The sequence below is a fragment of the Pinus tabuliformis genome, chromosome 4_2, assembly GCF_031772625.1.
Source record: "Pinus tabuliformis cultivar Carrire ecotype Pingquan chromosome 4_2, CPIR1, whole genome shotgun sequence".
Lineage (NCBI taxonomy): Eukaryota > Viridiplantae > Streptophyta > Pinopsida > Pinales > Pinaceae > Pinus > Pinus tabuliformis.
This window is the reverse complement of record NC_142304.1, coordinates 42,929,674-43,073,852: the sequence shown is the minus strand read 5'-3', so window position 1 is coordinate 43,073,852 and position 144,179 is coordinate 42,929,674.

Here is a 144,179-nt window from a genome sequence, read left to right as displayed (position 1 = left end):
GCATAAAGAGGAGCAAGATAACAATGTTTTTTGATGGATTTAAGGTTTTGGTCAATGTAGTGTAGGGTCTGAAGGCTTAGGAAATCATAATGAGCATGTATTACCATGAATTCATTAATATAGAAGAAGAAATACACAAACATGATTTTCCACATAGATAGAGCTTTGAATCTAAAGCATTTTGCCTATATGACTGTAAGTAAAATCACTGAGGAAATTAAAACATTTTAAGAGAGATGAATTCATTCATAAGAAACTCATATAGAAGGAAAATAACAACACAAACTCATTGCACAAGTATTCCTGAAAAATAGTTGCAACTACTCCTTGATTAACTGTATGAAAGCATAAGATATAAGTCCTCTCCTCTGAAGTCCAACCCTTCTCTCTGAATGAGAAATGATACATATAGACTCAAACAAACCATTTCCCCACCTTCAGGGGTCAAATTCCTAAGTGGTGGAACAGTTCCCAAGAATCTCTCAACCAACAAGAGAGAGTGAGAAGGTTAAAAACAAACTCTCCTCTTAGACTTTGATTTGAGTTTTTCCTCATTTATGAGGCCTAATTAAGGACAAAAGCAACCCAACATGCTAATTTATTACATAATTACATCATCAACACTTTAACATATCGAAATTACATCACAAAACCAAGATATGGCGAAAATAAGCTGAGAAAGACTGCTACATGCATAAGTGCAGAGCAATTTAGGCATAAGTGCATCGCACTCAAGCATAAGCGCAATGCACTCAGGCATAATTGCAATGCACTCAAGCATAAGTGCAGTGCCTTCTTGCGGGAGGATTTTTGAAGCCTTTCTTAAGTCAAATTTGAAATCTGAGAAAAGGGTCAACTAGAATTTCTTGTCTAGTTTCCAGAGCATCTTGAATTTTTGAAAATGGCCCATGGTAAGGCCTTCCAAAATGGAGTCTCCTAAGGTGTCTCTATAAGCATAGTGTCTACCTCAGAATAGTGGCAGAAAGTGACTTTTTGACTTTTTTTGGCTTTTTCTCCTAATCTATCTTTAAACAAGCTTGTAAAAGTAGTTATCTAATAAGTATAGGTGATTATCTATCCAAGAATACAACCTTTTTTTGTCATTTGGAGGTCTGCAAAGAAAGTGTAGCGCCAAGTTGATGCACTTATAACTACCACTATGTTTTTAAAACAGACAAAAAACATCAAAATTTTGAAAATGACAAAAATTTCTCCAAATATTCTCAAAATTGTTGAGTGAAGCTATAATATGATGTGATATGCCATGATGCATGCCTCAACAAGAAAATCAAGATTTTCCTTGTCCTTTTGGCTTGTTAGGGTTTCCTTGAGCTTCTTCTTCAAATGCTTGATTTTGACTTGGGATACTTTGTTTCTTGTATAGTAATGCATAGCCATATGCCTTTGGAATTTATTGTCCCTGCTTGCCTTCTTGAGGAGCTTCTCCAGGTGTCCATTGACCTTGTCAAGCCAATATACCCTATCTTCATTGATTTCTCTAGTGATTAGGTCATCTACAATAATATCTTGTTTTAGTGGAGAAACCTCCCTTTGTAGCTCAAGGGCTCTCTTGGATGCTCTTGTTCTTGGTCTCTCTGATGTACTTTTCTTTCCTTTACCCTTTGATACTTTCAATTTATCCACTTCTTTGTCCTTTACATCTTCTTTGAAAAATCTTCTTGTTTATCGTGGATCATTTAGTTCACTTTCAATTGCATGTTCTCTTGTTGCAAGAATTCTATTAAAGCATTCGTCTCTATCAACTTTCCTTCCAACCTCTTGATCTTAACCTCCTTATTCCTTATGATCTGAACTTAAATTCTACCCTCATATCCTTTCTCTATATCTAACACATTTGTACCTGGTTGAGATAATTCCTCATGCTCTAAGGAAGCTCTCTATTCACCTACTGCGGGCTCAGACCTTTCAACAATCCTTTGAGAAAACACAAGCCTATCACCTCTGCAGTATATTTAAGACACTTCTGCCCTATCTTTCCTCTTGGTTGGTCTACTTGAATAAGTAACCACTTGCTGCACTAGTGATCTTGAAGGTGTTGTTTCATCACTAGACATAGCTGAGGAAGATGGAGGGAAAGTTGAACTTGAAAAGTTATCCCAAGATAGATTTTCCTATGCTAACTGATGACAAAAAAGCACTTTCACTAAGTCATGATGAAACAAACTATTATGGTGATTCTCTCCTAGCTTTTGTACCTTTTCTGTCATTTTAATCTGACTTTTGTACAGATAATGAGACAAATTGGTTTGCTAAACACTAGTGAAATGCATTCAAAGATTCATGTGGTATTTATACAGCCTCAAATACCTCCCCTAACATGTAAACAACTTCATGATCATTTTAATGAGAGGGGTATATCTTTCTACCAAATGTTTGAAAGGAAAAATATATGTTGGAGCTGCCTTGTATGGTGCCTTTAGGTACATCTTGTAATTTTGAAGGTCAAGGTCTTCTCTCTTGAACCAAATTTCTCTAGTGTTTGGAATCCTTGTAGATGTGGAGATAATCTACCTTGAAATAGTGAATTTAACTCTTGCTATGGTCATTTTATCCTTTCTTAGTTTGGTGGCAAAAACACTAGTCAATTGATCATGAAAGTTCAATTCCTCATTTCTCTGGCAAAATGTAAGACAATCTACATCTTCAAATGATTTTCTAATTAAGGGAGATGAAAATACCTCATGGGTTGAAGTAGGTTCATATCTTATGACATGTCCTCCCCTATGCTTCCTTTGTTGAGAGGTTTGAGATTCCATGTCAACACTTAGCTCTTAAAATAGAAACTAGGGTTTTGACTCTAGGATAAACAAGGGATTTTTAATAGTTATGAGGGAGTTTAGGGAAATGAGGGGGATAGGGAAATGGAAAAATTCTGGGAAAATTTGGGGGGAAGGTGAGGGAGGTTAGGAATCTAGGGATATTGAAAATTTACGATTTGTGTGAGTGGAAGGTTTCCAAACAAGAAAAATGCAGTCCTGTGGTTTAGAAGATGTAATCTATCAAGGGTTTAGGTAAAACTAATGAGATTTGAGAGTGGATTTGATGGAGGGTGTTTTGGAGGATGTGTTTATGATATATTATGGTGTAAAAATAGTTTTATACAAGTTTTAGCAACAATTTGACATGAAAATAATGAAAACCTTGAAGACTATATTCAAAAACCCTAGGAGATGGACATGAAGCATGACAAGCAAGTTGAGAGAATTGAGAGAGTATTGAGCCTTATGATAAACCACCAACCTATATTAGTAGTAGCACAATGTGAAAATGATGAAGGAAACCACGACAGCGAGCTCACAACCTTGGACAGATGATGGAGCAACTCCATGGCATTTGCATAGCAGAACAGAGTTATTTGCACAACACCAATGGAGAACTCAACTTATGGATGTAGAAAACTCTCCTTATCTGAAAATATCACCTTGATTATATGGAGTTGAGTGGTTTAAAGTTAAATGGTCAAATGGAGAGTGAATGAGAGTGAGTGATGGCCTTTTATAACTTTAGAAAATCGATTTTTCCTTTCCAATGATAGTGGACTCACCATAACAATTATAACTTGGACTTGACACCTTGTAGCTTCATGATCTTTATGATGGTATTTTATTTAAGAAAATGAAATGAAAATCATGATTTAAAAACCTTGATTACCAAGTTGATCTCTACTATTCCCCATAAAATGAATTTAATGGTAAAAAGACCAACTTTCAGAAATTTAACCTATTGACCTAGTGGTGACCTAACATAGGCTTATTAGGCGAATTAAGAACATAGTGACTATGGGACTCTTCTAACAATGATTTGAATTTACCAAGATGGTGTTCTTTGACCATGAGATTGAAAGGAATAGTAGAGACTAACCTTGTTAACCGGTGACCAAATTGTTTTATTGAAAAACTCTTTAAAACTACAAAAGTTTGACATGAAACCCTAAAAATAACTATGTAAGAGCACATTTTATCACTAGTGACTGACATGACTAATAGACATTAAGATTGGCTCTAGCTGGGGATGACATCTCCTTGGAGGTGTCAAGAACACCATAGATCAGGTAGCCTTATTCAATGGGCAATGGACTCACTGTAGCTACAGTCTTCAAATTGACTCAAATTAAACTAAAAATTGAATTGTATCATCAACTACAAACCCTATTGGAAATTGACAATGAAAAATATGCTCATAATGTTGAGATTATTCATCACACCTTACCTACTGTGAATGATCCATAAATGATTTGATCAAGTGAAGTCAAAGATCTAGTGTAACCAATCAAGTACATGACTAATTGACTAATGCTTGTGTTCAGCTCCACCAAGCATAAAGAAATATTTAGAAGATGGAAACTCAAAATAATACTTGATTCCAAAACCTGTGTTGGTGAATAAAACAAACTCCACTTTTTCTGATGATTGCAAAAGACTACCTAGGGGGTCTTGAAAATCATGAAACATTACCTCTTGTTGATCAGCAAAAAGAAGGGATATGCCTTTAAATATAATGACTGATTGTTCTTCTTCTTTTTGTCAATCCTTATTAAATGGAAATGTAGAAATGTGATCTTCCACACCATCCAGATCATAAACAAGATTTGTATGTTCTTAGAAATCTTCAATTGAGGTAGCGAAATCAGCATGAACACAAATTTCTACAAGTGGATTTTCATTTATGTCAGAAAAAGAATTGTCTATGCTTTGAAAAAATTCTATATCTTGATCATCTAAAGGTTGCTGAACATGTTCATCAAACTCAAGACAAAAAACTTGTTGTGCATTGTTTTTTACCTCAACAGATAAATCGTGACTCTCTAGAGTTTCTATACAAGCAAACTCAAAATTCATATCTGCACATATTTCTTCCTAAATTAAAAACTCATAAGAGGAAATGAATGTAGGACAGGTGCAAAGAACATCTTTATATATATCTTGATCGCTTGAAGATTTGAAAGACTGCTGCAAATTATTAAATGATTCTTCAATGATATGCTCAATTATTTTTACCTGATGATTGGAAAGAGGACTTTTTTCGACAACCACGGTGATAATGTGTACTTCGAGAGGATTTGAAATAACCTGTTATTTTTCATTATTCTCCTCTTCTTGATTAATTTTAAGCTGTTGAATTTCTTCCTTAACCTCTAGTTGACAAGTGTGTTGTGTTGCTGCCAAAATTGTTTCCTATGGGGAATCTTTATGAGCATCTAGACAATATTCATCATGTGTTTCTTCATCAGTCAAAGAGGAGGCTACTGTGTGTTGAGTATGATCTCGTGTATCAAAGTGATTAGCTTCTTCAGATTACTATTGGAAGGAAAAATCATAGAAGGCTCCAATGATATCTTCATCATCCATACATTTGATATCATTAATAATTTTAAGATATGCAATAAAACCTTCATACCATGATCTTCATTTCCCTTCCAAGGTAGCCATAAACATCTTCATCAAATAATCTTCATGAAAACTAATTCCAAGCTTATGTATATTCCAATGAAATTTATTAGATGTAGAATAGCCTCATCCTCATTTCCATCTATGAATTTGGGAAAATTAGTTTGCCAATCTGTGCAAGGAATTCAATTCAGAAAACTACGAATATGAGTTCGATTCATAGGAGCATACCTTTGAGCTAATATATCCATCTTGAAAATAGTTAAGTCACCAAGAAGTTCTTGAGACTACCTGTTTTGAATAGTGGAGTTGCCATGACAATTCTAAACCTTTGGTTTCATCGACACTGAAGTTGTGAGGTGAAAGATGCACAACCTTTCTTGTGTCTCGTTAGTGTTCACCATCAGCAATTAGATTCAATCCTTGTTGTTCTTTCCCAGGGAAGATATGATCTTTCGTTCCCCAACACTGACGCCAAAATGTTATCCCCTACAATGTCCTAGGCTGAGGAGGGGATCGAAAGAAGTAACTTCAAACCACTTGCAGTTCACCAACTAGCCTTGCTAAATCAGAGAGGGATCTCTGTAAGGATTTCTCAGTCAATGACTAGAAGAGAAATGGATTTTAGGCTAGATATAAAATTTTAGGTTTGAGTTTTTGAAAATTTAGTGTTTATAGGTTGCTTGACTAGAGATGAGAAAGAGAAATTAGGTTAAGGTCTCAAAAGGTTTACAGCAGCAAGTATAAAGAGAAAGATAACAATGTTTTGTGATGGATTTAAGAATTTGGTTAATGTAGCGTAGGGTATGAAGGCTTAAGAAATCATAATTATCATGTATGAAAATAAATTCATTAATCTAGAAGAAGAAATACACAAACATGATTTTCCACATAAACAAAGCTTTCAATCTAAGAATTCTTCCTATATAAATGTAAGGAAAATCACTGAGGAAAGAAAAACATGTTAAGAGAGATGAATTCACTCATAAGAAACTGGTATAGAAGGAAACTAACACCAAAAACGCACTGCACAAGTATTCCTGAGAAATATTTGCAATTGCTCCTCGATTAATTGTATGAAAGCATATGATATAAGTCCTCTCCTCTGAAGTCCAACCCTTCTCTTTGAACAATAAATGATACATATAGACTATAACAAACCATTTCTCCACCTTCAGGGGTTGAATCCCTAAGTGGTTGAATGATTCCCAATAATTTCTCAACCAACAAGAGAGAGTGAAAAGGTCAAAAACAAACTCTTCTCTTAGTATTTGATCTAGGTTTTGCTTCATTTACTAATTAAGCACAAAAACAACCTATCATGCTAATTTATTACATAATTACATCATCAAGACTTTAAAATATCGAAATTACATCACAAAACCAAGATCTGGTGAAAATAAGTTGAAAAATACTACTATAGGCATAAGTGCAGTGCATTTAGGCATAAGCGCAATGCACTCAGGCATAAGCGAAGTTCCCTTTTGCAGGAGGCGTTTGGAAGCCTTTCTAAAGTCAAATTTGAAATCTGACAGAATGGTCGACTATAATTTCTGGTCTAGATTCCACAACTTTAGTATTTGAAAATTACTCATGGTAAGGCCTTCAAAAATTGATTCTCCCAAGGTGTCTCTATACGTGCACCGCCTGCTTCATAATAGTGGCAGAAAGTGACCTTTTGACCTATTTTTTGGCTCTTTCTCCTAATTTATCTTTCAAAAATCTTGGAAATGTAGCTATCTGATAAGTATCGGTGATTAACTATCTAAGCATACAACTTTTTCTTCATTTGGAGATCTATAGAGAAAGAGTAGCACTAAGGTGTTGCGCTTATAGCTGCCACTATGTTTTTAGAATAGACAAAAAACATGAAAATTTTGAAAAGGACAAAAAATTCTCCAAATATTCTCAAAATTGATGAGTGAAGCTATAATATGATGTGTTATTCAATGAGGGAGGCCTCAACAAGGAAATCAAACTTTTCCTTGTCCTTTTGGCTTGTTAGGGTTTCCTTGAGCTTCTTCTTCAAATGCTTAATTTTCACTTGGGATACTTTGTTTCTTATGTAGTAATGCATAGCCATATGCCTTAGCAAGTTATTGTCCCTATTTTCCTTCTTGAGGAGCCTCTCTAGGTGTCCATTGACCTTATCAAGCCAATATATCCTATCTTCATTGATTTCTCTAGTGATTAAGTCATCTACAGTAACCTGTTCTTTTGGTGGACAAACCTCCCTTTATAGCTCAAGGGCTCTCTTGGATGCTCTTGTTCTTGTTCTTCCCAATGTACTTTTCTTTCCTTTACCCTTTGATACTTTCAATTTAGCCATTTCTTTTCCCTTTACAACTTCCTTCTTTGAAAAAGTTGCTTCTTTGTCATGGATCATTTGGTTCACTTTCAATTGCATGTTCTCTTGTTGCAAGCATGCTATTAAAGAATTCACCTCTATCAACTTGCCTGCCAATCTCTTGATCTCAGCCTCCTTATTCCTTATGAGTTGATGTTCAATTATGCCCTCATAGCCTTTCTCCATATCTGACGCATTTGTACATGGATGAGAGAATTCCTCATGTTGTAAGAAAGCTCTCAGTTCACCTACTGTAGGCCTGGCCCTTTCAATAATCATTTGAGAAAACACATGCATATCAACTCTGGAGTATGTTTGAGACACTTCTTCCCTACCTTTCGACTTGGTTGGTTTGCTTGAAGAAGCAACCTCTTGCTGCACTAGTGAGCTTGAAGGTGTTGTTTCATCAAAAGACATAGCTGAAGAATATGGAGGGAAATATGAACTTAAAAAGTGATCCCAATACAAATTTTCTTGTGCCAACTGATGACAAACTAGCACTTTCACTAAGTCGTGATGAAACAAACTATTATGGTTATTCTCTCCCAGCTTTTGTACCTTTTCTGTGATTGTAATCATACTTTTGTACAGATAGTGAGACAAATTGATTTGGTGAACACCAGTGAAATGCATCAAAAGCTTCATGTGGTATTTATACAACCTTGTATACCTCCCCTCACATGTGAAGTACTTCATGATAATTTTCATGAGAGGGGTATATTTTTCTAACAAATGTCTGAAAGGAAAAATATATGTTGGAGCTACCTTGTATGGTGCCTTTAAGTACATCTTGTAATTTTGAAGGTCAAGGTATTCTCTCTTGAACCAAATTTCTCCTGAATTTGGAATTCCTGTAGCTACAGAGGTAAGTTTCCTTGAAATAGTGAATTGAACTCCTGCTATGGTCACTTTATCCTTTCTTAGTTTGGTGGCAAAAGCACTAGTCAATTGATCATGAAACTTCAATTCCTCAATTCTCTGGCAAAATGTAAGACAACCTGCATATTCAAATGATCTTCTAATGAAGGGAGATGATAAGACCTCATGGGTTGAGGTAGGTTCATATCTAATGACATGTCCTTCCATATGCTTCCTTTGTTTAGAGGTTTGAGATTCCATGTCAACACTTATCTCTTAGGATAGAAACTAGGGTTTTGACTCTAGGAAAAACAATGGATTTTTAATAGTTGTGACAGAGCTCTGGTAAATAAAGGGGATATAGAAATGGAAAAATTATAGGAAAATTTTGGGGGAAGGTGAGGGATTTTAGGAAGCTAGGGAAACTGGAAATTTAGGATTTGGGTGAGTGTAAGCTTTCCAAACAAGAAAAACATAGTGTTGTGGTTTAGAAGGTGTAATTTGTCTAGGGTTTAGGAAAAAATGATGAGATTTGAGAGTGGATTTGATGGAGGGTGTGTTTAGGATAGATGATGGTGTACAAACAGTTGTATACAAGTTTTAGCAATAATTTGACATGAAAATGATGAAAACATTGAAGACTATATTAAAAAACCCTAGGATATGGGCATGAAGCATAACAAGCACAATTGAGAGAATTGAGAGAGGATTAAGACTTATGATAAACCACCAACCCGTTTGACCTATTTTTTGGATTTTTCTCCCAATTTATCTTTCGACAAGCTTGGAAACGTAGTTATCTGATAAGTATAGGTTATTATCTATCCAAGCATACAATTTTTTTGTCATTAGAGGTCTGTAGAGAAAGCGTAGTGCCAAGGATCTATGCTTATAGATGCCATTGTGTTTTTAAAATAGACAAGAAAACATCAAAATTTTGAAAATGATAAAAAATTCTCTAAATATTCTCAAAATTGATGAGGGAAGCTATAATATTATGTGTTATTCCATGAGGGAGGCCTCAACAAGTAAATCAAACTTTTCCTTGTCCTGTTCGCTTGTTAGGGTTTCCTTGAGCTTCTTCTTCAAATGCTTGATTTTGACTTGGGGTAATTTGTTTCTTATGTAGTAATGCATAGCCATATGCCTTAGCAAGTTATTGCCCCTATTTTCCTTCTTGAGGAGCTTCTCCACGTGCCCATTGACCTTATCAAGACAATATACCCTATCTTCATTGATTTCTCTAGTGATTAAGTCATCTACAGTAATATGTTCTTTTGGTGGAGAAACCTCCCTTTGTAGCCTAAGGGCTCTCTTGGATGCTCTTGTTCTTGTTCTCCCTGATGTACTTTGCTTTCCTTTACCCTTTGATACTTTCAATTTAGCCAATGCTTTTCCCTTTACATCTTCCTTCTTTGAAAAATCTGCTTGTTTATCATGGATGATTTGGTTCACTTTCAATTGCATGTTCTCTTGCTACAAGCATGCTATTAAAGAATTCACCTCTATCAACTTGCCTTCCAACCTATTGATCTTAGATTCCTTATTCCTTATGAGCTAATATTCAATTATGCCCTCATATCCTTTCTCCATATCTGACACATTTGTACATGGATGAGAGAATTCCTCATGCCATGAGGAAGCTCTCAGTTCACCTGCTGTTGGATTGACCCTTTCAACAATCCTTTGAGAAAACACAAGAATATCACCCCTGGTGTATGTTTGAGACACTTATTCCCTATCTTTCCTCTTGGTTGGTCTGCTTGAAGAAGCAACCTCTTGCTGCACTAGTGAGCTTGAAGGTGTTGTTTCATCACTAGACATAGCTAAAGAAGATGGAGGGAAAGTTGAACTTGAAAAGTGATCCCAAGACAAATCTTCTTGTGCTAACTGATGAAAAACTAGCACTTTCACTAAGGCATGATGAAACAAACTATTATGGTGATTCCCTCCCAGCTTTTGTATCTTTCTTGTCATTTTAATAATACTTTTGTATAGATAATGAGACAAATTGATTTGCTGAACACTAGTGAAATGCATCAAAAGCTTTATGTGGTATTTATATAGCCTTGAATACCTACCATGACATGTGAAGTACTTCATGATCATTTTCATGAGAGGGTATATCTTTCTAACAAATGTTTGAAAGGAAAAATATATGTTGGATCTGCCTTGTATGGTGCCTTTAGGTACATCTTGTAATTTTGAAGGTCAAGGTCTTCTCTCTTAAACCAAATTTCTCCAGTGTTTGGAATCCCTATAGCTACGGAGATAAGTTGCCTTGAAAATGTGAATTGAACTCCTACTATGGTCACTTTATCATTTCTTAGTCTGGTGGCAAAAGCATTGGTCAATTGATCGTGAAACTTCAATTCCTCAATTCTTTGGCAAAATGTAAGACAACCTACATCTTCAAATGATTTTCTAATGAAGGGAGATGATAAGACCTCATGGGTTGAGGTAGGTTCATATTTGATGACATGTCCTCCCATATGCTTCCTTTGTTTAGAGGTTTGATATTCCATGTCAACACTTAGCTCTTAGGATAGAAACTACGGTTTTGAATCTAGGAAGAACAGGGGATTTTGAATAGTTATGAGGGAGTTTAGGGGAATGAGGGGGGTAGAGAAATGGAAAAACTATAGGAAAATTTGGGGGCAAGGTGAGGGAGGTTAGGAAGCCAAGGAAAGTTGAAATTTATGATTTGAGTGAGTGTAAGTTATGGTTTAGAAGGTGTAATTTGTCTAGGGTTTAGGTAAACCTGATGATATTTGAGACTGGATTTGATGGAGGGTGTTTGGGAGGGTATGTTTAGGATATATGATGGTGTACAAATAGTTGTATATAAGTTTTAGCAGCAATTTGACATGAAAATGATGAAAACCTTGAAGATTGTATTCAAAAACCCTAGGAGATGGAAATGAAGCATAGCAACCACAGTTGAGAGAACTCGGAGAGGATTGAGCCTTACGATAAACCACCAACATGTATTAGTAGTATAAAAATGTGAAAATGATGAAGGAAATCACTCCACGGAGCTCACAACCTTGGAGATATGATGAAGCAACTGCCTGGCATTTGCGTAGCATAACGGAGTTATTTGTGCAAGACCAATGGAGAACTCAACTTATGGATGCAGAAAAATATCTTTATCTAAAAATATCTCCTTAATTAGATTGATTTGAGTGTTGGAAAGTGAAATGGAAAAATGGAGAGAGAATGAGAGTGAGTGATGTCCTTTTATAACTTGAGAAAAATGTTTTTTCCTTTGCAAATGGTAGTGGACCCACCATAACAATTATAACTTAGACTTGACACTTTGCAACTTCATGATGTTTATGATGGTATTTAATTAAGAAAATGAAATGAAAAACATGATTTAGAAACCTTCATTACCAAGTTGATCTCTACTATTCCTCATAAAATGAGTTTAATGGTAAAAATAACAACTTTCAAAAACTTAACCCATTGACCTAGTGGTGACCTAACATACGCTTATTAGGTGAATTATGAACATAGTGACTATGGGACTCTTTTAAAAATGATTTGACTTGACCAAGATAGTGTTATTTGACCTCAAGGTGGAAATGAATAGTAGAGACTGACCTTGTTAACCAATGACCAAATTGTTTTATTGAAAAAACTCTTTGAAACTATAAAAAATTGAGTTGAAACCCTAAAACTAACTATGTAAGAGCACATTTGATTGCGGGTGACTAACATGACTGATAGGAACTAACACAATCCATGCTAAAAATACCATATTTAATGATGAATTTTGGCTTTCTTTCCACTGCTACTAGTGTTTGAGTGACTGTGTTGACTACTCCTGACTATCCTAACCAACAACTCTTCTCCCCGTGAGATCATTCTTCTTCAATTAGAGACTGCTACTTAATTAACACTAATTGCACCAATGACTTGATAACAATTGGAAAATGCACCAAGTGAACTCCCACGATTTTTTCTCCAAAATAGATATTCATAACACATAGGTTTATTCCAACTAAACCAAGGACTACCATTTGACATGGTGATCCCAAATGATAACCAAGGAACATGAAAACCAAACCGCTTGTTTACATGAGCTCAATATTTCTAGGCATAATCAAATTTTCCACTAAAATGAAACAAGGGTACTTCATATAAGATGCAAACCTTTCATTTCTTAACCAATCACTCTTTCTGAGACCAAAGGATTATGCATGTTTCTTTTAATAAAGCAACTCCTTCAGAGCTAATGCTATCTTCTTTTCTCTAGTCTCTTATGTCTTCCTTCTTCCTTCTTCTTTAGGACTGATCCTATGGAATTGATTCATATTTGGTCCTCTTATCACGCCATAGTTTGGTTTCCTTATCACACCAGAGTTCTTACCATATTGTTAGAAAAATATTTATATAACAGAGAAATGCAAGACATAAAATATTGCAAAATTATAAAGACAGAAAATGCATAAAACAAGAGAGACACAGATATACGTGGTTCACCCAGTTTGGGTTACGTCCACCCCGAATAGCCAGTCCTTCCTTTCTATTATCCAGCAAAATGAAGAGACACAACCTACAACAGATCTGTTGTAATATCCTCTGTTTTCTCTCACAGTCTCACCTATCTGTTTCTCGCTTTGAGAATACACATATATTCAATAGCCTCAATACAATACCCTCATACAAAGAGAGGGGTTACCTTCTAGGGAAAAAAAATCATGAACTAAACATAAATTGTACCGTCAGATCATCCACCTAATGAACAACCCAAATTGACTAGAAATTACTATACATTTACAAGGCAATTTTACATCTGTTTTTAGCTTCGAGGGTGCTACCCTCAAAACCCCCATCAGTGGACAGTTGGCCCTCGGACCCCCTAGAAGGGGGGGATTAGCCCCCCCAAACGCTGCAGGGGGACAAGTCCCCCCTGCGTGGAGGGGTGTACAATCTTCCTAGGGTATACATCCAACTGAAACAAAGATATCTAAACAATCATGCTCAACACCCAACACCTATCTACAACTTGCTACCCTATTCCGTTAAAGTTTCCACAATTATAGCATTCAACATAGTAAAGGAATGGGGCAAAGGGGTTTTGATTTTTCACAACAATTTCACTATTTATTCTCTTGATGTTATCATACACACTCCATGGGTAGCAATCAATTTTCTTGTTTATGCTACTATACTACCTCTTGGGCATCATATGCACTCTTGGGTTGCTACTACCCAATGCATTTTGTTTTCTTGCATGCCACTTACAATGGCTTTATTCCCATAATTTTTTCAATAAAACAAATGACCATAAAATATATTTTGATACTTGAAGATACCTTGTGCTTTAGAAAATTGTACTTGAGGAGGAAAGGAATTTTTCTAGTTCCTTATGTGTCTTACATGACTGTTTGAATTGCTACCTCGAGCAATTATTTTCTCCTACTTCTTTTTATCTTGATTTGCATGCCTTTGTTGTTGCTTAGCATTCTATTGCTATTTCTTTTCTTGTTGTTATGAATTTCGTCACTGTTGTTGTTTTCCAAAAGATTCTTTTCCATTATTGTTGTTGTAACCTTCAACTTCCTTTGCTTGGCTAGTTGAACCTTAGACCCTTTTTCTCTTGGATCATGAATCTTCTTTGAATCCCAAACCATCCTTGATGAGAGGGGGCCTCTACTTACCAATAATGTCATCCAAGAAGTCTTAGATCCCTTATCAAGCTTTTATTATTGAGACAACTCTTTGATAGATTGTTCTAAGTCATTTCTAAATGAGACTACTTTAGCTTATAGTCTCTAACAATAGGCTTACGTTTCATTCATCTAATTATTCAACCTTTTATTCAAGTTGTTAGCTTCGTCTTGGTGACCATTAAGGTAAAAAGTTTCTTTATAAACTTATCATTCACAATCTCATATTTGTACAACTGCTCCTTTTGTAGATTTTCTTGTAGATTCACAGCTCATGTAATTTCCTAAAACACAAGAAAAGAATCTACCCTACTCTATACAACGAAAGCCCATAAAGATCGATGAAAATGGTAAACGATAAGAGGAATATAATTCAATGGCACATAACACAATATGTATCTGGGGAAAGCCACAACTCAAAACCCCTACAATCTATATTGCATTAATCAGAAATCCAAGATGATAATATAATTCTTGTTCTCACAAGAACAATCCTAGCACTCAGTATGATCAATCTCCTTGCTCACAAGAAATCTCAAGCCAATCTCTAGCCTCTTTTGTTTCTCTCCAAACACCTAATTCCTTGTGAAATTCCTATGCCTAAATATCCCATATTAATGGGAATCCCATTCTTCCAGCACTATGTAATCCAATCTAGGTTGACTTCCTAATTGCATGCATAATCTATACAACTCAGTAAATCATACAACTGATATTACATTGTCCCTGCACTCTAGTCTCAACTAGGTCTTTTTCAGAATCAAAATGCTTGAGTTTCTCATGAGGGAATCTTGAGTTAACTGGAGTAACACTTGTGGATGCACAAGTGGACCAATTGACTGCTAATCCTCTATTAGTTCCACAAATAGTTAGAACTAATTTAACTAAGCATAACTCAATAAACTGAGTTATCTGATTACAACTCACAATTAAACTCATCATGGACACCTAAAACTTAGGGAGAACATATACATGACTTCCAAAAGACTTCCAACTCGAAATTCCTATGTTAACTATGTCAACTTAACATAGTTAACTATTACAAGTTACTATGAGAAAATAATTACAATTTTAATTCATAACTTAATTCAAGGAAAAAATAAATTGGAATTTCTAGATTCTATTTTTAACATTTATTGTTGCTACTTTTAGCACTCCCTCTCAACAAGAAAGGAATTCAACTTGATCCTAATCCTAAACCTTTGGAATGTTCTACATGCAACACTTCTCTCTAGTGTTGTTTCTACAACAACTCCCGAAACTAAAAAAAACATCCAACCTGAATTAGTATGATGCATCTGTCACCAAGGTCTCTGACTGTTACAACCTCCGTCGACTAAAAGCTCTATGCTTCTACTGACTTTTCATTTCTACATTGATTTCAACACTTCTATGTGCTCTTCAGTATCTGACTACTCGATCCTTTGTCACTTTGATCTTTGACTGCATCAACCGCTACTAATTCCTCCTACTACTATGTATTTTTGGCTCTCGTAGCAAGGTATGACCCATGAGATAAAATGTCTTAATGGACCCTGCCCAATTTCAGCCGTTTTGGGACTATCACTTCACATCGCCCCACCTCGCACCTAGAGGTATGGTTGGATTTGATCTCTTGGCCCACCTAGATCTAAATTTCCCCTACTAGAGGTCTATGCATGAGTGGATGCCTCCACTTGGTCTCCTTTCAGCTTCTCAATTGTGCTACTCCACAATCTTTTGAGACTACTTCTTCTATACTTGAGTGGAACTCTCCAATGAGTCCCATCTTAGCTTCTCTAGTTGTGGCTTCTCCACAACTTCCTGAAGCTACTCAAGAGGCTTCTTCTGGGGCTGCATGTTGAGAGGTAATTTACTATCCCTCTCAACGTCCAAGTCCCTAACCTTTACCTTTTTCTTCAATACTTTGCATGCATCTTTTACCTCAAGATCATACAAGTTCTTGACCCATGCATTGATCTGTTTCACCTATTTCATGGTGATGTGTATAAGGAAAACCTTTCCCTTACTAAAAAACACATCATAGCCATGGTCATCCAATACCACAACTGAAACAATATTATTCTTTAGTCTTGGAACATACATCATATATGTGGTCTTGAGACGGGAGCTAGAAGCCCTCTAAAAAGTAATTGTGCCCAATCCAATAGCACTATACCTCCCATCATCTCCAAAATCTATTCTCTGCTTGAGGTCTTTCTCCTCAAAATCACTAAAGAGATCTTTGCTCCCCATCATATCGAATGAGGAACCACTATCAAGATACCACACACCTCCCATTACAGTGTTGGCCATGCATGCAATGAGAGTGAAATCACGTTTGAACTGTGAAGCTAGAGCTTCACCTTCTGTGGTTAAAGTAGGCTCCTTCTTGCTTGATTTATTATGTGGGAAATTCATGACATAGTGCCCATGCTTGTGACAGTGAAAACACTTGAATATCGACAAGTCCATATTCTTTCCACCCACCTCTCCTTAGGAGTTCTTTGCTTGGCCTTATTTTCCTTACTCGCTAAGGAAAAATCCTCTTCCACTTCCTTAGAAGAGTTCTCATCTCTGGTTTTCCATCGAAACTCTTCTTGTACCAAATATGACCACATGCGTTCCCAATTTGGCAGCTTCTCCCTCCCACTGATAGAGTCCTGATAACTATTCCAACTCTTCGAAAGACCTAGAAGAGCTAGGCTCACCATATCATCCTTGGAAACATTGATTCCAACACTTCCAATTTCATCTCGATAATGAGTTAACTTGGTCAAGTGATTTGGAATTGAGTCGCCTACCTCCATCTCAATTTTTCAAAGCTTATGTTTTAGTGCCAGCTTCCTATGGTTAATTCCATTCTAGAAAACATCCTGCAATGCTTTCCACATAGCATGCGGAGTTTCCTTCCCATGGAGACTCGAGACAATGTGGTGTTGAACTCCCTCAAGGATTATCTGCCTTGCCCTTGCCACACACTTCTTCCATTAGGCCAAATTCTGAGCATCTAATACTGGTGGATAAGGAGTGTCCTGATCAATGAATTCCCTCAAGCCATTATCCTCCAACACAGCCTCCATCTTGTCTTTCCAGGTTATATAATTCGAGTTTCCATCCAAGGCATGCTCGAGTCGCAAACCATAGCATGTCATCTGCCGATCCTAAAGTATGAAATGAAAATTTGAATTTCACATGTAACCCTAAACTCAAAACTTTGAAATATCCTCTAGTATATAGTTCTCAGCTCCAATGGCATGTAGATTTTCCTGTAGATTCACAACTCACATAATTTCCTAAAACACAAGACAAGTATATACTCTACTCTTTACAACAGAAGCCCATTAAGGTTGATGAAAACAGTAATCAACAAGAGGAAGATAATTCAATGGCACATAATAGAATACCTATGAGGGGAAAGCCACAGCTCAAAACCCCTACTTTATATATTGCATTAATTAGAAAACCAAGATGATTAGACAATGTTTGTTCTCACAAGAACAATCCCAGCACTCAGTATGATCAATCTCCCTGCTCACAAGCAATCTCAAGACAATATCTTGCTTCTTCTACTGCTCTCGAAGCCCCTGAATCCTTGTGCAATTCCTATGGTTGAATAACCCATATTAATGGGAATCCAGTGCTTCCAAAACTACACAATCCAATCTAGGTTGACTTCCCAATTGGATGCAAGATATATACAACTCAGTAAATCATACAATTGATAAAAGATTGTCCCTGCACTCTAGTCTCAATGGGCTCCTTGTTATAATCGAAATGCATGAGTTTCTGATGAGGGAATGTTCAGTTAACTGGAGTAACACTCGTGGTTGCGCTAGTGCACCAACTGACTACTAATCCTCTATTAGTTCCACGAATAGTTAGAACTAATTTAACTGAACATAACTCAATAAAATGAGTTATCTAATTGCAACTCACAATTAAACTCATCCTGGACCCCTAAAATTTAGGGAGAACATATACATGTCTTCCAAAAGACTTCCAACTCAAAATTCCTAAGTTAAATAAGTCAACTTAACTTAGTTAATTATTACAAGTTTCTATGAGAAAAGAATTACAATTTTAATTCACAATTTAATTCAAGGACAAATTAAACTGGAATTTGTTGATTCTATTCTTAACATTTCTTGTTGCTATTTTCAGCACATTTTTCTTTAGGTTTTCTTTTGAAAGCTCCTTGATATCTTCTAATGCGAAGATGAGCTTCTTCCTAAAATAAATATTTTGATATAGATCTCTCTCTTTGGTATCAGATGTGCTAGTAAAATCATCACAAAGATCTAGATTCCTTTCTGAGTTTTTGGAATACTCCATGTGTTTGAGGAGTATTCCTTCTCCATCACTACCAAAAATTCCCTTATTATATTTTATGAATGAACACTTAGAGGATCTCTCTCCTATTTCTTTATGGAGTGTTCATTCCTCTTCTTCAGAGGTACCTTCATTGGCTATTGATACAAAAGTCAGTCTATCGTCACATCTACTAGATGCATGGAAATATTTATCTTCAAATGATGTACATGAACATCTAGATGATGATTGAACTATTTCTTTACATTTGTAGCTAAAAAATAGCCTACCTTTTGTGTAGGCTAACCTCTCTTCTAACTCCTCATAATCATCTTGAGCGTGATGAGAGGAAACTTGCACATTGGGAGGAAGATATCCAGTCTTTTGTGCATTATCCTTCTGCATGCCTTCTTCTTCTGATTCCTTCTTTTATTCTTCTCATCTCCAGTAACAACTTCTTTGTGATTTGGTTCTCTTATTGATAATCAAGGTTCTTCAACCTTCACTTGGGATTCATGAATTTATCCTCCATACAAACATTGCAATTTTCCACCATTTCTTTTGTTGTCTCATAATGTCTCACTTTATTCGCTTCTAACTTTGATACCCCTTTCATGATAATCTCATTGGCTTATTTATTAAATTCATTCTTATCTACAGATTCTATAGAAAACCAAGCATCTAAATTAATAATCATTAAATTGGCTCCCATTCTAATCTTCCATAGAACATAGTCTTCTCCACTAAAAAATGGAACTCCTTCTGGTCCAAGAAAAACTTGATTAGCCATGTTTCTTTTTATCTACCTTTAGGCAGTTAAGTTGTTCTTTAAGTAACCTAGATTTGATACCAATTGTTCAAAACAAAAATTAATACTAGGAGTGGATGAATAAGCACTAAAGCTAATTTTACCTCTTATGCTCGTATTTATATTTCCATTTAATCTTGTAATCATTGATGTGATAATTCCACAAAAAATATATAGGAAACAATGTAAACCATTCACATGAATACATACATCAATAGTATGAACAACATCTACAAATGTGAAACAAAGGATTTAACATGAAACCAGAAAGGGAAAAGCCACCAAAATTTATTTATTATTATGAAAATATTAAGCTGGTACTCAAATTGCATCATATTTTTTCATGAGCACCCACTCACTATAGGAAGCACTAACTCATTTAGATTGTTTACTAGTAGCCACTACTAGGAAGAACTCCTTGATTTTCTAGACACCTAATAAACTTACCAGAAGCACTAACTTCATGGATTTATGCCAGAACCCACTTGCAGGAGGAACCAACCTCCAAGCTCTATTCAAACATCCACTAAGATGGGAGCACAAAATCATTTTTTTGTAGGCTCCAACACCTAGTCCATAAGGAAAAAAAATTCCCTCTATTTTGGCACCCACTTGGCCTGATTTCAGTTCTACATTCATTAACTTGGCCCTCTTTTCTCTTCAGAAACCTTCACTCATACATAACCCGGATAGTTCTATGCCATATGCTCACTATGCCCACTCTTTTGAAGCACACTCTACTCATCTCTCAACCCTCATACACTCTGCATCTCAGCTCTTGACCTTGTTTATTCCATAGGCTCTCTCAACCTCTATTAACAACTCTTATTCTCTTATAATTCTCCTTATTATTTGCTTCCTTCCACTCAACACACAACAATGTTGCATAGCACCACCTGACTCTATGTTCTAGAGTTTTGTTCCTCTACTACTCAAGGAATTACACAAGATCCGTTAGCTCCTCATTGTCCAAAGGTATACTTCAATTAGCATGATTGACTTTCACATTCACAACATGAGTATAATCTCTACTACCAATCTGTATGGCATAACAAAGTCTTCAAAACATGCCATCAACATTCATAAATTCGTTCGAATGACATCCCTTGCCTAAAAAATGATATGTTTTATAAATATTATCATAAAGGATGGGCATCCATACTATGGATAGAGACTCCACTCTCCTTGAAATTTCCTGAAAGGATTTTTCATTTAATTTGCATCGCAATGGGTGTACTTTGATTTTGTGCACACGGTCTATGACTGAAATTCCATTTTCATTTGAACAATTAAGATGAGGAAGCCGATAACTATAGTAATGAGATTCACCCAATCCATTGATAAAACTCTGATCATTAGTACAATAATGTGCCATCGGCCTTAATTCCTTTGTGCGAGTGAGCTTCTTGAAGTTTTGAGATAAATTCTGGTGTTTATAGGACATGGAATAGGCTCAAAATCGCATAATATGATCCAACTTACTCCATAACTGTTGTTGACCCATTTATATGCCTTTTATCTCTAAGAACTATGAAACCTAGAAACTACCAAATGCAGTGGACTATTGGTAAGTCTAAGCACTGTCCACCCATTCATGTTGTTAAAAATAATGCATCGCCCTTTCTATTATGTACCCAACCCTCTTTTTAAAGGATGAAGAAATTAAGTAGATCATTCACGCTATCTTTCCCTATGTGTTCCTAGACATATTAACACTCTCTATGCCCAAAAAACAAATTGTTGAGCACACCTTTTGTTAGCTAATAAAATAGTTAAATTCCACCACTATCTTTGTCCTAATTTTGATACCCCGAGGATTTCTTATGGTGATCCTTCAATAATTTTTGGCATAAAAACGTTAGGGTGATATCACCCTACATCACTTCCAAAAACCTTCAAGATTAAGTTTTCATCCACATTGCACCTTTGTTAACCTATTTTCCACCTATATATGCACTGCAAGATGTTACTTTTTGAGTAGTGCCACATGACACTCCTTTTTGTCCCACTTGGACACTCGAAAATTCCAAATCTCCATGCCATGTGTCCCCATCCAAATGGAGCCATGTTTCCCAAGGCTTTCAAATACTAATGTCATGCTGACATCACCTCATGCCCTTGAGCCACTTATGTTATCTGCCACTATCTCTATCACAAGTGCTTCCACCTAATCTTTTCCATCCAATTGGAATGAACCATGTGGCCTTATGTCATGTCACCAATAAAAAGGTGAAGAGGGGTGAGAGATTTTGTTTTTCAATGATTTTCTTTATAAAAAATTACAAGGGCGGGACAATAATTTATTCATTAAATTCCTCCAGTGCATCTCCATCTCCCAGACGTATCTCCTTGGAAATTTTTAACTAAACCCCTTTTTAAATCAAGAGGGTCATACCTCTAGGGTGACGTGTCCTGTGGGACCTCCCAAATGTAGACTTGTGCCAGTATGAAAATTCCTGGGATTATGTTTCCTTGCTAGTATTCTAGGGTCCTACCACTTTTGTACGCTGACTCACCCTATGATCCATTTACCCCAAGAATTTAGCCTTGATCTATAAGGGAAATTCCTGAGGAATAACCACTGGGGTGATGTGTCCCTATGGGAACTCTCAAATATATGTGTTCATGCTAATCAAATCCCTTGTGCAATCCCTTTTGAACTTGGACCCCCATGTCGCTCCAACTATACAACATTTGAGCCCATTTTGTCAAATTCCTTTGGCTCGGATGGGAAGTATGGCGAGGGTAGAAGGTATTTTGATTGCTTCTTAGATCTCATTACCCTAGAAATAAAACTTGTGACTCCATTAGAAATTGTCAGGGTTACTTGTCCCAAGTGGGACCCATGCTATCCTTCTTTAGATTTTTCATTAGTCCACCTTCGTGCCCACGTGGCTATTCTTTCCACTTGTATGCTTACTAAGTTGAGGGGCCCATGGCCAAATTATCAAGATTTAAATTTTTTATTGCTAAATTTGACTGGCCATCTCTTTCTATCCACGATGTCATTTTCAAACTTCAACATACCATTGGAAAGCTCTTTTTGAGCATTATCCAACTGCACCATTTGTAAGAGAATCTAAGCTAATATGCTAAGGTAGAAATTCCCTGAAATAATATTCCATATAACCATCATAATTATAATATTTATATCTTCTTCATTTATCCTCCTAATATGATGGTTCTCTAATAATGACTGCAGCTACCAAAGTACTCCCCATGATATCCTAGCACTAGTTGAAAGGATCCAACTCCAACTAAAATAGGCAACGCACTTCATCACCCAATTGCAAGAATCTAACATACGCTGCCAATGCAACATAACCATCTCATTCATTCATTGGGGTGCACTCCAATTGTCATCAATGAAAACATATTGATGCCATCCTAACAATGCCAATTGTCCTAGAAGGTTAGATTTGATGTGGTCAAACAATTAAATATTTGTTGGACCAAATTAAGATCTAACCAATTTTGGAGTTTTATTATTATTTATGAGATGGAAAGGTCAAAGTAATGGTGAATAACCCTCATTTAGATAATTAACTCAAAAAATAATGATTTATTCATTTACTTAATAAAAATGGGTAATTTGATGAGAAATAATTAATAAACAAATGGTTTTATTAAATTATTTATACGTAAAATAGTAAAATGGGTTAGAAATCATTTACAAATAATTATTTAATAAAAAATTTCTATGAGAATGTTTAAATAATTAAGAAGAAATCAATAAATGAATGATTTATTGAATTATTCCTCTAGAAACTAAAAATGTCAGTGAAAACATATTGAATTATTTTCACATTAATGGATAAAAAATTAAAAATAACATAACGAATTTATGGGTTATTCTCATGTAGGTAAATTGATTGATGGAAATAACTTAGGACAAGTGGCTCCTTATGATATTTCCCTAGGTGAAAGTGGGTCTTAATGTATAAAAACTCGTACTACAAGGCATATTTTGATCCACCTAATTAATTATGGCTAGGTGATCACTTTGATGTGAAAACAAATTTCTTTACTCATAACCTATTACATGCCCATTTGGCATGAGGAATCCTCCAAGCCTCCCCTTGCATGGATGAGTGCATACAATAAAATCTTCATTTATTCTAGTTATCCTTAGTATTGGTTTACTTGCTAATAACATTTTCAGGTGTTGAAATGCTTCTTCACATTTATGAGACCACTGAAATTTCACACCTTTCTTTGTTGGGTATGTGTTATATTGGATTAAAATCTCTATTTTGGGTACAATGAGGGGGTTATAGGGGGTTTAGTGTTCCCCCCTCCCCCCCCCAACGAAAAACAAAAAAAAATGATCTTTTGTGTCCATTTCTGGTACATAATTTTCACATTTAGCAGTTTTGTGATACATGGTGGTTTATCCCATGGTTTTGTAATTTTGGTTAAGTAATTATTGGTGTTTTATGGATTCCATAAGATAAACACACACACATACATATAGTATTTTGTAATACTATAAAAGGGAATATCCTAAAAAATATTTCTAGTTTTCTTCATTTATATCTCTAGGGTAAAATATGTGTGTTAATGTGTAATAATATATTTTTTATTTTATTAAGAATATATTCATAGAAATTAATTGTACAATGTTGAAACCTAATTTTTGGTATCAAAGGTATTTCGGCTTTAAGGGGAAACTTCTATGGCTAAGGGCATTTATTTGTGCCTATGGTAGGCCTTGTTCTAATGTGAGATCTCTAAAATAAATTCTTGTGGTGAAAGGAAATGGAAAGTGGTTCAACAATATAGATTTAGAAATTTAATTAGCAGAGTCTTTCATTGTGGAATCTCAAAAAGGAATGTTCATTGCTGACAAATATCAATAGATCACTATGGATCTAGGTATTGCACTAATAGGTATCATCATACCAAGTTGGATTGAAAGGAAAAGATCATAATATGATTATGTATCTTTGATTCAATATTGCCATTATCGAACAAGTTAAGGACCGTGTATCAGTCTAAATTTTTGGTGAACAAATTATTCCTAAAAAACAAATTGTATAACCTGAGAATGATAATGGAAACTTGGTGTCATAGCATATAAACACATTCAATATTTTTGTAATTTAGCTATTAGATATTGATATTAATATTTTAGATGAATATTAGTGTATCAATTTTTTCTATTCTTCCATAGACTCATGGGATAGTTCAATTATTGTCATAAGTAGTAATGCAACTACTTTAAGTTTCAATGATATAGTATTTTGCTTGTTGTCAAAGGAGATGAGATGGAAAAATATATAAATTCAAAACAAAAATACCTTATTTGTATGTGGACAATCCTATAATAGAAATAAAAATAATTCCTAAAGTGGGAGATCCAAATCTAGAGGAAGATATAAATGTCCAGGAAAATTCTTAAAGGTATGTCGGAGATGTAGAAAAGAAGGGCATTACAAGAAAGACAATAAATCCAAAATTGCTAAGAGAGGGAAGGGATATGATGATTCTCCTATAGAATACAAATCCTCCTCATTAAATGTTATGAAACCAGCTCAAGAAAAGATAGAAAAGATAGATCAACGCCTTAGAATTCAGCCTCTTCGAGGGGGCAACCTCCTTTACATTACATAAATGAACAATTCTTGGATGATACAAATGACAAAACCTCATTTCTATATATAGGAGTCTAAGGAGTCACAATATAATCCAGCCGACCTAACAATAATAATACAAAGCCACAAAAATAACAATAGAGGGATTCTATGGGGCACAAAAATAACAATATGGGGGTAATAGGGGCACAACAATATAAATAAGGGGTATAACTACAATAGTAATGGGGTAATCACTAGCATTATAGGGACCCAACATGCCCCTCTCCTTCAAAAAAGTGTTGTCCTCAACGCTTGAGTAGTTCTGGATACTTCTGCATAAAATTCTCATCCTCCCATGTGGAATCTTCAGCGGATAAGTTCTTCCACTTGATAAGATACTCTGAAATTGATCGATTTCGTAGCTGTCGAGTTCTTGTCTCTGTGACTGCTTCCGGTTCCAATATAATTTTTCCTTCCTCGTCAAGTTCTGGCAATATTGTTTGAATTGGGAGCTTGTCACCTATAACCTTCTTTAAACATGAAACATGGAAAACTGGGTGCAATCGAGAAGCTGCAGGAAGCTCCAATTTGTATGCCATAGTACCAATCTTTTGCAACACCTTGTACGGACCATAATACTTTGGTGATAATTTATTATCCTTCTTAGCTTGCTTTAGGGACATTTGCTTATATGGTTGTAGCCGTAGGAATACCCAATCACCTACATCAAAACTTCTTTCACTGCGATGTTGATCTGCCTGTTGTTTCATTCTATTTTGTCCCAACACGAGGTTATCCTTTAAGAGTTGGAGGACTTTTTGTTGATGTTCGATGTGATGTTCCACTGCCTGAACCTTAGAATTTTCTCTTAAATATGATGTGATGGATGGTGGCTGATACCCATAAAGTGCCATAAATGGGGTCATTTTTGTTGCTGTATGGAAGGAAGTGTTATACCACCATTCAGCCAGAGGCAACCATTTGACCCATTGTGTCTGTTTATCAGATACAAAGCAACGAAGATATCCTTCCAAACATTTGTTTACTATCTCAGTTTGCCCATCAGATTGAGGATGATAAGATGAGCTATGAGCTAACTGAGTACCAAGACAAGAAAATAATTCTGTCCAAAAATTTCCAGTGAAAATGGGATCTCTATCACTTACAATAATCTTTGGGTTTCCATGTAGCTTTTGAAATGTTTCCAAAAATGCAGTAGAAACTGTACTGGCTTTAAATGGATGTGATAATGCACAAAAGTGTGCATACTTGGTAAGTCTGTCAACTACCACCATGATGACACTCTTTCCCTCAGACTTGGGTAAACCTGTGATAAAATCCATTGAAACCTCCTCCCAACGTTGGCTTGGAATGGATAAAGGTTGTAATAGAACTGGTGTCTTAATTGTTTCAACTTTATTTTGCTGGCAAACCAAACATTCCGCCACAAACTTTTGAATATCTGATTTAAGGCCATCCCAAAAAAATTCCTTCTTAACCCTGTGGTAAGTTTTTAAAAATCCTGAGTGCCCTCCTAAAGGAGAAGTGTGCAATTCCATAAGAATCTTTTGTTTTAGCTGGGAATTCTTACAGAGGTATAAGCGATCTTTGTACCATAACGAATCATTTTTCAAGCTAAATGTATCAGAAGTACTGGAATCTTGTTGTAGCTTTCGAATAAGTGCCCACACTTCTTCGTCATTCTTCCATTCCTCCCTTGCTTCGTTTATCCAATCTGGTTGGATAATAGAAATGGCACACAACAATGCTTCCACATCCTCATCCTTTCTTGAGAGTGCATCTGCCACCACATTTTGCTTCCCTTTTTTGTAGATGATTTCAAAGTCATAACCCAACATCTTTGTGACCCATTTTGTTGCTCTTCAGAGGATAATCTTTGTTCTAAAAAGTATTTAAGGCTATCATGATCCGTTTTTACCTTGAAGTGTCTTCCCATTAGGTAGGGTTGCCATTTCTTAAGTGCATGGAGTATTGCCAACATTTCCTTCTCATAAATAGCTTTGCTTAAAAACTTTCCCTTGATTGGACGACTTTCAAAGCAATGGGTCTTTCATCTTGCATTAGAACAGCACCAATTCCATTTCCTAAAGCATCACATTCCACAATAAAGGTTTTTGTGAAGTCCGGTGTAGCTAAGACCGGTGCTTGGCACATTGCCTCTTTAAGATGTTCAAAGGCCTTTGTTGCTTTCGGAGTCCATGAAAATGAATCTTTCTTCAATAATGTTGTTACAGGTGCTGCTATTCTCCCATAATTCTTAACAAACTTGCGATAATACCCTGTCAACCCAAGAAATCCTCGCAGATGCTTTATGGATGTGGGGATTTTCCATTCCTTAATGGCTTTAATTTTGCTAGGGTCTACCTTAACTCCTTCATGAGATACAATATGACCCAAATATTCCACCTCCTGGACTCCAAAGAAACATTTGGATCTTTTTGCATATAATTGTTTCTCCTCCAATAGTTGTAGCACCCTGTCAACATGTTCAACATGATCCTTCCAAGACTTGCTGTATATTAGTATATCATCAAAAAATACTAACACAAATTTTCTAAGGAATGGTTTGAAAATTGAATTCATCAAACCTTGAAATGTTGAAGGTGCATTGGTAAGGCCAAAAGGCATGACCAAAAATTCATAATGACCCTCATGAGTTCTAAATGTCGTTTTCGGAATGTCTTCAATCTTCATTCTGATTTGATGATATCCCGAACGAAGATCCAACTTGGTGAAGTAAATTGATCCATGCAATTCATCCAGTAATTCATCAATAACAGGAATGGGGAACTTATCTTTAATAGTGAGCTTGTTGAGCTCCCTATAATCCGGACACATGCGCCATGATCCATCCTTCTTGTGCACCAATACTACTGGAGCTGAGAAAGAACTTTGACTCGGTTGAATTATACCAGCCTCTAGCATTTCTGCAACCATATGTTCAATTTCACTTTTTTGGACATAGGGATATCTGTACGGCCTGATGTTTGGAGGAACACTTCCTGGAATCAGATGAATAGCATGATCATGACTACGCATAGGTGGGAGACCTTTTGGAGTCTCAAATACCTTGGAATGATTGTCCAGGACTTTTTGGAGATCTGGAGAAACAGATGATTCCAATGTGGAAACATCTAGCGAACATAATTGTGCAATTACACCTCTTTGCTCCTTTTTTAGAAGCTTTGTCATGCTATTAGAGCTGATTATCTTTCCTGGTTTCCCTGCAATACCCCTTAATTCAACTTCCTTTCCTTCCGTAGAAAATTTGATGAAGAGTTCTTGAAAATTAAAAGCTATTGTACCCAAGGATTGTAGCCATTAGACTCCTAGTACAACATCAGCACCTCCCATTGGAATGGAAAGCATTGGGCTAGTCAATACATATTCTCCCATGGATAGCTTGATATTATAGCACTTTCCAAAGCAATTTATTGTTCCTCCATTTGCAATCATCACTTGACACTCTGGTGCTGGATATAGGAAGCAATTCAATTCTTTTGCTACCCTACAATGAATAAAATTGTGGGTGCTTCCTGAATCAATCAACACTATTACCTTTTTCTTCTTGATTTGTCCTTCTATCTTGATGGTTTGAGGAGTGGTAATTCCCACCAATGCATTACAAGATATGGTCGGATTTATTTGTTCTTCATCTAGGCTTTGTTCCTGGAGTATATCTTCTTCTTTTGACCTTTCTTGCTCCTTTTCTTCTTCCTCTTCACAATCTATGTAGAATAATTTCTTCTCAGCACACTTATGACCTTTAGTGTATTTGCTATCACAACTATAACAAAGCCATTTTGCTCTTTTTTCTTCCAATTTTTGTGGTGTCAACCTTATAGGTTGTGGAAGACTAGGGGCAACAACACTTCCGTATTTATAGTTGTGAGTGGTATGCTTCCTGGTTGCCATAATTTTGCTTTCCATTTTTCTTGCTAACCTGAATGCCTTCTCTAATGAATCAGGTTCCCAAAGGCGAACATCATGTTGGATATTATCCTTTAAAGACCCTATGAACACATCAATCCTATGCTCCTCTGGAATATCTTTTACCCTTATGTTCAATTTTTGGAACTCCTCAATGTGCTCCATTACTGAACCATTTTGTTTGAGACTTATCAATTGGCTAAAAAAAGTGTTGCTTTTTGTATCTTCATAATGTGCTATCAATTCTTCCGTAAAAATTTCCAAAGTGATAAATTGTTTACGAGAGCAAAGCCATTGATACCATACAAACTGATTTGGTTCTAAATATATAGTTGCCATACGTACCTTTTGTGCGTTTTGCACATTATTGAGATCGAAGAATTGCTCCATCTATAATATCCATGTGGCGGGATCCTTGCCATCAAACTTCCTCATATCGATTTTTGGAATATGGTGATTCTTCGATCCAATGTTAGCGTCTATGGAATCATGATTAACATTTCTTTTGTTCTCATCATGAGTTTCCTTTACTACCTTTTCACCATTAGTGACCTTTTCTTGTAGCAACTTCTTCAATTCTTCCATGTCTGTCTTCAAATCATCCATCTTAGCTTCCATGTCGTTTAGCTTAGATTCCACGCCACTTATCTTAGCTTCTGTTAGCTTTTGTGAGCGTGACATTTGTTGCACTTGTTCTTGTAATTTTGATATATCATGTAGCATTTCTTCCTCTTCTTCATGAGTCATGCTAGAGCTTTCAGGTTCCTTACTAGGTGTTTGCATTTTCTTTCCTCGGGCATCAGTTACTGATAATAATGCTTTACTATGCCCTTTGAATTCCATTAAACCAAGCTTACACAAAAATTTAAAAAAAAAGCTACACACCTTTTTTTAACTTTATAGAAGCCTGATGTTGAATCTGATGTATCTATGTAATTTCGGATCATCCAGTTCTGAAATTGCTACCTATAGTAGCCTTCTGCGTCCTCTTTCCAATGCCACAAGTCTGAGCCCAATTGGATTCTCCAAGGAAGAGTTATGTGAAATCTCCCACAGTGACTTGCTTTTAGACTGGTTCAGCAGAGTGAAATTGTACGACGTGCCACGAGTCACTGTTTCAACCTTTGAATCTGAAACACACATACAAGAAACTATAGTCTGTCCTCTTTCTGTACCTTCTTACTAAATTTCAATCCGATCCCCAGAGAGAAAGTTATGACGATTTTCCCCAGGTCACCTGTTTTGAATGTAATTCAGGAGTCTGCAAAAAGACCAACTTCCTTAGATCATATCTCCGCAAATATCACACGAAAAGCTCTGAAGTTCGGACCCAAGGTTCAGCGAGATTTCTTCTCAAATGGGTTTTTTTTGCGACTTCTGAAACGTCACAGAAAAAAAGTTATAGCGAAAATGCCACGATGACCTGTTTGGAGCAACGAAACCCTAGAATCCAAAGCTTTGATATCAAATGTTATGAAACCAGCTCAAGAAAAGATAGAAAAGATAGATCAACGCCTTAGAATTCAGCCTCTTCGAGGGGGCAACCTCCTTTACATTACATAAATGAAAAATTCTTGGATGATACAAATGACAAAACCTCCTTTCTATATATAGGAGTCTAAGGAGTCACAATATAATCTAGCCGACCTAACAATAATAATATAAAGCCACAAAAATAACAATAGAGGGATTCTATGGGGCACAAAAATAACAATATGGGGGTAATAGGGGCACAACAATATAAATAAGGGGTATAACTACAATAGTAATGGGTAATCACTAGTATTATAGTGACCCAACATTAAAGGAGGGTATATTTACATGACATATCCAAGTACACATGTAGATCATGAAGCATGCTTGGTGGACTCAAGTATATCCTTTCATATGACTCTTCACGGGGAGTAATTTTTGAAGTATGAAAATATGATGGTGATGATGTTTTCTTAAGAGATTTGATATCCAAAATTGTATGCTGAGGAAAATTCAATTTGAAGCTCATGGTTGGAAGGATTAGAAAAATCATTTTTTTTTCACATCCCAGATTGACCAGAAATTTGAATTCTATAAGAAAAATGAGTGACACAAGTGTAAAAACAATGTTTGAAAAGGATACCTGAAGTAGGGTTCAAGGAGCAATGGTATTGTTGATGGGAGTTCATATTAAAACTCTATATAAGATTTTGGGAATAACTATTAGTGATGGGTGCATGTAACATCCCCTTGTTCTACCCATGCATATTAAATAATGGTTTTGATTGTAACACTATCATGGAAGGAACATGATTGGATGGACGTATGATTAAACATAATATAATTATTGTTTTATTTTATTTAATTAATGTAACAGAAGTTTGGATAGCCTTACAAATCCTTGGAGTAAGGGAAGCTAGTTTCCAACCTATTTTCTTGAATCCATGTCCCATACCAACTGAATTAAAAGACATAGTTAATAGTGTTGTGCTAGTGAGTTACACTTGTTTTGTTCCTACTAGGTTCCTATTATGTTCTGTGAATAGGCCCATACTCACCTAAAGAGGGAGGAATTCAAAACACACCACCTGAAACATGGAAAACAGGGGATTAGATATGGAAGTTTCATGGGAAAACAAGAAGGGAAACAAAGGGAAACATTCACAAAAACTGTAGACTTTCCTGTAGATTCGTAGCTCATGTAATTTTCTAAAATACAAGATAATAATCTACTCTACTCTTTATAGTGGAAACCCATAAAGTTTGATGAAAACAGTAATCAACAAGAGGAAGATAATTCAATGGCACATAACACAATATGTATCCGAGGAAAGCCACAACTCATAACCCTTACTATCTATATTGCATTAATAAAAAATCCAAGATGATAATACAATTCTTGTTCTCACAAGAATAATCCTAACACTCAGTATGATCAATCTCCCTTCTCATAAGCAAGCTCAAGCCAATCTCTAGCCTCTTTTTTCGCTCCCCAAGCCCCTGATTCCTTGTTCAATTCCTATGGATGAATAGCCCATATTAATAGGAATCTAGTGCTTCCAAAACTGCACAATCCAAACTAGGACTAGTTCTTGATTCCATGCATGATCATACAACTCATTAAATCATCCAACTAATAGTACACTGTCCCTACACTCTAGTCTCAACTAGGTCTTTTTCAGAATCAATATGCATGATTTTTTGATGAGGTAATATTTAGTTAATTGGAGGTACACTTGTGGATGCACCAGTGCACCAATTGACTGCTAATCCTCTATTAGTTCCACAAATAGTTAGAACTAATTTAACTGAACATAACTTAGTAAACTGAGTTATCTAATTACAACTCACAATTAAACTCATCCTGGACCCCTGAAACTTAGGGAGAACATATACATGACTTCCAAAAGAATTCCAACTCAAAATTCCTAAGTTAACTAAGTCAACTTAACTTAGTTAACTATTACAAGTTTCTATGAGAAAAGAATTACAATTTTAATTCACAATTTAATTCAAGAACAAATTAAATTTGAATTTCTGGATTCTATTTTTAACATTTCTTCTTGTTATTTTCAACACTCCCTCTCAACAAGAAAGGAATTCAACTCGACTCTGATCCTGAGCCTTTGGAATATTCTGCATGAAACACCTCCCTCTAGTGTTGTTGCTACAAAAACTTTAGAAACAAAAAAAAATCCAACCTGAATCAGTATGATGCATTTGTCATCAAAGTTTCTGACTGTTATTGCCTCTCTCAACTAAAAAATTTGTTATTTTTCTGACTCTACCTTTCTGTATTGTTGTAAACCTTTCTCTGCTCTCTTTAGTATCTAACTGCTCTAGCCCCTGTCACTTTGATCTTTGACTACATCAATCACCACTGATTCATCCCGCTACTATGTACTTTGTGATCTCATAGCAAGGTATGATCCATGAGATAAAACCTCTTAATGGACCCTGCCCAATTTCAGCCCTCTATGGGACTATCACTTCACATCACCCCACCTCACATCTGGAGATATGGCTTCATGTGATCCCTCTTCCCACCTAGCTCAAAATTCCCCCCCTACTGGGGGTCATAACATAAGTGGATGCCTCCACTTATGCTCCTCTTAGCTTCTACAATTCTGGAGAAGCTCCACAATTTTCTAAAACTTCTTCTAAGACTGCTTGTTATCTACTTCAATGGAATTCTTCACTGAGTCTCCTCTTAGATTCTCTAGTTGTGGCTGCTCCACAACTTCCTGAATTTGCTCCAGAGGCTTCTTCTAGGGCTGCATGTTGAGAGGTAATTTACTCACCCTCTCAACCACCAAGTCTCTAACTTTTACCTCGCTCCTCAAGGATTTGAATGCATATTGTAACTCAAGAGAACACAGGTTCTTGACCATGCATAATATGCTTCACCTGTTTCGTGGAAGTGTGTCTAAGAAAAATCGTTCCCTTACTAAAAAATACATCATAGCCATGGTCTTCCAATATCGCAACTGAAACAAGATTCTTATTTAGTCCTGGAACATACATAACATGTGTGATCCTAAGAGGGGAGTCAAAATCCCTCTAAAACGTAACCATGCTGAATCTAGTATAATTATACCTCTCTTCATATGAAAATGTTATGCTCTACTTAAGGTCTTTCTCCTTAAAATCACTAAAGATATCTCCATTCCCAATCATATGGAATGAGGACCACTGTCAAGATACCACACGCCTCCCATTACAGTGATGGAAATGCATGCAATGAGAATGAAATCAAGTTCAAGTTGGGAAGCTAGAGCTTCACCTTCTGCAACTATTGTAGGCTCCTTATTTCTTTCTTTCTTCCATGGGAAATTTGTGGCATAGTGACTGTTCTCGTGACAGTGAAAGCACTTGACTTTTGACAAGATCATATTCTTGTCGCCCACCTTGCCTTGGGACTTCTTTCCCTTGGACTTCATTTCCTTGCTAAGGAAAAATCCTCTTCCACTTCTATTGGGAGTGAGATCCCCCAAGGGTGGCTTTGGGGCTAAAAGCCCATGTTAAGTCAATTTTAGAATATAATTGTAAAGACTCTACATTTTGTGGTTGTGGAGCGCGAAGGTGTTATGTGTCAAAAAGGGTAGTCCGCCCTTAGTTTTGTAAAGTAAAGTCAGCTATAAGACACCTACCCATGGTCCGCGGACCATGGGATTGTATAAAAAGACACAAGCTCTAAGTAGTTTATCAATCAAGGAATATTATGACAGATCATGTAATAGAGTGATAGCTCTAGAGAAGAAGTCTAACTCTTGGGTCAGAGTGTAGATAGAGGCCCTACAGTTGAGTGCATAGAGGCCTAGGGTAGAAGTCTGCAACTGAGTGCACAGACCCCTGCAGCTGTGTGCGTAGGGTGGACAGAGTCTGTAAACACTTGGAAGATATTAATAAAAGAAATTATTATGAAATTTCTATTTCTTTGTTTTGTTAATGTGCTTGGATGCCTTCTGTATGAATTTCCTTTATTATGCTTATACGATGCGTGAATGAATGCAATTACATTGAATAATTGAAGGCAACTATGAATATCTTCTTATGCAGTGTTAACCTTAAGTATTCAATGAGATAAGAAGATCACTTAGGATAATTAGGAAATCTGCATGGCCCACTGCCATAGCAATGTGAAAGTACCTGGGCCATGGGTTAGGACTACGCAAAGGTCGATCATATACTTTCACGACGGTATTGTGGACCAGAATAGAGGGTTTTGTCTTGCAAGGCTTGGGAAATGAGGACCCAGACCAATTTGGTTCGTTGTGAGGACTGTATGGGAAGCTCAAGGTGTTACATATGATCATATAAAGAAGGCAACATTGGTTAGTGCTCCGCAATATCGCGCAATAACCTGGTATATTAAGTACTCTAACCATAACCCGAATGCTGGAGTAGGAGACATCCAGACAACACTGAATAGGGAATTTAGTAGGCCTAAATCTGAGGCACAGTTGATTGTGGGATTCAAAGAGATCGTGATGCAAGCAGGTGAGATGCCTTGGGAACTAGATCATATGCTAAAATGTACAATCTGCAAAGCCAACATGAATTTGATAGATGGACAACATCGCGAATAGTTTGTGGCTTTGCTACTACCACACTTAAGGAGTGCATTGTCGTAGCAGAAGATAACCACTCAGGAAGAGGACTTGGAGATTTCCATTAGACTACATGAAACTCCAATGCAAGAACCTAATATAGGAGTTCAGTAGATCCATGCGCAGTTGAAGAATCTGTGCCTTGATATGCAAATTCTGAAGTAGGACAAGGTTGTTCGACCAGAGGTATGCGAGGAGGTATGGTGCTTGAAATGCAAGAGTCAGGGTCATGACAAAGACCATTGCCCAGTCTTTGCCAACTATGTTGCAGGAGGAGGACCGATGCCTTTAAGGCCAGAAGCTCAAGTAGTACCTAGCGTGAGGCCTGCATTATGGTGCATTATTTGTCAGGTAGCTGGAAAACATACCACAGATAACTGTCACTTGCTACGGAGGTTTGTACAGACACCACAACAACTGTTCTACAACTTTTGTAGGTCGGTAGGGAACAATGAGCGTACTTGCAGGAGCTATGAAGTGATGATGGATAGAACTCCTGCCTATAGGGTTCGGGCCGCAACAAGGCCCCTTGACCAGAGCCAGGAATGGAAAGGACAAGATTTCAGGGGTGTGGAAGAGGTCAAGGTAGAGGAGGACCTAGTAGAGGTTAAGGAGAGTTGATTTGCTACGATTTCAGAGGACCAATACACTATGACCGTGATTGCACTAATCCGATGTGTCCGTCGTGAAAATATTGCACATTGTTTGATCATGAAATGAAATACTGTCCTATGTTCATAGCTAGGATACGTGACAAAGGGGTGCTACCACCTCCGCCGACTCAGAACCTGCAGATTACATTCTCCCTACACTCTAGTCTCAACTAGGTCTTTCTCATAATCGACATGCATGAGTTTCTGATGACGAAATCTTTAGTTAACTAGAGTAACACTTGTGGATGCACCAGTGGACCCACTGACTACTAAATTCTAATCCTCTATTAGTTCCACAAACAGTTAGAGCTAATTTAACTAAACATAACTCAGTAAACTGAGTTATCTAATTACAACTCACAATTAAACTCATCTTGGACCCCTAAAACTTAGGGAGAACATGTACATGGCTTCCAAAAGACTTCCAAATCAAAATTCATAATTTAAATAACTCAAATTAACTTAGTTAACTATTATAAGTTGCTATGAGAAAACAATTACAATTTAATTCAAGTACAAATTAAATTGGAATTTCTGGAAACTATTTTTAACATTTCTTGTTCTTATTTTCAACATAAACAAAAGGAAATAAAGGAAAATAGAAAGAGAGGTATCTTGAGATAGACTGTGCTCACTTCTTATGGGGATATAGGATGTCCTTCAGGATAATTTTCAAACTCGTTCTAGGTTCTAAATCATTGTGGCTCACACTAGTTCCATTTTCTAATAGAATCCATTCAAGATTGATTTGAGGTAGAAGGTGTACTAGTGGGGCATGATATTGTTGATCAAGGAAACAATTGGGGCTAATTATCAAGTTTATAACCCATATTTGGTGCTTGGTGACCTTAATCTTGTGCTTCAATATTGTAGGCACCAATTCCCTTAACTGTGTTTGAGACTTTATTTCTCTAAGCCTGTATGGGATATATGAAATTCAGTGAATGGACAAACCATCAGTGTAAATTTACCTACTGCAAGAAGTACCTATGGCCCTATATCTAGCTTAGCGGTGGCCAACTATAAAAAAAATTGCAGTGTAGATAGCTTATGATTAGGAGGAGAGTGTAAATCCCTCCTTTAGTTTCCAACCATCTCAAAAGAAATGAAATAAGTATCTTTGGGTTATGCATGTTATCCTACACATAATAATATGACTTATTGGATTTATGACCAATGATTAATCCTATTCCATTTATACATGGATGCATAATTCATTTTTTAATCATGATTAACGAACCAATTTATGTACATGTGGTGATTATGAGTTACATGAGTTATGTGGGTGCACGATTTCTACTCTCTAACAAGTTGTTTTATATGATCCTAATTGGTGATTTGGTATACTCATAAATGATCTTTGACTTCATAATTTTTTTCATCGTTATATGTTTATAGGTTTGGGAAACTTGCTTCCATAACCATAAGGTTGTTTGCCTCATCAAGAGTGCAATTTATCGTTGGCAAAGACCAGGAAATGGTGTTTGTCATGACCCTGAATCTTGCATTTCAAGCACCATACCTTCTCGTGTACCTCTAATCGAACCATTTTGTCCTGCTTTAGAATTTGCATCTCAAGGCACAGATTCTTCAGCTTCGCATGGATCTACTAAACTCCTAGATTAGGATCTTGCATCAGAGTTTCATGCAGTCTCATGGCAATATCCAAGACCTCTGCCTGAGTGGTTATCTTCTGCTGCGACAACACACTCCTTAAGTGTGGTAGTAGCGAAGCCACAAACCATTCGCAATGTTGTCCATCTGTCAAATTAATTTTGGCTTCGCGGACTGTATGTTTCAGCCTTTGATCTAGTTCCCAGGGCATCTTGCCTGGTTGCATCACGATGTCTTTGAATCCCACAATCGACTGTGCCTCAGATTTAGGCCTACCAATCCCACGATTACACTAATCTGACGTGTCCTTCGTGCAAGTATTGCACACTATTTGATCATGAAATGGAAGATTATCCTATGTTGATAGCTAGTTTATGTGATAAAGCGGTGCTACCACCTTCGCTGACTTAGAACCTACAAATTATGAGGTCTAAGCCGTGCGAGGAAGATCCGAATGTAAATATAGTGCTCAAAAGTGGAATTGCGACAGGAGATGACAAGGGGAAATAGTAAGAAGATAGTACATGGGTTCGCAAAGCCCTAGCAAAGGACGTTGAGTTTTATTTGGATCATGCACGTGAAACCTTCATGGAAGCTTAGAAGAGCTTCACTGAGGCCTCCACTTCAAGAAGCAAGGATAAGCCTAAGCACGAGATGGACCTCTCTATGCTCACAAATTTCCTAGAAACTTGTAGGAAGTTACTGCACGACAATAAGGCTATGAAAGGGTTACAATAACTCATCAATAGATGCTTTGGAACTGCACCAGGTGAGCCACATGTAGTATGAAAGATTGGCAAGCATAAAACAAGGACAGGATGGGAGATGAGATTGATAGCACAGATAGGAGAGTATAAAATGGATCAAGTCATTTTGGACCTGGGGTCAGATGCGAATGTCCTACCAAAGTATACTTGGGAGCGAATGGGGAAACCTTCACTGTAATGGTCTTTGATTCAGCTAAGGATGGCGAATCAGCAAAAGATCATCCCCATGGGGCGACTGCAGGGGGTGATCGTGGATATTGAGGGAGCAAGCGTGCTGGCTGATTTTGAAGTAATAGAGATAGTGAATGATAGAAATCCCTATCCTGCACTCCTGGGAATTGACTAGGCTACCGATATGAATAGGGTAATCAATCTGAAGAAGTGAAAGATGATATTTGAGAAGAAATCATTGTGTGTAATAGTACCCCTCGATCTTGCTGAAGGATCGTGCTATACTGAAGCTGTCCACGATTATGAGAGTGATGATGACCTAGACTATATCTATAAGATAACAGTGCGAGACAAAGATTGGGTGAATCCCACCGCAGATGGATGGATTACATGGGATCGTGAGAGTTCTTGCACTTTGGACTCTGACGAAGAAATAAAACGTTGGCAGAATCGATTACATGAAGTAACTACGCTGAATTGCAACATGATGACACGATCGCTATGATGTGTTTTTTCAGAGGTAAGAAATCTACCTACTTAGGATGGTCTGAATGAGGTAGATATCTTTTTGGATGAATTTGAAAGGTAGGTACCAAAAAAGCAGTGCTTCTAGGTCATAGACTGGGCATTGTGCACTACGCCCACAAGATGGTTGGGTACACACAAGGGAAGCTTTGATGATTGGCACGACTGTAGGAGTATGATGAGAACATGATTTGGGAAGCCTAAGATGTGAATGATAGATATGTATGATGGGCAGAATGATTCGTCCATGCATCTGGCCAAATGCACCCAGGCTTATGGAGAAAAGTCCCAACCTGAGTGGGTGCACCTATTCTGTCATACCCAGGATGTTGTCCCCATGAATTGGTATATAGAAACAAAGCTCTACCATGGGACAAATGAATGGGATATCCTGTGTGAAGGATTCATGATGACATTCAGTTTTGAGGACAGGTTTGACAATATTGATGAAGCACTACAAGAAGTGAAAGCAACAATCTTTAGGATACTGTCGGACACTTTAGACCTGATTCAGCCTGAATGGTTACTCAGCTAAGTCACACATTGGAATGTTATAATGTAATTGCTAAAGAAGAGGAAGAGGATCCACAGAAGATTAAAATTTTGGAAACAGAAGGTCATCGCGATGTTTAGCGACCGTAGATTGAGAACCCTGATATAACCACGGGTTGAAAATGAAACAAGTAAACATTTGTACAGAGGCAGAACCCAAATTCGTCAAGATTGGAGATTACTGGGACGACGCGATGGTGGATAAGGTCAGTGAATTTCTCCGTGAATACCAGGACTTATTCCCTACCAAGTTTACGGATCTGAAAGGAATAATCGGGTACCTAGGAATGATAAAGATCATGTTAAAACCTGACACGAAGCTAGTTAAGAAAAGGCCTTACCGTCTTAATCAGAAATATAAGGAGAAGGTCCACTTGGACCTAAACAAGATTCTCGCAACATGCATCGTTAATCCTATGGAAGAATTTGATTGGATAAGCCCGAAGGTGGTACAAGAGAAGAAGCAGATGGATGAGATAAGGATATGCATGGATCTCAGAAAACTAAATGATGCCTCTGTTCATGATCCTTTCCTGACTCCATTCACTGATGAAGTGTTGGAGAATGTAAGCGGCCAGGAAGCATATTCCTTCACTGATGGGTCCTCTAGGTACAACCAAATCAAACTCGTGCCGGAGGATAGGAGCAAGACAACCTTCAAAACTAAGTGGGGTTGTTTTCAGTACACTATAATCCTATTTGGATTGGAGAATGTGCCATCAATCTTCTCGTGCGTGGTTGTTGCGACATTCAAGGAATTTATTCATAAGTTCCTAGAGGTATATTTTGATGACTGGACTGTATTTGGTCTGGTTAAGTGCCATGTAGCAAGCTTGCACCTGATGCTAGATACCTGTCAAAGATACCAAATAACGCTCAATATCAAGAACTGTTTGTTTTGTGTTCCATTTGGGAACCTATTGGGTCATTTGGTTTGCATACAAGGACTGATAGTAGGCCCTGTGAAGATCGCGATGATACTAAACTTGAAAGTGCCAAGGAGTGTCAAATAGCTACATGCTACTCTGGGACATACAGGATATTACAAAAAGTTTATCAAGGGCTATGCCTAGATCACTACGCCTATGGAGAAATTTTTGAAGAAGGACGTCACGTTCTGCTGGAACAATGACTGTAGGAAGAGCTTGGATATATTGAAATAAAATGTGGTTACCACTCTAATTCTAGTCTTCCTGGACTGGAAAAAAGAGTTTCACGTACATGTCGACGCATCATGTATAGCATTGGGAGCAGTACTGACATAGGCTAGTGGAGAAGGATTGGACCATCCTATTGCATTCCCAAACCATAGATTATCCAGAGCAAAGAAGAACTATTCCACCATTGAGCATGAATGGCTAGCTATGGTGTATGCACTCCAGAAGTATAGGGATTACTTGCTAGGAGGCCATTTTAAGATGTATACAGATCACTCCACGCTAAAGTACTTGGTCAATAAGCCTGTGTTGGGGGGGATAATCTGTAGATGGCTCTTATTGTTCCAGGAGTACAATTTTGAAGTTGTGAATCCTAGACAATTGAACGTGGGACCAGACCATCTATTGCACATCGAAACAGTGGAGGAACCTTCTAACTTGGAAGAAGGATTTCTTGACGTACAACTATTTTCAGTACATGTCATGGATGGTCATTTTGAGGATATAATAGACTTCCTAACAATGGGAACTACACCGAAAGGATACACTGTCCATTAGAAGAAGGAATTAGTGGTGTTGTGCGACCAATTTCTCACTCATTGTTGGGCATCTATACAAGATGGGGACTGATGAGATATTGCAACGGTATGTACCCAAGTCTGAAAGAAGCATCATCCTCACAGACACTCATGGGGGCGCCGCGAGAGGACATTATGCAGGGAGAGCAACCACGCAGAAGATTCTACATGCAGGGTTGTGGTGGCCAAACCTTCATCAGGATTCAAAATCATATTGCAAGGCATGTGATGTATTTCAAAGAACGAGCAGGCCATCACGGAGGGATGAATAAAATCCATAAATGACATTGAACCCTTCGAGAAGTGCGTGATAGATTTTGTAAGATCCATTCAGCCACAAGGAAAGACATGAGCAAGGTACATTATCACTCTGACGGAGTATTTGACTCGTTGGGTAGAAGCACACTCGGTGAAGGATTGCATGGGCACAACTACCACAAAGTTCCTATTTGAGAAGGTACTGACGCAATTTGGATGTCCAAAGATCTTGATGAGTTATCATGGTATGCACTTCCTGAATGAGATGATCAACACACTGATGGGGGACTTTTATGTATATCACCAGAAGAGCACACCTTATCACCCACAGGCTAACAGACAGTGGAGGCATTCAACAAAGTGCTCAAACACGCACTGACCAAGGTTTTCAATGCTTAGCAAAGTGATTGGGAACTATGCATACCTACAATACTGTGGGCTTATTGAACGACATGCAAGAAGTTGACTAGAGAAGCCCCTTTTAGGCTTGTCTATGGTGTGGAAGCAGTAATGCCTATGGAATACATTGTGCCTAGTCTATGCATAGCAGTGCTCACAGGTATGACAGATCAAAAAGCCCTGGAATAGAGGCTTGTGTAGCTGGATGAGCTCGAAGAAGAAAGACTTTTGGCTAGATTTCAGTAGTAGGTCCAAAAGTAGCGTGAAAAGGCATGGCATGATCAACACATCAAGCTACGCACATTTAAGGTAAATGACCTGGTTTTGTTATATGATAGTAAGTTTGATAAATTTCCAGGGAAATTCAGGATGCACTGGTTAGGGCCTTATGTTATTAAGGAGATTACCGACAGAGGAGTGGTACAGCTAGTCAAATTAAATGGAGAACCCTTCCCAGGAAAGGTGAATGGCAGTCGCTTGAAGCCATATACCTGCAGTCTAGCCATGTGTCTAAATGAAAGTAGCACAATCTTAGTTCTCCAGGCAGTTGAAAGGAGGCACAGGACTATAAACTACACTGATCGAGTTGGGGAGGTTCGCAATTGGAAGATGGTGCAAAGTAAGGACGTGTCATTGGGTCCATGGTAGCGCGAAGGGAGTTGTGCTACCTAGGGAGAAATCACACAGGTCAACCAAAAAGTGACTGTTAAATTTTTTTTTCATGGAAAGATGACAAAAGTGAGGCCAAATGGAATAGGCGCTGGCATTTAAGATGAAATTTATGGCTTAGATCCTTGAAAATTTGCTGCCAATACGACATTAATGAATCGATTTTGAGGGGAATAGTCGGATTTGAATTCAAAATGCCCTATAAATTACAAGTGGTTTTCTAGTGAAAAACACTTGAAATTTTGAGTATTTAGCAGTTGAGCTCTAAAGCACCTATGAATTGTGAGAAATACGAGCTTTTGATAGTTTCTGGGGTATTTGCGACTTTACAGGTGAACACACAGGAATTCTTGCAGAAGATCATGTCATCACCCCCAGAATTTATCAATACATAGCAAGTAGTAGAGGAGCTAGCATAGGAAATGGAGAGAGAGGCTAAAGTAGCTACCCCGAAAATGGCCGAAGTATTAGCGGAGGTCCCTAAATCCCCGAGAATGCCGTGACCGAAGCCAACCCCAACTAAGGAGACCAAGGCAAGAAGGGCAAGAAACCTACCATACTGGTGTGCTTGTTGCCAAGACGAAACCCACCAAAGCCCACTGCCAAGTAGAAAGGTAAGGCTATAAACCTAGAAGTAGAAGAGAAGGATATCAAAGACATCCCCATGAAGAATGAGGATGTGGGGGTGGAAATAGAGGAGATTGAAGCCCAGGGTGCAGAACCTATTACACGGTTGCCAGAGTATGTCCCTCCGTGCAAGCCTAAGTCCAAGGTCCCAAAGGATATTGATGAAAGTAATACTGCCCTACAAACCCCTCTACTACCAGATGAAATTGCTTTTGACGGTCCACTTTTGGCATGAGTGGCGATATTGAAGCTTGAAGACTGGGACATGGCGGACCATGAGGATTTCTTTCACCTGGCAATCGAACAACTGAAGCGCCACATCATAGACACGAATATGGGGATGACTGCCTTGGAACCACAGAAGTGGCTCAGGGGAGTAGAGAAGGTAGGATTACTCAACTTGCTCTAGGTTTCATACTATAATCGCACCCCCATCACAGGTTTTGCCATTAAGAAACTCTTGTGCTTGGTGCATGATGGGTGTCTGTGGCTAGAGGATCCAATACCCATCATTGATATGTTGATTCACAAAATAATGTGCCTTCCATATATAGGCAAAAATCCAGCTATGGTCTTTGGCGGCAAGGGTGGAAAGCAGGAACTCACAGAACCAATGAAGGAGAAGTTCAAACTGGTGAAGAAGCCACGTGGGTATGTTATCTCCAGCATCTACGACCACACTGTGAAGGAGACAATGCATATCCTTGCAGGGAAGGTGATGCAGAAGTGTTGCATCGATGAGGTTTCGATGCCTATCATCATGCTCGCATAACAATATGTGAAAGGAGTCCAGTTTAACTGGTAGGAATACCTTCACGGAGAGTTCCTGGTGAATTGCCGTGAAGCGCAAGAGAAAAGCAATACCTTCCACTACGTGTGTCTCTTTCTATCAATTGTGCTAGTAGCATGGGAGATACCAGAGGAGAGCCAATTCCCCTCAGTCATGCTAGACCTTCATGAAACAGCGAAGTATGCTTTGCTGTGGGTGACCAAGGATGTGGAGCAAGTTCGGGACATCAAGGTCTTCTGGATATTGATGGAAATGAATATCAGGATGGCTATCAATTGTAAGTCACAGTTGTCACCCATGGTATACACTAACCTACAAAGCTATGCTGATTTTAAAGCTAATTTCCATTGCATATAAATTAGGGCATGGAAGGACCCTGTGCAGAAGTGGTACGATTTACCGTACCTAGCCACAGATGATGCCATCAATGCAATTCTTCATAAATGGCCAATGGAGTGGCGCACTACCATGGACTTGGTGGTCAGTGGAAGCAAGTTCACTGCACAAAAGAAGAAGGAAGAGGCCAAGTTGAAGATGGTGCAGCTGGTCAAAAAGAGGAAAAAGGAGGCTGCTGAGAAGGCCCAGGTGGAACAGGTAGGAAAGGAGGCAGGAAAACAGATAGGTGGCATAAAGCAGGGCTCTCACAAAGGTGCACGATCACCTTCACCTGAGATCGAAGAGGAGGACACATAGCAGCACGGCACGAACCCTAAGGAGACCTCCACCTGCATTAAATGCTCAACAGCGATGGAGAAGGGAGGGTCTAGAAAGAAATCCAAGGCAACCAAGACCTCGCTGGACCCTATCACATTGACAGAGTGTGACTTATATGAAATCGGTGACACAGTCAAATATGTCACCACAGAGGCCTTATAGCAATTTGAAAAGCAGCAGTAGATCATCCTAGCGGCCATCCAAACTGGGCTACAGAAGTTGTAGACCCGTGCATCGCAAGCTGGTGCATTGTCCACCATCTTGGTCATTAATACATCAAAGGCTGCCGATATGCTACTCATGAAGGCTTCCAGTGTGATAGTGTTTCCAGATGGAGCATTAACCATGGAAAATGAGGCTAACAGGCCCACTGTTAGTGCCTTGAAGGGAGTTGGACTGAACCTAGTAGTGCTTCCATGCAAAGAACTACACCTCTTGTGGGATGGAGTAATTGCAGAGCTAATGGCCCATGAGCACCACGCCCTCCAGGTGATCAGTGAACATAAGATAAATAATGAGCATATGGCCTTACAGAGGAATGTTTCCATCACCGCTAAGGCCAAGGAAGCAAGCCAGAGCAAGAAGATCATATAGGTCATGGAGGAGGCATGCAGAATGGTCCCAGAGTTGGCCATTCTGGAGGAGGAGCCAGTCGAGGTCCACATCTGCAAATTGGCCACAAGGGTCCGTGACATTCACATAGAGATGGCGTGGGTTCAGTTGGAGCTGAACCTACAGACTACAGTGCTCCAGTTGATGGCCTAGCCTTCAACACCACCAGAGGTAAAGGAACAATGCGAAATCGCTGTTACAGAAGCAGTCGTGGTGGTCGATAATGTAGTAGCAAACTACACACAGTTGTTCAAATAATCATTTGAGGTCCTGAGTAGCTTGCAAGAGGACCCAAACATCTAGAGGCTAGAGATGGAAGCATGCAAACTTTAACAAAGCTATGAAGAATTCAAGGGCACATTACGAACCGTCGCACTGACATAAAGGCCAGCTAAGCTGCAAGAAGCCAAGTGGCTAAAGGAATAGGTGGACACAACACTGAATAAGGAAGCAAAGCTGAAGGTGCGAGTAAAGCCTTGGCTAAAGGAAGCTTACATAGTCACAGGAAACATTGAAGGCAAGCTTGCAACTCCGCAAGCAACGCAACAACAGCTTTAGGTTGACAACGCAGGGGCAGTAACCGAGAAAATAGTTGAAGATGTGAAGTAGGCAGCAACATAGTGCACGGGCGAAGTGGCAGTCATCAGGGTCGAGTTGGACGGGCTTCATGCAAAGATCTTCGTACCTACCGAGTGACTCGAGGGCGAGTCATGATGTTTCTGTTGGGGGCTTGTTGGGAGCGGGATCCCCCAAGGGTAGTTTTGGGACTAAAATCCCATGTTAATTCAATTTTTGAATATAATTGTAAAGACTACACATTTTGTGGTTGCAAAGCGCAAAGGTGTTATGTGTCAAAAAGGGTAGTCAGCCCTTAGTTTTGTAAAATTTGGTTGTAAGAGACCTACCCATGGTTCGCGGACCAAGGGATTGTATAAAAAGAGCTAAGCTCTAAGTAGTTTATCAATCAACGAATAGAATGGCAAATCATGTAATAGAGTGATAGCTCTAGAGAAGAAGTCTAAGTCTTGGGTCGTAGTGTAGATAGAGGTTCTGTAGCTAAGTGCACAGATACCTAGGGTAGAAGTCCACAAGTGAGTGTGAGACCCCTGTAGTTGTGTGCGTAGGGTGGATAGAGTTTTTAAACTCTTGGAAGATATTAATAAAATGAATTATTCTACAACTTCTGTGTCTTTTTTCTATTAATGTGCTTGGATGTCTTATGTATGAATTTCCTTTATTATGCTTATACTATGCTCAAATGAATGCAATTACATTGAATAATTGAACGCAATTATGAATATCTGCTTACGCGATGTTAAATTTAAGTATTCTATGAGATAAGAAAATCACTTAGGATAATTGGGAAATCTACATGGCTTGCTACCATAGCAGCGTCAAAGTACCTGGGGCATAGGTTAGGGATGCATGAAGGTCGATCATATACTTTCACGAAGGTATTGAGGACTAGAATAGAGGGGTTTGTCTTGTAAGCCCTAGAGCGAAACCATCTACATGAAGGTGGGGATAGAAGAAATCAAATGACATCACAACCATCTTAGGGTTTGGAAACTTGGTTCCAGCATCCCCCCATACTGCTTTGGGTGAGACTTTCATCCACGCTCCGCGGGTTGATGCCGAAAGGGCAGTAGTGTAGGGATTTGTTTGGATAATTAATGTTGAACCTAATTCAAGCCCCCTCAAACCAACAAATTCCTTAGAAGAGGTCTCATCTCTAGTTTTTTGTCAAAACTCTTCTTGTACCTATTAGCACTCCAGGAAACTCTCCTAGGTTGTAGCTCAGAGATTCCTGGCAACATATAAATATTCAATATCATTCTCTGAACTATTGGAATGGATTGGGGTTTGGATCAAGTCAGATGATTTTTCATATTTGTTTTCACTCAAGACATGCATGAACACCCTTAGCTTTGTTAGAGCCTAGATTTGTCTCAGGCTGAAAAGACAAGGTTTTAGGTCCACATCAAACCACACTCAGCCTCGTAGCTAGCCCTACGAGGATAGGAGAGGGCTCTCTCCGGGTCAATCTCGGAAAAAGGTAGTCGATGAGGCTTGAGATGACTATATTTGAAATTAATCTTAGGCTAGGTATGAAGTACAAGGAGTTAGAGGTTGATTTTTGGGGTTTTTGTTGAATCAAAGGAAAAGGCAATTTTGGGTGCGGGGATCAGACACAGTTTTTGCAGAGGTCTACTTAGGGCAAGGTAGGCGATTGTCTTGATGCTTTTAAAGAGAATGAATGGGTAGATCTGACTGGTGAGAAGCTAAGGAGAGCAATAAAATTTCAAGGATTCTCCTTAAACAGACGAAAACATGAAAAATAAAACAAACTTAAAGGCAGAGCATAACAATCTATGGATTCTACCTTAACACTTCATTTGTTCAATTGCAGAAGATGAGATAAGGAAAACGATACACATAACAACTTACAATTACTGAAAGAAGCACACCATCAACGCATAAAGCCACAAGGATCCCAAACAATGCTGCAAAACCTTGGTCTTTCCTTTGCCAAAAATGCAGAAGTGAATGTACAATAGAGTGTCAAGCTTTTCCCAAGAGTCCAACCCTGAAAATGACTTAGAAATTACATAATATAGGAAATACAACCTCTTCCCTTGCCTCTATGGGTCGCTCTCATCATTCTAGGAGCTGTTTCAACCAATTCTAAACAAAGCACTACAATCTAGGCAGTCAAAACAACTTGCCTCCATAAGGTAGGAAACTGATTCATTCATTAAATTTTCACTCTTTGGTGAATGAATCTTCTAGAACAAGTAACTAGGTGTCAAAATTACATCATGTTCAATTAATTACATCAAGAAAAGTGAAAAATTACATCACAAATCAAAACTGGTCGAACTAGCCGAGTTTCTGAGCTAAAAGATGAAAAATTGGGCAAAAAATCTATATGCGCCGCGCTGATTCCTATATGCGCCGTGCTACTTTTCTGCTGATTTTGAGTCACCTACAGGATTCCAAATTGAGCTCAGGTTGGCTTGTTAGAAAGCCCTGCCTGTCTACTTTCCAACCCAAGTGGAATTTTACAAATTGGTCTCCATTTTCCCCTCCAAAAGTGCATTCTCCCAAGACTGCTTCCTGTGTGTCAAAATAGGGGTAGTGAGGTCATTTTTAGCATGTTTTTTTGACCATTTGGGGACCCAGAACTTGCCCAAGTTTCGTATCCAAGTACCAAAATTCATGATTTCTCATGACAAATCCAAAACTGCAAGCCATTTGTAATTTGGAGCTCCCAATCCTATGCGTCGCGCAAGGTGCGCGGCGCATATAGCGAAAAAACCTGTTTTTTAAGTGCAAAAAATTCCAAAATGACCAAAAATGCCCAAAATCTCTTGAAATTTGGGCTGGAGTTTCCTTATCAAGTGTGATGATGAGCTAAAGAGGCCTTGGCCAAAATCTGAAGACGATCGAGCTCCCTTTGTTTCTTTTGCTTGCGAATTGCCTTCTTTAATTTTGCCTTTAGATTTCTTATCCGACCCTTGCAAACTTGGTTCAGTGCCCTGTAGTGAATAGCCATATGCCTCAACAATGCATTATCTCTATTGGCCATTCTCAGCTGCTTCTCCAAGTAAATGTTGACCCTTTCGAGATTAGACTCTCGATCCTCATTCACCTGTCGCTCTAGAGAAGTGAACTGAATCCTCCTATGTCGGGCAGCTTGGCGATTCTCACAGATGTTCTATAGCTCCATGATCGAATGCTGGTCTTCAAGCTACTTATTTCTCTATTCTAGATACCTGATGTTCCATTTGGCCATCTCCAACTGGATTTCCAAGGCTTGAATGCCTGTTTCTTGCTCCTCAATCATCCTTATATATCTAGACTTCTCTAAATCCGTAGCTATCTCAACATCAGGAATGAGAACGAAACCTGATGGCTCACCTGAAGGCCCTTTCTCATGCATGGGCTTCTTGCCCTTGTCCTGTACCTGTGCCTGTGGTGTTGATGTTGGAAGCGAGGCCCCTTCCACGCCAGGTGGAGATAACACTCGCTTTGCTGCGGCAAACAAAGGTCTGGTGCCTTTCGGATAGCCTCTCTGATATGTAATGAAAATAGCCCTGGTCTCATGATGCTCATACTGCTGAGAAGGTTCACCCTTGTGTTTTACCTCTGATACTCTTCGTGAAGCTATGAAGAAATCACGTGAGATGAAGTCATCACAAATGATGCCCTGCAAACCAAGCTAATGAACCACCAAAATCTTTATAAGTGCAAAATGATAGACACTGTTGAGTTGCTGCTGAGGGGTTCTATGCTGTATAAAGGTAGTCATCCTCTCTATATTCCAGCAGATGAAATATGGAATGTTCATCATCCGCACCCTGGTGAAATGCATAAGTAACCTGATGTGATAAGCATAAAGACGAGAGAATCGTCCCTCACAGCTAAAATATTTCATGATCAATCTCATGAGTGGAGGATATTCATCTTTCAAGTACCTGAATGGGAACACTCTTTTGAGCTGCCTCAAGCAATTGGGTTTGATATATGGCTCATAATGTTGCTTATCAATCTGTTGTTTTTTATGGCATAGTTCACCAATATTTGGTATACCTGTTGCTAGCGAAACAGTTTCTAGTGTAAGTGTAAAGGTGACCCTAGCCAAGGTAGCTTGATCTCTGTGAAAATGCAAGACAAAAAGACGAGCCAACTCATAATGAAACTAGACCTCAGCCACCTTTTGACAAAACTCATAGCATGACTGATGCTCAAAGCACTGCATAGCAAGAGGACAAGCATGAAATTCTCTAAGGCTGATTGGTTCTTCCCTGACATGTTTGCCACTTTTAACAGGCCACTGGGGTTCCTGTTCACCCAAGGGAGAATCACTTTGGGTTTTTGCCTCATATTCAGATGAGTGACCAGATGACATCACTGCTGATATACAAACTACCTCGAATGAATGCTGATATGTGAAACTGTTGTGTGCAACTGAATATGGACTGTTCTTTTGATCTAAACAATGTTGTGACCAAGGGGAAACAATGTGCAAGGGAATATTAGGAAGGGGAAAATATCAGGGAATTATGGAATTTTGAAATAAAATGTAATTAGGGAAAAGAGGGGAAATATAGATATGGGATTGGGGTTTTAGGGTTTGGGATATTAAATAGGATTAAGGAGTTTTTATAGGGGTGAGGGATTAGGATTTTAGGGATTGTAGTGTAGGATTAATGAGGGGATTAATGATGAAGTTTGATGAGTGAATTCGGGAATGAGGAACAAAGGGAAATGGGGAAAAGAAACAACCTTGGTAACAAAACTGTTTTCAAACCCTATAGAACTTTTTTTATATTGGCAAAGGGAGGCTTTCAAAATCTTGTCTCAACGGCAATCATCCATGAACCCATCACATTCACCATTAAAAACAAAGAAAAAGTAATGGAGGCGAACCTAACTTACAAATTGATGTGAAGATGAGGTGATTTGATGAGTTTTCAAACCATTTACGGGCTCCAAAATGTAAGCGTCGCGCTCCTCACCCAGTGCGCCGCACAAGGTATATGCGCCGCGCTGGTTATATTTTGCACTGGCCTAAAGTCCTGTGTGTGATGCGCAAGTTATATGCACCGCGCAGACTGTTATATGCGCCGCGCAGGTGAAATGGGGACCAATCCTCTCCAAAATGCACAAACTCGACTTGCAATGACTTTCTCCACCTTGGGCATGCACAATGACTTGAAATTCATTGAAAAACCTTTATATAGACACCAATTTGATTTTTTCCTCTTCCATAACCCACTTTGTTATGTTTTGCAATTGACACTTTTTCAGGATTAATAGAATTTTGACCTTTTTGTTTCCTCCTTAAATTCGGTTGAAATAATGATTTTCTTTGACAATTTTTTGCAGGGATAGCTGTGATATGATCTGGTAAAGGAGACTAGGGTTGTGCCTGGACAATTCAAGAACTGAAATTTTTGAAAATTTATTACAAAAATGAAATGTCGACTTATCTTCAAAACAGAGTTTTGAAGAGAAGTCATAATCTATCTGTATAATGATAAAAATCTCTGAGATAACAACCTAACAAGGACCTTCCTCTGGCTTGCTGGCTTTATTAAACTTTGTCAAACACCCAATTGACTTAACCCTAGACCTAATGACCGAAAAAACTATTATGACCTAGAGACTGAAACATGACTGCAAATGACTTTTCAAGACTTGATTTTTATGAATAGACCTGAGCCAGTAGTGTTAAGCACGAGGGGAATGAGTGACACAAACCTCTCCATCATATTTATGGCATGCTTCTAACGAAATGCAACTGATCGAAACTGATGAGACACCTAAACATGAAACGCAAAAAAGAGTTTTGATCTCTGACGGAGGGATAACCAGACCGACTCTAACATTGGCTTCAATGGGGATGGTAGCTCCTCAGAGGTGCCAAGAATAGCAGATCTCTGTAAGAGCTAGACAGTGCCTTCATCCTTTGGGCTATGGAGTCATTATTTCTACAAACAATTCAAGATGTTGACTCAATTTATTTGAGAAAATTAACTTGAAAATGACTCGAAAATATGACTAGCAAACTGACTCGAAAAACTGAACTCAAACTGAAATCTTTCCTCAGAATTATAGCCTTCACTTCAGGCCCCAGACTGAAGAAATGATCACAGCACACACTTGCATCGAAACTAAAATGAAATGGTATTTACAATGCTGATAGGACAACAAAAAAAACTCAGAAAATGTACCGCTTGAGCAGCCGACCATTGACCGGCCCTCCTGGAAAATATTCCCCGTTCATCTCCTTAAGAAGAAAAGTGTTCTGACCTCGAAATGTTGCAATCTTAAAAGGACATTTCCATAGATTTTCAAACTTGTCGTGCTTGCCCTTTTCTTCATTTCTTGCATCCCACTTTAACACTACATCATCCAACTAAAATGTATCCGCCTTTGCTTTTCTGTCAAAAATCCTTTTAATTCGCTCCTGCAACTTACAGGTGTTCTGAAAAACATCTTCCCGTGTCTGCTGCAAGTGGATCATTTGATTTAGCCTTCGCTGCATTGGATCCTCTTCACTACCAGCCTCTTGAAGAAGTTTGACTACCGGAGCTACAAGAGAGGTAGGGAACATTGTATCGACTCCATAAACTAATTCAAAGGGGGATATGCCAATGGATTTCTTTTGACTCACTCGATCTGCCCAAAGTGCATGGACCAGCTTCTTATGCCAACTTTTCTTGTTCATTTCCAGCATTTTCTTAATGATATTAACCAAAGATTTATTGGAAGAATCCGCCAATCCATTTCCTTGCGGATGATAGGCGGTTGAGTGTCCCAAAGTAATATGATATTTATTACAAAACTCAACCATCCTTTTTGACTTGAAAGCTGTTGTATTATCAGTGATTAACTTACTCGGGCAACCAAAATGAGACAAAATATTATTCTCAAGAAATGAAACTATTACCGCATCCGTGGCTTGCCTGGTGGGAATTGCTTCGATCCATTTTGTGAAGTAATCCGTACCCGTGAGGATCCATCTATGTTGACCTGAAGAAGAAGGATGAATTTCACCAATAAAATCCAACCCCCACTGCTAAAAAGGGGCACTCACCTCAATGGGCTTAAGCAGCAACGGCTGTAATCTTTGTTTCCCTTCAAAAATCTGGCAATTATGACAACTCTTGACAGCCTTAAACACATCAACAAATAATGTCAGCCAATAGTATCTAGCCCTCAAAATTTTATTTGCCGTTGTTTTCCAAAAAATGTGACCGCCACAACTGCCATTATGGAAATCTTCTAGGACCTGTTTCACTTCTTCTTCCACCAAACAATTTAACAAAACGCCACTGGGATCTTTCCAATAAAGTGCAGAATTTAAACACAAAACTTAGCAGCCTTAAACTTAAGAGTTCTTGCTTTGTTTCTAGCCATACCAGGTGGTGCAGACAAATTTTGAAGAACATATATGATATCCGAATACCATGGAGAAAGTACAAACATTTCTGATACCTGAAGTGAAGAGCTTTCATCATTTTCATCGGACAAAGCAGCGATCAAACTGATGTCTAAGAGGTGCAAACTTGATTCAGCCATCAATTTTGCCAATCCCCGACCTTTAACAAGCTTTGTAGGCCTTATCTCCACATCATACTCTAGCAAGGCCGCTATCCATTTGCCACATCTTCCTTCCGGGTCGGTCTGAACCAAAACAACTTTGACAGCAGCATACATAAGCTAAAATATGAGAATGCAGAATATACACATGGAAATATTTCAGTGCTTTTACAAGTGTAAGGGCTTGTTTCTCGATAATGTTGTATTTCAAAGCAGCATCTCTTATGGTTCATCTGAAGAAAGCAATGGGTCTTTCATGCTCTTCTTTTTTCTGCATTAACACAGCTGCCATAGTATGCTCTGAAGCAAAAGAAAACAATATAAAATCCTGAGTATAATCTGGGCTGATTAGAACTGGAGCTGAAGAAAGAATCAATTTAACTAAATTGAAATATTTCACAGCCTCTTCCATCCATGACACTTGGCTGTCCTTCTTAAGCATGTTTGTAATTTCTCTAAGGTGCTCAACAAGATTAGGAACAAAACGGCGCAAAAAATTCATCTTACCATTGAACGATTGAATATCCTTTTTATTCCTGGGCAAGTCAATTTGCTGAATTGCTTCCACACGTGCTGGATCAATACGAATTCCATCGTTTGAGATAATGTGCCCAAGGAGTTTACCTTCATCCATGGCAAATAAACTCTTCTTGGGATTCAACGACACACCATATTTTCTGCACTTTTCAAAGAAAATTTTCAAATGATGCAAGTGTTCATCATCTAATTTGGAAAACACGGTCAGATCATCAAGGTACACCACTAAGAATACATCTTTCTCATTAGCGAAATCCAAGTCCATTGCCCACTGAAAAGTAGCACCTGCATTCTTCAAACCGAAAGGCATTTTCGCATAATTAAAGGTTCCCCACGGAGTGGTGAAGGCTGCTTTGTCTCGGTCATCTTCATGGACTAAAATTTGGTTATATCCAGAATAACCATCGAGTAGGGACATGTGGGATGCTCCAACTACTCGCTGTAGTATGTGATCCATTTTGGGCAGTGGATAATTATCCTTCAATGAAACTTTGTTGAGATTTCGGAAATCAATGCACAAACGAATCTCACCGGTTTTCTTGCGCACAGGCACCAAATTTGATATCCAATCAGAAAATCGGATGGGAACAATGATTCCTGATTTGTACAACCTATTTATCTCTTTCTCAATTAATGGTAGCAATTTTGGGTTGAGCCTTCTTAACTTCTGTCTAAAAGGTTTTTGATTAGGCTTAATAGGAATGGTATGCTGAATTATATTTGTATCATATGTCTTCAAATCAGAATAGTCCCAAGCAAACACATTGACAAAAGATGACAAAAAGTTGATATATTTGGCTTTTACCTCTGGTGGCAATGTTTTGGAGATCTTTACCATCTTCGGATGCTCAGCTGTTCCAAGATTCACGTCTTCAACTCCCTTTTCTGTTGGCTGCAATGTTGGTTTGCGGGCTACATCATCATGATCAAAGAGCTCCTCTAAAGGTATCAAGCCTTTACGAATCACATTATCCTTGAGCTGCAACACTTCCATTTGATTTATTTTCACATCATTGCTACCATCATCATGTTCTACATCCATTGAAGTATCCTTGAACTTACCTTTGCTTTCCAGAAAATCACTGATCTCCTCGTCATCTTGGAAAACTTGCCAATGTCTTTGATTGTTCGGAATAGTCGGACGATGCTTCACATGGATTTTAAATTTATTGCTTGAGTTCATAGGAATCTTTAAATTGCTGGCTGCCTTAGCAAGTGCATCTGCAATGCTATTTTGAATACGAGGCACACATGTTAATGTATAATCTGAAAACACTTTCAGGATATCTAAAACAGCATTCCGGTATGCCCGCATCCGTGGGTGTTTCATTTGATATTCACCTTTAACTTGCTTGATCATCAATTCAAAATCACTATATACTGCAATCCTTTGAGCATTTAGCTTTCTTAGAATTTTCAGACCAGCGATCAAAGCTTCATGTTCAGCTTCATTTTTCGAACAATCAAAAGCAAGCTTGTAAGAACATACCCTCACATTACTAGGCACTTTGTCTGAAGCAGAAAAAGGACTACGTACCCAAATACCAATCCCAGCACCATCATTACCCACTGCTCCATCAAAATCCATGGTCCACAAACCATCTTCCTCTTCTAACAAGTGTTGAAAAGTTGTTTGCTGTGATTTTTTTGCTTGTTGTCCATTACCTCCAGCTGATTGCTCAATGATGTTTTGTTGTTCTTGTCGTTCTTTCTTCAAAACTTCTCTGAAATTTTCTGCTATTTCTGGAATATCATCTACTACAACTAACTGACTATCAATATCATTGAAACTATCTGAATACAAAACAAAAGACTCTAGATCTGTATGTACATAACTGATGGGATGATTAATTGGTTTCTCCTTGCTGGTGATCATGTATTTCATTTTCTGTTCCTGGTACAACTTTCTCATTTGGCCAAACACAGGAACCGTTGCATAGGAGAAATCAAGCTGTATTGTTCCTTGTAATTTTGCGCCCCAAGATCTGGAAAGGAGCATACCAAAGCGGGGAGGAATGTCAGCCACGACAACATCCATCAAGACATTCTTTGCAGGGATCTGATCCAAACTTACAACCAAGTCTTTAATTAGCCCAATACATCTCACCCTACTGGAATCAAAGGAATAAAGATCATGATATTTCCTGGTGATGTCCAAACCCAACTTCTCCATGATAGCTTTCGGCATAAGATTGTGGGAGGCGCCGGTATCAAACATAGCATTATGCAACACAAACTCATGCACTCTCAAACTGATATAAAAATGAGGTACTTCAGACTCACCACTCAATGCTGGTCCAAATATCAATTCCGGTTGATCATCCTCTATAGTCACCATATCAGACATTGGGTCAAAATTCAGAATTTTGGAGACTTGACCTCTATAGCTGTTGTTCTTCATGAGCTTCATCAAAGGAATAGATACCTTCAATTTAGAAATTTCATTTTCTAAACTAAAAGTAGAATTCTTGTCCACTTCTTTGGCTAGAACATCTTTCTTTTCAGGTTTATCCTTTGATACAATGGGTTGATTTACCTTTTCATTTGCTGGTGGAGGCTTACTAGTCATAAGGTCAGCACTCTCTTTTCCTTTTTTTGATGCGGCCGGTGTTTCATCTTTAGATGCTGGAACTTCTTTTCTTTTCTAAACAGGATTGAGGGGAACATTTCTGCTTCTAAGTGAATACTGACACTGTTGGGCGAACAAAGCATGTAGGTAACCTCTCTGATACTCATCCAACTCTTCCTCCAAAGCTATATCATTTGCCAAGATAAAATCTGCATCGTATTGTACTGCTGAACTTGTTGCCTTTTCATCATCTTCAGTAATAAATGTGGGCATATCATCGGGAGTAAAGAAGTGATTTTCTTCTCCAACTACATTATCTTCATCATCTGACTCGGGACCAACAAAGTTCTGCTGAAGAGGTGTCTTTACTTGCTGCTGTTGTGATGTCGTGTCTTGTGCTCGCTGCTCACGCTATTTGATCCTAAATTGTGGATGTTGTTGACCACGAAAATTAGGATTCCGAATCTGTGGTTCAAGCTTATCAAGAGCTAGCCTTTCAATCATATTTTCTACCTTGCGAAGAACTTGATCTAATGTAGAGGCTTCTTCTTTTATTGAGACTTTCTTCTCGGCTTTCATTCTAGCTCACTTATCATTCAAATGTTCCTTAACACTAACAACAATTTTCTGCATTTCTTCTAAGGTAGCTGGATCTCTCTCCCTTAGTTGATAAGCCATGTCCGGATCAAAACCATCCGGGAACTTGAGCAACGCTGATTTTCTAGTTGGTTTTAAATCATCTGGAATTGCATTATATACTGCATTGAATCTAATGCAATAGTCCTGAACGGACTCTCGAGCATTTCGTTTGATCTTAGTATATTAAGATTTGATTTGCAGCGGATCTTTCTTTACTTCCCAACGTTCTAAAAAATGTCTCTTCAGATCTTCTAATATAGGAACACTTCTGGCTGGCAAAGCTCTAAACCATTTCCTTACCTCTGCACCAAAAGTTTGCACGAATAGCCTCATAGTCACATTCTCTTCATCAATCTCATGGAGATCAAAGAAATTTGCCATTTTGTCGACATGTTGTTGAGCTATGATATTCTGAGGTGTGCCATCGAACAAAGGAATTTTACTTTGATAATTTGCGGGCATGTCATTCAAAACTTGAGGAAGAGCGAGAGGTGCAAACTGAGTAGCCATTGCTCTTGGAGGATTTGGTCTCGGAGTTGTTGGAGGAGTGGATGTAGCTGAAGTAAGAGGAGTGTGAGGAGGTGTATGTGGAGGAGAAGCCACGTGGGATGAAGAAGGGGAATTTGTTGTACACTTCTGATAAGTGATTATAGGTTGCAGGGGAATAGTGGGAATGAAAGGGGGTTCGGTGGGAACTTTTGAGGCGGAAGCCGTGATAGAAGATCCAATGTTTGCAGATGCAGCTTCTAGGAAATCAGCAAGACTTGAAAACTGAATGTCTCTCTGAAGGCACTGCAAGATAAAATTTTCAATCAACTTATTGTTTCTTTCAACTTCAAGGGCCACAACAAAGTCAGGATTTGGAACTAGAGAATCAAGTGCACTTTCAGATTTGGTTTTAAATAGTGACAATTCAAACTTTTCGTCAAAATCAAGTTCTTCAAGATACTTAAAAATTGCAGGACCTGAGTGAGATTTAAACATGGGAGTCATAGAGCTCTCTTGATGAAGGAGTCTGGAATCAAATTGGGATTTTCGTAAACAAGAGGAGGATTAGGATCTGGATTAGCTCTGGTGTATCTCTTTGAAGCCAGCGTGTTATTTTCAAGAAATCAAAGGAACATAAACAACTTTTTCAGCCTGTCAAACCCTAAACTTATCATCCAAAAGCTTAGAATTTGCAGATGTACTGAGGTGCTTCAAGTTTCATAATTACAAGCTAGACCGGAGATTGACTGAAGTAGCGTTTATCTACTTGCATTAATGCAAAGCGAAAGCGTTTCGAAGGCTACCTGGCTAATCTTCAGGCTCCGTCTGTAGCTTATAAAACAAATGACATTAACAAACAAACCATTTTTCCCCAGTATGGTCGCCACTATGTTAGAGCCTAGATTTGTCTCAGGCTGAAAGGACAAGGTTCTAGGTCCACATCAAACCACACTCAGCCTCGTAGCTAGCCCTACGAGGACATGAGAGGGCTCTCTCCGGGTCAATCTCGGCAAAAGGTAGTCGATGAGGCTCGAGATGACTATATTTGAAATTAATCTTAGGCTAGGTATGAAGTACAAGGAGTTTGAGGTTGATTTTTGGGGTTTTTGTTGAATCAAAGGAAAAGGCAATTTTGGGTGCGGGGATGAGACACAGTTTTTGCAGAGGTCTACTTGGGGCAAGGTAGGCGATTGTCTTGATGCTTTTAAAGAGAATGAATGGGTAGATCTGACTGGTGAGGAGCTAAGGAGAGCAAGAAACTTTCAAGGATTCTCCTTAAACAGACAAAAACATGAAAAATCAAACAAACTTAAAGGCAGAGCCTAACAATCTATGGATTCTACCTTAACACTTCATTTGTTCATTTGCAGAAGATGAGAGAAGGAAAATGATACACATAACAACTTACAATTATTGAAATAAGCACACCATCAACACATAAAGCCACAAGGATCCCAAACAGTGCTGCAAAATCGTGGTCTTTGCTTTGCCAAAAATGCAGAAGTGAATGTACAATAGAGTGTCAATCTTTTCACAAGAGTCCAACCCTGAAAATGACTTAGAAATTACATAATATAGGCAAGCCAACCTCTTCCCTTGCCTCTAGGGGTCGAGATCATTATTCTAGGAGCCGTTTCAACCAATTCTAAACAAAGCACTACAATCTAGGCAGTCAAAACAACTTGCCTCTATAAGGTAGGAAACTGATTCATTCATTAAATTTTCACTCTTTGGTGAATGAATATTCTAGAACAAGTAACTAGGTGTCAAAATTACATCATGTTCAATTAATTACTTCAATAAAAGTGAAAAATTACATCACAAATCAAAACTGGTCAAACTAGCCGAGTTTCTGAGCTGAAAGATGAAAAATTGGGCAAAAAATCTATATGTGCCGCGCTGATTTCTATATGCACCGTGCTACTTTGCTGCTGATTGTGAGGCACCTGCATGCATCCAAATTGAGCTCAGGTTGGCTTGTTGGAAAGCCCTGCCTGTCTACTTTCCAACCCAAGTGGAATTTTCCAAATTGGTGTCCATTTACCCCTCCAAAAGTGCATTCTCCCAAGACTGCTTCCTGTGTGTCAAAATAGGGGCAGTGAGGTCATTTTTTGCATGTTTTTAAACCTTTTGGGGACCCAAAACTTGCCCAAGTTTCTTGTCCAAGTACCAAAATTCATTATTTGTCATGAAAAATCCAAAACTGCAAGCCATTTGTAATTTGGAACTCCCAATCCTATGCGTCGCGCAAGGCACGCGGCGCATATAGGGAAAAAACCTGTTTTTTTAGTGCAAAAATTCCAAAATGACCAAAAATGCCCCAAATCTCTTGAAATTTGGGCTGGAGTTTCCTTATCAAGTGTGATGATGAGCTAAAGAGGCCTCGTCCAAAATCTGAAGACAATCGAGCTCCCTTTGTTTCTTTTGCTTGCGGATTGCCTTCTTTAATTTTGCCTTTAGATTTCTTATCCGAGCCTTGCAAGCTTGGTTCCATGCCCTGTAGTGAACAGCCATATGCCTTAACAATGCATTATCTCTATTGGCCTTGCTCAGCCTCTTCTCCAAGTAAATGTTGACCCTTTCGAGATTAGACTCTCGATCCTCATTGACCTGTCACCCTAGAGAAGTGAACTGAATCCTCCTATGTCGGGCAGCTTGGTGATTCTCACGGATGTTCTGTAGCTCCATGATCGCATGCTGGTCTTCAAGCTTCTTATTTCTCTGTTCTAGATACCTGATATTCCATTTTTCCATCTCCAACTGGATTTCCAAGGCTTGAATGTCTGTTTCTTGCTCCTCAATCATCCTTCTATATCTAGACTTCTCTAAATCCGTAGCTGTCTCAACATCAGGAATGAGAACGAAACCTGATGGCTCACTTGAAGGCCCTTTCTCATGCATGGGCTTCTTGCCCTTGTCCTATACCTATGCCTGTGGTGCTGATGTCGGAAGCGAGGCCCCTTCCATGCCAGGTGGAGATAACACTCGCTTTGCTGCTGCAAACAAAGGTCTGGTGCCTTTCGGATAGCCTCTCTGATATGTAATGAAAATAGGCCTGGTCTCATGATGCTCATACTGCTGAGAAGGTTCACCCTTGTGTTTCACCTCTGATACTCTTCGTGAAGCTATGAATAAATCACATGAGATGAAGTCATCCCAAATGATGCCCTACAAACCAAGCTGATGAACCACCAAAATCTTTATAAGCGCAAAATGATAGACACTGTTGAGTTGCTGCTAAGGGGTTTTATGCTGTATAAAGGTAGTCATCCTCTCTATATTCCGGCAGATGAAATTCGGAATGTTCATCATCCGCACCCTGGTGAAATGCATAAGTAACCTGATGTGATAAGCATAAAGACGAGAGAATCGTCCCTCACAGCTAAAATATTTCATGATCAATCTCATGAGTGGAGCATATTCATATTTCAGGTACCTGAACATGAACACTCTTTTGAGCTGCCTCAAGCAATTGGGTTTGATATATGGCTCATAATGTTGCTTATCAATCTGTTGTTTTTTATGCCATAGTTCACCAATATTTGGTATACCTGTTGCTAGCGAAACAGTTTCTGGTGTAAGTGTAAAGGTGACCCTAGCCAAGGTAGCTTGATCTCCGTGCAAATGCAAGACAAAAAGATGAGCCAACTCATAATGAAACTGGACCTCAGCCACCTTTTGACAAAACTCATAGCATGACTGATGCTCAAAGCACTGCATAGCAAGAGAACAAGCATGCAATTATCTAAGGCTGATTGGTTCTTCCCTGACATGTTTGCCACTTTTACGAGGCCTTCGGGGTCCCTGTTCACCCAAGGGAGAATCACTTTGGGTTTCTGCCTCATATTCAGATGAGTGACCAGATGACATCATTGCTGATATACAAACTACCTCGAATGAATGCTGATATGTGAAACTGTTGTGTGCAACTGAATATGGACTGTTCTTTTGATCTAAACAATGTTGTGACCAAGGGGAAACAATGTACAAGGGAATATTAGGAACGGGAAAATATCAGGGAATTAGGGAATTTTGAAATAAAATGTAATTAGGGAAAAGAGGGGAAATATAGATGGGATTGGGGTTTTAGGGTTTGGGATATTAAATAGGATTAAGGAGTTTTTATAGCGGTGAGGGATTAGGATTTTAGGGATTGTAGTGTAGGATTAATGAGGGGATTAATGAGGAAGTTTGATGAGTGACTTTGGGAATGAGGAACAAAGGGAAATGGGGAAAGAAACAACCTGGCTAACAAAACTGTTTTCAAACCCTACAACACTTTTTTTATATGGGCAAAGGGAGGCTTTCAAAATCTTGTCTCAATGGAAATCATCCATGAACCCATCACATTCACCATTAAAAACAAAGCAAAAGCAATGGAGGTGAGCCTACCTGACAAATTGATGTGAAGATGAGGTGATTTGATGAGTTTTCAAACCATTTACGGGCTCCAAACTGTAAGCGCCGCGCTCCTCACCCAGTGCACCGCGCAAGGTATATGCACCGTGCTGGTTATATTTTGCACTGGCCTGAAGTCCTGTGTGCGCCGCGCAAGTTATATGCACCGTGCAGGTGAAATGGGGACCAATCTTCTCCAAAATGCACAAATTCAACTTGCAATGACTTTCTCCACCTTGGGCATGCACAACAACTTGAAATTCATTGAAAAACCTTTATATAGACACCATTTTGATTTTTGCCTCTTCCATAACCCACTTTGTTATGTTTTGCAATTGACACTTTTTCACGATTAATAGAATTTTGACCTTTTTGTTTCCTCCTTAAATTTGGTTGAAATAATGACTTTCTTTGACTATTTTTTGCAGGGATAGCTGTGATATGATCTGGCAAAGGAGGCCAGGGCTGCGCTTGGACAATTCAAGAACTAAAATTTTTGAAAATTTATTACAAAAATGAAATGTCGACTTATCTTCAAAACAGTGTTTTGAAGAGAAGTCATAATCTATCCGTATAATGATAAAAATCTCTGAGATAACAACCTAACAAGGACCTCCCTCTGGCCTGCTGGCTTTATTAAACTTTGTCAAAGACCGAATTGGCTTAACCCTAGACCTAATGACCGAAAAAACTATTATGACGTAGAGACTGAAACATGACCGCAAATGAATTTTCAAGACTTGATTTTTATGAATAGACCTGAGCCAGCAGTGCCAAGCACGAGGGGAATGAGTGACACAAACCTCTCTGTCATATTTATGGCATGCTTCTAACGAAATGCAACTGATCAAAACTAATGAGACACCTAAACATGAAATGCAAAAAAGAGTTTTGATCTCTGACGGAGGGATAACCAGACCGACTCTAACAAGCTTTACAAGGATTTCGACCACTAATGCTCAATAGTTTATAGATTCAATGAATAGATGGAGAATCTTGATTGTACCAGCAGATACATGCATAAACACATGTGAATGGCTAGCTACAAAAAGTAAATGAAGCTTTCAAATCTAATTTATCAATGCAGAGATAAGATGACAGTTATTTGGCATTAGATACAGAAGAAAATGTGAATAACATATTCAAGTGCAAGCTTAGAACAAAGGAGAAAATGGGAATTGAACATGTAACAACAAAAGAAGCTTGTATTACTGGAATGAAGACGAGATGCTAGAAGCAATAGAGTATCTGCAATCTTCAAAATTTGAACCTTTGATACTTTGAACTTTCAACCATTTATAGGCTTTTTACAATGCTCTCGAACACTCTGAGGCTCAAGATGTCTTAATCTATCCCCTCTATCTTTTTAACTATTTGATGCCATAACTAGACAAACGTGAGCTCAGAGGTCTCTTTTTCTAACAACACGGTAACCAAATTTTAGTAATTTTTCCACGTTGTCAGGTGGCTCGCTCATGCCAGCGACGTTCCATGACCATTTATGTTGGTTCGGTTGCACCATGCTATTGCTTTTTCCCTTTTCGGCCATATATTCCATTCTTTCATTTCACCTGTCCGACAGTCAAAGAATACTGACAGAGCCAACAAATTTCCTCCCTGGGTGATTGGTGGGGAGTGGGATATGGGGCTGTTGGATCGATATGATCAATGGACAAAATCATAACACAGAGATAGAGGAATTGATATCGCATCAGTGGATCTAGAAATGAAAGGTCGTATTTCGGGCAAGATCACATGAGGTAAGTGGTAATTCAGATTGGCACCTGATTCCACTCATTAAGTGACACATAGCAGTGAGGAGGAGAGAGGAAACCGCCTTATTAGGTAGGTATTCCTCTCATTTTTTGCTCACCCAAAATCATTATGAACCATCGGATATGATGGAGGAAGATCGATGGTTGAGGATCATCATGCAAGTTGATTTGATCGGCTAAGCGACAACCATCGGATCGAGTTCAGATCAACGGTCAAGATATGATCGTTAATCTTAGAGGTGAAGGGTTGGCAGATAGTGTGATGGAATTGCGATATGCCTATGGGAGATTAAGGGATGCACGATAGCCATTGGATCGACAAATGAAATGGATGGTGAAGATCTATCTTATTGGAGGTAGGAGAATGGAGAGCTTAGTAGAAAAGAGATGAACAGAGAGCGGATCCACCAGTATTTACGAGCATGGGTGTATAATTTTGAAGTCTGGCTTATGGCCAAAATGGAACAAGAGGAGACATGGAGCATCAGAGATAAAGCAAGGGAGATTTCTGTTAAAATAGCAGCAGTGCACCTCAGGGATAACATTGGCTCCTTCTGGGGATGAAAGCATCCCTGTGAGGTTTCAAGAACTGCAGACTACTGCCTTTCCAGTAACAACCAAAACAAACTTATATCCTAGTGTTCCATTGGGCATGGAGTTTATTTGCATAAAAAAAAAAGTGAAAAAAACCTATTACAATATTAAGGCCTTAAAGCCTCATATGAAGTAAAGTTTCAAAAACCGCCCATTGACTCGGCCATCAAAAACACCTTCCCCCTCCAAACTGTGCAGAATGAATGTATTGTTCATCTGAATGTGAGAGATGAAAAACGATCCCGTCCATAAGGCATCGAATTTACCATGGTTTCCCTCCTTTTCCTTCAATGCATCCCATTTGAGGACCTAGTCACCAACCTGAAAACTATCCATTTTTTCCTTTATATCAAAGGTTTCTTTGATCTTCTTCTAATGAATTCTTGACTTCTCAACTAGTTGTTCTTTGATTTTTTGTAATTCAACCAAGTTACTCATTCTCTTCACCATGTTTTTCTCTTCATCTTGTTCTTCTTGAAAGAATTTATCCATAGGGAGAATCAGCTGGATAGGAAAAACAACATTAGTGCCATAAACCAGCTTAAATGGAGAATTTCCTATGGACTTCTTGTTGGTAACTCTATCAGCCCATAGTGAAAACTTCAACTTGGAATCCCAGTTCTTTTTGTTGTCCTCCAATAGTTTTTTGATTATCCTTACAAGACTCTTGTTATATGATTCTACCAGGTCGTTGCCTTGAGGATAATATGGGGTAGAATGAACCAATTGAATGCCCATGGATTCACACATGTCCACCAATTCTTCTGCCCTAAGAGCTGCTACATTATCAATGAATAGTTTGGTTGGGAAACCAAATCTAGCAAAAATATTCTCATTCAAGAACTTTATGATAACCTGATGATTAGTATTTTTAGTGGGTATAACCTCAATCCATTTGGTAAAATATTTAGTGGCTACCAAGATCCATTTGTGATGGCCACCAGAATGTGGATTTATCTCACCTATGAAGTCCAAACCCCACTGCTGGAAGGGACCATTAGTGTGTACTAGCTTCAAGGGAAGAGAATTTAGCTGTTGTATTCTTGCAAACCTTTGAAATTTGTCACAAGACTTCACAAAAGAAAACACGTAAGAAAACATAGTAGGCCAATAAGAACCAACTCTCAAGATCTTGTGGGCTGTGGTTTTCCAATAATGATGCCCTCCACAAATTTTAGAATGGAACTGGTGCATGACTTCCATAGATTGTCCATTGTCTAGAAATCTCAAGAGGATCCCTGATGGGTCTTTCCAGAAAAGCAAGTTTTTATTCATGTAGAATTTGGCTAATCTAAGCTTAATTGCCCGAGCTTGACTTGAGCTAAGCCCTGGAGGGACTTCAAGATTCTGCAAAAAATGAACTACACTAGAATACCATTCACAGGTGGCTAGATTTTTAGCCAAAAACTAATTCTTCTCTTGCTTTTCTGCTGCTTCCTCTGTTCGCTCACCACCTGAATTTGAACCCATGCAATTGATGTCTAACAAACTACAATTTTCCTCAGTCATAAGCTTAGCCAAGCCCTGGCCTTTGACAAGCTTGGTGGGCTTCACCTCTATGTTGAACTCTATGAATTTTGTAATCCATTTAGCTCTCTTTCCATCAATATCTGTCTGAGTTAGGACATATTTTACTGAGGCTAAAGATACATACGCAACCACTTTGGAATACCAAATATAAATTCTAAATTCCTTTAAAGATTTTATGAGAGCATAAGCTTGTTTTTCAATAAGGTCATACCTTAGTTCAGCATCCCTTAGAGTTTTGTTGAAAAAGGCCATAGGGTGCTCTACACCTTCATCATTTTTCTGCAATAGAACTGCTACAAGTGTATCATAAGAGGCAAAAGAGAAGATATAAAACTCCCTGGTATAATCTGGACTGCTTAGAGTGGGAGCTTCCATGATAGCTTATTTGATGGCTTCAAAAGAGCTCCTTGCACCATCTGTCCATTTTATTTCTGATCCTTTCCTCAGCATAGAAGTGATGTGCTTTACTAGCTCTGGAGAGTTTGGAATAAAACTCTTGACAAAGTTAATCTTACCCAAGAAAGATTGAATGTCCCTTTTTGACCTTGGGATGGAAAATGTCTGAATTGCCTGAACTCTTACTAGATCAATCTTCACACCTTCAACACAAACAATATGTCCCAGAAGTTTGCCTTCTAGAGAAAACTGTGACTTCTTTGGGTTCACAAAAATTCCAAACTGTTTGCACTTTTGAAACACCTTCTTTAAATGTTGTAAATGGTCCTTGTGACTTCTGGAGAAGACTGTTATGTCATTAAGGTAAATAAGGACAAACGTTTCCTTCTCTCCCACAAAGGCTTTGTCCATGACCCTTTGAAAAGTAGCCCCAACATTGATCAGTCCAAAAGGCATCATGGAGTACATGAAAGTACCCCAAGGAGTAGTGAAGGTAGTCTTTTCATGATCTTCTGGATGTACAACAATCTGATTATAACCTAAAAATCCATCTAAGAAAGACATGACTCTAGCCCTTGAAACGTTTTACAACAAGTGTTCCATCTTAAGCAGGGGGTAGTTGTCTTTTTTAGAGTATATTTTCAGATTCCTGAATTCAACACGAAGCCTGATTTCTCCATTCTTATTTCTTACTACCACAAGGTTAGCTATTCACTTTGAATACCTTGGGGGAACTATGATATTGGCATCCAACAGCTTCTTGATTTCCTTTTCAATCAAAGGCAATAAGAGAGGGCTGATAGGTCTTAATTTCTACTTAAAAGGGATGGTGTTCTTCTCCAGTGGAATCTTATGTTAGATGATGTTGGTGTCATAGGTTTTAATATCACTGTACTCCGAAGAAAAAAAATCAGCAAATTGTTTTATCAGGGTGCAATACTCGAAACTTTGGGCAGAAGACAAGTGAGTCGATAGATTTATGTATGTTGGATGGGTTGGACTCTCTACATTATGTCTATGAACTACATACTCATTTTCCTTTTTGGCAAGCTTATAAGGTACATCATTATGATCAAAAAGCCTCTCTAGGGACACCAATCCTTTGGGTATATTGTTACTAGGTATCTTAACAATGCTATCCTGACCAATCTCGTCCTTTAGCTTGGACTGGTTTCATTCTTCAATGGTTTCATTTTCTTGGTCAATGTGCATTTCAAAAAATTCATCAATGACTTGTAAAAACCTATTAATTTCATCATATTCTTCAAAAAGTTTCTAGTATTTGACATTGTCAAGTAGAGATGGTCTATATTTCACCTGAACTTCATAAGTCAATTTAGGAGGCAAAGGAGGAATAAAAATGCTAGCAGACACAGCAAGGGAATCCGCAAGCTGATTCTTCATTCTAGGGATGTAAGAAATGTTGAAACTATTAAAAGAACCCGTGAGCTTCCATACCTCATCCCTTTATGATTTTAGACTTGGATGCTTTACTTGGAAAGTTTTTTTCACCTGCTGAATGATAAGGTTTGCATCTCCAAACACCTTCAAACCTTTGATTCCCATTTCTTTAGCAGCGTTTAAACACAATATCAAGGCTTCATACTATGGTATGTTATTTTTTACCTGGAAAGTTAACTTGAAATATAAATGAATGCATTCTTGTGTGGGGACACAAGGACTACACCTGCCCCTACAGCTTCCTTAGAGCAAGCTCCATCAAAGAACATGTCCCAAATTTGTGGGCCTTCTTCCTCTGTGATCTAGCAAACCAGTTTCCTAAGCTATGTGGAAGCCAACTGGGATTCTTCAATTTGAAGAATACAGGCCCCAAAATCAATGTCAATAGCATAGATGGGATGATTAGAGGGATTCCTTTCATCACTGATGATATAGGCCAACTGAGCTTCTCTGTATAATATTTTACTCTCACCTCCAAAAACTGGGATAATAGCATAGGACAGATCATTTCGCAATGTTCCACCTAATCTCTTGATCCAACCTCTGGAAAGAAACATGCCAAACTTGGGGGGTACATTTGCTACCACGCTATCTATCATCATACTCTTCATAGGCAGCTGAGACAAGGTGATGGCTAGGTCTTTGATTAATCCCAAACATTTCAATTTTCTGGAGTCAAAAGAAAATAGGTCATGATAAGGCTTGGTAATGTCAAGACCCAACTCAACCATGATAGCCTTGGGAATTATATTATGGCTGGCTCCTGTGTCCATAAGGTAGTTGTGAAGGATTTTTCCATGAATAGTCAAAGAGACATAGAATGATGGGGAGTTGTCATCACAATTTTCAATCATTGGGCTGAGAACAATAGCTGGTTTGTCATCTTGTAGATTTACATAGTTAGTGGAGGCTTGAATGGCTTTAGGCTTAAGGGCATCCAGGATAGATCTCTTGAAGGACTCACACTTAACTAGTTCAATCAGAGGTATAGTATGCTTAGCTTCTAAATTTCTAATTCAAAACTGAAAGGAGAAGGAGACTGGTCAAGGCCTCTTACCTCTTGAGCTAGAGCTTTGAGGATGATGGGATCAACTGTCGGTCATTTCTTCTTACTAGCTTGTTGTATTGTAGGGACAATAGCTCGCTAAATAGGAGTTTCCTTGGCATTATTCATCTTCAACCTCAAATCATATCTGTGTTGACCATCAGTTTTCAGAATAGCTCCACCATCCCACTCTTTGCTAATCTGGTCATTAAATAATGAGTTTTCATAGGTAGCTGAGGTAAAAAAAGAGGCACTGCCTTTGTCTTCTAGACAATGGATCTCATCATCTTCTTCAAACTTCTCTTCTTCCATGACTATATTCTAGAAAGGGGGTTTCACCCTTTGGTATTCATTGGCATCTTTGCTTCTTTGCATAATTTTCAACTGCTCATTAACTCTTCTATATGGATTTGGGTTTCTAGGAGCAAAGATATTAGGAACTCTTCTTTTCCCAGGGTGCTACTCAGCCTTTAATTTGGAGATTTCAGAGGCTAATGACTCTATCATCTTGGTCATTTTATCTATCTTGGGATCTGAAGATGATGAAGATTCGCCCCTCTGTCTCCTTCTATCAACATTCCGCTTGAGCTTCTCTGTAGCCATGATGTTTGATTCTACTTCCAAGGTTTCATCCTGCATATCAGCCAAGGTAGCACATCGTCTATCCCTCAAAAGTAGATAGAAGTCAGAATCAAAGGCACTGGCATAGATGAGTTTAGCAAAGATAATGGTTGGTTTTACTTCAACTGGTATCTTGTTGTACATGCGGTTAAACCTCTTATTAAAATCAAACAACAACTCACCATTTTCCCTCTTTAAGTTCTGAAACTCGGTGTGGTAGTAGAGTAGATCCTTCTTATCCCCCCCACTGCTCTAGGAATGCATCATCTAAAGCTTCAATATCTGCTATAGACCTTGGGGTCAGTTATCTAAACCATTTCCTAGCCTCTCCATCTAGACTTTGGACAAAGACTCTCATCCATACATCATCTTCACTGATGTCCAGGTTATTAGCATAGCTATAGAATGATTAATGATGTTCCTCAGCTGTAACACCTTCAATCCCAGTAAAATTAGGCATATACTTCTGATATTCTCCAATAGGAATGGAATTTAAAGGAGTGGGCAGTACTAGAGGTCCATACCTAGCAGCTATGATTCTTTCCATTTTGGTAGGTGCTGCAGTTGTGGTGGCTATAAGGGTACTGGAAGTCTGAATGACAAAGGGCTGAGGAGTGTGATGGATAGGAGGAGAGGCTTCCTTTGGGCTTACAAAGAAAGAAGAACCTAAAGAATAAGGAGCTCTATGAATCTCTGAGATTTTTTCTTCACTGCTAGTATTAGATGCTGTTGGGTCCCTATAATATTAGTGATTACCCCATTACTATTGTAGTTATACCCCTTATTTATATTGTTGTGCCCATATTACCCCCATATTGTTATTTCTGTGCCCCATAGAATCCCTCTATTGTTATTTTTGTGGCTTTATATTATTATTGTTAGGTCGGCTGGATTATATTGTGACTCCTCAGACTCCTATATATAGAAAGGAGGTTTTGTCATTTGTATCATCCAAGAATTGTTCATTTATATAATGTAAAGGAGGTTTCCCCCTCGAAGAGGCTGAATTCTAAGGCGTTGATCTTTCTTTTCTATCTTTTCTTGAGCTGGTTTCATAACATTTGGTATCAGAGCTTTGGATTCTAGGGTTTCGCTGCTCCAAACAGGTCATCATGGAATTTTCACTATAACTTTTTTTCTGTGATGTTTCAGAAGTCGCAAAAAAAACCCAGTTGAAAAGAATTGGTGCGGAACCTTGGGTCCAAAGTGCAAAGCGTTTCGTGCAATATTTTCGGAGATATGATCTGAGGAAGTTGGTCTTTTTGCAGACTCCTGAATTACATTCAAAACAGGTGACCTGGGGAAAATCATCATAACTTTCTCTCTAAGGATCAGATTGAAATTTAGTAAAAAGGTACAGAAAGAGGACAGACTGTAGTTTCTTGTATGTTTGTTTCAGATCCAAATGTTGAAACAGTGACTCGTGGCACGTCGTACAAGTTCGCTCTACTGAACTAGTATATAAGCAAGTCATTGTGGGAGATTTCACATAACTCTTCCTTGGAGAATCCAATTTGGGTCAGACTTGTGGCATTGGAAAGAGGAAACAGAGGGCTACTACAGCTCACAAATTCAGAAGTAGATGATTGGAAAGTACAGAGATACATCAGAGGCAATATCGAGCTCCTACAAAGTGAAAAAAGGTGTGTATATTTTCTTAAATTTTTGGTTAAGCTTGGTTTGAAAATTTATTTTGAAGGAATTAAAAGGGCATAGTAGAGCATTATTATCGGTAAATGATGCCCCGAGGAAAGAAAATGCAAACACCTAGTAATGAACCTGAAAGCTCTAGCATGACTCATGAAGAAGAGGAAGAAATGCAACATGATATATCAAAATTACAAGACCAAGTGCAACAACTGTCCCTTGTACAAAAAGGAACATAATCTAAGATGGATGGTTTAAAGAAAGATGTAGAAGCTAAGATGGATGGTTTAAAGAAAGGTGTAGAAGCTAAGATGGACTGTTTAAAGAAAGGTGTAGAAGCTAAGATGATTGACGTGGAAGCTAAGATGGATGATTTGAAGATAGATTTGAAGACAGACATGGACGAATTGAAGATAAATATGAATAAGTTGCTACAAGAAATGGTCACTAAGGGTGAAAGAGTACTAAAGGAAACTCATGATGAGAACAAAAGAAATGTTAATCATGATTCCATAGACTCTAATGTTGGATCGAAGACTCACCATGTTCCAAAAATCGATATGAGGAAGTTTGATGGCAAGGATCCTGCCACATGGATATTACAGATGGAGCAATTCTTCGATCTCAATAATGTGCAAAACACACAAAAGGTACGTATGGCAACTTTATATTTGGAACCAAATCAGTTTGTATGGTATCAATGGCTTTGTTCTCGTAAACAGTTTATCACTTGGGCAATTTTTACGGAAGAATTGATAGCACATTATGAGGATACAAAAAGCAACACTTTTTTTAGCCAATTGATAAGTCTCAAACAAAAGGGTTCAATAATGGAGCACATTGAGGAGTTCCAAAAATTGAACATAAGGGTAAAAGATATTCCAGAGGAGCATAGGATTGATGTGTTCATAGGGTCTTTAAAGGATAATATCCAACATGATGTGCGCCTTTGGGAACCTGATTCATTAGAGAAGGCATTCAGGTTAGCAAGAAAAATGGAAAGCAAAATTATGGCAACTAGGAAGCATACCATTCACAACTATAAAGACGGAAGTGTTGTTGCCCATAGTCTTCCACAACCTACAAGGTTGACACCACAACAATTGGAAGAAAAAAGAGCAAAAGGGCTTTGTTACAATTGTGATAGCAAATACACAAAAGGTCATAAGTGTGCTGAGAAGAAATTATTCTACATAGATTGTGAAGAGGAAGAAGAAAAGGAGAAAGAAAGGTCAAAAGAAGAGGATATATTTCAGGAACAAAGCCTAGATGAAGAACAAATAAATCCGACCATATCTTGTAATGCATTGGCGGGAATTACCACTCCTCAAACCATCAAGATAGAAGGACAAATCAAGAAGAAAAAGGTAATAGTGTTGATTGATTCAGGAAGCACCCACAATTTTATTCATTGTAGGGTAGCAAAAGAATTGAATTGCTTCCTATATCCAGCACCAGAGTGTCAAGTGATGATTGCAAATGGAGGAACAATAAATTGTTCTGGAAAGTGCCATAATATCAAGCTATCCATGGGAGAATATGTATTGACTAGCCCAATGCTTTCCATTCCAATGGGAGGTGCTGATGTTGTACTAGGAGTCCAATGGCTACAATCCTTGGGTACAATAGCTTTTAATTTTCAAGAACTTTTCATGAAATTTTCTGTGGAAGGAAAGGAAGTTGAATTAAGGGGTATTGCAGGGAAACCAGGAAAGATAATCAGCTCTAATGGCATGACAAAGCTTCTAAAAAAGGAGCAAAGAGGTGTAATTGCACAATTATGTTCGCTAGATGTTTCCACATTGGAATCATCTATTTCTCCAGATCTCCAAAAATTCCTGGACAATCATTCCAAGGTATTTGAGACTCCCAAAGGTCTCCCACCTATGCGTGATCATGATCATGCTATTCATCTGATTCCAGGAAGTGTTCCTCCAAACATCAGGCCGTACAGATATCCATATGTCCAAAAAAGTGAAATTGAACGTATGGTTGCAGAAATGCTAGAGGTTGGTATAATTCAACCAAGTCAAAGTTCTTTCTCAGCTCCAGTAGTATTGGTGCACAAGAAGGATGGATCATGGCGCATGTGTCCAGATTATAGGGAGCTCAACAAGCTCACTATTAAAGATAAGTTCCCCATTCCTGTCATTGATGAATTGCATGGATCAATTTACTTCACCAAGTTGGATCTTCGTTCGGGATATCATCAAATCAGAATGAAGATTGAAGACATTCCGAAAATGACATTTAGAACTCATGAGGGTCATTATGAATTTTTGGTCATGCCCTTTGGCCTTACCAATGCACTTTCAACATTTCAAGGTTTGATGAATTCAATTTTCAAACCATTCCTTAGAAAATTTGTGTTAGTATTTTTTGATGATATACTAATCTACAGCAAGTCTTGGAAGGATCATGTTGAACATGTTGACAAGGTGCTACAACTATTGGAGGAGAAACAATTATATGCAAAAAGATCCAAATGTTTCTTTGGAGTCCAGGAGGTGGAATATTTGGGTCATATTGTATCTCATGAAGGAGTTAAGGTAGACCCTAGAAAAATTAAAGCCATTAAGGAATGGAAAATCCCCACATCCATAAAGCATCTGCGAGGATTTCTTGGGTTGACAGGGTATTATCGCAAGTTTGTTAAGAATTATGGGAGAATAGCAACACCTCTAACAACATTATTGAAGAAAGATTCATTTTCATGGACTCAGGAAGCAACAAAGGCCTTTAAACATCTTAAAGAGGCAATGTGCCAAGCACCGGTCTTAGCTACACCGGACTTCACAAAAACCTTTATTGTGGAATGTGATGCTTCAGGAAATGGAATTGGTGCTGTTCTAATGCAAGATGAAAGACCCATTGCTTTTGAAAGTCGTCCAATCAAGGGAAAGTTTTTAAGCAAAGCTATTTATGAGAAGGAAATGTTGGCAATACTCCATGCACTTAAGAAATGGCGACCCTACCTAATGGGAAGACACTTCAAGGTAAAAACGGATCATGATAGCCTTAAATACTTTTTAGAACAAAGATTATCCTCTGAAGAGCAACAAAAGTGGGTCACAAAGATGTTGGGTTATGACTTTGAAATCATCTACAAAAAAGGGAAGCAAAATGTGGTGGCAGATGCACTCTCAAGAAAGGATGAGGATATGGAAGCATTGTTGTGTGCCATTTCTATTATCCAACCAGATTGGATAAACGAAGCAAAGGAGGAATGGAAGAATGACAAAGAAGTGTGGGCACTTATTCGAAAGCTACAACAAGATTCCAGTACTTCTGATACATTTAGCTGGCAAAATGATTTGTTATGGTACAAAGATCGCTTATACCTCTGTAAGAATTCCCAGCTAAAACAAAAGATTCTTATGGAATTGCACACTTCTCCCTTAGGAGGGCACTCAGGATTTTTAAAAACTTACCACAGGGTTAAGAAGGAATTTTTTTGGGATGGCCTTAAATCAGATATTCAAAAGTTTGTGGCGGAATGTTTGGTTTGCCAACAAAATAAAGTTGAAACAATTAAGACACCGGGTCTATTACAACCTTTATCCATTCCAAGCCAATGTTGGGAGGAGGTTTCAATGGATTTTATCACAGGTTTACCCAAGTCTGAGGGAAAGAGTGTCATCATGGTGGTAGTTGACAGACTTACCAAGTATGCACACTTTTGTGCATTATCACATCCATTTAAAGCCAGTACAGTTTCTACTGCATTTATGGAAACAGTTCAAAAGCTACATGGAAACCCAAAGATTATTGTAAGTGACAGAGATCCCATTTTCACTGGAAATTTTTGGACAGAATTATTTTCTTGTCTTGGTACTCAGTTAGCTCATAGCTCATCTTATCATCCTCAATCTGATGGACAAACTGAGATAGTAAACAAATGTTTGGAAGGATATCTTCGTTGCTTTGTATCTGATAAACAGACACAATGGGTCAAATGGTTGCCTCTGGCTGAATGGTGGTATAACACTTCCTTCCATACAGCAACAAAAATGACCCCATTTATGGCACTTTATGGGTACCAACCACCATCAATCACATCATATTTAAGAGAAAATTCTAAGGTTCAGGCAGTGGAACATCACATCGAACATCAACAACAAGTCCTCCAACTCTTAAAGGATAACCTCGTGTTGGCACAAAATAGAATGAAACAACAGGCAGATCAACATCGCAGTGAAAGAAGTTTTGATGTAGGTGATTGGGTATTCCTACGGCTACAACCATATAAGCAAATGTCCCTAAAGCAAGCTAAGAAGGATAATAAATTATCACCAAAGTATTATGGTCCGTACAAGGTGTTGGAAAAGATTGGTACTATGGCATACAAATTGGAGCTTCCTGCAGCTTCTCGATTGCACCCAGTTTTCCATGTTTCATGTTTAAAGAAGGTTATAGGTGACAAGCTCCCAGTTCAAACAATATTGCCAGAACTTGACGAGGAAGGAAAAATTATATTGGAACCGGAAGCAGTCACAGAAACAAGAACTCGACAGCTACGAAATCGATCAATTTCAGAGTATCTTATCAAGTGGAAGAACTTATCCGCCGAAGATTCCACATGGGAGGATGAGAATTTTATGCAGAAGTATCCAGAACTGCTCAAGCGTTGAGGACAACACTTTTTTGAAGGAGAGGGGCATGTTGGGTCCCTATAATACTAGTGATTACCCCATTACTATTGTAGTTATACCCCTTATTTATATTGTTGTGCCCCTATTACCCCCATATTGTTATTTCTGTGCCCCATAGAATCCCTCTATTGTTATTTTTGTGGCTTTATATTATTATTGTTAGGTCGGCTGGATTATATTGTGACTCCTTAGACTCCTATATATAGAAAGGAGGTTTTGTCATTTGTATCATCCAAGAATTTTTCATTTATGTAATGTAAAGGAGGTTGCCCCCTCGAAGAGGCTGAATTCTAAGGCGTTGATCTTTCTTTTCTATCTTTTCTTGAGCTGGTTTCATAACAGATGCTATACTCTCAACATGTATTTGTTCTATTATAGGATTTTCTTGAAGAGATATAGAATATTGTTTAGAACGACCTGAACCTGATGCTCCTTTCTACAATGCCTTTCTTTCTTTCATGATTTTTTCAAGGTCAAGTACTAGATCAGCTCATGGCTTCTGAGGATTTCTCTGAGTATGCCTCCAAAACTGAGCCAGAACTATGGAGTGGAGTCACCAAGAGGTTCGTCCTCCAGTAGAGTCACCAGATAGAAGATTACAACCCAAATAGTTTCCAGAATTTTTCTATCATCAAAGCTAGATCTGTGTCATCCCCCAGGGAAGTTGAGCTTCAGTTTCCTCTCCTCGGCAACGGCACCAATTATGTTAGCACTCCAGGAAACTCTCCTAGGTTGTAGCTCGGAGACGCCTGACAACATATAAATCTTAAATATCGTTCTTTAAACTATGGGAATGGATTGGGGTTTGGATCAAGTCAGATGACTATTCATTTCTATTTTCATTCAAGACATGCATGAACACCCTCATCTTGATAAGGATTTTGACCACTAATGCTCAATAGTTTATAGAATCAATGAACAGATGGAGAATCCTGACTGTACCAATAGATACATACATAAACACATATGAATGGCTAGCTACAGAAAGTAAATGAAGCTTGCAAATATAATTTATCAACACAGAGATAAGGTGACAGTTATCTGGCATTAGATATAAAAGAAAACATGAATAACCTATTCAAGTGCAAGCTTAGAACATAGGAGAAAATGGGAATTGAACATGTAATAGCAAAAGAAGCTTGTATTACTGGAATGAAGATGAGACGTTGGAAGGAACAGAGTATCCAAAGTCTCCAAAAGTTGAACCCTTGATACTTAAACTTTCAAAGATTTATAGGCTTTTCACAATTCTCTCGAACCCTTTGAGGCTCGAGATGTCTTATTTTATCCCCTCTGTCTTTTTAACTACTTGATTCCATAACTAGACAAACATGAGCTTAGAGGTCTATTTTTCTAACAACACAGTAACCAAATTCTGGTAATTTCGCCATGCTGTCAAGTGGCTCGCTCATGCCAGCGACGTTCCATGACCATTTCTGTTGGTTCGGTTGCACCGTGCTATTGTTTTTTCCCCTTTCAACCATATATTCCGTTATTTCAGTTCACCTGTCTGACTGTCAAAAAATACTGACAGAGCCAACAAATTTCCTCCCTGGGTGACTGGTGGGAAGTGGGATATGGGGCCGTTGGATTGATATGATTAATGGACAGGATCATATCATAGAGATAGAGGAATTGATATCACATCAGCGGATTTGGAAGCGAAAGGTGGTATTTCGGGCGAGATCACAAGAGGTAAGTGGTAATTCAGATTAGCACCCGATTCCACTCATTAAGTGACACGTAGCAGCGAGGAGTAGAGACGAAACTGCCTTATTGGGTTGGTATTCCTCTTGCTTGTTGCTCACTCAAAATCATAGTGAACTATCATATATGATGGAGGAATATTGAGGGTCATCATGCAAGTTGATTTGATCAGCTAAGCGACAACCGTCAGATCGATTTCAAATCAACGGTCAAGGTCTGATCGTTAATCGCAGAGGTGAAGGGTTCATGGACAATGTGATGGAATTGCGATATTCCAATGGGCGATTAAGCGATGCGCGATAGATGTTGGATCGATGAATGAAATGGATGACGAACATCAATCTGATCAGAGATCGAAGAATGGAGAGCATAGCGGAAAAGAGATGAATAAAGAGCGGACCCGCTGGTGTTTACGAGTGTGGGTGTATAATTTTTGAAGTCCGGCTTATGGCCAAAGCGGAGCTAGAGGATACGTGGAGCATCAGAGATAAAACAAGGGAGATTTCCGTTAAAATATTAGCATTGCACCTGAGGGCTAACAATACCAAATCCGACCACAAGTGTTCCCAATCTGGCAGCTTCTCCCTCCCATTGACAAATTCCTGATAACTATGCCAACTCTTGGGAATTCCTAGAATAGCTAGGCTCACCATATCATCCTTCGAAACAATGATTCCAACACATCCAAGCTCATCTCGACAATGAGTGAACTTGTTCAAGTAATTTTGAATTGAGTCACCCGCCTCCATCTTGATTTTTGAATTTTATCTTTCAGTGCCAACTTCCTATGGTCACTGTTGTTTTGTAAAAGGTCCTTCAATGCTTTCCACATAGCATGTGTAGTTTCCTTCCCATGGATACTCAAGACAATGTGGTCTTGAACTCCCTCAAGGATTATCCATCTCACCCTTTCCACACTCTTCTTCCATTCGGCCAGATTCTGAGCTTCCGATGCTAGTGGCTTAAGAGTGTCATGATCAATGAATTCCTTTAAGCCATTATCCTCCAACATTGCCTCCATCCAAACCTTCCAAGCTATATAATTTGAGCTGCCATCCAAAGCATACATGAGTTGCAAACCGTAGAATGCCATATGTCGATCCTGAAGTATGAAATGCAAATTCTAATTTCACCTGTAACAATGAACTCAAAAATTTGAAATATCCTCATATATTGTTCTCAACTGTGATACCATGTAGATTTTCCTATAGATTCACAACTCATGTAATTTCCTAAAACAGAAGACAAGAATCTACTCTACTCTTTACAATGGAATCCCATAAATATCAATGAAAATAGTAATTGACAAGAGGAAGATAATTCAATGGCACATAACACAATATGTATCTTGGGAAAGCCACAACTCAAAACCCCTACTATCTATATTGCATTAATCAGAAATCCAAGATGATAAAACAATGCTTTTTCTCACAAGAAAAATCCCAACACTCATTATGATCAATCTCCCTTCTCACAATCAAGCTCAAGCCAATCTCTAGCCTCTTTTGCTGCTCTCCAAGCCCCTGATTCCTTATGCAAGTCCCAGGGCTAGATAGCCCATATTAATAGGAATCTAGTTCTTCCAAAACTATGCAATCCAAACTATGTCTAGTTCTTGATTCCATGCCTGATCTATACAACACAGTAAATCATACCATTGATAGTACATTGTCCCTGCACTCTAGTCTCAACTGGGTCTTTCTCATAATCGACATGCATGAGTTTTTGATGACGGAATCTTCAGTTAACTGGAGTAACACTTGTGGATGCACCAGTGCACCAACTAACTACTAAATTCTAATCCTCTATTAGTTCCACAAATAGTTAGAGTTAATTTAACTGAACATAACTCAGTAAACTCAGCTATCTAATTACAACTCACAATTAAACTCATCTTGGACCCCTAAAACTTAGGGAGAACATATACATGACTTCCAAAAGACTTCCAAATCAAAACTCATAATTTAACTAACTCAACTTAACTTAGTTAACTATTACAAGTCTCTATGAGAAAAGTTACAATTTAATTCAAGTACAAATTAAATTGGAATTTCTAGATACTATTTTTAACATTTCTTGTTATTATTTTAAACATAAACAAAAGGAAATAAAGGAAAATAGAAAGAGAGGTATCTTGAAACAGACTATGCTCACTTCTTATGGGGATAGAGGATGTCCTTCAGGATAATTTTCAAACTTGTTCTAGGTTCTAAATCATTGTGGCTCACACTAGTTCCATTTTCTAATAGAATACATTCAAGATTGATCTGAAACAGAAGGTGTACTAGTGGGGCATGATATTATTGATCAAGGAGAAAATTGGGGCTAGTTATCAAGTTTATAACCTAGATTTGGTGATTGGTGACCTTAATCTTGTGCTTCATGATTGTAGGCACCAATTCCCTTAACTGTGTTTGAGACTTTATTTCTCTAAGCCTGTATGGGATATATGAAATTCAGTGAATGGACAAACTGTCAGTGTAAATTTACCTACTGCAAGAAATACCTTTGGCCATATATCTAGCTTAGTGGTGGCCAACTATAAAAAAATGTTGCAGTGTAGATAGCTTATGATTAGGAGAAGAGTGGAAATCCCTCCTTTAGTTTCCAACCATCTCAAAAGAAATCAAATAAGTGTCTTTGGGTTATGCATGTTATCCTATACACAATAATATGACTTATTGTATTTATGACCAATGATTAATCCTATTCCATTTATATAAGGGTGCATAATTCATTGTTTAATCATGATTAACAAACCAAGTTATGTACATGTGGTGATTATGAGTTACTTGAGTTATGTGGGTGCATGATTTCTACTCTCTTACAGGTTGTTTTATATGACTCTAATTGGTGATTTGGTATACTCATAGATGATATTTGAATTCATAAGTTGTTTTCACCGTTATATGTTTATAGGTTAGGGAAACTCGCTTCCATAACCATAAGGTTGTTTGCCTCATCGGGAGTGCAATTTATATGTTGAGTGCAGGGAATAACTCTAGCTTAGGAATTTGTTGAGATCTCTATATTATAATGATGTATTTGTTTCTTTAGATGCATGTATGGTGATGGTTTAACTTATGGATCTATGTGTTTTCTAATATTTTGATGATTTACAGAGTAATTTGCATGAATATGCATGGTGGCTTAATATGTTTAAGTTGATCTTTTTTGGTGTGTGATTCCTATAATCTAATAGATTGCAAATATCATGAATTAATAACTTTTTGAATATTGTAAACTTGTTATTATGAGGAATAAATAATTTGATAAGTATATTTACTTGTACATTTATCACATCCTAAGTAATGAATGATACTGATATGAGTTGTGGGTGAAAGTATTAAATTTATCTGTGGAGGAATGTGACACTCTTGTGTGTTGTGTGTCTTCAATGCGATGTTATATATATATATATATATATATATATATATATATATATATATATATATATATATATATATATATATATATATATATCTATATATATATATATATATATATATATATAGCTGTGTGTATGTGTTTTGAGGATTGTGAGTGGCTTCGAGGCCTCTACATTTTCCAATATATTCTTGCATGCAGGGCTATTTATATGGTTGGATATGAATGCCTAATGTGCTTAGTTAATTATTATAGTGTGTGGATTCCATTGTTTGGTATGGCCATGGTTGATGACTGGTTAAGACTATTGATTGTCTTTATGTTGGGATGTATGTTTTATCATTAGGGCTGATAATATTGGGTGTAGAATCCATCTTATGATATGATATGTTATCATTGAAATTGAATTTACTAAGTGATAACCTACTTCAGTGCCTATTGGTAGGCATACCGACAGCTTATTTTCCATTATTATGGCTATGTATGGTGTTTTTCATGTTAGTGTCTTGAATGAACAATTCATTTTTGAGGAAATCAACAATTGGAGAAACATCTTGCTTCAAGGGAAGCTTAGCCAATTCCCTACAAATTTCTTAAAGTTTATAAGTTTGAATGATGGATAGATTGGGCTTGTATCTGGGTCTAGATGAAATTTGATATAATGGTATCCTAGATGGATGCATTTCATGCCTAGTAGATCTATTTGACAGTCTATGCATCTCGATGGTTATGTTATAGCGACTACAACCACCCTTCAAAATTTTGGCTCCCATGCAAATTTCAAAGCCTACCTTTGATCCTGTGATCGATCATCCTTGGTCACTTGTTGGTAAGCTGATGACCTTAAGATTCCCCTCCTTGATCTTAAGATTTGTTCATTTTCTCATCTTTATGTAGCATGTGTCATCTTTGGGCATAGGAATTCTGGTTTATCATGCAAAGGGAATGTTATTTCGTTACAAGGGAAATCTTGTGCATAGGAGTTGTTTTCATTACATAGTCATATTTCACACTCACTTCGTGCACTCTTGTCATGAAGGTTGTTGCATCAAGAAAAGTATTTTTTATACATTCTAGATGGTCTATGTTGTATCACTATGTGTTCGTGTGTGATCATATTCGAGTCCTATCACTGTTTACATTTGTGTCAGTGATCTAACACTTAGAAATTTCCCAAGAAACCTAGCCTCATCTAGCTTTGGGAACTATGCTCTTTGCTTATACAACCCTCAACCTTTCTCCCTTGCCTGCTGGAACTACGTAGTGTGAAGAGACCCCAACCTACCTTGGCATTCAAAACTGTGCGGTGGTTCCCTCTAGTGTCTTTCCCCTAGATGGAACCAGTTGTCTCCAGAAATTGTGCAGTACTATCCATCAGTAGCCCAGGCTACAGTACACTCAGAAATTGCGTAGAGGTGTCCTGCCAGGACCCCATCCCATAGTAGTGTCCTGTGTCTCAAAACTGCATAGTGTTGTCCAAGCTTCCCTATCTTTCTTGCATTCAGAAACTACGGAGATGGGCCTCCCAAGGCCTCATTCCGGTAGTAGTCACTACTCATTAAAACTATGTTGATCTATCTCTTAGTGACCACAGGAAAATGTGACATGCTTAGATCACTCCCAAGGAGTTGAGGAGAAGGACCAAGGAACCAAGTGATGGAAAAATATCAGGACTGCATGCAAACTTTATCGGATGCATGATCATCTTGAGGGTAAGTATGGTAAGTAAAGAACACATTTTTAAGTACACCTCTTAGTTAAGTTTGCGGGACTACTTATCATTGGCATATCATCATGTCTTCAGTAACATGCATGTGTGTAAACACAAAGAGTCATTTCATGTATTTCATCTACATGTCTTGCTTTCTTTTCACTTCTTTAACCAACGGTCACCTTCAGCATGTTGATTGTTATGTCATGCTCGTGACCTTGTTCTGGCGATGTCAAAGGTTTGTCTTTGTGTGTATGAGTTGTGTTTTCTATGTAAGCATCTGTTGCACTCACACATGAGGTTGTAGGCAATGTCACGCAAGAGTCATCATGATCGTTCAACGATCTATCTCAAGTGTCGTGCTTGTCGTTCTCACCCTTTAGTCAATCACACTGAGCATGTTTTGTCTTTTTGGTTTGAGGTGTCTTGTCATCAAGTCATGTTGAGTGTGTGTTCGCAAGGTCATGTATACATGAGTTCAATTGCTCACACACTTAAACCTTTTTCCGAAGATCTATCGACCGGACCACTCTCCATTAGTCGAACCTCCACTGAGTTGCACTGCATAGTCTCAACCCTTAGTGACTAAGCATTGTTTCCCAGAAATGCAAAAAGATTGAGTCTACCTTCTAGGCAGTATACACTGTACAACCCTGGAATCAACCTAATTGACTGTCACCCAGAACATCACAAAAGTTTCCAAAGAATCTATCTCAATCGGCACTTCTCACAAGCCTATCCATCAAGCCTCTCCTTGGTCAATTGGAGCATTTGACTTGGGCAGTGATCTAGGGCTGCAATCCTCCCAAAAACTACATAGAAGATGTCAGCCTGCCTACCTACACTGACTGAATAAATTACACAGACATGAGGGACAAGCACCTACTACCTATCACTGCGCTATCTCTAGAAATTACGCAATTTTACCAGTAAGTCCCCCTGCAGGCCAGCTTGCCACTCCTCCTAAAAATTGCATAGCTTTCATTGACAATCCACCTTTTTCCCAACACCCAGATCAGCCTGTAAAATGTACAGTCATATCTTACATGACTTCCTCCTAGATCTACAAAGTTCTGGCTAAAAAGCTCCAGGAGCTTGATCCTAGCCTACTCTGGAATTCTATGTAGGTTTCATTGTCAATGCCTCGTACTACCCGCAATGCCTTCCCAAGAAAAATTGAACAGTTCTGCCTCCCAGCTGAGCCAAATCCCGTAGATGTCACTGTTATTCTAGACTGCTCAACCCAACCTCTCAGTGACCTCATCATAGTTTTTTCCAATAGTTCTATTAGTGCAAAAATCTACCTCAGGCTGAAGAAAGGCAGGTCTAGGGTAAAATCAAACCATGCTTAACTTGGTAGCTAGCCTTACCAGGTCTGGAGAGGGCTCTCTCCTTGTCAATCTCAATTAAAATATGGCAAATAGGGCTTGAGATGACTGAAACTAATTGCTGATTTTAGGCTAGGTATAGTAGCTCTAGGGTTTTTTATTTATTTTTGTTTTGGATCGAAATAGCAAGAGAAAGGATGACTTGGATTATGGCATCAATGTCATTTTCTACTGGAAAACCTGGGGAAAATTAAGTGCCATGTTCAACCAAGTGAAGATTGTAAATGTTAGAAGTATAAGGGAGAAATTCCACTGCCCTATAGGCATCAAAAAAAGGATGGATCTGCAACAATGACTTTATATGAAAGAGAATAATGAGGTTGCTCAACAGAGCATCTAACAACGGATGAATTCCGCTAAAACTACCATTACAACTAACATCAAAATCATCATGAAAGGAGCATCATTATGGACGAATTCCTAACATATCACTTAGATAATGCTGAAACAGAGGAGAAAAACATAATGTGTAAATGAATTACAGGAGAAAAAACATACTAAACATTTAAGCACTGTGATGAATCCCAGGCCTAAAGGGCAAAAACTGTTTTATTATGATATTCAATAAAAATTTACACAATCAAATGATTCTTTGCTACCAAAATCCAACCTCTACAATATGAAATTCATAAAATATATACATTTTTTCATCCTTGTATGAAGGGAATTGAGCTCAACCATTTTCTTCAAAATAGAATCAGTTACATTAAATTTGGATTGAATTTCTAAAAATAGGCATTGAAGATGAACTCGTATATCCTAAACCATAGCACCTGTTACAAAACAGAAAGAGGTTTTTGTAGATAAGGTCATTTTGGAGAAAAATCTCTCTCAAACTTTGGAAATTCATTTCCAGTTACTCGTAATCTGTGCCAAAAAATCATCTCTAAAACAGAAAATCATTCAAAATTTAAATCCGTGAAAATGAGTTGTAAAGATCTAGTCACATATCCCAATTCATGACACCTATGAATAAAATAAAAGAGGTTTTTGTTATATGGCTCATGGTTAACAAAAAATTCCTTGGATTTTTCACAATTACTTTCCATCTATTGTAAAATGGCACCACACTAAAATGACTAAAAAAGTAAAATAAATGAAAAGTTTGCTTTGTTTTAATGCAGGCTCCAAATATCACTGCATATCTCCCACACAGTAGAACATGTGCACAAACTAAAGGAGTTTTTTTGTTATTTGGTATGTGATGGACAAAAACCTCTTTCACTTTTTTAAAATTCCTGTCCAAACTAATTTTGTAGTAAACTTTTCCCTGTGTGCAACAACTGACCCCAAAACATGCATAACCAAGAATCAATCATTCATTTCGATCATATCTTATGATCGAGAAACTGGTTACAGGAGTGTGATATACCGTTGAAAATATTTTTCTGAGCTCCTTTTGATGAACATACTTAGGATATGATTTGTATTGAAACTCATGTGTAAAACATCTCTGAAAACCAGACATAGTAAGAACCCATTTTGATCCCTGGTGACAAGCTACGAAGACTAGAACTAACATTGGCCTTATTGGGGATGGAATCTCCTTGGAGGTGTCAGGAACACAATAGACCAAGTGCCTCATCCATTGGGCAATACGGTCAAACAGCTGCAAACTCAAAACAACTCATACCAATCCAAACATACACATACTGCAACCTGTACATAATAAATATCAGAAACTGAAATGTTGCATTTGGCAGCTTATTTTTTTACAAATCTACCCTACTTTGCTGCAAAACTAATAGATCAAGTGATGTTGTAATGCCATATCAACCAATCAAGTAATTGTGACAATGATGTTGTTTTTTGATAGTGTTTGAACTAGAAGATAGTTGGAAATCTTACCAGCAGTATATACCCATAGTACCTCTGGCTCTGTAAAAGGCAACATGGTTTTTCTTTCAACATAAAAATATATTCCGTATATGTTGCTATGGGATCATAGAAACCAGATTCTATCTGCTGCCCCAGCTCATTAACATATGCTCTTGACTTGAGATTATCGCATCCTCACTGTAAATCATAACATCTTTCAATCCAACCATCCAAGGGTAGCCTTATCCTTTCTTCTTTGGGAGGAGGGAGAGTTTCCAAGAACTGTTTAGGGTCTTGGAATTCATGTGATTTAATTTGAACATCCAATAATTCAATTTCATTTTCCAATCTTTCAACCACTAAGCCAAGCAAACAATATTTATTCTCAGGTGTGAGCTGGCTGAATTTCAAGCTAAGAAACAATGACGTTAAAAAACGCTGATCAATCTGAAATTTTGCTATCTCATCCCTTAAAATCAATAGCATTTCACTAGATAATGGATTTTCCACATACCCCGTCATTATTGATTACCATCAACGTTCTGAAAATTGGATTCTTTAGCAGTGAATTCGAAGCTCAGGATCTTGAACATTGGAGTCATCAGGTAGATGATTTCAGCCTTCATATGTGTCTGACTATTGTCCACCATCAGCAATCAGATCTGCAACTTGAATGATCTTTCTCGGAAAAGATTTTTCACCTCTTCCCCAGTATGGTTGCCACTATGTTAGCACCAAAATCTACATCAGGCTGAAGAAAGGCAGGTCTAGGGTAACATCAAACCATGCTTAACCTAGTAGCTAGCCCTACCAGGTCGAGAGAGGGCTCTCTCCTTGTAAATCTCAATTAAAATATGTCAAATAGGCTAGGTATAGTAGCTCTAGGGTTTTCTATTGATTTTTTTTTTGGGTCAAAATAACAAGAGAAATGATGATTTTGATTATGGCATCAATGTCAGTTTTTTTCAGCAAACCTGGGGCAAATTAAGTGCCATGTTCAGCCAAGTGAAGATTGTAAATGTGAGAAGTATAAGGGAGAAATCTCGCTACCCTGTAGGCATCAAACAAAGGATGGATCTGCAGCAGAAACTTTAGATGAAAGAGAATAACAAGGTTGCTCAATAGAGCATCTAACAACGGATGAATTTTGCTAAAACTACCATTACAACTAACAGAAAAATCATCACGAAAGGAGCATCATTATGGATGAATTCCTAACATATCACTTAGATAATGATGAAACAAAGGAGAAAAACATAATGTGTAAATGAATTACAAGAGAAAAAACATACTGAACATTTAAGCACCGTCATGAATCCCAGGCCTAAAGGGCAAAAAATATTTTATTATGATATTCAATAAAACTTCACACAATCCAAATGTTTCTTTGCTACCAAAATCCAACCTATACACTATGAAATTCATAAAATATATACATTTTCTCATCCTTTTACTAAGGGAATTGAGCTCAACCATTTTCTTCAAAATAGAATCAGTTACATTAAACTTGGACCGAATTTCTGAAAATAGGTGTTGAAGATGAACTCGTATCTTCTAAACTATAGTTTTTGTCACAAAACGAAAAGAGGTTTTTTTAGAGAAGCTCACGTTGGAGAAAAATGTCTCTCAAATTTTGGAAATTTGTTTCTAGTGGCTTGTAATATATGCCACAAAATAACCTCTAAAACAGAAAATCATTCAAAATTTAAATCTGTGAAAATGAGCTATAAATATCTAGTCACATATCCTAATTCATGACACCTGTGAATAAATTGAAAGAGGTTTTTTTTATATGGCTTGTGGTTAACAAAAAAGTCCTTGGGTTTTTCAAAATTACTTTCCATTTTTTGTAAAATGGCACCGTACTAAAATGACTAAAACAGTAAAATAAATGAAAAATTTTCTTTGTTTTAATGCAGACTCCAAATATCACTGCATATATCCCACATAGTAGCACCTGTGCATAAAATGAAGGAGATTTTTGTTATTTGGTATTTGGTGGACAAAAACCTCTTTCACTTTTGTAAAATTCCTATCCAAATTGATTTTGTAGTAAACTTGTCCCTGTGTGTAGCAACTAACCTCAAAACATGCATAACCAAGAATCAATCATTCATTTCGATCATATCTTATGATCCAGAAACCAGTTACAGGAATGTGATATACCATTAAAAATATTTTTCCGAGCTCCTTTTGATGAACATACTTAGGATATGATTTTTACCTGAAACTAATGGGCAAAACATCTCTAAAAACTAGACATAGTAAGAACCCATTTTGATCCCTGGTGACACGCTGCGAAGATTGGAACCAACAAGTTCCCCAGAGCTTCGCATCTTGGCCTAAAATGTGCTCTACACAGTTTCAGAGCCTTGCCCTCTCTCCTAGTCACCTACACCCAAAAGAGAAAGTGGATACATCATTGTAGGCAAGGGGATTTTTGGATTTCATGTCATCTTGTCATGAGTGATCATAGATAAAGGTACATGGATGAGACATGGCATGATGACAAATAGGATGAATAAGAAGCGCATGCTAGGAGACTTGTTCGTGAATAGATGAACACATGAAGCATGCCAAGTACCAGCAAAGGGGATACATGCACATGCAACATCAATCAAACACCAAGACCATCAAAGAATCTGCACACCCTTTCATGTGGAGGTGAAGCTATGATACACCAAGATCACACGCATCACTCAACATCACTGGAGCTCGACATGGGCACCACAATCAGAATGAACATACCAACATTGTCATGTCGATTCATGTCATGAGTCATCTTGGCCACATCAGTACTATGGGCCATACTACTGTAATCAATGTAATGTAACGTAGAATTCCAAGAGACCCACATACGAAGTTGAAGATTCATGTCAGTTGAATAGTCATGTAAGTCAAACAGTGATGAGGGAAGTCAAAGAATCACAAGGGTCAAGTTCAACCTTGGCTATATATACCACTCATTTGTACATGTAAAAGACCTTTCATAAGCTTGTTAATAGGCCAACACATTTTGACACATGTATTGTATTCATTTGTAAGTCTATTGTTTGGACACTTGTAATGCATGTTGCTTTAACTTATACTAAGATAGTTGAAATATTTCAGTTGTTTTACTGCATGTGTTGTTGGAATTATGTTGTATCAGTTGTTATCATTGTCTCACCCCTGTGGACTACTCTGCCAGACACTAGATAGATTCATTCTTGTAAAATTGTTATAATGACCATCGCACTTGTGTGTACTACTCCGTTGGGTGTTGTACATGTTCTCTGTTCACTTTGTATTTGTGACTTCCATATCCATGTCGACTACTCTATCGGAAGTTGCGTATGTCCTACTATGTTGTGTGTCTCTAACTGAGTTGGGGCTATTCCCTTTCAACTTTATGCTCACTATAACCCTCTCCATCTGTAATGAAATAAATTAGATACACGTTACACTAAGCACTCACTAGGCACACGATCCTCATTGTTTGAAGACTAAGTATACCACTCTCATGTGTTGACAAGCAAGAGCTAAGGCATATCTTTAAGATAATGGAAATCAGGTCAACATACTAGATGGGACTCCTACACCAAATGATGTGTTCCAGTTAGCACTTCATACTAGGGAGATCTCCTGAATGTTGGTGGGTCCAATGCTATCAACATGTTATTACTTATGTTTTTTTTTAATCACTATATATGAAATAATTTCAACATATTGAATGGAAAATTGATATCTGAGTTGGGCTCCAAAAGATACCATCGGTTCTATTAATGATGGGGTGAGACAAGATTATTCCTATTATCCAACATGAAAATTCACATTGTGTCACACCTCCCTTGAAAAGTTGTATGTGTTGGTTATTTTGAGAATGGCATTGTTGATGGAGGGCATAGGATGGAGATTTCCTTGTTATGTGATGATAAGTTTCATGTCACACGACGCCATTTTTTAATAACACCTACATCATGCCTTAGCAATATGGTGATATGATACCATGGAATGGTGGTGAGACTGGAATATATTCATCCTGGGGTATGAAGAAATGAATTCAAATATAATGGTCAAATCATTCCTTGGGCACCAAATTTGATATAAGGTAAAGATATATATTTTCATGAAGGGACTCAGCCTATTGGGACCCACAACACTCGACGAGGTTATAGAGGCCACGAGGGCCTAACAAGGCTATTTGGATGCCACATGGATGGGTGATGTGGATTTATGCTAATGTGATGCCTACGTGACATGACACATAGTAGGAAGGAGTGTCCCTTTTGGATGGCCAAAGAGTTGATTCTAGATTACATGTGGCATTATCAGAGGATTCCATGTGGCAAGATGACCTCACTTTGATGTCATCAAGAAGCATAGGGGGAAACGTGACATGGAGCTGGGTGACATGGATGTTAAGTGGTGCCATGGGCCATGCCATGTTGTCCCAGAAATAGAAGGCTTGATGTCAAATTAGTGACATTGAGGGACAGGGAAGTTCCCACTAGCACCTCCCATCTAGTTCTAAGCTTGTCTATAGAACCTTTAGGTTTTGGGTGTGGTTAATGGGGAGAATTAAATAGTACTTCCTCTGACAATTAGTGTGAAAATATCTATCACACTGTAGATTATTGAAGTGGAATTCTCCTAGAGGAGTGGAATTATGGTGCAAAGGCATGATGACATGGTGGGAGGCATGCAGGACCATAAGTGATGTGGTAGTGGCACATAAGCTGTCGAGAGTACCATGTGGAAATGCATGCTGATATGGAAAGAGTTAAGGTCAAAAATGTCAAATGGGAATAATTTTCAATCCAAGAATTAGATTTAGATAAAAAATATATCATCAAAAAGCTCTCAATGAGCCAAATGCAATGGTGACATTTTTTTTAGTTTTAGTGAGGTTAGGAAAAAAATAGGATTTGTGTGACCCCATGTTCATAATAGACATTGAAGATCGGGTTAATTTTGATGTAACAACTTCCACAGTCTAAGAAATACCCAAAGGGGTGGGAGGGTGTGTTGCAAAGTAGCATCAGAATATGGTTCAACACTAAACCTAGATGGGCTCGATTATAGGAAAGAATTTAAGTTTTAAAGCTAATATATGTGCATGTATGTGTACTTGTGTGAAATTATTTTTTTGTATATACAAATACATTGATCTTATTTAAATATTGATTTGAGTTTGATGCAACATGACAAACAACTAGGATATTGACCAAATTCCCTGGAGTAGCCCATAATAATTGCAAAAGTTTATAACTGAGTGATGCAACCATAACTATCAAGGTGAATCTCTTAAATTAACTCTTGCTAGTTTGATGTTTTTCTTTAACGTTTCAAGGACTTTTCACATAGGTTAATTGAATGATAGCATAGGTATGATGGAAATGCAAGATATGAAATACATCAGAGATACATGTCCAATATTAAACAATGATATGTTAGATGCATGATGGTATGTTAGGTGCATACAATAATGGTATGTAAATAAAATTTCGTTGGGGGAATTTTGAGGTTAAAATGAGCCTCCTAAGGAAAATATAAAATAATAGTGGAAACAATAAAATAATATTAGATTACGTCATCAAATTTTAGAGGGAAAAAAATCAAAAACTATTTTTCAACTTGTATTTTCAACTTATCTCCCTATGGGTTTACTCAACTTTCGAGCGACAACACTCGTTGGACGAGAAATTTGATTCCTCATCCAAGGAGTACCCATGTTGCATACTTTCAATGGACCCTGCTACACGAAAAATGATAAATACATGAAAAACGTGATTGCAATCATGTTTTTCATGTATTTCTGATTTTTCATGTAGTAGGGTCCATCGAAAGTATTCAACATTGGTACTCCTCAGATTAGATATTAATTTTTTTTTCCAACGAGTACTCCCGCTCAAAATTTGAGTAAAACCTTAGGGAGATAAGTTGAATATACAAGTTGAAAAAGTAGTTTTATTATTTTATTATTTTAAAATATTTTCTAGTTTTTAACTCCAAAAATGGTGTATCATCCCCAATGGCTGACATCATCATCTTGAATCTTATTGGTTCTTATAAAGTTTATTTTGGTTGTACACTTTTCTTAGGAGGCCCATTTTAGACCTCAAAATTTCTCTATTGCTTGCCACCATGGAAAGTCTCTCCATGGAATCACTACAATGAAGACAACCGTCAAAGTCTTATGCCCTCTTTCTCAAATAATAATGGTTCCAAATAAAAACTTTGGCACAATATGGATCTGTTCCTTTTCAGGACTACAGATAGTGTTGGCATTATGATGCATGTGTTGTACTTGATGGCAACCCTCTCATAGAAGAATATCTCACTTATGTATAACTGGGTGAATCTTCAGAAGAGATATCAGATGTGACTGATGGAGGACAGCTCAAAGGAATCAGATGATGAATCTTCAAAAGAGATATCAGATGTGACTGATGGAGGACAGCTCAAAGGAATCAGATGATAGTTCTAAGTGTGACAAGTTAGCTTTGCCATCAAGTCCAAAGGGGGAGATTGTTGGCATTATGAGATAAGTGTTGTCCTTGATGGCAAACCTCACTGATGACAAATCATAGTACAGAAGGTCAGCAGCGAGGAATTGATGATCAGACAGAAGGTCAGCAGCAAGGAATTGATGATCAGAAACCTCACTGATGACAAATCATAGTACAGAAGGTCAGCAGCAAGGAATTGATGATCAGACAGAAGGTCAGCAGCAAGGAATTGATGATCAGACTATAAGAAGAAGAGAAAGTTCATACACGCAGGTTCGTTAAGCCCAAGTCGCGTGTACACGCTGGTTGGCTTCAGCAAACACGCGTGTATGTGGAAAAGTACCTTTGGTCCATGGCGGTTAGTCCTTGGAAGTTGTGCCTATGGTTTCGGACCATTGTGTCTCGACTGGCGTGTCGATCCCTAGTTTTTGAAGTTGATGGTATTGGATTTCTATGGTTTTGGCTCTTGGTATTGAACAAGGCCTAAGGCTATATAAGGAGAAGGAAATCATTAGGCAAGTGTATCTGAAATGTCTTGAATATCTGATGAAGCATTAGATCCAGTATGCAGGTTATGGGTTAATAATGCATTGCTTGATCTGAGCTAAGGAGAGATCTCATCGGTTGATGGAGAGCAAGATCTAAGGAGAGATCGGGATCAAATGGTTTGAAATGAACTATCTTTATGATGCTTATTCTAGATCTACATACTGACACATGTATTGTTCTATAAGTATTATGAGTATGATTGATGTCTGGTACAGCTGCAAGTTATGAGAAATTATTTTTAGATCTGTACGCGGGTTGTCTTTGGCGAAAGCGCGTATACACGCGGGTTTGATTCATCGAAGTAGCGTATACATTGTAAAGCTTGATATTTGAAGTTGCAGATGGATCTGATGGTTATTACAGAGTTCTGTGTCTGCTCTGTGTTCTGGTGACTGTTGTTAACAGGGTTTCAGTGATTCAGAGTTTGATGATTGTTTTGAGCTTCAATGATAGTTATGGGTCCAGTATGAAAATTGGATGAAATGTGGCCTTTCAGATTATGTGTTGTGCTTCAGTGTATCCAGTCTGAAAATTGATGAAACGTGGTACCTGGAGGTGAGAAGATTCTAGGCAAGCACCTACGTACTAGTATCTAAGCTAGTACAAAAGCTAAAGGAGATTTTGGAGCATTGTAGCAGGTAGCAGCCTGCATACTAGCAAATGGATCGGCTAGTACAAGAGCAAAGGGGGTTGTAGCTCCCGTACTGGTATAAGACTGCACCAGTACAAATATTGTAAAAGGATTTTCTTATTAAGAAGAAGATTGAGATGACTTGCAGCAGGTGGTTTTCACCCACATTGGGTTTCCACCTTATATCTTTGTGTTCATGTGTGTGGCTCTTGTGTGATGTTCTGTTCTGTTATTCTGCACTTGTTTACTGTTAATATGCTTAATAATGATCTGATGCATTTACTGAAGATTAAGCTAACTGAATTATAAGATCTCTGGATATACGCGAGTTTCATTAGACACAGTAGCGTGTACACGCGGGTTCACTTAATTGAAGTAGCGTATATGTTTCTGAGTATGAAATTGAAAAGTTTGATTGATCTGATAATACTGATTCACCCCCCCCCTCTCAGTATTATTTCCAACAGATAGTTCATTGAATTTTGCAACCAAACTAACATGGAAGACATAGCAAAATTGGTCGAATTTTACATGCACAACCTCACTTTGACAAATATGAATTTTTGGGATCCCAATTCAATATTGGGAGATATGCAGCTGATGACTTTAGCATCCTGGATGACTCGTGAGGAGACAAGAGTTGAGGAAGTGAAAATGGTAATGGCAAAGGAGGAAAAGGAACCATTGTATATCAGGGAAGAGCTAGTGAGCCCAAAGGTTGACATTAGAAATCATGGCCTCATCTCCAATGATGTTTTTTTAGCACCCAAATACATTGCTACCTAGGAGAAATCCATTCTACACTTTGAAGACACATTTAGAATGTTTGGAATAGAAAGTTTGCAAGCTTTCCAGAGGAGATGGTGTGCCTTACCCCATAGTCTATAGATCAGAGAATATCACTCTCCTCAAAGGCTAAGGAATGCCTTGGAGATAACACCATTATATAAGAGGATCATATAGAGGATGAAAATCATGTGGATAGGACTCAAGCTAAACCCACCCTTGTTGCTAGACTTACAAGAAGGAAGAGATGAAGCAGGAGAGGAAAACAAATAAATAGGAATGCAGGCTTTTACCCCCAAGAGGGCACATCATCTGAGGATCCTTGGGATGTCAGGGAGGCCGCCAGCGCCATGAAAGAGTTTCACATGGATGAATGAGTTTCTCAGAGGATGAGAAACACCTTCAGCAGGGGGTGATGAGGGGTCCCATCAATACGTACATTTTGAAGATCAATATGCCATCCTCCATCCTTCAAACTATCCTTCTCTTACATTAATTCATAGTTTTTGTTATATTATGCATAGTAAGAGGAGTAAAAGGTGTCTGTCATATTATGTGGCTTAATGTGGTTCAATTGTAGGAAAATGAAGCATTTTTTAGGCTATTACTATGCACGGGCTTGATGGAGACAACTAGGAGAGAATATAGGGGGTTTGTCCACCTCCTTAACTCCCTAAACTTAGTTTGGGATCACAATATCCTCTCTCAGTAGTTTGAGTTCATTGGTAGCCAAGTGACTCCTAGTCCAAGTGAAGATCAAGACGGACAAGATCCAACATTTTCAAGATCAAGGAGGGGACCACTCCTAATTTCAAGGGAGTTGCTTCAGTTTCCATTTTGTATAAAAACTAGAAGAAGAGCTAATTAGGATTCGAAGTTTTTGTTCAACTAGGTGTAGCTGTTGGGCTTCAAGCTTGAAATTGTTATTTTCAACTTGTATGTGATGTATTAGATCTGCACTTTTTAATAATGAGAAGTTTGATTTTAAGCTGCATCTGAGTTAATTTCAAATGGATGAAACCCTTGTATTTGGTCCATTTTCTTGTACTTATGTTTCTTCTTGATTACAAGCAATTCATAGTTTATTTCATTTGAGTAGAGATTAATCTATAAAATCCTATGGTTGCAACCTCTACATGACCTCTCTTGTGGGAGAATGAGTGGAAGGATTCACAACCACATTCCAAAAAGATTTCATTTATGATTCTTGGATAATGAGTGGTATTTCATTTGATGTTATTTAAATTCAACTCATATTTTCCATCATAAGTTATTTCATCTTGTTAATGATAAATGGATGTGTGCATGTGGTTGATTGCAAGGATGGTTGACCTGCACAGAAGGGAACCTTAATCACTTCCATCTTAAGCTTATTCATGTTGTCCTTCCACTTCCAAAATTTATCCCAAAACCCTATTTTATAAGACATCCTACCTAGTACACCAAGATCAATCATCCTAGTGCAAGATAGGCCTCCGAGAGGTCTTTTTCTTGGCTAGGGGCTCAAACCTACCTCCCTCCATTTGATTCAACTTCAATCCACCTCTCCATACCCTCAAGAAAGTGTTTTCACCTTAAAAAACCACTTGAATTCCCTCTTGTAGCATTACAGGCCTTCCTATAGAATTGCAGGCCTTCTTGTAGCATTATAGGCCTCTGTATCAATCACCTGTAGCAAACCTGTATCAACATTTTCCTTCATCGGTTTTGATTCCCAACTGCAACTTTGACATAGTATAGATGCATAATGACCACCAGCTGTGATTTTAAGACCAGGGAAAGCTCCTATGCTGCTCCAACCCTTCCTTTTCTTCTCTTCAAAAAAAGAGTAGAGTTAGCTTCTTTATCATGTAAGTAGGTTACTGATTTATAAGCAAGTGTGAACTAGGTATGCAATTTTGATTGGTAGTTTGATGAATTATGAAAGATAAATTAGCTTCCTTTCTACAAGTAGATGTCGTAATTTGATGAATTATACAAGATAACATAACTTTATTTCTGCAAGCAGATTAGCTTTTTTCCTTTCATGAATTGATTAGTTATCATTTACAAGTTGAGTCAATGGAATTTCTATTTTCATAACTAGAAGAAATTTCCAATTGTACCTTTATCAACAATATTTCATTCTAATTCGGTAGGAGGAAGGGATTTCATTCTAATTCATATTTGAGGGTGGCATGAGTGGAATATTATCTGTTGTACATATAGCACTGTCACCTCAAAGTTTGTATGAACCCTGAGTTGATAATTTGAGTTGAGAAACCCTTGGAAGTTGCAACATTCTTGGTGCAATACCAAGGCTCACCAACTTGTACTTGGTTGATGTGTTGCATTAATTTTGGCATGCCATACTAGCATGGAAATGTGAGGATGGAAAATGTTTATGTTATAGGTGGCTTGTGTGTAGATGGTTTTTGGTATGTCTCTGATGAGCTATGATCTATGGCTTGTGTGGGGTGGATCTATGATAGATGGTTTTGTAGTAGCTTAACTTATGTCTAGATGTTTTTTGTTGATCAATTGCTTATGTGCAGATGTTATTGTTGTGTAGATGGATGTCATGGCAGGTGCTTGATTTCTTATAGGTGTTTGGATATACATTGCTTATGCATATGATTGTTTGGTTATATAGTGTTACCAAGGATGTTTCCCATGGTATTTAGTATGGTAGCTAAATGGTTTACGTCAGTATTTTATTTAGCATGAGTAGAGTATTACCATGGTATAGGTATTCTTGGTATTGATAAGTGTGTGTGGAGTAAGTTGGCACATGATATTGACTTGGTGCAGGTGTCCTTGATATTGACATAACTGTTGGGGGGAAAAGTATCTAATGCAGAATGCCTCTATCCCTACTTTGAAGGTGATAGTACTCCAGCAACAACTGAATGCAAAGCTATTCAAGGTTTCTTATTTATGAGATGAGAGAGGGAAGAAAAGGATGATCTACTAACCGTTATCTTGCGCTTATAGTCGATCCAGTCTTCACTCCTTGCTGCTTGCTCCTAGCTCCTTGCCCTTCCACCGGCCCAGCTACACACAGATCCTGTAAAAGCACAAGAAAAGGAAACTACAAGAAGCATACATCCATAATCGATTATAGGATTAACATAAATCAAATATACAAGCATCCATTCATCATAAAGACACATGCATATAGAAGAACCTCAAATACTTTATTGATAATAGAAGTAAAGTTCTGAGAGAGTTACAACCACAATGGGCCCAATCCAGCAACACCTCCCAGCTGAAAGAAATCTCCTCTTCACCTCCTTCAAGCAAAAACACCTAATAGCTCTAATCACAAACCAACAACACTTCCTTACTTGCACAAAATTCCAGCCTCCTTAGACCTCATGAGAGAGCTCTATATATAGGAGATTTGGAGAAAGGATGAGTCAGCTTGAGGCTGGCATAAAGCTGACTAGTGTCCTCTCCCACTTTAGTTAATCTTCAGTTCTTGAGTCCACTTGGAGAATCTTGCTTCCACTTGGAGATCAAGACCCTCTTACTCATCATAGGGCGAATTCCTTGAACCAAGTGTCAGTTTGGAAGCTTCCTGGGCAGTTGACACCTTGCAGAATGACTGTGCCACTTGGCCAATCTCGCCCAGCGCAGGTAGCCTTCATTAGTTTTGACCTTCAGTGCAGGTACAAGGAGGAGCAGTTGACATTCAGCGCAGATGCTCAGTGGAGCAGCTGACATGATCCAGAAATAGCCTGTTTTTGAGTGTTTTTGGGTGGAGAACTGATTCTTAGTGCTGTGGTTTGCAGACCTTGTTCCTCTAAGGGTAAGAACAACATGTTTAGGGACTTTGGATCCCTCAGATTATTGACATTTCATGCTTCATGCTGTTAGGCACAAAAATGTCTATAACAGTTGCCCCCTAAAGTATGAGGTCGTTTATCGGGTGAAATGCTTTATAAGGAGGATCCGAAGTTCATTCAATCGGCTGAGAGGTGCCCTGCAATAAAATACAATACAATACATTATTTTTCATTCTGCTTTCATGATCTAGCTGAGGCGGGCATTCCCATGCTCAGCTTTATAAATTCATTTTGGTACATATAACAGACGACCGTCTAATGATAGACTGATAATTCTCTGCTGAAATTATCATCCTTTGAGTAGGATGATCATCTGCTGCAATGATGTACATATCAAATGTCTTTATATTTCCTGAATATATATCGCAGCCCGGATGGATGAAACTAGATCCGGGGTCTTCAATCTCATTCGATCTTCACTCTAAGTACAAGTTGATCCATGTGAGAATTGCGCTGAAGTCGAACATGGAAAGACATTGCTTGATTACCGGTCAATAATGTAAACCGTTAACAAGCGCGAGAGGAGTCACCAATAATGACAATGACCCTCAAGGTACTACAGTACAATTCACGTGGTGTGAATAAAGGACTTGGCGTCGAACACCACACAAAATCTTCTGGTCGAAGGTCATTGATGTATACCTGTCGCCGGAAGTGAGAAACTTGCCATTGAGGCATGCAAGCTTCAAAGTACTGGGGGTGGTGTTCCTAGATCAACTTCTTGGATAATGAGCTGAAGTCGACAAGAAGCGATCCGTCAAAGGAGGGCCTTAATGAATCCCACATCAGTGACACAGAACGGAGTAAATGACTTTAGTGGAGGTGAAAACAATTTGTGAGATATGATTCAGGGTGGCGATCATGGGTGGATGAAGGATAATGTATGGCAGTGGATGGGACACGGTTGACTCTTTCTGAACACATCTCTTGAACATATAATGACACTAATGTGATGGATCGGTAGCATTACCCCAAATATGGATGGTTTGGCGAGGACCATGGTGATGAGACCGGTGAATGAAACAACCCAACCCGATGTGGTACGAAGGACAAAGTGTCATGTTCAAGAGCGACTTGCTACCATCAAAGCTTCGAGGTTCTCCCAATTTTTCCCCAGTCATTTCTGACCAGTACCTCTTTATTTTTGTCAAGCTTGAGGAGGATAACATATGCTTGTTCTATAACCTGCCCTTCGGGCAAGCCCATCGCTATGTTTTAACGAGCCTAGCGATAGGGAAACTCGTTCTCGTCTAAAGACAAGTTTGTCGCTATTTAATCATTTTAACGAGTCTAGCGACAAAGACAACTCGGTCCTTTTCCTTTTTAGAGAGTCTGAAAAGGTACAGAAAGTTAACTCCACAATTCCTTTTTTGTCATCTAATCCCTTAAGTCCGAAAAAGTATAAAACAATACAGAAGGGATGATTTTTTGATAATTTTAACGAGCCGAATAAAACAAGCGCTCGACCTTTTTGTGCAATAATCCCTCAGGTCCAAAAAGATTAAAATCTAGAGGAGGGATAGCTCTTCCGGTCACTTTAACGAGCTGGAAGGCCAAAACTCGGCAAACTTTTCATATTTTACGAGTCAAATGAAAAGAGCTCAAAGAAGACTCGTCTTTTGAGGAACGAGTGATAAACAGGGATAGCAGCAGATTCCAGGTACAGGTTGGAATTTTCCAATCACGGCAGTGTCACAAGGATGGCTAAGTGAAATCACTCTTCGCAGCTGTTCCTCAAAATGGGTAAACAATCATATGGAGGTGAACGATCGGCCAAATGAAATGGAGGTGGCGGGCTAATAAAATTTACGATCACAATGGTTATTTACCAGAATAGGTTCATTTTTTATTTAAAAATGAGCTTAAACTCTGGGGGAAACATTGCTCACTGCTTATATTTATTTTTTAACGAGCATGAAGACCGCGTTAAAACTGCTCGGATCTTGTGTTTATTTTTTAACGAGCATGAACTTTATGCTAAAACTGCTCGAATCTTGCATTTATTTTTTAACGAGCATGAACTTTATGCTAAAACTGCTCAATCTTTTTGTATGCCCCCAGCATAATAATGCAAACGAGGCACATGCCCCCTTGTCTTTAGGGGGTCGCTTCATTTTTTAACAAGGTTGACACCGTAAAGAACTATCCTCTTAACTCTTCATTTTTTTAACGAGGTTGACCTGAGATAGGGACTATCCTCGAAGTTTTAGATCCATTAAAAATAGAAGGTGTCATATTCCGTTGTGGCCATTTCCGCCAGATTAATTGGAGGCGGTAGGGCAAAAATACCCTTTAAAGTGGGATCTTTTAGGAAAATTATCCCGATATTTTGGAGAGAATGGTTCCTTCCGTGGATCATTGGAATGCTTCCCGTAATAAATGGTGGCACAACTTCTGTCGAAGTTGTCGTCGAACTGTTTGGTTGATCTTTTCCCTTGCTGTTCGACAACTGCGGATTGCCGTAATCTTTGTTCCTTGTCGACACCGAAATATCATTCTGTTGCTTGGAGGTCGACAACATCAACACCTGGCTTGGGGAAGCATTTCCACTATCAACCATATTTTGACCTGGGTTGGGAAACGGATCAGTCAACACAGCTGGATTTTTCGGACTCTTAAAGAATCTTTTTATCTCGGCTTTGTATGGACAGTCTCTTGTCCAGTGATCCTCATCGCATATCTGACACCCAAAAGGTGGTTTCCCTTTCCTAGGAGAGTTTGAAGAATCTTTTCCAGGGGATGACTCACCCTGTTTCTTCTTCTTCCCTTTGTTTTGTTTCTTCTTGCTTCCTGGTTGATTGGTTTCTTTGCCCTTATCTTCCGATACGGCATTTACTTCCGAAGCAAGAATTTCTTCTTTTGCATTTTGATCCGAATTCTTACGGGCTTTCTTTGACGAAGCCTTTATCGATTTCACGTTTGCCGTGCCAATCACACCATCACTGGCATGAGAATCACTATTTGATTTAGGAGGTGGAGGAATTGAAAACTCTGGTCTAGGGGCGTCAGGTATTTTGTCATAGAGCGTGCCAGACTGAGTATAAACTAAGTCCAAATACTGTGCACGAGCAATTACTTGCTCCTCTTTTACGACTCCCCCCTTGGCCACATCTTCTGTAATGGCCGGAAGTAACGACTTTATAAACCATTCAGCTAACAGCTGATCGGGAACATATGTTTTCACCATCCTACGACGACGACGCCACTCATGTATATGATCAGATATATGGGTAGCAGTTGTCTGTTTGAAGTTGGTTAATATTTATGTTCCCATTTCATACCTTATCGGTAATTGAAAGTGGGTTAAGAAAGTCGTGGCTAGGGAACTAAAGTTATCGAAAGAGGCTCTTGGCAATTCAATATACCATTTAGCCGCTGGACCTGTCAATGTCCTCTGAAAAAGGTGAAGTCTTATCGAGTCATCGTTAAGGGTGTTCGATGAACAGCACAGATGAAAGGTCATCACGTGATTCGACGGGTCTTCACCTGGATTTCCATTGAATTTAGGAATGTCAGATGGAAGTTTATGAGGAATCGCTGGCCACCAAGGGGCATAAGCAATCAGATCGTTCGTTAACCGATGTAAATCAGGTAACTCTAAAGTCGCCACGAATGGTAACTGTTGATTCAGGTTAGGCGAAGCGTAACCAGGGTACGATGGAATCGCTTGAGCAGTGGGTCTTTGCATACCAGCATAATGTAATTGATGTTGGTATGATTGATACGGTTGATGGACTTAACTACTGTAAAGTGGTTGGTTTTGACCGTTTTGGATATACGGTTGTCCACTATTCGCGAAGATCTGCTGCTCAGACCCTTGGTACACTTGCTAGAACTGCGGTTGTTGGTATTGTACAAGCCATGGTTGTGACGCCACGTTTTGTTGTGCCATGCTAACCATTGGACCAAGGTGTGGGGTAATTGTACCTGTTTGTACTTGTGTCGTCCCACCAGTCGGCGATTGCGGTTGTGACCCATGGTCAAGTGACTGTTGCATTACAACCTGAGGTTGACATGTAACAGGTATTGCTTGAACTTGTGACACGGTTACAATAGCCGGGGTGGTTGGGATGTTCGTCACAGGTACACACTGTTGCATAGAATATACAATCCTTGGTTGTTGAGGTAGCATAGGTACCCAACTACTTGATGCAATTCCAGTATAACCTGAATACTGTGGAGAACTGCCATATGGATATCCTCCCGGAGGAGGTAATGAAAGGGCATAATGCCCCCCATATGGTAGCAATCCGGAACTCAGAGGGATTGTTAGTCCTTGAGGACTAGATGGCCCAAACTGACCTCCATGAGGATCAATCTGTCGAGTTTCAACATAAGAATTACCGGGTATTACTCCGGATGAACAAACTGGAACAGACCATACTGTCGACATAGTCCCTTGGTGGACTCCTTCTAGCTGTTGAGAGCTAGTTGGGACAGCTGGTATGCCGGCAAACATCGTCGGAGTGACGGCAGGGGCTTCTGCTGTCGCTGTGTCATTTGACACAGTCCTAGATGATGACGGTTGTTCAGACATTTTAAGTCTATCCAATAGATTGCCTAGCGATTCTACAGGAACTTCCACTTGTGGTGAATTAACTTCTGATGAAGGAAATAGAGTGACCCCGACTCCAAAATGGGTTGGAGTACTTGCTTGCGGATCCTCTGCAATTTCCTCTATTGCAATCAAAACCGGTGGAAGAGGCAGACCGTCAGGTCCGTAAAATATTTCTGGTGCCGAAGAAGTGGTTGCTTCGACAGCGATAGTTGTTTGGGGAACAAAACTTTTTGGACCGGTTACAGATGGAACTGGTTCAGTTACACAAGTATTTGCCCCCAGACTAGGATCAGTATTACTGTCCTTCTGTGGCTGTTGAAATTCCTCTATAGAGGCAGGGTTGCCAGAAATGTTAGGAGTAACCGGAACCTCGGATGTAGTAGGAACACTTGTTCTAACTTTCAAAGGAGATTTTGAACTGATTAAACGAGTTCACTTTGCCCGTACTGTTTTCGATTCCGAGGACAAAGACGGTTGACTCGCAAGCCTCCGCGAACGACGGATTTTCAATTGACTTTCTTCCATGATTTCGGATTACTCGATCAACTAAAATATTAAAAGGGGGAAATTTGTGTTTCCGAATTGAATGAATTTTATTAGACGCTTTTAGACACAACTTGCTTTTTCACTTTTTAAGAGTCGAGAAAAAGCTAAAGATGACTCTAGTCTCCTTCGATGTATTAACGAGCCCGAAGTGACAAATGCTCGGTTGGACTTTTTCAGTTATAGAGTTTGAAAAAGGCCAAAAGAAACTGCTTTGGAGATCTAGGCAGAGGGTGTGCCAAACCTTTCGCAAAACCACAGAATACGTTTTACGGTACGGGTGGTCGATCTTCGTGAATGCTGTGTTCACTGCATTGCGATCAGTAGGGCGGCCGACACGGTTTCCTATTGGATAAAGGCTTTGATCCTATAGGGGTCTCCCAATATATACGCGACGGTACGTGGGAGCACAATCCGTATTAGTGCCACCGACTCTCAGGAGGAATCACCCACCTTCGTCGAGATCGAAAGTCACTATGTTTAACGACGCTGGAACATGTCTCTAGCTTAGACCTCTAGATATTTGCGTTATGTTTCAAAGCGTTGTTAGGTTCATTCAATATATTTTAAGTTGATCTTTTTAAAGTTTGCCTTTCAAGGTTCACCACGAGATGTATTGACACAAATTCCTAAATGCAGTCTAAGATGAGAAGCAAGCTTTTCCAATCTTTTCGACTTATGAAAATCTTAACTACTGAGGGAAAAGAGAGATAGAATCCTTTTCACACAGATCAAAGAGCACTCGCTAATGCACTTTTTCCCTAAATCAACATACAAACTTAATGCAAAATGCAAAAATGCAAGTATTTCTTTTCTCTTCCTTAATGTTTGATGAAGTACAGAAAGAAATTTGTTGTATAATTTCGAATTCAATTTCAAGCGAAAGCAAACAAGTTCGTCCAAAATCAAAAGACACCTTACGATTTACTTGTTTCGACACTTAGAAATATGTAAATTCAAACCATATAACGAAATCGACAAACTCAATCAGCTATGAACAACAAATAAGCTAACTCTTAAGATCAGAAACGACACTTAATCACAGGTCTAGATCTAAGAGGTCAATGCAAGACTGGTTCACTTTTGTTATGGGAAACTGCAAATGACATAAGAAATACAAAAGAACAAATACAGTTTCTTTATACAACTAAGGTAGAATAATGACAAAGGAAGATGGTTTCAGATAGGCCTACTAACTGGCAGCAAACAGCAAAAACAACAGTGAAAACAAATCAAGACACAGCAGGAAACCCCAGGAACTCAAGCCAAGACTGGTCCAGCGCAGGTGTAACACTGCCTGTTTGACCTTCAGCGCAGGTAGCCCCTTCGGGAACTGCGCTGAAATGCAGACTGCTAGTGTACAGCCTGCAATGAAGAACGAGACTTTCGTCCGTCTTGGTTTCCGGGTCACAGATTGCTCAAAAATTCACAGTTTTTGCTCAAATCAGAAGCTATCAGTCAAGGACACACTAAGGGATGTAAAGGAGGATGAAAAGCTATCACTAAGAGCTTATTAGAGTCCTTGTGGATCAGCTCTTCAAATCATAAACTTGCTCAGAAACTGAGCCAGAGTAGCTGCCCTCTACTTTGTGTTTGATGGATTCAAACACAGTTCGATTCGGTACTCTCCTTGTTTATGAAATGAATAGCAAGAAACACAACAAACTAACAAGATACATTCCCCAGTGGAGTCACCATTTTGTTGGGGGGAAAAGTATCTAATGCAGAATGCCTCTATCCCTACTCTGAAGGTGATAGTACTCCAGCAACAACTAAATGCAAAGCTATTCAAGGTTTCTTCTTTATGAGATGAGAGAGGGAAGAAAAGGATGATCTACTAACCGTTATCTTGCGCTTATAGTCGATCCAGTCTTCACTCCTTGCTGCTTGCTCCTAGCTCCTTGCCCTTCCACCGGCCCAGCTACACACAGATCCTGTAAAAGCACAAGAAAAGGAAACTACAAGAAGCATACATCCATAATCGATTATAGGATTAGCATAAATCAAATATACAAGCATCCATTCATCATAAAGACACATGCATATAGAAGAACCTCAAATACTTTATTGATAATAGAAGTAAAGTTCTGAGAGAGTTACAACCACAATGGGCCCAATCCAGCAACACCTCCCAGCTGAAAGAAATCTCCTCTTCACCTCCTTCAAGCAAAAACACCCAATAGCTCTAATCACAAACCAACAGCACTTCCTTACTTGCACAAAATTCCAGCCTCCTTAGACCTCATGAGAGAGCTCTATATATAGGAGATTTGGAGAAAGGATGAGTCAGCTTGAGGCTGGCATAAAGCTGACTAGTGTCCTCTCCCACTTTAGTTAATCTTCAGTTCTTGAGTCCACTTGGAGAATCTTGCTTCCACTTGGAGATCAAGACCCTCTTACTCATCATAGGGCAAATTCCTTGAACCAAGTGTCAGTTTGGAAGCTTCCTGGGCAGTTGACACCTTGCAGAATGACTGTGCCACTTGGCCAATCTTGCCCAGCACAGGTAGCCTTCATTATTTTTAACCTTCAGTGCAGGTACAAGGAGGAGCAGTTGACATTCAGCGCAGATGCTCAGTGGAGCAGCTGACATGATCCAGAAATAGCCTGTTTTTGAGTGTTTTTGGGTGGAGAACTGATTCTTAGTGCTGTGGTTTGTAGACCTTGTTCCTCCAAGGGTAAGAACAACATGTTTAGGGACTTTGGATCCCTCAGATTATTGACATTTCATGCTTCATGCTGTTAGGCACAAAAATGTCTATAACAATAACCAAGGTATTTTCATGTAGTATTGGTTTGGATATTACCATGGTACATATGTCGGTGGTATTGACATAACCAAGGTATTTTCATGTGGCACTGGTTTGGAGATTACCATGGTACAGGTGTCCAGGGTATTGGCATAATGAGAGGCTTTTTCCAATGGTATTCACTTGGAGAATTGTTGAGGATCATTTGGATTTTCCTTATGGAAAAGAAATAGTTTTGTTGGTTGGTTGGTCTTCTTCAGGGTGTGAGAGTATGCCATTGTGAGGGTAGTGAGAGTGAGTAGATATTGCAGCATGTTGTATCTGTAATACATTATTGCATTTATGTAGAATGGTCCTGTTTTCCATCCATGATACAAGAATGAACGGGTGTAGTCTAGGTCATTGAAAGGGAAATCAAAAGGGAGGGGTGGCACATTGAATGACCATTTCAGAGAAAGAAAGAATATCGGGGGACAATATCAGATGGGAGACCCAAAATTTTTAGAGTTGAAATCCAGAGGAGGACCGAAATGAAAAGGAAGCACTGAAATTTGGGAGGCAATCACAGCATAACCTAATATTGGTAGAATGGAAGGAAGGCGTATTGGGGCCCGATATCAGAAGGTTCGACATCAAAGCCTTTTGGGGGGGATGACATCAAGATGATTTCATTTTAGAGGTCAGATTTTTGGAGCTCATCTTTTCGGAGGAAAGATATTTCATAACCCCCTTTGTAAAATGTTTTGTAAAAAGTTATGATCTAATGGAGGGTCTCTGGTTTCATTAGCACTTGGTCATGAGGACTCAAGGGACTAGGGGCATAGAAAAGGTGGAACACCCAGGTGCTATGTTCAATATCAAATCTTTGATATTTCAAACCCCTATTGTAATTATGTTTGTGAAAAGACTTTGATGAAGGGGCTCCGATATTATGTGGCATTAGGTCATGAGAATTCAAACAACCAAGTGTGGAAGAGAAAATATAAAGGGAATTAGGCCCCCAACAGGAGCTTGAAGGCTTAACCAGCCTAGCACTAAAACCGTTGGTAACGCATGGGTGTGCCTCTTCATTTAAAGGTCGAGAAGTTTTAGGGGAAGATCGTCATCCATCTCTGCCTAACCAGCCCCTAGAAGCATTTCGGGAGGGTAACTTTCAAGGGTGATAGACTGGCCCTACCCATCAGAGTTGACAAGTCAAAAGGGTGGGCCCACTGATCCAACATTCCAAATTGATTTTGGGGGGTAGCTGTTAGATCCGACCTCCTGCACTTTTACCTGTCGAAGGATGGTGGGGACCACCCACCATGTTATAGGTTTGTCGATGCTAGTTTCAAGTGTGATGAATTCAAAAGGTAAATAGTAACCTCTCTACCCCCACTCCTATCCACCTGTCCTGTTTCACTGCTCAATCTTATTCCATCATGTGTCCCCCCTGTGATGTCATACTACATCAAATGACCATTGTCCCCTCTCTGCCTATAAAAAACCCTTCCCACTCCAAAGTTTCAAATTTGTTTTTTTTTCTTCGTACAGTCCCCTCTTGTCATCCATCTACTCTGTAACATCATTTGATTACTTAGTTGTTATGTTACTCCCTTCGAATGTCATTTCCCACCATTTTTAGGACTACCAGGTAACTGGTTGCTCCCCTCCACCTGCAAATTGTTTAAATACTCATTAAAACATGAAGACAACAACCCCAAAGACCCCTAAAACCTAGGAAACCAAATCCTCATCGAATGTTGAACCTATCATGGGCATGGAGGGTTAAATTTCAAACCCTCTTTGTTCTTTCCACCTGTTGGACCTCCGGTTCGACTTGTATGGCCACCAAGTATATGGAGAGGACACATTTCTTGTAGTTTACTTAGGGTTGTACTATCAGATTGCCCCTTCTTTGCATCACTTCCCAAGTTTGTGGCTTTGATAATTGCATCTTATATAGAGGAGAATAAATGTTTTGTTTCTCCCACTAGAGATAAAATACTAATCGTGAACCCAGAGCTAATCCAAAAGGGTCTAGCTTACCCAAGCTCCCCTGAACCCCAGAAGTTCACAAAAACCACCATGGTTTATAAGTACACTACCCTTCGAGTAGTTGAACAACAATGTTTTATGAAAATGATCTTAGCCCCTACTTTACAGTCCTTTCCCCTTGTTGATAGTTTTCCAATAACTATACTTTCTTAGTCTTTACAACCCATATTATTTGTGATTGATCACATGTTTAGAGATGACAATGCCAATATGGCCAACAAATCATACCTAGGGTTTCTCAATGAGATGATGCAGTGAGGTCATCTATTTATCATACCTGTTTACTTGGCCAAGTCAATAAAATTCCAGTTGTGCCATTTTTCCACCACTTCATACTTCAGATATTATTATTTGTTGTTTTATCTATTTGTATACACCCATGTGGAAGAATTTGAATACTTGGGCCTCAGGCTAGTGGCCCCAGACAAACAGAGGAAGTTTGTTGTTTATTGGGATGTTGTTAGGAGGAAACAAAATAGTGATGGCTATTCACATTTCATTTCCTACTACATGGTCATTGCGCATAAAATTATTCATAACATGTCCCCTCCAAGAATTCTCCCCCAACTGGAAGTAATCCTTCAACTGAGCAAGGACACCAAGGTGGGAGACTGGTACCTGTTTGAGGATTACATAGAGACATGGGTCTATGGTTGTGAGCTCCCTCCATACCTCTTTCATGTATTCATACCTATGAGGATATTTTCCCTTGAGTTCATTATATAGAGTCTTAATGTGGACTAGGTTCACTTTTTCCCTACTAAGAAGGGATATATGTTAAGGTTGGGAAAACATATAGGGCCTTTTATTGTTAATTCCAAACAGGCCTTCTTGGCATCTAAGGAATTTCTAAAATAAATTAATTTTGACTTGGGATATTTTTGGAATTATGATCCTCATAGGGTTATTGTTGTGTAGGAAATCCTTTCTGCAGACATGAATGATCCCTCTATTCCTATGGGAGGATCTAGCAACAAACTAGACAAATATGTGCAAACTTTCCTAGTTTATATCATAAAATACAAAGGAGGATAGATGACCTATCTCACTCTAATGCTAACACACGTTGATGTCATCCTCAATCTTCTCGCTTCCAAGTTCAATCCTCTCTACGCCATTGTGGATGAATACATGCAAAGAATATTAAACATATACAACAAAGGAATACATAACGTAATTTATTCTGACATAAACTATGTCACAAATCAAGGAGTATCACACTAAATGAGTAGCGATTTACGCACTTATGGAAAGAAAACACATAATGTGTTATTAATAGAATGGAAGGGAAGCATACAACCACTTAAGCCTTGATGTTGGAAGCCTCCATTAGGTGAGTTTCCAAGTCCTAGCCTTAACCTTCAAGCACTCCTTTCTCCATAGCAAAATGGGTGACATTTGGGCATAGTTCAGCACTAGGAAGGCAACAAAGTGATAACCAACTAGCACCTAACCAAAATTAGACTGTAGGATTTGTTTTAAAGGGAAGGAGAGGGAGTTGAGGATCCATAAAAGGAGGGAGAGATTCAACGTTTCAAGGGGAAGATCCATGAAAGTAGGATCAAGAACTAGGAATGGGAGATCTTTCTCTAATCCTCATTCAACTGAAACCAGCTTTTCATCTAGAGACTTCAAGTAGGAGATGATTCCCCTCCATTTTAGGAAAAACTGCCTAAAGAGGGCTCGTGTGGATTTTCGTATCAAAAGGCATGCTACAAGCGCTAGTCACTAGTTAAACAAAAGTTACCATTGTGGGTTTTTCTGGTAAGAGTAGCGTTGGGCTCGTAAAACAATGTTTTGGACAAGTTCTTCAAAATTTCTTCAAGGAAAGTCTTATTCTTCCTTCAGGGATGCTTCTAAACATGTTTAATGGTGAATACATTATTTTTGACATCTTTCATCACTTTTCAACACTTGCGACATTGACGATGCAAAGTGAAACACTTAGGATAGGAGACTGGGAGTGCGAAAAAATATTGTATAGCACATGCACCCTAAAGCATGAAGTCAAAATGGGAAGTGATGGCTAAAATTATTTACATATCAAGGCAAGGACTCTAAGAAACACATTCAAGAGACTTGCAAATCAAACATAATACAATATATTTGACATCTCTAATGTAAGTATGCCTAATAATACATCTCTGAGTAGGCATCTAACAATACATGAATCCATGGCATGGACACAGCCATTTGAATAGAAAGGATCATGTGTATTGATCCACGACATGGATGCAACCATTTGAATAGAAGGGATCATGTGTACACTCATGAATATCTAATAACTCCATGTAGCTTGGATTTATTAGACGAAACCCGGGGTCTTCATCTCTATCTCGATCCAACCAAATTATGAATACCATCATGTGAATAGATGTTTCAGAGTCAAACATCATAGAAACCACCTGATTACTGGTCAATGAAGTGAATCGTTAATAGGCATGAGAGGAACCACAAATAATGGCAACGGTTCTCAAGGTACAACAACACAATCCACGAGTGTGAAAAATGAAGCTGAAGTCAAACACTCACAAAATAATTCAATTGAAGGAAAATGTTGTGAAACTATCATCGAATGCGAAGAGCCTGCCATTGAGGCATGCAAGCCCCAAGGTACTGAAAGGGAGTTTCTAGATCATCTTCTTGGATAATGAGTTGGAGTCAACAGGAAGTGATCTTTCGAAGGAGGGCGATAATGTTTCCCACATCATCTACACGAAACATAGGATTTTGTAGAGCTGGAAAGAGAGATTCAGGATTGTTGTAGAAAAAGTGAAACATGGTAAAAGTGGTTGAATTTTCAAGTGGGACTTCTCTTGAACATATCAGTGACATGACTCTGGAATTTGGTAGCATTTGACTCAACATAGGATCATAGTTCATGGTGATAATAGGATATAATCATATTATGCCAAAAATGGATTTCCTAATAAGACAAACGAACACAAAATACAAATAAGTTTCATGTTTAAGAGTGACATGCTACCATTATACAAAATACAGGATATATGTTTACTTCCATTTTTACCCTACTATTTCTAGCCAGTACCTCTTTATTTTTAATCCTAATCTTGAAGAGGATACCATATGCTTGTCGTATAAGTTCATCCTTCGGATGAATTCATCTCAGTATTTTTAACGATCCCTAGGAAGGAGTAGCTAGGTATCGTCATATGACAAGTCCTTCATCATTTTAGTTTTACGAGTCCGAAAGAGGGGTAACTTGACATCTTTTTCATGTTTAGAGAGTTTGAAAAATAGGAAAAAAGGAAACTCCAGAGGTCTCCTTTCATATATAGTCTCTCGAATCCAAAAAGGTAGAAAACAATATTCAAGAGAACCTCTTAGCCATGTGTGACCAAGGTATTCCTTTTCCATACATTAGTCCATCTCAATTCAGAAAAGGGTTAAACTTATACTAAGTAGATGACATTTCATTTAATTTAATGAGTTAAAAAAGACAAGTTCTTGGAAATATTTTCATATTTTTGGTGTCTGGAAAAATATAAAAGAGGACACCATGTGGAGGATCGAGTGGTATAAAAGGAGAGCAACTGGTTTTCGTCATGATGGAACCTGCTCAAAACATGTAAAGGTCAAGAGGCTGGCTAATAAGGCCACTCATAATAGATTTTACTCAGGCAAGGGTAAAACGACCAAGTGAACGTGTATGTAAAGAGATCATGGTGATGGAATTGAAAAAAAAAAGCTACTCTGGTAAAAATAGGTTGATAAAAATGGAATTCATGAGAGGTAAAGTGGGAATGGTTTCATTTTTACACAAGCTTGAAACACGGGAAACTATTCTTGAGTATACTTGAAGATGGTTTCATTTTTTCACAAGCTTGAAACACGGGAAACTATTCTTGAGTATACTTGAAGATGGTTTCATTTTTTCACAAGCTTGAAACATGGGAAAAAACTATGCTTGGATTTGGTTTCATTTTTACATAATCTTGAAATGGAAACAAACTATGCTTGGATTTGGTTTCATTTTTACACAAGATTGAAATGGAAAAAAGCAATGGTTGGATTTGGTTTCAGTTTTACACAAGATTGAAACAAAGATAAACTATTCTTGATTTTGGTTTGCATGCCCCCATCATAATGACTCAATTCAAGGTACATGCCCCCCAAGTTTCATTTAATTCACCTAAGTAGACTATTGGTTACTAACAGGTGGATGGAATGAAGGTTCACTTACGAGATCAAGTGAAAGACTCCACTGGGAATTTACGATATCTAATCAAAGACTCAAATTGGAAGGGGATTTGTTTCATTTTCTAACGAGCTTGACACAGGAAAAGAACCATGCTCATGACACCTTATTTCATTTTTTAATGAGCTTGACACAAGTAAGGAATTATGTTGATGACACCTTGTTTCATTTGTTAATGAGATTTCCACAAGAGAAGAACCGTTCTCATAGGGACCTATTTCATTTTTTAATGAGGTTGACATAATAAGAGAAATATCCTCATGGTACCTTGATCACGGCCTATAAGAGGTCACATCTTCCAAGAGGTTCTCACCATATGGGAGAATAATACTCTGGAAGGAATACATGTCAAGGGATCTAATGGAAAGATAAGGGTCCAATGCCCCTAGTACATGACACACTATATCACTTATTAGATCATTAGTAGACGTGGGAATGGAACAAGTGGCCACACAATTAACCTGTGGTGGGGTTGATTCCATTTGAATACAAGGACTATTTAAGGAAGATGGTTGATCAGGAGTAAAATTAAGACCAATGAATTAAATTTGATCAATGGCCACAATTATTTATTCATACAAGAAACATATGACATGAAAGAGAGAAGGGATAAGAGCTCCCATGACATAAACATAGTCACGACCAAGGAGTAAGTCAAAATATAAAGGGCCTTGGACAACCATCACGTCAAGATAGATGATTTTTCCTCCCAAAGTAATAGGCAACTTCAGAAGGATCCCTAAGGGTTGAATAGATCCTCTGTTAAAATCTAACAAATTCAGGGTAACAGACACAATCTATGGAAAACCTAAATCTTTCGATGTATTTGAGGACATAATACTAACAGATGCACCTTCATCCATAATTATGCTAGGTATGGGTATATTATAAGTTTGTACCATGATCTGAAAGGGCACATAGGAAGGAAGACGATATCCTTCCAGTCGACTCCAGTCAAAGAAGGTGACTAAACTACTTGGAGAGGGTGCCATCGGAATGGGAGGACTACCCTCTTGCGTTACAGGAATAGGAGGATCCCCCCCCCCATACCATGGGAATAGGAGGATCACCCCCCTGTACTGTGGGAATAGGAGGATTTCCACCTAATTCTTTGGAATTTGAAGAAGCCAAAAGAACTTGAGTGGTACAAACTTCACTCTCCATAGGATAGATACAATTAACTCAAAGCAGAATCGTGTCAACCATTTTTTTTACCAATGGTTGGTCGAAAACGATTTCATGGGATTCACTTTCAGAGAGAGTGGGATTGACTAGAGATGAACTCTGATCAACTAGTGGAGGATCAGTGGAAAGCTTACGAATAACTAGTCGGAAGACGAGGTTGATAAGAGGTAAGGTTATCAAACACTTTAGAGGCTTCATCCATATAAGGACAAAGGTGAATAGGATGATTCCCTTCACATAATCTATTGGAAATTTTGACTTTTCCCTTTTTCCCATGGACCTTATTATCACTAGCTAAATATTTATCACCAGCATTGTCCCCAGAGGCTGATGGAAAAGGTCAATATGAACCTATGGACCACACTTCTAATAACTTGGGAATACCATGGAAATATCTAGGAGGGTGGTCACCCTTACATAGCATACAAGGGAATTTTACTTTTCGGGGCTGATTGGAATACTTTTCAAAATCAGTTGCATATGTAGCAATGCCTGCTTGGTTGTCTCCTTTCTTATTTTTGTTCTACTTAATCTTCCTTTTCTTCTTCTTCTTATCCACCTGGTTACTGACTTGCATGATTTCACCAGACGAAGAGGAAGAAGACCAAATAGGTGAAGAACGCAAAGAACCAACTTTAGATCAACTAGAGGTTGATATTGTTCAGGTGGAGGAGAAACTGTTTGAGAAGAAGTTTGGACATTCAGAACCCTAGGGGTTAAAAATAATCAAAATGGAAAATAAATGGTAAATACAAGAAGGGAAAACATTACCATATAAGGAGCATCAACATTTCCAAAACATGGAAAAGGACTAGGATTCTCATCAGGGGAGTTTCCTTGATTGGTGGACTTAGGAAATGTTTCCATTAGTCTCAACCTAAGATCTACTAAGGAGTATTTCCAGAGGAAGGGTGTTTTTCCACAGTCAATTAATTGATTTTAGAACTTAACAAAAATAAATAAAAAAAGGGGTAACTAGGCATAAAGGTCTATCAAGCAATCGAGAACTGCAATATACACCTTGGAGAACCAAGGACTTAGTGTACGGTATCCAATCTCCCTAAATGTTGTGTTCAGTGTATCATGGTATACAAAGTGGGAGACTCGGTTACATATGGATGGATAGAAACCTATTGGGGACTTTTGGAATATACACGATGGTACGTGGGAGTGTAGTTTGTAGTAGTGTTGTGTAATGTGTAACCATTCAATGAGAGCATTCACATATACTTACCATGTGTGGAGCACCTTTGATATACTCGAAAGTACTAGTGAACTGTACAATGCTGGAAAATAACAACAGCTCCTATGTTTAACGAGGTCAGAACACATCTCTACCCTAGACCTCTAAATGTTTTCGTTAATGTTCCAAATGCTCCTTAGTTTAATTGAGGTAAATTCTAACATTGATCTTGGATTAAGTTTCAGTTTTAAGGCTCAAAGATCAATGTCACCTAAACACACTTATGATGCAACTAATATGAGAAAAAAATATTCTTTTCATTTCAATGAAATCTATCTAGTGTAGGGAAAAAATGCAAACATTGAAGCAAAAATCAAGTATGCAACAAACAAAGCTTCCTAACTATAATTTTCACTTCACTATTCCAATGCACCTACCAAAAGTAAAATTCCTTTTTTTTTACTTTTCTTCTCAATAAATGAAATGCACCTTTTAGCTTTCAACACTATGCAATGTAATCTATGCTCAATGATAATCCAAAAAATGTCTTTTCAAATAAATGTAATCTAATGCAATTCGAAAAGTGAACTTTGAGATGAAAGCTAAGCAAATGCAAATCTTATTTCTTTGATGGTTCTCAAAATAGCTAATAATGATTTAATCAATAGAAAATCAATATTCCTTCCACACATACAAGTAGAAAACAGTAAATTCAATTGACCCAATAACTAAAGACTCAACCAAAATTCACTTTCACTACTTTAAACAATGGGATGGAGTTTTGAAAAAAAATAAGAAATCAATAAAAATAATGGAAAATTATATGCACACAGAGCAGGAGAACACTTCAGATATCAAGACACTAGACCCTTCTGATAAAAACCCTAAAAATTCTCAATTTTTTTATCAAGGCTACTTTTATGGTCAAAATCCATGCTAACAAGGTCTTTAGTGTGACTGTAATTAGAAAAATTTGCGTTGATAGCACGATTGTTTCTGAAAAAAAGTGTGTCGAGCGAGAAATACATAGGGAAATGAGGAGAAATACAAAGAGAGATCTAGACTTGACACTCTAAAGAATGAACTACTCATAATGCAGACCCAAAATGACCCTAAATCACAGATCACAATGAGGTTGGTCAAATTAACGAAAAAGACCAAACATAAAAGGAGGTTTGAAGGGTTATAATCTCCCCAGTCGATTCACCATTTTGTTGTGCAAGAAATACTTTACATGGAAAGAAATGATCCCTCTAGTCCTATGGGAGGATCTCGCAACAAACTAGACAAATATGTGTAAACTTTCCTAGTTTATATCATAAAATACAAAGGAGCATAGATGACCTCCCTCACTCAGTTGCTAACGCTCGTTCATGTCATTCTCAATCTTCTCGCTTCCAAGATCAATCCTCTCTAGGTCGTTGTGGATGAATATATGCAAAGAAGATTAAAAAGAGACAACAAAGGCATACATAACATAATTTATTCTAACATAAACTATGTGATAGATCAAGGAGTATCACAATAAATGAGTAGTGATTTACACACTTATGAAAAGAAAACATATAATTTATTATTAATAGAAACTAAGGGAAACATACAACCACTTAAACCTTGAAGTTGGAAGCCTCCTTTACATGATTTTCCAAGTCCTAGCCTTAACCTTCAAGAAATCCATTATCCTTAGCAAAATGGGCAACATTTGGGCATAGTTCAACACTAGGAAGGCAACCAAAAAATAGCCAACTAGTATCTTACCAAAAGTAGATGGTAAGGGTTTGATTTATAGGGAAGGAAAGGGAGTTGAGGATCCACAAAAGGAGGGAGAGGTTCCACATTTCAAGTGGAAGATCCATGAAAGTAGGATCAAGAACTAGGAATGGGAGACCTCACTTTAATCCGCATCAAACTGCAACCGACTCATCGTTCTCGACACTTCTAGTAGGTGAAGCTTCTCCTCCATTTTAGGAAAAAAATGCCTGAAGAGGGCCAGTGTAGATTTTTCTATCAAAAGGTGGGCTTCTAGTGCTAGTCACTAGTTAGACAAAATGTTACCAACGAGGGTTTGTCTTGTAAAAGTAGCGTTGGGCCTAGAAACAAGCTTTTGGACAAGTTCTTCAGAATATATTCAAGGCAAGTCTTCTTCTTCCTTCAGGAATTCTTCTGAACATGTTTTGGTGAATACATTATTTTTTACATATTTCATCACTTTGCAACACTTGCAACATTGACGACACAAAGTGCGACACTTAGGATATGAGATTGGTAGTGAGACAAAGTATTGTATAACAAGTATTGAAAAGAAGAGATAAAGCATAAAATATTCAACTTATGAGCAGGAAGATAGGCCTAAACTTGAATGGAAAGCTAACTTTGATTCATGTCCTATTAACATAGAGATGGAAGTCGAGACTCCAGCAACAAAAGAGAAGTGACAGAAAAGGATCATTGATGAGACATGGGATGTAAAAACTAGAAAACAACCTAGGACTCAAGAGATAGAAGAAAAGGAATTAGAAATTGCGACTAGGTTGGTAGAGACAAAACCATACCAATGAGGCTTTCAGGTTACTTTGGAGGACCCACAACAAGTTGTTTCCTCATCATCATCAGAGGTAGCCATTCTGAGTTCAACAGAAAGTAGAACCACAACTGAACCTAGTTGGCCTACTGGAAATGCCATTGAAGAAAAGAACAAGAAAATAAGGGAGGTTATGGAGCACCAAATGAATTCCCATTCAGTTCCATACTAAACCATACTTCTGGCTTCTATGGATTTGGGGAGAATAAAATAAAATTCTCCTTGCATCATCCACTAGCGTAGTCACTACCATCGGGCTCCCATTTCAAGGCCTTTGATGTCTCCTTAGACCTTCACCTGCAAAATAAAACATTTAAATAGTTGATTGTGAAATTAGGGGTGAATACAGAGGATAAGGTTGCATTTGAGGCCCTTCTTCAAAGATCACAAGTAGAGGTTCAGGAGTTGATACAGAAGCTAAAGATGCCATCCAGCGAGCATGTGTAGTCTATGGAACTTGCACAAGTGGAGAGAAAGAAATCTTGGAAAAGAAGATGATAGACAAAAACAATGAGTTGGTGGCTCTTAAGTAGTAGGTGGTTGAACTTCATATGATAATAGACACTCACATCTATGTTGTGTCAGTGCTTAAGAACCCTCAAAATCCTATAGAATAACTCACAAAGACCCTCACCGAGCTCCAACTCTCAAAAGGAGAGATTAAGAAGGTGTACAATAATGTAGACACAACCCAACGAACCCTGTTACAAAAAGAAAAGCAACTTGAGATAGTCAGGATTAATGCAGATCTGATCAACAAGAACCTGCAGACAACTAATCAGGAGATTTTTTAGCTCAAAGGCCTTATGAAAGGAAATTGTCTCTCATGCATGCTAAGCAACTGGTCTGGGATGAAATTATAGCAGAGATGAAAAACTAATTGGAGTACATAAATCTGATGGATGAACATAATATTGTGATCAAGGACTACGTGTTCCTCATCCTAGTTTCCAACGAAGAGGGTGAAACGAACTCCTAGATTTCCAAGAATTTCATTCAGTTTGTAAATAGAAGGCCACTCAGTGAGTTGAGGCCCATATATGTGGTGGATATATTATCTTCTATCATTGAGATCTGCCAAGTAGTATAAGAGGAAAAGGACAAAGAAAAAACTTAAGAATGCCTAAAGATAGTGCTAAAGGATGTGGTTGCCTTCAACTCCGAGTTTGATGAGAGAGTCAGATCAGGGTTTCCTAGCTACTGGGATCTTGTGGGAATGTTGGTCCCATGGACACAATACAGTCAGATGTTAGTGGAGGCCAAGAGAAAGGTGGATTCCTCCTATGAAAATACTACGACCCTTAAAGGTAACATAGTGGTTAATTATCGCAGAAAGGAATTTCAGTTGTTAGGATCAGTGAATACCTTGTTCCACCCTAGGTTGAACTATACAGGGATAAAAAATTTCAATATTTCATATTAGCGATTCTTTCATGCTCCTCTACCAGCTCCAACATTGTGGAAAAGGTGTGAGCAGTTCATCAATCCTCTTGTTCTCGAGATCATTGACCGAACGACATTGCCTCCTAAGCCTGCCTACCATTGTTAAAGATACTGCTAATTTTGTTGAATCGTGACACTTTGATATTTTCTGCTTCATGTAAATATTATGTTTTCCACGACTCAATACTAGTTAGTTAGGATCTGGCTAGTACATTTGTGCCACTAAAGAACACTGATATTTTCTTATGATGATTCATTACCAAATCAAGAAAGAATATTTTGTAAGGGGTTGTCCCTTTGAGGCCTTATAAAAATAGTTTTATGATGCAGAACCAGGGGTTCGGAATTTTGGTTTTCCAAGAGAGAATCTCTACAAATTATCAATGAAATGTATATGCTCTATGGAATATTAATGAAAGCTTTTGGCAATTCTAGCTCATATGAATGTGCAATATGTATTATTTCTTGTGCTTGTTCCATATTTTCTCATTCTTCTTCTCAGATTACATGGAATAGTAGTTGGTGGATATGTTTTCATGGATTTATGGATTCATCTAGATATAATGCTTATTAAGGATGCCTATAATGGATATGAATGGTTATCCTTAAAAATGTGCTCCATGTATCTTAGCACTTCGTTTAAATGTCTTTCTTATCCACTTCATGTTGATTTCGATGCAGTGGATTCTTAGTTTAATCCCTGTGTATTGGTTTTATTTCCTCCTCGATTCTTCTATCGATATACTATGAATGACTGATAAAATTGGATGTTCATGTAATGTTGGTTGCTAGAGTCATACATTAATGCCTTTGTGAGTAATATTTTGCATCTGGCTTTGTATTTGTCCTCTTAAGGAAGGTTCTGTATCAATTTCATCTCTAATATGTTAAATAATGAGTGTAATAGAAAATATCATTAGATCCTTAAAGCACTTATCAAGATGTTCTAGGCACTAGTCTCTCTTCAACCCAGGGGTTGTCTTTAGGAGCTACAACACAACAGATGCTCACATAGTTTTGTACTGTTTTATCAATATTATGTATGCAGAATTCAAAGAATGATTTGAGGAGAGTTTCAAAGTTTTTGTACTGTATATGGAAGTAGTCAGAGTGCAGAAGGATTGCATCTTGTTAAGTATTAGTGTGCATAAATTTGATGTGATATTTCCCCCCTTTGGGTCATATCTTTTATTTAGATTTTATATTGTAGAACGATGGTGTTATAGACATTTTTGTGCCTTACAGCTCTAAGCATGAAATGTCCATAAACCAAGGGATCCTAAGTCCATAAAAGTGTTGTTCCGACCCCTAAAGGAACAAGGTCAACAAATTACAGCTTTTCCCAGAAGTTCTCCACCAGAAACTGCTCAGAATCAGTCAAATCAGGATCATTTCAGCTGCTCCACTAGCTATCTGCGTTGCATAGCACCCAAGTACACTAGCTAGGTGCATTTCAACGCACCTAAATGCACTACTAGGGTGCGTTGAGTGCGAAATGACAAATGGCAGTGCCATTCCGCAAGGTGGAAAGACAATGGAAGCTTCCAGAATATTCTCCAATGACACTTGCCTCACTGAGTTCGACCAAGGATGAGTAAGAGGCTTTCAGTCTCCAAGTGGAAGCAAGAACTAACAGAGAGAAGCCACTAGTCAAATCATAAGTTGACTCATATTCCTTGCATACATCTATATATGGATCCCTCACCCCAGAGATCTAGAGGCTGGAATTTGGTACATTGCAGAGAATTGCTGTTGGTTTTGAGATAGATATCAGAGTATTGGGTGATTTATGCTTAGTTGGAGGTGAAGAGGGGATTCTTTGCTGGGAGGTTGATGCTGGATCAGGAATCATCGGTTGTAACTCCTCCTCGATCTTCTTGTTATATCAATAAAACTATTTGAGTTTCTCCTACATGCTTGTGTATCATTGATGTCTGTTACATTTGTATGTTTAGCTTAAATATGATCCTAAGCTATTTATGAATATAAATCCATGTCTTTGTGTAGTTTTCTTCTTCTGTGATCTTACAGGAACTTGGTGAAGCTGGGCAAGTAAGGGAGCAGGTAGCTGGAAGCTGTCAAAGAGGAGAGAGATTGGATCAAAGGACTAGCGCAAGACATAGTTTGGTTCATCCTATTCCTCTTCGTTTATAGCTCATAAAGAAGAATACGAAAGTAGTTTTCTCTGTTTGTTTCTAAGGTCACTGTCACACCTTAGTGGGATAGGGTCGTTCTGAATAGACACTTTTCCCGTTAACAAAATGGCGACTCCACTAGGGATCGTGTCTAATTAGTTTGTTTGTGTTTCTCTTGTTGTTTGTTTCATAAACTTAGGAGTAGCAATCGAACTGCATTTGCCATTAACAAATGCAAAGTAGACATCTACTACTTCAATCCATTCATTGGATCTGTTTATGATTTGAACAGCTGATTCACAAATGATCTGATTGCCCTTTGTGATAGCTCTTAGACCTCCTTTGAATCTACCCTCTGATTGTGCATTACTGATTGCTTTTACTCGGCCAAAAACCATAGATTAAACTGCAAACCGTGACCCAGAACCCGGATAGAATTCTCGTTTCTGCCCCAGCGCAGGCTCTGTGTAGAGGTTCTGCATTTCAACGTAGTTCCTGAGAGGGCTACCTGCGCTACAATCCAGTTTCTTTGTGTAACAGGTGCGTTGATCAGCCTAGCCTTGTGCAGCTGAGGTTCTTTGCTTCATTTTTTCAGTTTTGTCTCTGATTTTTGCAGCCTGTGATCAGTGTATGTGTCTGTTTAAAAACCCCTTTTCTTTGTCGTAATTCCACCTCCTTTGTACAAAAAGACTGTAGATGTTTTTGTGTGTTTGTGGCATCATTTACAGTTTTCCATTGCAAAAGTAGAATAGTCATACTGTCGTCCTTTGATTTAGATCTGTCGTAACTGTCGATTTTGATCTTAGGAGAAAGTTTATTTGCTGTTGATAGTCGATTATGCTTTTACTTTTGCCTTTGGTTTGAATTTGTGACTTTCCAGTGTCGAAACGAGTATTTATTTCAAAATCATAAAGTGTCGTAATCATCTCTACCTTTTGATTTCGAAAAGAAGCTTGTTTGTGTTTGTCACTTGAAAGCAAATTCAGATTTGTACATCAACTTTCTTTTTAGGCATCAATATTAAGAAAGTGAAAAAAAATACATGCACATGTGCATTTGCATATTGACAGTCTGTTTGGCTTGATTTAGGAAAGTGCATTTACAGTGTGCTCTTTGCTCTTTGTGAAAAGATTGTGTCTTTCTTTTCCCCTTGTAGCTAGGATTTTCATTGCTGAAAAGAGATAAAAGTTTGCTTATCATCTTTAGATTGCATTTTAGGAATTACATCTACATCTCGTGGTGAACCCAAAAGGAAAACTTCATAAGAAAGATCAACTTAAAATAAATTGAATGAATCTAACAATGCTTTGGAACTTAACGCACAACATTTATAGGTCTAGGCTAGAGACGTATTCCGGCGTCGTAAAGCCTGGTAACTGTTGTCCTCACTGATGGTTGGGTGATTCCTCCACTTTGAGACGATAAGTGCCAGTACGGACTTGTGCTCCCACGTACCGTCGAGTATATATTGGGAGACCCCTATAGGCTTAAAACCTTTTATCCATAGGAAGCCATGTCGGCCGCCCTACTGATCGCAATGCACCGAACACAGCATTCGGGAAGATTTACTGTCGTACCGTAAAAAGTATTCTGCAGTTTTGCGATTGGTTTGGTAATCCCTCTACCTAGATCTCCAGAGCAGTCCCTTTCGTTCCTTTTCAGACTCCTTAACGGAAAAGGTCCATCTGAGCACTTATCACTTCAGGCTCATTAAAAATCGAAGGAGACTAGAGTCATCTTTTGTTTTTTCTCGACTCTTAAAAATTGAAAAAACAAGTTGTGTCAAAGCGTCTAAAATTTATTTTAAACGGAATATTCATTACCCTTTTCCTACGTTGATCTTAGGTTGAGAAAATGGAGTCTACCAACCAAGGAATTCCCCTTGGTGGAAATCCTAGTCCCTTCTCCTCTTGGGGAGATGTTGGTGCACCCCATATGGCTGCATTGTCACTTCCAGGACTGACAATTGGCTTGCCGGTATGGCTCTTCTCAACCAATGTCGTTTAGAACACCACTATTCCTGAACAATCGAATCAGTAATTAGACGAGTCTAGAGTTGCCCACCAGCCTTCTACTTCCTCTAATTCTTCCTCTCCTCCTTCCTCTTCGCTTGATGGAACTGGTAAGGCTAAAAACCATGTTCCTAAGGAGAAGAAGGAAAAGAAGAAGAAGAAGAAGAAGGAGCCAAAAGCGAATGGGGGAAAACGAGTGTCGTCTAACGAAAACCCACACACTGCACCGACCAGGCCTAAATCGCCATGTGTCATTTGCAAAGGAGACCACTTTCACAGAGATTGTCCTTGCATCCCCCGGATACTAAGGGACTGGTCTCCTCGTTTGCACAATCCGGTGTCATCAACCTCTGGTGATCATGTTGAAAACACACCGTCAACTAGTGAAAGTGAAGCCCCAGGACAAAAAGGGAAAGCTAGATTTCCTTGTAAACTGTGCGAAGGCAATCATGCCATCCACCGTTGTCCCTTATTAGACGAAGCTAAAAGAGTTTTGGATGATCGTCCGGTTTCACCGTTACAACTTCCTCCTGGATATAAAAAACTCTTGCCGAGTCCGTCGCTAGTTGAGAATCCAGCTGGCCCGCTCAAGTGGTCGGCTGAAGCGCCTATCATTGAAGATAAACTAGCTGAATCCATACCAGACGAAAGTCAAAAGGTCGAGGCGGCAGTTGACCCGGTCTTGCCTTCAGAGGTTTTATCTTCAGATGATACAGTCACTGAAGAGAACAAAGATGACACCGTCCAAATTCTCTTCATCAACACAGACTCCGACGAACATGGAGGCAATCTACCCATTCCTTTACCGCAGGAAGGAAGTTCGTCAGAGCCATACCCGTCCGTCTACTCGGCCCCACCTCCAAGCAACCTAGTTGTCTCCTTCGACTGGAATCAACTAGGCAGACCCCGTTTACCAGCAAGCATACCATTCCGAATTATCGTTCAAATATATAGAATGGTCATGGCTGGTACCATCATAGATGAGGGGGCTTCTGTGAGTATCCTTTCCTCTACTACTTGGAAAGTGCTTGGTTCGCCATCGCTTTTGCCTGAGATGAGAAATCTGACAGGCTTTGATAAAGGAACCAGTCGACCTTTAGGGATCCTTCCCGATGTGCCCATAACATTGAGAGGGAAGACAGTTCGCATGAACGTAATGGTAGTTCAAGGACCCTTGGATTATAACCTACTCCTTGGACGAGACTATATTTATTGCATGGGAGCCATCGTCTCCTCACTCTTTAGAGTAATGTGTTTTCCGCACGAAGGAAGAGTGGTCAAGCTCGTGGACCGGCTTTCATTTCCCGGATCACGCATAGCAAATAGTCATATACCGTCCCTAAATGGTCTTTTCACGCAAGAAATGTCTCAATCCCCAGTCCGTCCTCCCGATAAGCGTGAGTAATTCGGAGGGATATGACTGAAACCCAGGGGGCATGCGTCCTGGTCTGCTTCGCCAAAAAAACTTCGGGTGTAGGGTAGGTTTCCGCGGGAGAATATGACTAGTCTGTACCCCGCCCGTGATTGGAAGAGGGGTTATTCTAGAATAAGATTCTCTTGTCAAAGTTATGTGAGTTGGCAGGCATCGTCACTCACCTTTGTTTATTTCGAGCAACATCGCCAAAGAAGTGTTTGGTTTACGCCGTAAATAGAACAATCTTTGGGTAACCTGTAAGAGGTAGGTCTCTCTCGGTAAAACAAATGTTTTGGCGAAAAGAAGTAGGGGTAACCTTGAAACTTTGTTTTATACCTGGGGGCATGCAAACCTTTTGGAGTGCAAGCAAAGAGCGATTATTTATCTGTTTTTTGAGATTGGTCGTTTCCTAACTTGCATAAATAAAGGATGTGGGGCAACACTCAAAAGCTTGCCGGTTTTTATATGAGGCATTCTTATCATATGACTGGAGTAATCGAGCAGTTTTAGCACATAGTTCAAGCTCATTAAAAAATAAACATGAGACATGAGCAAATGTTTCCACCCACGTTTAAGCTCGTTAAAAAATGAACTATTCCCTGGTAAATAACCACCGTGAATGTAGCATATCAGCCATTAAAGCCTTGGTCGTGTTTGCACCGTCACCTCCACTTTTCCATTGGCCGATCATTCACCTCCATTTGATTTTTTACCCATTTTGAGGAACAGCTGCGAAGAGTGATTTCACTAGCCATCCTTGTGACACTGCCATGATTGGAAAATTCCAAACCTTACCTGGAATCAGCTGCTACCCATTTTATCACTCGTTCCTCAAAAGACGAGTCTTCTTTAAGCTCTTTTCAACTGACTTGTAAAATATGAAAAGATTGCCGAGTTTTGGCCTTCCAGCTCGTTAAAGCGACAGGAAGTGCTATCCCTCCTCTAGATTTTAATCTTTTTGGACCTGAGGGATTATTGCACAAAAAGATCGAGCGCTTTTTTTGTTCGGCTCGTTAAAACTATCGAAAATTCATCCCTTCTGTATTGTTTTATACTTTTTCGGACTTAAGGGATTAGATGACGAAAAAGGAATTTTGGAGTTACCTTTACGTACCTTTTCAGACTCTCTAAAAATGAAAAGGACCGAGTTATCTTTGTCGTTAAACTCGTTAAAAATATTAATAGCGACAAACTTGTCTTTAGACGAGAACGAGTTTCACTATCGCTAGGCTCGTTAAAACATAGCGATGGGTTTGCCCAAAGGGAAAATTATAGAACAAGCATATGTTATCCTCCTCAAGCTTGACAAAAATAAAGAGGTACTGGTCAGCAATGACTGGGGAAATATTGGGAAGAAAACTCAAAGAATCTTTATTGGTAGCAAGTCGCTCTTGAACATGACACTTCCACTCCGTGTCCAAGTCGGGTTGGGTTGTTTCATTCACCGGTCACATCACCATGGTCACGCCATACCATCCACATTTGGGGTAAATGCTACCAATCCATCACATAAGTGTCACCGACATGTTCAAGAGAAGTCATGCAGAGAAGTCACCTGTGTCCCATCCACTACCATACATTATACTTCATTCTTTCATGGCCGCCATCCTGAACCATATATCATCAGATCGTTTTCACCCCCATCAAAATCATTTGCTCCGTTCCATGTCATTGATGTGGGATTCATTAAGGCCCTCCTTTGACGGATCACTTCTTGTCGACATCAGCTCATTATCCAAGAAGTTGATCTAGGAACACCCCCTTCAGTACTTTGAAGCTTGCATGCCTCAATGGCAAGTTTCTCACTTCCGGCGACAAGTATACATCAATGACCTTCGACCGAAAGATTTTGCGTGGTGTTCGACGCCAAGTCCTTTATTCACACCACGTAAATTGTACTGCAGTACCTTGAGGGTCATCATCATTATCGGTGATTCCTCTCGCGCTTGTTAATAGTTTACATCATTGACTGGTAATCAAGCGATGTCTTTCCATGTTCGACTTCAAAACATTTCTCACATGGATCGACTTGTACTTCGAGTGAAGATCGGATGAGATTGAAGACCCAGGATCTAGTTTCATCCATCCGGGCTGCGATATATATTCAGGAAAATAAAGACATTGAAATGTACAACATTGCAGCACAGATAATCATCCTACCAAAAGGATGATGGCTCTATCAGAATCATCAGTCTACCATCAGACGATTGTTTGTCCTATGTACATGAAAATGAATTTATAAAGTTGAGCATGGGAATGCCCACCTCAGCTAGATCATGAAAACAGTATGAAGATAATGTATTGTATTGTATCTTATTACAGGTCTCCTCCCAGCATTGAAAGAACTTTGGATCCTCCTAATAAAGCATTTCACCCGATAAACAGCCTCATACTTTAGGGGGCAACTGTTATAGACATTTTTGTGCCTTACAGCTCTAAGCATGAAATGTCCATAAACCAAGGGATCCTAAGTCCCTAAAAGTGTTGTTCCGACCCCTAAAGGAACAAGGTCAACAAATTACAGCTTCTCCCAGAAGTTCTCCACCAGAAACTGCTCAGAATTAGTCAAATCAGGATCATTTCAGCTGCTCCACTAGCTATCTGCGTTGCATAGCACCCAAGTACACTAGCTAGGTGCGTTGCAACGCACCTAAATGCACTACCAGGGTGCGTTGAGTGGGAAATGACAAATGGCAGTGCCATTCCACGAGGTGGAAAGACAATGGAAGCTTCCAGAATCTTCTCCAATGACACTTGCCTCACTGAGTTCGACCAAGGATGAGTAAGAGGCTTTCAGTCTCCAAGTGGAAGCAAGAACTGACAGAGAGAAGCCACTAGTCAAATCATAAGCTGACTCATATTCCTTGCATACATCTATATATGGATCCCTCATCCCAGAGATCCAGAGGCTGGAATTTGGTACATTGCAGAGAATTGTTGTTGGTTTTGAGATAGATATCAGAGTATTGGGTGATTTATGCTTAGTTGGAGGTGAAGAGGGGATTCTTTGCTGGGAGGTTGATGCTGGATCAGGAATCATCGGTTGTAACTCCTCCTGGATCTTCTTGTTATATCAATAAAACTATTTGAGTTTGTCCTACATGCTTGTGTATCATTGATGTCTGTTACATTTGTATGTTTAGCTTAAATCTGATCCTAAGCTATTTATGAATATAAATCCATGTCTTTGTGTAGTTTTCTTCTTCTGTGATCTTACAGGAACTTGGTGAAGCTGGGCAAGTAAGGGAGCAGGTAGCTGGAAGCTGTCAAAGAGGAGAGAGATTGGATCAAAGGACTAGCGCAAGACATAGGTTGGTTCATCCTATTCCTCTTCATTTATAGCTCATAAAGAAGAATACGAAAGTAGTTTTCTCTGTTTGTTTCTAAGGTCACTGTCACACCTTAGTGGGATAGGGTCGTTCTGAATAGACACTTTTCCCGTTAACAGATGGTGTTTTTGGGTTTCTTAGGTTGAGAAGATTGAGAACCCAATATGAAATATTTATGAAATGTGGTTCACATGGAGGAAGTGAAGATATGGATCCTTCCACGTAGACAATGATTCAATGTATTCATTAGATGGAACATATTTCTGCATCCAATTGATGTTTCATATTCCAATGGGTGTTGGGCAAGGATTTTAGCCTCATACATATGTTAGAAATCACTAAGTCCAAATTAAATGTTGATTAAGAATTTATTAAAGTGTGTGTGAAGAAATAATTCATAAGAAAATATGAAATGATTCATAATGAAAGTAGACTTACTCTAGAAGTATATGTATGACTAAAGATGAGGATAATGAGAGAAGTTAGGGCAGAAATCACACAAAATTAGCTAAGATATTTGTGGAGATATTCATGGAGATATTGTGGGGAAAGTTATGGAGAAGGTTCAACCAATTAGCCAAATTGATAATTTGTTATGAGAACCTCATTTATATAATACAAGGCCTCATCTATGTGAATCATGTATCATTATTTGTCTATATAAATATTGAAGCTTAATGACTTTTCTTCCATGTAGATTATGTTTTTGTCTCTCTTAAATTTAACTTTTTATTTATTTAATTCTCCTTAATTGGTATCAAAGTTGCAGTGTGTAGCTAATACGTTTTTGTGCAAGAGTTTGCTTCCTATGAGAGTTGATGAATTTAATGTATGTGAGAGAATTTTTTTTATCCGACTAGATTCATGATAATGCAGTAGGTATTTGAAGCCTACAGACTTCCGTTGTGATGGAACAACACACACTAATATTATGTTGTGAATTGAGGTGGAATAAAGCATGGAAGAACATTGAAAAGATGTGTTGCATGAGACAATGATGCTCAAGCTTTCTATTGGAGGACTCTGCCATCTAGTGAAAAGATTGTGTGTTTATGTAGTCATCAGATTAAAGCTCTATATGTATCTCAAGTGGAGAAAATAAAGAGAAATATTTGGAATAATGTGAAAGTGAAGGATTGATGGTATTACAAGCCTAAGAAATCAATTGGTGGGTAGAGGTCATTCCAAAGTGCTAAGGAGATATTCTTCCATGACCATTTTGATGTGCATAATAAAATTAAGGGAAGGTGTATTCTTTACAACATCAAGAACTACACCAAGTTGAATAGTTTTGGTTTGGATGATTAGTCCTCTGAGTTTGAACACAAATTTGCTAACACTGGTTTCATCCCCAAAATAGTGGTAATGTACTGTAAATGTGATATGCCATATAATCGTGATAATTTATTAGTGTAGTTCAAGGGATACAAAGTAATTTCCCAGACATGCCTTAACTTTCATTCCCTTCTACTTAGAGCTTGCATAGAAATGTGCATTGAGTCACTGCATTTGCATCAAAGTGTTGCAATCTTGAAGGAGCGACCAACGTGTGAGGAATTATCTATGTATAATAGAAGTGGTCAACGAATCATGGCTCAGGTCAACCATATTTCCATGTGGAGCATTAGAGCAGACTATGTTGAATGGAATCACTATAGTCAGAAAATTTTCTAATATATTGATCATTTTCACAAGAGCTGAATCAGTTCATTTAAGAAATTTATCTGAAGATATTTGTGTAGAGTAACTTGCCTGAAGAAACTTGCAGGAACAAACTTTTGTGGAAATTTTGCTACCTATATCTTCATGTGCACAAAGGCATCATGTGAGGGTGCACATATCAAAATAAACCTCGAACCTACATGGAGCAACGATACCTTAAATGGATCCATTTAGAACCAAAGGAAACAAGCGATGAAACTTCCTTGAATTCATGTGAAAATGTTTGTTAAGGAGAATCCAAAAAGCATCATGTGGACATGAGACCGAATCAAAATTAATTTACAAGTGTGATTTCCAATTCCATTCCATGTTTAGAACTTTAGATGCTACCAATCATGTTTATTTATATCAGTTAATTTCCTTGGTGGAGCGATTGAAAAAGGATGGTGAGGTAGAGGAGGTTTTTTTGATAGTAAAAATGACAGTTAGATCTATGTCAATGAGCTCAATTGTGTTGAATAATGTGCAAGATTTTACTTAGATGGAAAAAAATTCATCATCTTGAGTGTCTTCCCATACGATAGAAATGTAGACTGATGTCACTAATGTTGTTTCAGAGTGAGGTTGTAGTGTAAGATAGAAAAAAGTGTGTGCTACATAAGGAGCGTTAAATATTTGCATAAAATGTGAACATGTACTATGTTATAAATTGATGTAATAAGGGTTTCATTTGTGGCGTATGACGCAATGAATGGGAATATGTGGACATGAGTATTGTAGTGATAAGGTTGTAATTCTCTAAGGTTTGAAAAGTCCTTTTACTAGTTGAATCAATGTCGATTCAATTTTGGAGACAAGTTACTTCAAGGGTTTGCAAGCTTTGCATTATCATTGCTTGAGAAGTTTTAATGGAAATGTTGTGAAGGTGAAGGTTGATAGCTTATGTACTCTAATATTTAAAAAAAAAACATATAGTTTTTTTTGGCGTTGAAGTGTCCTTGATCTGCCTGAAATCTGAATAAGGGGATCTTAGGTACACTTTGCTAGCATGTGATGGTGATTTTTTGTTTGGAGGTTTATGGTATTTTGTGTCGGTTTTGACACTATAGTGGCAATTTTATCATCATACACTCAAGGAGTTTAAGAATCTATAAGAAAAAAACTACAAGCATATGTTCAAGCACCCACAATTAAGAAGCTGCAAAGAAAAAACTCAAGAAATCATCAACATTCCAAGGAAATTCTACATCAACAATCCACTACTTCATAAACATTTTCATCAATTCAACATCAATTTTTGAACAATGAACTTGCAACCAATTTTTGTAAGAGTCAAATCAAATTGAGATTGAATTATATTGTAACTTGAAAATCATCATTTTATTTGTAAGTTAATTTGAGTTGTATCAGGTGCATTCTTGGTTGAACCCAACACCCAAGCCTTGAATCACTAAGTCGTAATTCATAGGAGGTTGAGTTCTTTCAAGAGGAGTTATTTGAACTTGTCATCTACTCATTGTAAAATCATTAACTTGGGTGCATTTTTAGTGGTAGATGTGCTCCATGTGGATATTGGTGGCCACCCTCCTATTCCACTTGGACCCACAACATTGTCTCTTTCAGCTTTTCAGTTTCCTTAATTGTAGCATAGTTTACTATTTTTGGCAGTTTTTCAAGTCTTGAACTTCCAGAGCCATTTTGAGGCCCTAAATGAAATTTTTAGGGGAAATAGAAAGACCAAGATTGTCCCACATGTGTTCACAAATTTATTTCCAGCCTACTCTTCAATATCTTCAAAACGAGGTATTAGGATAGCGAAACGAAGATCGTATGCCAAAGTTGTGACCCCGGGAAATTGATGTACCAATTTACCCAAACATGGCTCACAGTTTTGGCGATTCATCTCCCATGGTTAGGTTTTTTGATGTTTAGGTTTTTCCATTGTTTCTCAAAAATAAATAGGCCTTGGAGCCTCATTGTAACACAGTTTAGAGGCATGTAGCCACCACATCTCTTTTGAGAGATAAGCTACCATTGCCTGAGCTAGTTTATTTTCATTTTGTTTGTAAGCATATTTCAATATTCTGATATTAATGAAATGAAGTGTTATTTCTACTGCATTTCTATATCTATGTTTATATATGTAATTTGTTTCATTCATGTTTAAGTTCAGATCAAGCTGACACCCTAAACTTGTCAAATCAATTGAGCGAAGGAAATCAAAACACAACTCTAAGATCAAGCGAGTGTGAAATTCAAGAAATTTAGTTTAAGCAAACAAGTTCAAGCAAGCGAGTTCAAAAAATCAAGCAAGTGTTAAAACAAAGCAAGCGTGAATTCAAGTGAGTGAGTTCAAATTGAGCAAAGTGGTCAATTGTTAGAGTTTCTAAACAATCTGATACTATCCACTACCTAAGCCACGGTAAAAATCAACAAAGTCCTTCTTCCTGAGATTAAAAGGCCTCTACATCAGGCACATGAGACTGCTGAATCACAGCTACAGCAGGATGAATTTCAACAGAAGAGTCATGTTTCTAAGCCATTCAACACAAATACAAATGTAGCATATGATGATCCTAAGCCAATCAACAATATAACTTCAAGTGTCGAAGTTGTACATCATCAAGTTCAACCTTCTTGTTCGAAGCTAATCATCAAACCGTCAAAATAAATCCAATGCAACAAAAATCAGTGTGGATTAGGATATGACAAATATGATAACAGTTTGCATATTCTTGATTATTCAAAACCAATCAAGTTTATTAGCGGAGGATTTCATGATCAAGTAACATCAGAAAGAAATGTGAAAGTTGAAGAAAATTCCAAATGCCAACATTGTCAAATAAGAAGTCATATGGAAGATCATTGTTTTGATCTCCATCCTTGTCACCATTGTGGCAAGAAAAATCACTCATTCGAAAGATGTTCCAAACAAAACCAACCAGCTATATTGAAGATCAATTATGCATGGACTTATCCTTGGGAGTGGTCATGTGTAGTCAACGTTTGTATAAGTTTTACCACATAATTCAATCACACATGAAGACAAATGTTTCATCCAATAGTGAAATGATGGTACTCTCATGCACTTGAAAGGGGGAGTCCAACAGTGAAACTCTCCAACATCTGGGGGGGGTGGAGAGTTCAAAAAAAATGAAGATGGTTATGGACTCTCATTTCAGATAAAAAAAGGGGGAATCAATGGTTTTCATACTAAAATTTTTGACAACAATACAATTTTCCAGTGAGCATCGAAATTTTCCAGCAAGAAAGCAATTGGGATGTTGATTGCGAGAATTTGTGGACATTATTTTTTTCACTTCGGTGGTCATTGGAACATGCAAAGGATAGATGGATACTTTTGCATTGTAGCTTGAAATTTGATTTAGTTTTTAAGCATTTCATATTTTTATCACAATTGCAGCTGATTCACTTATCTTGGTGTGCTCTCTTCATATTAGATATTTTCAGCATCCACTTTTGGCGGTGTTTTAGGCAATTCTTCATTGAGGATCAGCTCAACAATTTTAGCATGAAGACTTGGAGATAGTACAAAGTTCTTACTTTGGACTTATGATGAGGGGGGAATGTTAGCCTCATACATATGTCAATAATCATTAAGTCCAAATTAAATTTTGATTAAGCATTTATTAAAGGGTGTGTGAAGGAATAATTCATAACAAAATATGAAATTTTTCATAATGAAAATAGAATTACTCTAGAAGTCTATTTATGACTAAAGATGAGGACAATGAGAGAATTTAGGGATGAAATCACATAAAATTAGCTAAGATATTTGTGGTGATATTCATGGAGATATTGTGGAGAATGTTAGGGAGAAGGCTCAACCAATTAGCCAAATTGGTAATTTGTTATGAGAACCTCATTTCTATAATACGAGGCTTCATCTATGTGAATCATGTATCATTATTTTTTTTTAAAATACATTGAGGCTGAACAATTTTTATGACATGTAGCTTATGTTTATGTCTCTCTTGAATTTAAGTTATTATTTATTTAATTCTCTTTAGGATCATTGGTCGTGGGTGCTTCCAATGGATAGATTTTCGTAAATCCATGAGAGAAACAGATTTCCTAATTGATAGGTGCCAACATACTGTAATTCAAGCCAAGTCTTATAGCCTATTGGTTTAATTTAAGCCATGTAAAATCTTGTTCAGCAGATTAATAGAAGAATTGAGCAGCGCAATTGTAACAATCCTCGTGAAAATTCCATGTAATAAAAGTTAAAAACAATAAACGTGGTTGATGTGACACTTATTCCAAAATGAATGGTGGGCAAGACATCTTAGGGGTGTTCATTTCGTTGTTTATGGCTAAGCAAATTGGCAAAGGAAATGGCTAAGCCTTTGGAAAGGTAAAATGGCATTTTTGTCACAATTATTTATGAAAATAATGGAAATTAGGAGAAAAGGAAGGTGAAAGGTCACAGGTTGCATGTGAGGAGGAAAATGAAGGAAAATAATGGAAAATGAAGAAAATAGAGGCCTCATTCATAAAAACGCTTCTGAGGATCATTTGCTAACCTTTTGTCAGTTTAGCTTTGGAGCTCTCTCATTCTTCTCCCTCTCTCATACTCTTGAATACTTATAGTTTTCTTGGAGCACTTTTGCATTGGAGAAAAAAAGGAAAAGAAGAAAAGAGGAAGCAAAGATCAACTAGGGAAAGGCGGGATCAAGCAGCTATAACATCCTTCATTGTATGCATCAACTTGCATGTTTATTTCCCTTACTAGATTTTGCATGCATGGGATTTCATGTGGTTCTTTTCCATCATGGCATGGGTTTTTTCTAGGTGTGATAGTATTTTTAGCTTAGCCTTGTCATTTCTTGATAGATTTAATGATGGGTTCTCATATTTTGTTAATGTGGGATGGTCAGATTGGATTCCAAGATGAGTGGGGAGGATCTGTAAATTGACAAACACGTGGCTTAGTGGTCCCTGAACTAAACTATGGATCATGGTAAAGCCATTGGCCAAGTAACCCCTGAACAGGACAGTGGGTTGTTGTAAAGCCATATTGTGTGTATCTGTGGGCCTAGGAATCCTTTCGGATGAATGGCGGGATATACAGTAAATTCAAGAGGTGGATTTTCTCTCTGTTAGGCCTAATAGTCTTGGGATGGGATGTACGGTAAAGCCTAAAAGGTATGTCTTACTGTAGGGCCTAGTGATCCCTCAATCGAACTGTGGATTATGGTAATGCCTGAGAGACTATGAGGTAGTCAAATTTCTCACAGTGTATTTGGAGAACTCTGGTGGAATCCATGCTTCTTCGTGTTTTTTTGTGTGTTCTATGAGAACTGCATTCATCCTTGGAATATGGAATGGGGGTGATCAGTTGAAGAGAGACTTGGCTCAACCAATCTATGGTCAGCTAGAATGTGGTAGTCCCATCTTTAGCTGGTTTATTACATCCATTAACGTGAAATCCATTCCCTTTATTTTCATGTGTAAATGTACTGATGTATATGTGGATTTTATGACTGATATGTTTATGATATTTCTATCCCAATTATGTTGGTTATATGTATGTTAAGGTTCAAAATTCAGATATTCCACAATTTTCATTTTGTGTTCTCTACGTTTCGAATCTAGAACAAGACTCATCCTCAAGACTTAGGATGAATCTTGTCCTAGACTCGAAACGTAGACAACATAAAACGAAAACTGTGGAATATCTGAATTATGAACCTCGAAACCACACCACGGAAATCTGCAAACCATATATGTATGTTTTATTACAACATCTATGTATGGCTTTCATTAGGTTTTTACTTGAATATGAATGGATAATGTGTCTGTGACCTAATAGATGATAATTCATAAAATGACACGAGGGAATAATGGTTCATAGAGATTCTCAGATAAGTATGAGATCCCTACACTTAATTCCATTGTTTATACCCATAGGTTACATGTTGATCATATGTTTCATGAAGTGTTTGTCATGGCTATTAGGGATCTGGTTAAGGTCTTGTTCAACTTATTTCTCTTGCATCATTGTGTCCCTTTACTTTTACTGATTTTAAGCTATCACTCCATTCTAGGTAGTGACCTAGGCTTTGGGATTGAAAAAGTAGCTTAAATCCTGGGGTCACTAGCACAGAACTAGAAATTTTAGTCTCTAGTCATTGGCAGGAAAGCCTGTGAGAACGACTTTTGATTTCTAGTCGTTCTCTTTCCTATAACATGAGAGAGACTAGGGCCTAAGATGTCCTGAACATCAATGGGACTCAGGGACAGGTTTTCTGAGTGGTTGACATAACTCCTAAGGATTATGAAGTTGATTTTGGATTATTTTGTTTGATGTTTCTATTGATTCCACTTCCTTAAGGTCACATAGTAGGTCGAATCCAATCATAGTGGCCTCTCATCTAATGTTTACCCCGATTGGCTAGTTACTTGGGTAGATGTGGGAGGAGGGTGTTATAGATTTGTATTAGAGCATGGTTCAACCCTCAGATTGGATGGGTGGTGTGTGTTGGCCATGCATGCATGTCAGTTGCATGTGTGTCTTTTACACTTGCATTTCATGTGCTTGTTGCATTTTCTTGATGATTGATTATGGTTGTAGTAATGATACCATGTAAAATTGGATATTGATTTTTTGGAATGAATTTGTCTTGAGTATGTGACTGGGAGCTCATGGATTTTATGTCACCTACTTACATCCTTGTATGTTAGGTTACATTCTTGAATATTTCTATTACATGTATCAATCTTGTAGGTTGATTACAAGAATTGATCGCTTATGTTTGACTACATGCGTTTATGTGTATGTGTAGTTGATTAGGCATTGCTTATGCATGTTGTTGGTTGCATGTGGCAATGTGTACAATGGAGTAATGGTTGTTGTCATGCATGAGGTCATAGCATGCATTGTTGATATGGCCTTGCATTGATGACTAGACCCTAACTAGAATGATGTTTATATGTTGATACATTTATTTCTAAATGTATATATGTTGTTATATTTATGTTATACATGTATCATGATAATTTGGTGATCTTACAAACAAGTTATCCTCCCCAAGCTATACTAAGGTACATTGATTTGTTGTGACTTGGTTTATCGGACATATTATGCATTATAGGAAAGAGGTCAAATGGCTAGAAATATGGTTGACTACAAATACTCTCCCTACGAATCAAAAGAGTAGTATGGTGTTGGGAACTCTTCCAATTTGGTAGTTACATTAAGAAGTTTGAAGGAAGAAATAAGGAGTTGTAAGGCAGATAATGACCAGATCATACAGGCACAAGAGAAGCAAGAAGAGGTTAATGCTATACTTCTTCATATTTTGTCAGACTTGTAGCAACAAGAGCCACTTCGGATCAGCCATGGACATCGGGATGGAACTAATGGGGCATATGGCAGTAGGTCTCCTGGCAGACACAGGGCAGATAGATCTGATATAGTGAGAGATGGTAGGTTGTTGGAAACTACAAATAGGTGGGGCAATGAGTACAAGTACTATTCTAGTTTTGGTTTTGATGAACATCATGATCATTAGCGTTATCATCCTTATAGGAAAAATGATATGGGATACTTGCCGGATGAATTCAAGAAACCAAAACCACCTATTTTGTATGGAGATGTGAAGAAGTCAGAACATGCAGAGGCTTAGATACTTGGGATGAAGACATTCTTTGAGTTGAATGAGTACACAGATAACATGAAGACCAGAATATTTATCTTCAAATTGAAAGGTAAAGAAGACATTGAGTGGAAATATGTTAAGCGAGTCAAAGACATCAATACATATGAGTTGAGTTTCCAGGAGTTCAAGAGGTTTTTCAGGAAGAAATAATTGTCAAAGAGGTATTATAACAGTAAGGCTAAATAATTCTATGAGCTAAAGATGGGATCAATGATATATGATGAGCACACGACCAAGTTTCTGGAGCTATTGAGGTATGTACCTTATCTTACTAATGAGAAGGCTAAAGTTCAGCAATTTGTCTATGGTTTTCCATTAGCATTTAGAGATTAGATGGAGTATGATGAGCCTGTTTCACTTGTAGAAGTTATTGGGAAATTGAAGCATTTATATGAACAGTAAAAGTGTAAGAATGAACCTCAGCAAGGATGGAAGGGAAAATACAAAGCTAAATGTAAATGGTAGTCTGAGAGGACAAGGTCGTTGCATGTAGATGAGAAAGAGAATGTGGCACCACAAAAGAAGTTTAATGTGGCTAGACAAGGACATGGGGCACAGCAGCAACAACACAAAGGTGAGGGCACTGTTCAGTTGGAGTGTTGGACATGTGGTGAAGAACACCTTATGATATATTGTCTACAACATCATGGTGGTATGCATAAGATATACAGTGCACAATAGGTGCAGATTGTTGGGGATGTTGGTTAGAGTATTCCACATATCTATGCAGTAGTGGACAATAGATAGGAAGAAAACCATGCATCTATCATTGATATGGATGGTAAGCTTTATGATCAATTTATTTATGTTTTGATTGACTCTGGATCTAATTATATCTATATTAGTCTGGACTTGGTGGATAAGTCTGGTTTGAGTAAAGAGTTGCATGCAGAGTCTTGGTCAGTGCAGTTGGCTACAAGTACGAAGAAACGATTTCATCATTGGGTAAGAGATTGTGCATTTGATTTGAATGGTATGCCTACCACAACACATCTAAATGTACTACCATTGGAATCATACATTATGTTTTTGGGAATGGATTGGTTGTATCTACATAGAACCAAGATAGACTGCTATGATAAATCTATTGATTTTGTTGATGACAATAGGGAACCAAGAGTCTTGCAATGTAAGAAGAAAGCCACATCAGTTAGGATGGTGATAGCTATGCAAGTGAAGTGTAGCCATAGGAAAGGGTGTATATTATTTGCAGTACACATTTCTATGGATAAGGGTAAGGAGGTTGAGGATGAAGATTCGTTGAATAGGTACCCAGTTTTGTAGTAGTTTCAGGATGTATTTCCTAAGGACATTACAGAGTTTCCACCTCACACGGAGGTAGAATTTTCGATTGAGTTCATGTCAGGGGCAGATTTAGCATCAAAAACACCTTGTAAGATGAGCATACCTAAGTTGGTTGAGTTAAAGTTGTAGTTGAAAGAAATTTTGGACAAGGGATACATTAGGTCAAGTGTATCACCTTGGGGTGCACTGGTATTGTTCGTGAAGAAGAAATATGGTACTCTCAGATTATGCATTAATTAGAGGAAATTGAACAAAGTGAATATCAAGAACAGGTACCTTTTACTGAGGATTGATGACTTATTTAATCAGCTAAAGGGAGCAACAATGTTCTCGAAGGTTGACTTGAGATCTGGATACCATCAGGTATGCATCAAAGAGGAGGACATTTACAAGACTACATTGAGGACCAGGTATGCGCATTATGAGTTTGTTGTTGTGCCATTTGGCTTAACTAATGCTCCAATTACATTCATGTTCTTGATGAATAGTGTGTTGTGTCCATATTTGGATAAGTTTCTTATTGTGTTCATTGATGATATACTAGTATATTCTAAAAATGAGGAAGAGAATGCCAAGAATTTAGTAGCAGCGTTGAGGTTGTTGAGAGAGCATCAGTTGTATGCTAAGCTCATCAAGTCTAGTTTCTTTCAGATTAAGGTATACTACGTGGGACATGTTGTCTCCAAGGAGGGAATTGCAGTAGATCTAGAGAAGATAAGGGCCATCATGTAGTGGGTAGCTCCTAAGAGTGTGGATGATGTGAGATCTTTCATGTGTTTGGTAGGCTATTATAGGAGGTTCATCAGGAAATTCTTGCATATTTCTTATCCCATCACATCATTAAAAAGGAAAGGAAAGAATTTCGAATGGACAGAGGAGTGTGAGGCTCTCTTTGAGCAGCTCAAGTAGTTGTTGACACATGCACCAGTGTTACAGATTGTTGATCCGGACAAAGAGTTTGTGGTATGCATAGATGCTTGCAAGAGAGGGCTTGGTGGATTCCTCATACAGGATGGACAGGTGGTATCTTATGAGTCTCGGAAACTAAATGAGCATGAGAAGAATTGCCTGAAAAATGATCTTGAGTTAGCAGTGATTATACATGCATTGAAGATATCGAGAACTTGTATTCTTGGCAGGAGGTTTGTACTTATAAGTGATCACATTGGGTTGAGGTATTTGTTTGACCAACTGACTATGAAACCAAGTAGGCTAGATGGTTGGCCACGATCATCAATTTTGATTTCAAGATCAAGTACATCAAAGGAAAAGAGAATATGGTGGCAGATTCGCTCAGTAGATGGGTATGGGTACATCACTTGGCAGCTATGAGATCCTATGGGACATACTTACATGATATGATCTCATAGGTAGGGTAGTAGGATGTTAGGTATATGGTGATTGTGCACAGGTTGCAGTAGGGTACAAGTACATGTGCAGGTACAAGTATCGGTATAGGAGGCAGTACAGGTACAAGTATAGGTGCAGGTGCATAAGTTATGGATTATTGTCTTACAACGAATGGATTGGTCAGGTTTTGAGACAGGAAATATGTACCAGATAACAATGATCTCAAGAAGGTGATATTGAGGGAGTTTCATGCAAAACCTTATTCAAGTAACCCATGTTATCAAAAGACACTAACATAGGTGAAGATATTTTATTATTGGCCGAATTTGAAGAGGGATGTAGCAGAGTTTGTGGCGAGATGTTTCGATTGTAAGTGAGTGAAAGGAGAGTGTAAACATCCAGGTGGACTACTACAACCAATTGCAATTCTAGAATGGAAATGGGAGGTTATTTCCATGGATTTAATCACAAGGTTGCCTAAGGTAGTGAAGCAACTTGATTCCATCATGGTCATTGTGGATAGGGCAACAAAGGTTGCACACTTCATTCTAGTGAAGTCTACATTCTCAGCTAGTGATGTGCACAAGTATTCATCAGAGATGTGGTTATATTACATGATTTTCCAAAGAATATTGTGTCAAAAATGGATGAAAAGTTCACTTATAATTTTTGGAAGGAGTTATTTGTAGGTTTGGGCACAGAATTGGCCTTTAACACAACTTATCATCTGTAGACAAATGTACAGACAAAGTGGGTCAACAAGATATTAGAGGACATGTTGAGGATGTATGTGGTGCATGAACAATGGAAGTGGGAAGATTATCTCCCCTTGGTAGAGTTCGCATACAACAATGATTATGAGAGTCATTGAGGATGAGTCCTTTTGAGGCATTGTATGGGCGGAGTTGTAACACTCATATCATTTGGAGTGATCTGGTTAGTAGGGTATTGATTGTACTAGATACATTGGTAGACATGGAACAAGAAATGTAGGTGATCAAGAAGAATGTAAAGGAAGCACATGATAGGTAAATGAGTTATGCAGATAGGAACAAGTTGTTCAAGGAATTCCAAGTTGGGGAACAGGTGTACTTGTGCATCAAACCGAAGAAGAGCTCCTTGCAGATTGGATCATATGCTAAGCTAACACCACAGTTTTTTGGACCCTTTAGTATCATTGAGAGGATTGGGCTAGTAGCATATTGATTTGCACTGCCTCCGATAGTGAAAATCAATGATTTTTTCCATGTATCTTTGGTTGAGAAGTACGTTAAGGATGTTGATCATGTGATTGACTTATCTGTATTGCAGATGGAACTAGATGGAGAATTCTAGTTGAGGCTCTGTGTATATTAAACAAAAAGGTGCTCATGCTCCAGAAATGAAAAATTGAGCAAGTTAAAGTACAATGGAAGCACATTGGTCTCGACAAAGATACATGGGAGATGGTGGATTAGATGCAAGCTATGTATCCTTCCTTGTTTGTTGGTTGAGGCAAAGTAGCTTCAATATGGTGGTTTGGTATATGCTTTGATATATATGATTTGGTATATGTTTTTGTTATATTTTTTTGGTGATGTTTCTATATGTACATATGTATATGGGTGTAAATACCACCATGAGTTATGTTATAAAAGTCCACTATGCAGTATGGGTGACATGTCTTTATGATTATGATGTCATGTTACTATGCTATCATGTGGTTATGTTATCATGAGGTTATGATGTCATGTGGGTTGAAACTCAGTAGGATGATCATTGTAAATACTACAATGACCTATGTTATAAAGCTCCACTATGCGGTATGTTTTCATGATGCTTGTTTTGAGTAGGTCTTTCATTGTAAATACTATAATGAGCTATCTTATAAAGCTCCAGTATGTCGTATGTTTTCATGATGCTTCTTTTGAGTAGGTCTTTCATTTTAAATATTGCATCGAGCTATGTTATAAATATCCATGAGTAGTATGTCTTCTTTCAACAGGTTGCTGAGGTATATCTGCGATTGAACCCCGAGGATGGTGTCCCCCAAGGGGGAGGGTTTTGTAACAACCCTAGTGAAACTTCCATGTAATAAAAGTTAAAAAAAATAACCATGGTCGATGGGACACTTATTCCAATTTGAATGTTGGGAAAGACATCATAGTGGTTGTTCATTTGGTTGTTTATGGCTAAGGAAATTGGAAAAGGCAATGGCTAAGGCTTTGGAAAGGCAAAAGGGCATTTTTGGCACAATTATTTATGAAAATAATGAAAATTAGGAGAAAGGAAAGTGAAAGGTCACAGGTTGCATGTGCAAAGGAAAATGAAGCAAAATAATGGAAAATGAAGAAAATAGAGGCCTCATTCATAAAAAGGCTCCTAAGGATCAATTGGTAAGCTTTTTTGAGCTTAGATTTGGATCTCTCTCATTGGTCTCTCTCTCATACTCTTGGACACTTACAGTTTTCTTGGAGCACTTTGGCATTGGATCAAGAATGGAAGAGAATGCAAGAGGAAGAAAAGATCACGCAGGGAAAGGTAGGATCGAGCAACTACAATAGGCTTCATTGTAGGTATCAACTTGCATGTGTATTTTCCTTGCTAGATTTTTCGTGCACGAGATTGCATGTGGTTCTTTTCCATCATGGCGTCGGTTTTTTCAAGTGTGACAATATTTTGAGCCTAGCCTTTCCATTTCCTGATAGCTTTGATGAGATGGGTTCTCATATTCGGTTAATGTTGGATGGTGAGATTGGATTCAAGGCTGAGTGGGGTGGATCTCTGAATTGACAAACACATGGCCTAGTGGTCCCTGAAATGGACTATGGATCACCATAAATCAATTAGCCTAGTAACCCTTGAACCAAACTATGGGTCATGGTAAATCCAAATTGTGTGCCTCAGTGGGCCTAAGAATCCTTGTCGATGAATGGTGAGATATATGGTAAAGCCAAGAGGTGGATTTTCTCTCTACTGGGCCTAATAGTCTTGGAATGGGATGTATGGTAAAGCCCGGCGAGTATGTCTCTATTAGGGCATAGTTATCCCTAGATCAGACTGTGGATGCATGGTAAATCCTGAGAGACTATGAGGCACTCAAATTCTTCACAGTGTGGGTGGAGAACTCTGATGGAATCCATATTTTTTGGCGTTTTTTTGTGTGTTCTATGAGTCCCACATTCATGGTTTGAATATGGAATGAGGGTGATTGGTTGAAGAGAGACTTGCCTCAGCCAATCTATGGTTAGGTGGAATGTGGTAGTCCCATCTCTAGTTGGTTTATTGCATTCATTAATGAGAAATCCATTCCCTTTATTTTCATGTGTAAATGTATTGATGCATATGTGGATTTTATGGCTGATATGTTTATGATATTTCTATCCCTATTATGTTTGTTATATGTATGTTTTATGACAGTAGCTATGTATTGCTTTTAGCATGTTTTTACTTGTATATGAATGGATAATGTGTCTATAACCTAATAGATGATAATGCAACAAATGACATGAGGGAACAATGGTTCATAGAAATTATCAGATAAGTATGGGATCCCTACACTTAATTATGTTGTTTACACCTGTACGTTACATGTTGATTATATGTTTGATGAAATGTTTGTCATGCTTAGTAGGGATCTGGTTAAGGTCTTATTCAACTTATTTCTCTTGCATCATTGTTTCCCTGTACCTTTACTAATTTTAAGCTATCACTCCATTATGGGTAGTGACCTGGGCTCTGGGCCTGAAACAATTGCTTAAAAATCCCAAGGCCACTGGCATAGGACTGAAAATTTTATTTTGTGGTCACTGGAAAGAAACACTGTGAGAGTGACTTTGGGTTTCTAGTCGCTCCCTTGCCTATAGCAGGAGAGCCACTGAGGCCTAAGATGTTCAGAACATTAGTGGGACCCAAGGGCAGATTGTCTGAGTGGTTGATATGTCTCCTGAGGATTCTGAAGCTGATGTTGGATGACCATGTGTGATGTTTCTGTTGATTCCACTTCCTTAAGGTCACATACAAAGTCAAATCCAATCATAGTGGCCTTTCATCTCATGTTTACCTTAGTTGGATAGTTACTTGGGTACATTTGGGAGGAGGGTGTTACAACAATAATAACAAGATGGTTTTCTCCCAAAAGGGTTTCCACCAGAAATACTTGTGTCTTCATGGGTGCTTGTTATCACAAAAAATTGATCATCTAGCCTTAATTTACTAGATGGATTCAAGTACACCATGTAAGGCCAATTTTACCATAGTAAACTTGCTTTCACTGTGAGAAATTACTTAATAAACCACATTTCTTAAGTAATTTATAATTAAACCAATGAAGAATAATTAAATAAATAATTCTTTTTTTATTATTCCTTAACCATATTTCTTGAGATGATAAATAAATCATTTATTTAGTTATTATTTCCAAATAAAATTTTAAATACTTTTTCCCTCCTAGCCAAATATAATAAAATATTCCAAGCGGTTATTTCTAGAATGGGTTTAATAATATTTTATTATTGTTCATTATTCGAGGATAACCTAATATTTTGTTATAAATTGGAGGGTTTTCCATTCATTATTCACTTTTGATTATTTTCATTGTTGCACTCATTGTTGTAACTCTTATTATTATCATTGCCAAACATCATTTTTATTTTCCATTTGAGTTCTCACCAAGTTCAAACATTTTATTTGTTGGGTTTATACATTATAGAGGAGAGAGACCCTACAAAAGGTGAAGACATTTGAGGATAGCCAAGAACCCATCCCATAGAGGGGGACTTGTAATTTTTATTTGTTCCCTTCACAAGTGTTGTTTAATAAAATATATTCTTTATATATGTAGTTTCCATTGGATTATTGGAGTTACCCATATTTATTACTATTTCATTTTGTTGTTTAACTATGATTGTGGCATCGATCAGGAATTTGGCAAGTTTTGTTTCTATCATTTCTTGCAGATTTAC